We start from the raw sequence: 144,179 nt of genomic DNA, 5'->3' as shown, positions 1-144,179 counted from the left end.
ATTCTGCAATTTAATAACATCAGGAGTTTTCAAAAAACTACTTAAAGCAGATTTAATAACATCAGTAGTTTTCAAAAACTATTTTTTGAATTAGCGGCATTTTTTTTTTTCAGTCAAACAGTAAGCACTGCTTTTGTCGCCTAACATATAAAACCTATGAGGCTTGAACTACTCTGGTTGAAGCCTGTCCTTTTTTTTTTTTTAAATCAACTTATTGCCTCTCAGCTCCAAATCTACCCTTTATTTAAGTCTGCTCTGTGATTACTAAGCTGAACCCTGTAATAATTTCTCTTTTGTATCTAGTATGATATTCCAGTTTCTCAGTAGAGGGACTAAAGAGACGTTGCAAAAGGAAATGATCTCTCTTCCTGGTGCTCGTATGCTTCTGCTTTATTGTTCTTACTCTTTCTGCGTGGAAGCCAGTGGCATGTCTGGGGGAAAGTGATACTTACCCCAATCATGCCTTCAAGGACTTCCCAGTGAATGTAAAAATCTTGTGGGTACATTGCTGGAGAGTCTCAGAAGTACCCAGCTGTTGGCTTCACACAACGGGCCTGCCTGCGTCCTGAGGCTTGTTTCCTGCTTGCCGTGCCCCGCTGCAATTCCCCGGCCCCCAGCTCACCTGCGATCTGGGAGGGTGTTTCCTACATGCCAGTCGAAGCCACAGTTCCTGGTCCACCACGCATGGCCCAGCAACAACGGCCCAGCTCTGGCCCAGACAACCAAGTGAACTCCATTGTCTTTTGATTTTTAACCACAAATCCTCCAATAAGGTCTAAATCCCAACCTTGCTGAGGGCACCTCATATCAAGGTTTATTTTTTCCTTGGGTACCGTCCTTCAAACCTAGATAATTCAGTTTTCTTTACCTTTAAATTTAATTCCTTGTGACTAGATAATAATTCTTGATGTTAAAGATTCCCTGTTCAAATCATTACGCTGAGTATCTTACCTGGACTGGACCCTGTTTAATACAAAGCTGGCATGGAATGGGAGGACTGCAAATAATGTCTATTCACTACTCCTATTTACACCTGCGGGAAGAATGTGTGGGATCGACAGAGAGATACATTTGGAAAACCACTGGCTGACTTATCTTCCAGTCCTTCTACCCTAACCTTGTCAGGTCCGTAAGGATGGCAGGTATATTGAACTCAAGCTGACGCAGGTTATCATTTACAGAGATTGATGGGGTTCATCACTGCCTCACAATAGTGTCTATAGCAGAAATTCCACTCAGCTTTGAATGAGGGGATGTGCGTGTACAACTTGGATCCACTATGAAGAGATATACTTAGTTATAGAATCTACATAAGCTTCAGTGTCCTCGTGTATAATCTGGGATCTGTAACCCCGCCCTGTGAGTTTCACAGGAGTGTTATGAAGACCATTCGGAAACATACATGGCACTTGTTTGTATGCCATGGTCAAATATAATAGTGGTTGTGATATTTCTTGCTTTCGTTATCACAATCTTCCTTATTTCTCATATTGAAAAACTGAGGCCTAAGAAGGGTTCAAAATTTCCCTAAAATCACATCACTGACTGCCCAGCTCAGTATGCTTTCCTCACCTGGTGCATTTTGATGACACACAGGAAAACCAACCCAGGAGGACCATGTTTTAAATTAGTATTTATATGGGAATAACATTTCTAAACATGTAGAATTTAATTTAGCAAAACTTATTTAAATTTTATATTAAATAGTCATGATTTTTAACAAACGTTTCTGACATTCTCATTTCCACCAGAAGAGGCCACTACGATCCAGCTTAATGGATTTATCATCACCCTGAATAATTCCATTTGCTTTAGAAAATTGCCATGCACTTCAGCCGGTAATGATTTGGATTATGTCTTTCTTTTCTCTTCACTCTCCCTTTGAAAGGCAGCCCCTCTTCCAGCTGAGAGTAGTGACTGTGCACACTCACCCTTCTGATTCCTTGGAAGAAGCCACGGTTTTAGAGACATTCAAATCTTGGTTCTGCCACTGACAAACTGTGTAACCCTGGGAAATAACTTCAACTTGTCCACTTTTACAAGAAGAAATTAAAATATCTAGCTTGTTTGTTTTTTAAAAAGGTTAAATGAGCTACTGTCATTCAAGTACTTAAAATATTGCCCGGAGCACAGAGGGTGAACACACATCAGTGTCTACACCTCTAGAATTTTTGGTACACTGTTGCTCACACCTGTCTCTTTGTCACCTAGTATTTTTAAAAAGAATCCTAAAATAGTTTTATGTACATTTACTTGAAAATGGAAAAATGGGTAGAAGGCTACATTCAAGGCTGTTTACAAGGTTAACGTAGAGATGTATGTATAATGACTAGTAAGGAGAGATTATGGATTTATTTATTTTATCTTTAAATTGTAATAACATTTTTATCTTTACATTTTTAAAATAACAAATACTACCATTTAAATGTAAAATATTAAAACAAATAAGCAATAACTTGTTTTGCCTTAGATACCTTTTCTATTTCTGTAACCACTTAGCAAATTAGTGTATGTGAAATGGAAAAAGTAAAAGCAATGGTCATTTTGTGGCCTGTCAGCATGAGGCCAAGCCATCCTTTTGAGTTGGAACAACTGGATTTTTGTTTTTTTATATCACAAGAAAACATTAATAGAATATAACCATAATAACAGACAGAGAATTACTTGATAAACAAGACATATGATGGGGAAATGATCAGGAATACGTTCTTTTTCTGATCATTGGATTTTGCCTGATGAAATTTTTATAAACCTCAAACATGAACACAACTGAATAAATGTGGCATGGCATGTGCATGCATGGCATGTGCATGCATGACATCAACTTGTGTTAAGAAAGGCAAACGTTTATAAACAAAATTTAGGATTCTATTGTCTTAGAGAAGGGAGGCTGTAAGAGATTGAACCAGAGAAGGACTGTATAAGAAGATGTACCTTGGTGATACGTTCTGTTTCTTAAGTTAAAATGGTGGGTTCACTGTCCAGTAGTGAGTTCCTTCAAGTATTTTAATTTGTAATGAATGCACAAATGCATGTACATTTATCTATTTGCCCTTATTCTAATGCATATCTCAATTCTTAGATAATTATAATTTTATTAACTTCAACCAAAAAAAAAAGTACTTGAAAAACTTGTATCTAGAACTTGAGCAATATTTATCAACATCAAAGGTAAACTATATGAGAGCCACTATTTTGTTTTCCTAACTTTGAGTAGCTTTTTCTGAGAGTTTTCAGCATATGTCTTTGCTTCATATACTATTGTCATGGGATTAAAAATTCCAGAAGCAACAGCTGTGTCAAATAGCTTCAGGATGAATTCTGTTATGTTCATTGTTAGACCACCCTTTGAAAATTTTGTTTTGGCCAACTATATAATTACAATTTTAAGAATTTATCATATGAGCTGAAAAATATGACATTTATAAATACGTGAGGAAAGAATCACCCACAGCCTATAATAAATGCTACAACAATTAAAGATGCATCTGATAGAACACAACCTAATCATGATGGTAAAAAAGTCTTCGTAACATGATTTTTCATATTTGGATAAATTATTGTACAACTGAACCTAAAGCCCTGATGAAATGGCAAACACATTCACCTGGACCTTGCCTGTTGGTTTATCGGCTAGTATGCACCTTGACGGTTGATCTATGTCACTATTGTGGTTAAATATGTGTAGACGTGATTGGGCTTGAAACAGAAAGAAGTTATAGAATAGCCTCAACCTTTGCTCATGGAAATGCTTATTGAAGGTCAATGTTTCCAGCCAAATATATGGAAGATCCCTATGGCTTTAAAGTTTACAATAATTTGTTTACTATTTCAAGGAAATTCTTTAACATTATTTTTTTAATATCAACTGCATGCCCAGCACTTTCTCTTTTCCTTCAGAGCAGTTATGTACTCAGGTATCCATAAAAAAAAAATATATATATATATATATTCTATTTAAAATATTTTAAGTAAACCTTTATATTGCTTCATTATATTGGAAAGATATGATATCTGGCATATTATAAATATTAACATTTAATAATGAAATTATTACCATAACATTTAATTGTATTTAATTGAATATAAATTCCATGGTAATTTATACCTCCCATCTGTTCATTTAAAAATAAATAAGCTCTTCTTTAGCATAGAAAACTTTTATTTTCTCTTTTCTCCTTGAACTTAATTTCATTTTCATTTTCTCCATAATTTCCATTGTTATGTAATATATTTTTAAGTTTGAACATCTTTTACTGATTACCCCATCATATCCATATAAATTAAAATGTATATATTAATTGGATGTTTTATATTTATTTCCTTGGATCCTGTATGTCATAAATTTCCTTTGAATTGAGTTAAAGAATTATCATCATCACCAATAGTACACAGTTAATAAAAATGACATAGATATATTACAAAACTTGATAATTATGAAAGTGGAACTATATCTTAGTGAAATAAAACCTTACCCAAAATTTCATTTAATAAAAAGAGGCATGTCATAAAAAATAAATCATCTGGAAACTATCATATTATCTTTTATTTTGGAGGTAGAAAAAGTAATCAGATTTAAGAGGAAATAAGATGAGGATTAACTATAATTGAACTATTTAATGATATAATTGGATAAGCTGTTTTTGATGACCTTATTGAATAATACACAGTGAATCTGAAAATGATAACATAGAAACTTTATCCTTGGGTATTATCCAATGTAATATACACATTTGCCAGAAAACGTTGTAGTTACATTTTGAAAATCCTCATGATTAAAATATTCCTGCTTTGTTAGCTCAGAACAAGCTTTGCAAGTAATGAATGATCCAAGGGATGAATCTTAGAGGATTAGCTGGAGAGAATTTCTTAGGTGTAAATTAATGAAATAATATTTTAATGTTAAATATTTCTTATAGGGTCTCTTTGTTTTTTTTCAGGAGCCTCTCCTTCAAAGGAATATGTTCTTTGAAAAGGCTCAGGAGTTGGAGGAGGCAAAGAACATAAGTGAACATTATTAGTATTTCTACACCAGTCTACTATATATCTGAATTCAGAAGGTGTGAAGATATTTTTCTGTTACTACCTTTCTCCTACTCCACCCCACTCCCAAACAGAGATTGTCAGGCCCTTCACATCCCAGGGAAAATCATCATAGTAAAAGTTACAATAGATAAAGCATATGGGTTTCTTTTATAAAAAAGAAAAAGAACTATTTGTGAATTCAAAGATATTTACAGGCAAATCTATTGTAAGAGATTTTACCAATGAAAGTTAAAGATGTGGGAAATGATCTCCTCTGGACCTGTGTTCACAAATGAAGATCTTTCCTTTAGCAAACTCTAATCATAGACAAATATTTAAGACAAGTACAATATAGAAAAAAATGTAATACTTGTAAAAGAGGAAAACCATGGATTGCATGTCTTAAATATCCATTCTATAGCTCTGAAATTAGAACTAAGATTTGTAGAACAGTGTGGCTTTAAAGCTTGTCCAAATTTCATCTACAGTGGTTGCCTCCTTTGAATATGTCACTCCTATCAATGGGCACTGTTTTCCTTGTGAACCAGCAGGATAATACACTGATGAGGCCGGGAGGTCTGACAACTATGTTCCTAATGAGACTCTCTCCACACTCTGGAAACCAATGCTCTCTGCCAAGCTGTGTACTTGACACTGGAATATAGATCCAAAAAGGTGTGGTGCTTGCCCTCCGAAATCTACAGTATAATCATGCAGACAGACGTGCAAGTAGGTGATGACTAACCACTGTTGTTTGTGGCTGTGTGTGCTTCAGTGGTGTCATTAAAAGATGCAAAGGCAGTATGAGCGAACATCTCCTCTGTCTTCTGGGGCATCAGGGGAGTCTGCCTCATCACAAACTTTGCTGTGATTATCTATACTACACATTTCTCAAGAAAGCAGGAGAATCCAAAATCAGGCAATGTTGCTACAATGCTTTGTTTGATAAAGTAGTGTCTCAATATGATAACACAATAACTTAACCTAGGTATATGTAATTATTAATTTATTATATACCTATGTCTCATATTCTTTATGGAGCTTTCAGCTATGCTGAAATTGAATATTCCTTTCGAATAATTATCATTCCTGCTATTTATCTAACTTGGTGGTTCTCCTGAGGCCGAAGAGTGGTTTTGAGTATGACTCCTACTGAAAAAGCACACTCTGCCCAATAGATGGCGCTATGGCATCAATTCGTAAAGTTATAAAATTGACATCAAGAAAACCAAAAACATAATCACTATCTTTTTTTTCCCTCAAGCAGACTTTATGAAGCATTAATCAATTCAGAGAAGCTAATAAAATGCCTGGAAAATGAATCCCAATGTTATTTAAATTATGGCTGTTTATCAGCAAACAGAAGAAATTTAAGGGCTGGCTATTAGAGTACACTAGAAGGCAAGCTGGTCAAAATAGATTTGACCCTTGATAACGTCTGGGGATATTTCTGATGTGAAAAAACAGAATTTGAATTTGTCATTGTTTGAAGGATGATTCCATTACTTTTCTTTAAGGAGTCAACTTTGGCAGTCTCTGCGTTGACATCATGTATCTACGTTACAATTTCTTTCGTATATTTTAAATTCCTGCCAGCTCTTGGCCTGAGCTGCCAGTCTCTTCAATATGTCAGAAGACTGTTTGTCTGCCACAGTAAGCTAACATTTATTTTTGTTCTAAATTAGAAAAAACAATAGGACTGAATGAGCTTGACATGATATTTAGCTGAACACCACCAGGGATGTTTTCATTGTTAAGGATGAAGAAATAGAAAGAAAAAGGAGTCTGAAAATGAAATGTGTGCTGAAATCAGGAGAGGATGCCTGGAGGCCTGGGGAGGGTCTCCTCATCATGAAAACCTCGGGGAACAATAGTCTGGGGACCTTTTCAGAGAATTCAAAGTCAGTATTTATTTGGTTCTCAGCCATATTTTAAGTAAGAAATTAGAAAACACAAGACAGTGAAGTATTATCTTATTCTGATGAGGGAACTGAGTTGGTCTGGCCTTGGGTCACGGTCAGCATTCAAGAGGACTACTTGACATGAGTACAAACACTGTTTTGTTGTCTTTTTATCTTGATGATTTGTCAGTGATAAAAAAAAGAGGCCATCTTTATTTTAAGAGGCCTGCTTCTATTCAGGCTCAGTTTTTTGCTACGTGGGATGAAATAAGGGTTAGATATTGTATTGTCAGAAATGAAGACTTCTTTACACATCACCTCCCATGCCCTGGAGGACACTGTATAGGAAAGACACAAAGCAGGGAGTCAGGACACATGGGTCCTGCCACTTCATCTGTGGCTTGTTTTCTCATTTGTATAACGGTAGGGAAGAAAAGATTATTTCTGGAGTCCCCATTAATACTAAAAGTCTATTCTTTCATTTTTCTAATGCTGAACATAATACATTATGAAAAATTTAATGACCTCACTACCACAAATGATACATTATATTTTAGAATAAAAGGCTGATTAACACATTAGTAAGTCAGTGAACATAGCAGTGGGTTTCTAGGTTTTCCTGACATGAATATTCTTAGAAATAAGTTCAATAGAAAGAACAACTCAACTTCATTTATAGAGAGTTTGGCTTTTTTCCCTCCGTTCCAGCCTTTCTTCCCACAGATAATTATTGAGCAATTACTATGCACTAGAGACTACACATGGTCCTGGGGATACTGCAGTTACAAGTCAAACTTTGATCCTGCCTTTTAAAGTTTATGATCTCGTGGACAGCAAGCTAACAATGAAGACATATGTGCTAAAGAGGGTGGAAATACAGACTGCCACATGGGGCCACATCTGTCCAATTAAAAAATACAGCCCTCCTCTCTGTGTCTATCAAGTTATTTTCTTGCATCTTACCCTTTCCAGGCTTGAAGGTGGCACTCAAAGTCTCGGTGCCAAGGGGGTGTTTCTAGATACTATCTAGTTTCCGAGGATTCCGTAACAAAAATACCACAAACTGGGTGGCTTAAAACAACAGAATTTTACTCTCTCACAGTTGTGGAGGCTAGAGTTCAAAATTATGGTGTCAGCAGGGCCATGCTCCCTTCAGAGGCCCTAGTGAAGAGCCCTCCCTCACCTCTCCTAGCTTCTGGTGGTTACTGGTGACCCTTGGGTGTCCTGGCTTGTGGTGGCAGAGCTGCGAGCGCTCCTCTGCTTCCATGAGGACCTCTCCCATGTCTCCTTTGCCTCCATGTCTATCTCTTTCAAAGGACACGAGTCACTGAATGCAGGGCCCACCCTAATCCTATAGAACATCATCTTGAATAGATTACATCAGCAAATATCCTATTTCCTAATAAGGTCTAACTCACAGTTCCCAGGTGGGCATGGATTTTTGGAGAACAGGTTTCAACCCAGTACAAGACTTAGTAGCCTAAGGGAAAGGACAGATGAAGTAGGATGGCAGGAGCAGAGACACCCTTTGTTAATACAACCTGTGTATTTAAGATTATGTCCATTATATGTGTTTATTAGGAGAAAATGGAACATGGCTTACTATAGACACATTTATTCATTTACAATGAATGATATTTCCACTTAAGTGTTTATAGTCCAAGTCACCTCAGAGAGAGCTGGATTCTGGCTGGTCGCGGGCGGGTGCAACCGGGACTGCGCCTGAATCTCAGGGAGGTCAGCAGCCTCATTCTCACTTCCCAACAGAATAATTAGCCTCTGAATTACTGAGAATGTGAATAATTTATGACAATATAATGATTACACTAAATTTCCTTCCAATTTCTTCAATTCAAAATCGATTTCAAATTATCTTGCCTTACCATTAGCTAAGGTATATTTAATATGAGGGGCTTTAAACAATGGCAGTGAGAAATTCTTTTATGATAGATTTGTTGCTAAGCTCTCAAATCACAAATCAAACTTCTTAAGACACAATTTATGTTCTTTTCAGTTTTCTAAGTCCTTGGAGAATTTTCTTTGAGGGAGAATTGGCTTCTTTGAAATGCAAGTGAAACTACTGCTCTGAAAATGCAGATGTCTCCCCGTCATGGGTCAGCCCCAGTCAAGGGGCCGTTCCGAGTGTGGAGAGCGGCCCCCATCCCATCTTCCTTTTTCCTTCTTCTCTTCTTTCTCTTTCCCTTCCTTTCAAGGACTAGAAATGGTTCTAACAAGAGGGCTGAAAGTTCCTCAATATGCTATTTCCTTTGTAAACCTATCCTGAAAGACTAGACAGAATTCAAGCTTTGCATTCAAAAAACAAAGAAAACAGTAACTGTGTGAGGTAATTGTATTAGCTTGATTGTGATGATTAATTCAGGGTATACATATATATAATAATCAAGCTGTATACCTTAAATTATACAATTTTTCGTTATGAATTATACCTCAACAAAGCTGAAAAAGGTAAGTTCAAATGCAGTTCCTAGAATAATATGCTTAGAAACCCAAATGGGAGGAGGTTAGAAAACAAATCGGCCTGAGAACACACTGAGTGTTCAGTGCTCCCCTGAGGGGGATAGCACCTCCCCATCAGCACACAAGTAGCTGGAGCTTTGGGTGAATTTATAAACTTCTCAGTGTGCCGATGCAAAAAGGTGTCTCTTGGGTACAGAAGCGATACCCACGATGTCCATTCCTCTTGCTAATACAGGTGAGAAGAGTTGGATTTCATCCACTTACACCCTCAGCTGGGCAGCTTCTGCAGCCGTGACTTGCACACGCGCAGCAGGCAGCCCTGGGCTGACTTTACTCTCATTAGCTCTGATTAATAGTCCTCATTTGCCATGATGGTCATTTCCCTGACAGAGGAGAGACATTTTAGAAGTAGGAGAAGTAACAGTTGCTTATATTGATCAGTAATCATTGAGCACATGATTATCCAGCAAGTGTCTAGTATCTAGAAGGGACTGGCCAACGGGGGCGGGGGGGGCAGTGAAACCCTGATGTTATTAGTGGAGACTGGCTGGATGTGAATTCTGACCAGCTCTACCTCTTCTATCTCTAAGACCTTAGACAAGTTATATTAACAGTTGCTCCCCCTCAGAAAGGCTGATTTTAGTTGCGAAAATATAGCATTATATGGATTAAAAGGGTTAATGGAGATAATTAACTAAAAGGATTGTTTCAAAGAAGTGAAAAAAGTGTTTGAAAATTGTGTGATTCTAATGAATGAAACATAGAGGTAATAAGATACTTTGACACTGATAATAAATAATTTATCTTCTAGTGATTCCTACTTTAAATGTCGTGGAAACAATTATTGAATAATCTCTAAGGATTAGTAACTGATTTTACTGGTAACAGAGAGCCAGTGACATGATGTTTGTCCCTACTAATGACTCCTTCTTCATTCATAAACACACCACTGTATTTCTCAAAAATATCTTTGGTAAGTTTGGGTTGAACATATTTAATGCTTATGGTAACAAATTGCCTGTGGGTTTGTACTTTAATTCCAACAGGAATAATCTAATATGTCATCTGCTTCCTTTTGTGTTTGTGTATGGGAGAAAGAGAGAGAGAATTTTGAATGTTATTCAATTTAAAAAAATCATACTTAAAATAAATGAGAGAGTTCTGATTTCTTTGTTAGGGAGAAGTAACTTTGGCCCTGCTGATAATCTCTGTACTCAGCTTATTAATTTTATACCTAAGATCATAGACATTTTCAGGAGCTAAATCTGAGATGATACTAGGAAGAAGAATTTCCATTTAAAAAATAAAAAGGATATAGACTCTTCTGAGGTTCATTTTGTTTGTGTTTTGGTTTTTGAAATAAACACTGTGATCATATCCATGGATATCAAGGTTCTCCATATGGAAGATTCACCTGTAAAGTTACATAACTTTTGCAAAAGTTGCCAACTGAATGCCTTCTTGGCTGCCGAGTGAGTCTCCAGGATGGGGACTCTTATTCTGGAAAACTTGCCAAGGCCCTGGGTCTGGCCTTCCTGCTTGTGGGTTCATAAAATCCTGACTGGTCGGTACACCCAGCTGGAATTTGTCTCTATGACAGATTGGACCAGAGGACATTGACCAGGGGACCAGGATGCGAATTCATTTTTTTTCTCATTTGCACTAAAAAAGAGAACTGTCCAGAACACTAGGAGGCTGACATCTCCATGACCTGAGTTGTCCTTAACTATTGGCAAATTGTTCTGGAATGCTAATAAATCACAAGTTGACTTGGTGAATTTGAAATGAGTAAGGGAAATCTTTTTCCTAATTTGTAGGGTAGATTCCAATTAGTGGATTTACTATGTCAGATGGAATGAACCTGACTTAAAGCACTATATGAAAGGACCAGTCTGTCCTTTCCTCTGCTAGCACTGAGCACTGTAATTTATGTATCTTAAAGCTGTTTTGAAAACCTTAATGATATATTATAACTCACATATAAAAATGGCTGAAAAAAAATGACACCAAGTTGCTGGTGAGGGTGTGGTAAACCAAATCCCCTCACATTGTGGGAATGGAAAATGGCATAACCAATCTGGAAAATAGTTTTGCAGCTTCTTGTAAAACTAAACATGCAGTTACCATATGACCCAGTAGTTGTACTCTTGGGCATTTATTGCAGAGAAATGTCAAACAGCTACTAAAATTAGACAATAGAGGTGAATGTACTGAGTTGCAGTAATGTTGTCAATAATTATTAACCGAAAAAACTTGATTTTAAAACTGAACAATACAATTTTTATAAAGCAAAAAATAAAGATGTACAAATGCATAGAAAATTGTCTGGATGATATATCAAAATGTTGCATTGTTATTGGACAGGCAAATGGTAGGTGATTTTTTGTCAATTTTCTAAAATTTTTAATTGTTTGGTGTGATCCTATATTATTTATATAACACAAAATAATTTTTATGTATTTCAAAAAGCATTTTTTATTGTATGTACCTTTAAAAATATTTCATATTACTGCTTTTAGTCATTATTAACATTAAACACCTAATAAATGTCTGTTGTCTTTAAAATTTATTTTGAGCAAATTGTATAGTCAGATGCAATGTAAGAAATAATACTGGGAGATTTTGTGTACCCTTTACACGGTTTCCTCTGTTGGTAATATTTTGCAAAATTATCACATAATATCACAGCCAAAATATTGGCTTTGATACAATCCATGGAGCTTTTTCAGATTTCTCCAGTTTTACTTCTGTTGGTATGTGTGTGTATTTATATGTATGTATGTATGTGTGTGTAATTCTATGTGATATTGTTATGTGTACAGAGTCACGTATCCATCACCATAAGGATTTCTTGTGTTGCTCTTTTATAGTTACATCCACTACCTTCCTGTCACCTCTATCTCAGTCCCTAACTCCTGGTAACCACTAATTTTTTCTTCATTTCTATAATTTTGTCATTTCAAGAATCTTATGTAAATGGAATCACTCAGTATGTCACCTTTTCAAACTAGCTTTTGTTACTGTGCATAATTCCCTAGAGACTCATAAAAATTGCTACATGTATCAACAGTTCATTCCCTTTTAATTGTTGGGTAATATTCCACAGTATGTGTGTACCACAGTTTGTTATCCATTTACTCACCGAAGGACATCTGGGTCATCTCCAGTGTTTGGATATTTTGATAAAGCTATTAGGGACATTTATGTACAGGGTTTTGTGTGACCATAGGTTTTTTTCAATTAATAATTACTGGTAACATTGCTGCAACTCAGTACATTTACCTCTGTTATATAATTTCAGTAGCTGTTTGATATTATATACATGTATTTCTTAATAGAGGAAGAACTGTGTAGTAGAATGCAAGGCAGCTTGGTAATGAGACACAGCCTGGTCTCCCATTCCACTCCAGCCACTTACTGAGTATGTGATCCTGAGCAAAGCATTCATCATTTGGAGCCTCAATTTTCTCATCCAGAAAATGGGACTAATTATAGCTTGTAAGTTGTCACAAAGGTACGTAAGTGTTTGGTAGATAAGAGGTGCTCAGTAAATCACAACTGTTATTTTTGGAGGCCAGAACAACATTTCTTTTGTATTCTTAGAGCTACAATTTTGTGTTTGCGTTGGAAAAAAAAAAAAAAAAAGAGTGTTCGATTCCCAGAGCAGCAGCGCGGCCACTGCCAGGCTATGAGTCATTAGAGAATTACTACCACATGAAAGACCAACTCCTCTGAAACCTCTATGCCATTCTGTTTATAACCCAGGAACCTTTATTCCTATTTTGGCAGCATGATTTAATGATTTTTTTCTACTTTGATTTATAAGCACACAGTTTTTCTTAATTCTTAAGCTTATTATTGTGGGTAGCCCTCCTCCTTACAGAAATTCAGTTCGAGCACGTTTGACAAGATATTCTTCCAATTTCTCTGGCATCTTCTGCCTTGGTTCAGGACTTTATTAAATTTCATGCAGAGTGCTGCAACAGCCCACTAACTTGCATGCTTTCCCTGACTCGGTCAGTCCTTTGTAGTACAGCCAGAGTGGACTTTCTGAAAAGAAGGATTTTCTTATTTTACTATGCAGCTTTTGATGTTTGAAACAATTATCTCGGCGAGTAATGAGATGTCCTGTGGGATTACTATTTACAAAACGAGGCTTGTGAGACTTGAAGGATTAAATTGGCTTTGATGCTTACATAGAGTGCTTCTCTTCCCCCCAAAACCCAGAATAGAAAGCTCTGAGCCCATTTTAGAGGTGTAAGAAAGTATGAGCAACAACTCAGGACCCGAGGGGAGATTATTCTCAAGTGACATCAACTTTCCCAAATCATCTGTGACTATTCTGGCTGCATAGGCCACTGTGATATGCTCACTGAATGAGGAAAAGGATAGAAGCAGAGGTGAAACGTGGACTGCTTCCAGGCACGTGTGAACGGGTCTGGACACTAGATGACAGCAGCAGAGGACTTTCCATGCGCCATCTCGTTTAATGCTCAGGGTAACTTTACAAGGCATAATCATCACCCCTACTGTAACGATGGGGACGTAGACGGATGAAGACACACAGTAATGTCAAACCCAAGCCCCTCTGAACCCTCGACATTTCTCTTTCCATTTCATCTCCCAGTCTCACAAGAGTCTGTAACCAATACTTATGCATGCAACTTTTCACAGTAGCTTCATTCCAATAAATATTCATTGGATGTCAATAGCTTATATGACATATAATGCTTCTCCTGTCTAAGTTTTAATATCAAGTAGTCCTGCTTGCTGTTTTCCCCTCCTGTTTCCTAAGTGCAATGCCATCACGAGCCTCCAATAGTGTGTGGGTAAAAGCAGTAGAAGAGGTGAGCTCAAAATTCTTGAACCTATGAACAAGGCAACTACACGAGGCATCTGAACTCATCGAGTCCAGAGCCTCTGAAACTTGCAGCAGACAGTTCAGTATTTTCTTGTGGGATCTCTAAACAATTAATGTAGTTAGTTCCACATTAAGGACTAAGATACAGCTCCAAATTAAGTAAAATTTTCCCTTGAATTTAAATTTCTTAGAAACATTGAATTTCTGTGTTTTCACAATACAAACCTATATGATCTAAGTCACAAGCATACATTTTAATTAAATAAACCACAGAACTGATCCCATAGTTGTTCTGCTAATGGCAATTTCCCATCTGTTGTGTGGTCTTTTCCAATATGTAATTAGGGGTGGACAGCAGACTACAGGTTTAAAGAGTATGGGCAAGATGCTTGCATTCCTGTTTGCTACTGATTGTGTGCACCCCACACCAACGCAAACAGGAATCACCTAAACAAACAAAAAATAGTGTAATACATTTTTACTGCATAATAATAGATCATTGCAGATCATTAATATCCCATAGAAGCACTGTCAGCCTAGGGGAAGAATAGTCTACTCTAGCCAATAATCTCTATTTTTAACTGGGCAAAATGAGGGCTAGATAAAGGAACTAATTTAACTGTTGAACTGTTTTTATGAGTGGAGATTATTACCCCTGATTTTAATCTTCTTCTTATTTCTCAGGAGAAGGATACTTTGGGATACCACCTTTTTTTGGGCTCTTTGCTATTAGGAAGGGGTTATGACTGAACCTTCTCTGCCCTACACACATGCACACATACACACACAGACACATGTATGCACACATACACACACATGTATTCTCACAGTTGAAACCCTTAAAGAAAGCTTACTTTTCCCCTTTACAAAAAGCAATGTATGCTTTTTCTCAAGACAATTTGAAAAATGATCAGAATTTCTAAAGAATAAAATAAAAACTATCGAATGTTGTACCATCCTTGCATCCCTGAGATGAATCCCACTTGGTCGTGGTGTATGATCCTTTTGATATATTTTTGAATTCGGTTTGCTAATATTTTATTGAGTATTTTTGCATCTACGTTCATCAGGGATGAACAGTGTTTTTTGAAAGGAAAACCAGCTCTAATGACACAAAGACTGAACTTCAGTCTGCAGATCTTCCTGCTTGAGAATTAATCTGTATGAAAGATAAGCCTTTCGTTAGTAGCCTCACTCTTCTGTCAAATATCCAAAGACCCACTATTCAGTCAATGCATGTTATCTCTGCAAATTAAATCCTATGTTACTGAGCCTGATAAAGATGATTTAAATAATTGGAAAAGCATGATTTTATCTTTGTTCTCTACATTTTCCTGAATGAATGTTCTTCCTCTTCCTATTTTCTTTTTAATTTTCAAGGACCTTGGCTTAAAGTTGATTAACCATCATTTTAAACTAAAGTACAGGTAAGTGAGAATAAGTTTTCTTCTGAGAGAAAATCCTTGTAAGCTTTAAAGAAAAAGTACTATCTTCTACTTGGATCCATTTGAGAAGACTGAGAGAAATGTGGCCTCCTTCTGGTAGGAAGTCAGAAAGAGGCCCACTTTCTGCTTGTTACAGGAAAAAGCTGTATAAAAGGGCCAGGGAACATGGTGCTATGGAGACTGGTATCCTGCAAAGGGAGGGGACTCGGAGCCTAGGAAACCTTCTGACTGTCAGTCAATGGCATTCCCCAGAAACTCCCCTGCCATTAAGAAGGTCTGCAGCAAGGGATATAATTGGATTAATTAATTGTCATTAATTACATTGGGCATTATTAATTATCTCATTACAAACAAAGGAAGCTGCTACAGAGACGAATATTCCATGTTCAAAGCTGATTCAAGATACCCCCTCACCTGGGAAGGGGCCAGGCATCCTCTGGTCTGTGGAGAAATACACGTCTTCGGGAGTGAAGTGTGTCCATGGGATTCTGGGTATGAAGGCCCATCGCCCAGGTCACAGTTTACCAAGAATCAAGCTTACATGCAAATGGACCTATTGTATAGGACCCTGTCACCCTGGGCAGTGGCTTGAGGCATCACCCCTTGAAGCTTGCTAAGCTTAACTGGGTTTCCCAATTTAATTTTGTGACTAGCAGGTAGGCATGATTACCACAGCCAACCTATGAAACAGGGATTGTCACAATAGTTCTGAGGAAATAAATGCGAGGAGAGGGTGATAGAGTCAAATTTTAAATTCAGAATGATAGTGCTCTGTGACAGGGTGACAGCAAACAGCCACGAACCAAGGCAGGATGTCAAAGGCAAAGGCTGACAGTGTGACTGAGTGAGCGGACCTGACATCTGCTGCCTTAATCACTTCTTTACATCTCAGAAGAGGCAAACCAAGTAACTGAAGATGGACATGGTAATTTTATGATCAGTTCTAGTTTGAAGCAGAGGGAGAGGGACTAAGATGTACATGAGGTCATCCAGGCTTTTCTGCAAAAACAATTCACTGTGGCAAAAATCCTAAAGAGCAGGTGAGAGTGGAGGGAGCAGGTCCCTCCTGCCGAGGAGGCTGCAGGTAAGCACCTGCCAGAGGTCGAGAGGGGGTGAAGTCTTATTACAGAATGATTATTTGAATGGAGCATTCATTTTTTTCAAATACTGATTGGAAATAGTAAAAATTGTATTCTTGTCTGAGAAATGACTAGAGGATTATGTAAATTCTTAAGAATGAACTTGAAAAACACATACAGTATCTGCTCGGATTTCCATCCTGGAATGGGGAAAGATCATTCCCATACAATTCAAGTTAAAATAATGGTGGGCAATGAAATTAAGTTGTGTTTTGTTGTGTATTATGAGATATCTTTAACACACTTGTTATGGAATGAATGAAGTATGGGAAGGGAAGGGAAAATGTGGAGAAAGAAGGAAGGAAACCACGTACATGTATGTTTTTTCTTTGTCATGTGTGGATTTCAACTGAGAACCAGAGGACTGACTTGCCCAAAGTTTCAGACTAAACCCCTGAGGTCTATTTCATACTCTGCACTCTGTTCTATGGCTGTCACATCCAGGATAGAACTCACACCTCCTTATACCTTAATCTTATTTCTCTTGTTCTGAATATATTCACATTTGCAATAATATAGAAACAAATAATGAATGGGAATTCAGACTTGCATTTTTTTCTCAATCTTCTCTGTGCCTCATAATTTTAAAAAAATCCATTTTAAAATTAAGTTAAGCATCAATGAGTTATTAAATACAGTCTAAATGTATCAGAAACTGATTCTTCCAGCTGGTGACAAACCCAAACATACCAAATTAATAGCTTTAGTTCTTCCCAGGAATCTACATTAACAACAAAATGTGCTTATCAAAAATGCTGTTTGGGGTATTGGAAAATTATCCCTATAAGCACTACTATAATTATAATTATGAATTAAAATAATAATAGAAAACTATAGCTCCTCTGAGGAGTAAAAAACTTTTTTGAGAATTGTTTTATGATTTCAATCTGAGCTTATAACTTTTCATCCACAGTCAAAGCAGAGGAAGGAACGAACAGTTTATCAATAATAAACTAGAGGGGAACCCTCCTACACTGTTGGTGGGAGTGTAAACTAGTTCAACCATTGTGGAAAGCAGTATGGAGGTTCCTAAAAACTCAAAATAGAAATACCAATTGACCCAGGAATTCCACTCTTAGGAATTTACCCTAAGAATGCAGGAGCCCAGTCTCAAAAAGACAGATGTACCCCTATGTTTATCACAGCACTATTTACAATAGCCAAGAAATGGGAGCAACCTAAGTGTCCATCAGTAGATGAATGGATAAAGAAGATGTGGTACATATACACAATGGAATATTATTCAGCCATAAGAAGGCAACAAATCCTACCATTTACAACATGGATGGAGCTAGAGGGTATTATGTTCAGTGAAATAAGCCAGGTGGAGAAAGACAAGTACCAAATGATTTCACTCATCTGTGGAGCATAAGAACAAAGCAAAAACTGAAGGAGCAAAACAGCAGCAGACTCACAGAACCCAAGAATGGACTAACAGTTACCAAAGGGAAAGGGACTGGGGCTGGTGGATGCGATGGGAGGAAGAAGGGGAATAAGGGGCATTACAATTAGCACATATAATGTGGGGTGGGGGCACGGGAAGGCAGTAGAGCACAGAGAAGACAAGTAGTGACTCTATGGCATCTTACCACACTGATGGACAGTGATTGTAATGGCATATGTGGTGGGGACCTGAGAATGGGGGGAATCTAGTAACCACAATGTTGCTCATGTTACTGTATATTAATGATACCAAAATAAAAAAATAATAATAAACTAGAAAGTGAATTATAAGAAATGCTCAGAGCTAAAGAACCAGATGTATAATTACCAACAGGAATTTCAGAGAAAGAATTTTGTATCCACATTTTATAGATTGAAATCAGCATCAGATTGAGGAAGAAAATTCAAGATGACAGATGGATGATACATCAAAAACTATTAGTCAAATATTACTACTAAGGCACTAACAATATTATGCTCTGTGCAGAGTTAGGGTACTTTGCAAGAAATGGAAAGACAGGATCTTCATGGTACTGAGGAACCCACAGGAGAGACAGGCAAAAAATAAAGCTATAATGTTTCAAGTCCTCAGTGAAATATTAGGCTGTGTGGGACTCAATTAAAGTGCTCTGGAAATTTTGGGGTTAGTGAGAGCCAGTTGAAGAGGCCAAAGAAGGCTGGCATAGACAGAGAGGGCCTTTTCCAGTGTTGTCCAGCTTTAAAACATTATATAGTAAGATTTAAGTACTTTGCACAGTAATGTACTTGGAGGTTCCCCTTAACTGGATATGGTCACTATCCCTTCTACATCCCTAACCTCCTAAAGGGTATATGGTGAGGGCCATGAGGCTGAATTCTATCTTTTAAATTCTATTTCTGCACTATCCTTTTGCACACATGTATAACAAGTTTAAAGTAATCTGGCCCTCACACATCCACTTCTTTCTTTTATCTGAACCCTTACATCTCGTTGGGGAGGTGTACTGAGGACGCAGGCACAATGGTATCCAGTATTTCATGAGGACTTAGGAATCAAGTTGGATTTCAGTGGAGGATGCAGGGAATGTACTTGCCAAGTGTGGCTACAAGACTGAGACAAGCAAGGTAATGATCAGGAGCCACAGGGAGCACTTAGGATGCGCTCTGTCATGTTTCCTGAATTCAATGACCTGTTCAGTCACTTGCAGAAACAGAAATCCACTAGAGTGTGTGTGTGTGTGTGTGTGTGTGTGTGTGTGTGTGTGTGTGTATGTGTGTATGTGTGTGAGCCTTAATGACTGGTTAATGTTTGTAAAAATGTCAGATAGATGCATATGTACTCACAATAATTGAATATATCCATTCAATTAATAATCGATTGTCATCTGTCATTTTTACAGTAGATGCCTTCAGGTTTTAGGAGTCTTTAGGCAGAAAATCAGCAACAAAACCTTGTGTGTGGATGACATATATAATTCTTCTATCTTGGTATCCACCATGCTGCTTCACAAATCCTGCTGCATTACCTGCTACAGCTTCTGAATTGCTAACTTAGATTCCTAACAATAGAAGTTACAGGAAAAAAAAAAAAAAATATATATATATATATATATATATATATATATATCCAGAGCATGGAAAGGAACTGCTTGTGCTGCATACAAAGTTATAATTTCAAGCTGTTAGAGAAATAAAGTTGATCTTAGCATTATCAGACTGAGAAATAGCAACTTCTCCAATGAGGAATTTTCTCCAGCTCATCCTACCACAGTGAGGATTTAATTGTATCATCTTGATAATGAAGAAAACGCATCATTGGTTTTAGGATTGATCCTGTGACACTTCTCTGCTCCTCCGCACATGCGTCTCGCACTGGTAGAGAATCCTACCTGTCTGCTTGCACATGTGGCATTCCTGGTGTGGGAATGACACCCACTCCACCCCCATGCCTGGAAGACCCTTTCTCTTCATTCTTTCCAAAATCCTCTCAGGAAGGCTTCCGAGATCAGGGCTGGAAGAGTAGCCCTGCGAAGTACACATCTCTCCTCCTTTCATGTTATTTTTCCATAAACGTCAGTCCCTTGGCATGTCCCAGACAGCATCCCTCCAGTTTTCCTGGGAATCTCACACTGCAAGTTTTCCTTTCTGCTCTAATTATCAAAACACCTCTCTCTGAGATATCCTACCACTTAGCATTATTGCTCCACTGTCCACCATCGTTTCTTCCTGATATTACACTCGCTCTCTCCTCTTTCATAGCCAACTTTCAGCACAGCGCTCCCTGTACATGCAACCTCCAGCTGTTGTTTTCTCTTTTACGTCTAAAGCCATTCCCAGGCTGACTCTGCCTCAACTTCTCAACCAAAGTCCTCAAGCTAAGGTGCCATACTCTCCTTTTTTCTTAAGCCAGTGGGCGCATTTCATCTTATTTTATTGGATCTCTCAGCAGTGGTCAACACTGTTGGGCACTTGTTCCTTCTTGAACTACGTCTTCTCCTGTGTCCACTGACACAATTCTTTCCTGTATTTCCTCTTCCTCTTTCTTCAAAGTTTCCTTTGGAAACAATTCTTCTTATCCTTCTTTTATCAGTTGAAATTCCTTTCGATTGAGACCCAGACCCTATTGTCAACATATATGTGTTTCTTAAATTGTATCTTTTACTGCTGGATAAAACTGACGGTTCCTAATTGTATTATTTTAGAAGCAACCTGTCTTCTCTAGTCCAGGTTCCATTACAACTTAACATCTCTTCTTGCAGGTCTCACAAGTGCCTCCCACTGAATATGTCCTTCTCTGAAAGATGCTCCACATCCAGCTCTCCCCATCTTTGTAAAATGTGTTGAGTACTAACCTTTCTTCCCCAGAAACCTGGCCGTCATTTGGCATTCCTCTCTTCCTCACTCTTCACATATTTTTCATTTACCAAGTCCTGCTCATTCTGTCTCCCACATCTTTCCTGAATCTGACCACTTCTTCTGTCCATTTTTCCAAGTTACCATGAACTCTCACTTTTCACACTATAGGAGCTTCCTTATGAGTCTGTCCAAACGCATTCTCCCCAGAGCTAAACAAGGGATTCGCAATGTACGATCTTATTCACGTCACTCCCTGGTTAAAGCCATCCATGTGAGGATGATGTGCAAAATCCTTCTCAAGGACCCCAAGGGGCCCCAGACCTGCCTTCCCTCCCTCTCTGCATTAAGCTCAGCCACCCTGGCTTTCTTTTAGTCCTCATAAGTGGAGGACATTCACCCCCAGGGGCCCTTATATATGCGGTGTAGCTGTTCTGCAGTCTTTGCATCTACTTCCTTTCGGTGTGAATTCTTTTCCTTTTTCAGATTTCAGCTTCAAATGTAGTTCCAACAGGAAGCCTCGTACCTCCTGTGAATTGCTCCAAGCCCCACACTAAGTTAGGACCCCTAGTTACATGCCATCGTTAACACTCTGCACTTCTCCTTCTAGTGACTTGTCAGACATGTAACTGAACTAGTATTTTTTAACATGTCTTTCCATTCTAGAATCTGCCTCCATGGTCCCCATTACTCTGCCTCAGCACCTTTCACACTGTATGCCTTTATGAGTAATGGTTGAATGGATCAGCCTGCTGGTCACTATAGATCATCACTATTATTTCTCATGAAATTCCCCCTTAAGTTTCTCATATAGGTCCTTTATTCATTTAACAACTACTATTTTTGCTTAATAATAATAGTAATTATAGCTAGCCATTCTTATTTACCAGACATGCTCAAATACATTTATTTCATTTAGTAAATATGATGGGGTTCTATTATTATTTTTATATCATAGGTGAGGAAACTGTGCTGATATAAATGGTAGATACAGAGAATGCGGATAAAGAGAAAACCCCCAGGCTTCCGTGCAAGCAACCTGTTTCAGGCTGTGCTTTATCATGGACACTGTGCTGGGAACAAGGACAGAAATATGCATGAATAATCTATTTCTCCTTTCTCAAGAAGCTCAGAGTTTAGCAGGAGAAGCAGACATGTAAATAAGCAATTATAGAATGAACATAGTACGACAGAAGCCCAGAAAAATAAAAATTAACTCTAGGACGGTTTTGAAGAGAAATATTTCATGTGCAAGGGGCATTGTTTTTGTGTCTAGAAAGGATTTCACAAAATTGGAAAAAAAAAAAGAAAAGAAAGGAAAGTGTTTCCAAGGAAGAGGGGAGAAGCAGAGGCACGGCTCAGAGGTAGGGAAACAAATGGTAAGTCTGTGATGGCAGAGCGCTCCAGGCGGGTCAGAAACCTTGGCACGCGCTGGGCATCTCGAAGGGGATACTGTAAAAACAGGTTTTGTTTTTAGAATTGGAGAAAAAAGCTGCTTAAGAGAAATGACTGTGCTTTTATCGTGGTTATCATTTCATTTCTACTGCATCTGAGAAGACCTTTGAAAGATGTTCAGTGCGGGTGGTGAGACCAGCCTCACACCTGCAGCGGAGAGGCGGACGGAGAGTCCTGACTGCCTCGCCAGCCATACGGACTTGACCCCAGTAACCCTGCGTGTTTGCACATAGGGTGCCTAGAAGAGCTGGCCAGGGTAGCGTGCATGACATGGGGGCTCCCTAAACTGCCGCAAAGAGTAAACATGCATTTGAGCTGCAGCTCCAAAGATGTTCCTATCTAGGGACCCGCAGAGCACCAACGACCAAGACCACGGGCAAAACTGAGGATAGAACTGAGGACTTGGTGTCTCAGGCTGTGCAGGGGAGCTGCTGACCTTCGGGGGGTGGAGAGCCATTCCTCTGAGTGGCCTGAAGATACCTTCCCGATTCCCCTCCCCTTGCTCACTGGCCTCCGTGCAGCAAGCTTTCGGGTGTAGAGAACATACCAAGACCACACTTCCTTTCCCCCTTTGGGGTTCCAGAAGATGCCCAGAGGCATTGGGTTGTGGAGGTTTTTTTCGAAATTTAAAAAGTGGTGATCAAAATGGGGAAAGGGCAGGTTATACATATAAAAAACAGAGCTGTCGGGGAGAAGTTAATTTCTCAGGGATCTTCCTCTTTCTGTCACCTCCACCCCTGTCCATTCTCAGGAGCTGAGTCATTAGATGGCCCCTGCTAGCTGACAGGCAGTGGCTTCGAGTCAAGTCACTTTTTCAGCCTAAGTGAATGAATTATTGTCTTCCTCATCCAACTTAACTTTTGCTTTTCTGAGTCCCTTTTGCTACTAACTGGATTCATGTACATGAAGGAGGGATCCCATTCTTCATCTAGCCTCCCATGGAAAAGGTAAATTCCTGTCCTCTGGGCTCCTGTGGACTCAATGATATTCTATCTCAGCACTTTGCCATCATACCAGAGGGAATATAGCACCGTGGTTAAGATGGGAACCCTGGCCACAGACTGGTGGGGTTTTCAGTATTTCTGCTACTTATCACTGTGTGACCCTGGGAATGGTGTCCTTATCTATCAAAGATGGGAAATATCAAATCACCTCAGCATTTTCCTGCAGATTATTTGGAATAAGTCATGTAAAGTACTAAGCACATGATGAGAGCTCAATATATATTATATGTGTCCAAATCTGGTGAATTCCTTTGGGACAGTGTTTGCCGCCAGTACAGCGGTTCACACAGGGCAGTGTGAACCATCTGAGGTTTCTCTACTCTGGCCACAGCTTCTCTCCTGGATGCCTAGTTACTTCCAGGGTCCTTCTGCTAACTGTTCTCGGCTTGACTGGCCTTCTTGCCCAATGCCTTAGTTTTCCCACTGTCCCAGACCCTTTTCCAGAACGATAATGTTGAATATGCTGTATACTTCTCCCAGGATGGGGCACAGCCCAATAGAGCAGGTTCCTTGAAATGCACATTGGACTGTGCGGTTGCAGCTCCCGCTGTGTGTGTGAGGCATGAGGCTGCTTTTCGTGGCTGTTGTCATTGTGCCCCTCATCTTTCCTACTGTTAGACAAGGTGGCGTTATTGGGGTCTTGATGTCCTTCCCTCATCTGCATGGCCACCCTCTTTTTAACCTGGAACAAATCACTAGGGCAGTCACTGTGATCACTCAGCCATCACTGGTACAATCAGCACCCACCTGGTGGGTTCCCACTCATGCTTTTTGAGGGGGTCATTTAGTATCAACACTATTGGAAATGGAGAGAGGCCTTCATTGGATAAGAACTTGCCTTCTGAGCCCACACTGGCAGTGGGTGAGGTCCCTGGGTGCTGCCTGACTCATTCTGGCTGACTTCTTCCTGTTGCTGGCATCCCAGATGTAGTCCATGAGGAGCAGATGGACAGGAGATCAAAGCGAAGTTGACTCCAAGACAGAGTGAAGAAGTCAGCAGCACTGTATGCACCTCTCCTGCGGGCTTGTGTGGCTGCAATGCAGGCTCGTTAAAGAAGCCAGAGTGGGTGGGTACTTGGGTGGGCTGTCACACTCACTTTAGGTTTCTCTCTTTCTAAGACATTTTAGCACTATTTCCTCAAATACTGGATGCAACTACATGTGTTTACTTTGTTTTCTTCTTTTATTCTGTTCATATGTATTTATGTCTTCAGTTATGGAAAGCAGCGTATATTTCTTTCCTCAGTCATATTTTTTAAATTATTTGTACTTCACATGTATTCAGTTATGTAAGGCTTAGAAAGTAGACATAATCATGTCTAACAGAAGTGCTGTTTGCCAAAGAGAATCGGGGATACAGAGCAGCATGTGTAAAGAGGTAAGAGGTATTTATCATAAAGTTATGCAAAAAGTTGGCTAAAACACACATAGACTTGTTAATAAATGAAGATATTGAAAGGGTATGAAAAAAGTGTCACTTGCTTGAGTGGAATTATTCATGCTCAAAGAAGAAATACAATTGACATAGAATGCCCTATGCCCAGAAAGAGAGTTGAAGAGATGTCAGTATGTTTAGCCACTGAAAGTAAAATTTAGTGATTCTGCTCTGTACTGAGCATGAGTTGAATGGAATGTCCCCTTGATTTAAGTCAGCTCTTGGCAGAAGCTAAAAATAACATGTTTCCTATGGAGCAGTTTATGTTCTGAAGGACAGAACATGTTCCTAAAAGGCATCTTACCATCAGCTTCCTCTCGTGTCATGTGGGCACGAAGACTTGGACCTCAAAGTTCTGCTCTGTGATGAAATGAAAAGCATGTATTCAGGATGTTTAGCACATCATAAGTGCTCTCTGAACATTTATCCTCTCCAGATGACTATGCCAAAATTTTTGTATGCGAGATTGATCTGTAGCCAAAAAATGGCTGACCAAGCTTCTCAATGCAAATAATACTTTCCATAGTGTATTCATTTTATAAAACACATCTGCATGTGTGAGTATATTTGATCTTCACAGCAGCCCTGAGTTTGGTAGGGTAAACGTGGTTTTCTCTTTTCATGGAGGGAGAAATTGAAGTTCAGTAATATAAGAGATAAGGTTAAACAGTAATGATGTGTTGAGGTTATTGTAAACTTAGGTCTTCTTGCCTATATCCAAGTCTCTTTATTTTAAAATATAGTCTTTAAAATATTTAATTTTCTAATCTCCCTTACTGGCTGTGTGACCTTGGGCATGTTTTATGAAGTCTTTCTTTATCTTCAAATGGTGATTTGGGTACTTAGCCTGCTGTGCCATGAGGCTCAGCATTGAGAATGTCTGGAACTTGGTAGTATTTAGTAAATGGTACCAGCATTTTTTATGTTATGATTCCTGTGTTTACTATTTTTTCTATCAAATCTGAAGATACTCCCCTTGACAGAATATGTTCTGAATGACAGCACTTTCTATGCCCTACAATGTTTATAAAGACAAAGTAACTCACAGAAACTACCAAACCATAAAGGATGTTAAGTGTCAGTTATAACATCACTCAAGGGTTCACTGTTTCTCCGTGCCCAGGAAATGCCCATCTGTCTCTTTGCAGACACTACTCCCTTTCCAGGTCCTATATGCTCCAAACACTAACATTTTCATTTCTGGTCCATGTTAAAAATGCTTAAACATTTTCTCACAATCTGCTTCTACAGTGAGAAATAGTGTATTGTTTCTTTCTTAAAGGAAGATGAAAAGTGGGCAGTAGACCCAACAGTGTCACTTGTCCACAATTCTGATGGGATGTTCTGAAATCCTGCTGCTTTTCCAGTGTCTCCACAAAGCACCCTAACTTTGCTGCGGGGTGTCATGTGCAATATCTTAAGTTAAACAGCCCTGTCAGCCTCAGCCTCAACAATGGGAATCCTGCTGGGAGCTATCACGGACCTAACGGATTTCACAGGCATGTGTATGTTCATTTATGTGATATTTATTTAATAGAACTCTTAAAATATTTCTTCCTGCTTAATCTCTGTACAGCCTCCTATTCATAGCCAACTATGTTTCCCATTTCAATGCACTCAAATAATACTTTCCATAGTGTATTCATTTTATAAAACACATCTGCATGTGTGAGTATATTTGGTCTTCACAGCAGCCCTGAGTTTGGTAGGGTAAACATTGTTTTCTCTTTTCATGGAGGGAGAAATTGAAGTTCAGTAATATAAGAGATAAGGTTAAACAGTAATGATGTGTTGAGGTTATTGTAAACTTAGGTCCTCTTGCCTACATCCAAGTCTCTTTATTTTAAAATATAGTCTTTAAAATATTTAATTTTCTAATCTTTATTTCTATTACTCAAGGAAATTTGTTTGTTTTAACTCTTTTTCCTCCAGAGAAGAAATACCCCTTCTGGCTTATAAATTTAATACTGTAATTTATATTATATGTAATATAGGGTTTCACTCACTCATGAGTTTATTAATTCAATCGGTCAGTCATTCTTTCATCAAATATTTATTAAGTGCATGTAGAGGTCTGGTATACACTTAGTCACAAAAGACCTTAATCCCTGAGGAAGCAACAATATTTAAGAAGTCACTGTGTGAACTAAGGTTATACACAAAATAACCAGCTGATAATTTAACCATAGTTTCATGCATTGATGTACAACTTGGGAGTTTATAATTGGAATTCTTACGAATAAGAGATTTATCTATTCTCCCCTTCTATTTATTTAGTTGCTTATTGTCTATTTATATTAGAATGGACTCATGGATATTTATTTTATACTTTGGGTTATAATCCAACACTAGTTTGTTAATTTTGTTCTTCAAATTCTTCCATTTTGGCTTTAGGAGAATTATTTCATTTGGCTCCTCAGATTTTCATCACTGTGGATTTTTTAAGTTCTTCAACACTTTCTTACTTTCTAGCACAACAAAATGCTCCAGGCTCCTCTTGCATATTTCCTGCTCCAGTCTTAGAAGCAGTTGTTTCTCCAAAGAGCCCTAACTCCTTTTATTGGAAAATGGTACTGGAAACCAAGACATGGACCCTAGGTGTGCTCACTGCTACTGAGATGCCATTGCTTTAAGGCCCTCTCTACTAACAGAGCAAGAACATACATGCATGTATACTAACTTGCATATATTCACATAACTATAAGTGTTTCTATGTACAATTATCTGCATCTATATTAAGCTAAACATGTGTTCATTTCCAGAGTTTTGCCTTTTCCCATATGCCATGTAACTGGAATCACACAGCAGGTAGCTTCTTTCATCCAAACTGGTTTCTTTCACTTAGCAATATGATTTAAGATACATTCATTTCTTTCCATAGCTTGATAGATCTTTTTTTTTCTTCTTAAATTCAAGTTTTTGTGTGGATGAAATTTCCAAACCAGTTGGGTAGTTTTATTAATTTTCTATGGCTTCCAGAACCAAATACCACAAAATGAGAAGCACTAAAAACCAGAAATGCATTCTCTCACAGTTCTGGAAGCCAAGAGTCCGAAACGGGGATGCCAGCCAGTTTGGCTGTGAAGGACACCCTGTTCCATGTCTCTCTCCGAGCTTCTGGAGGCTGCCATCAGATCTTTGGTATCCCTTGGCCTGCAGACACATCACCCACATCTCTGCCTCTGTCTTGACATAGTATTCTCTTGTGTGTCTCTCTTCTCCCCTTCTTATAATGACATGAATCACATTGGACTAACAACCCGCTCTACTCCCCTGCAACCTCACCTTAACCAATTATATCTGCAACAACTCTATTTCCAAGTAAGATCACATTCCAAGGTTCTGAGAAAGATATGAATTTTGGGGGGCTATTCAACTAATTATAGTAGTCATGCTGTTTTTTTTTTTTTACACAACAAAGAAATATTCAACATGATTATATAACATGCAGTGCTGATTTGATAGGGCTCTGCTAGTCTCACACATTAGAGGGGAAGTGCTGAAAAAAGTTGGTCCTATTTTCTTAAAATAATAGTTTGTGTTCTGCTCTGGGCAGACAATTACATTCTCTTTAATCTCTTCAGTGAATCCCCAGTTATTTCATAACCCCCAGCTTTAACACTTACTAATCATGGGACCTTGAGTCAGCTAACTAACTTGGTCTTTTTATTTCATTTCTTGTCTGTAAAATGGAATTACTAATAATAGTTCCTGCCTGCAGAAGGAACCAAGACATTATGGGCTGGAAGCCATCACAGAAACAAAACAAACAAAAACTGAAACAAAGATACAATAAAATAAGTATTTCCTCAGCTGATACAGAGCACACTGTGTTCACCTAATCATAGCTCTCCCACGAAATGCAGCCCCTTGTACCACAAAAAACTCACTCAGTTGGTGGCCCTGCACACAGTGGACTTTGATGGGTCTGCAGAGGTGGCTGTGGGTAACTCACCTGCCCAGCATAGTTAGCTGCTACTTGATGTTGTTGGATAGTTCACATGTACTGCTGTCTTCCAGGCTGCCATTGTGCTGAAAAATAAAGATATATATGTAAATTCATAAATTTTCATAGACACTTGGTTTAGAGAAAGTTTCTAGAAAGCTCCTCCCTAGACATCTCTGTTGGAAGAGACTTCTGTAAGTTATGTCTACTGGGAGGTTTCCATGAGGCTTAAATAAAATTATGAATATAAAGCAATGTGAATTTTTGACAATCAGTAGGAAGAATGCAGAAGAATTTCTGATCCTTAACTTAGATTTCTGTAGTTTCAGGTAGCAAGAATATCAGTCTCTGTTTATGCTGTTTCCAGTTCTCCTTAAGTTAAAAAAAAAAATAGAAGATTATTATAAAGTATTGTTTTCTGGTCTATACACTGCAGAATACCTATGTCCTGCGATACATTGTTCTGGAAGAAATGTCATGCTGAATTCACCATTTTGAGGGCAAGGTTGTGCTGAGATGAAAATGTATCTGTTCCTCTCTCACCGACCCAGCACTGCCGGGCAAGGGCATGATCGCCCTGATGCCTCCATGCATTCCTCCTGAGTAAACCGATCCTAGGTCCTTTCTCGTGGAACTATTGTCTTTATCTGATTTTACACGTGCCACACCAGGAACAAGAAAAGGGGCAAGGTCAGCGGAGTAGACTTACAGAAGCGAACCAGACAAGGGCCCTCCTTTCAAGGCAGGTATTCATCCATTTACTCGTTCATCCTATATGCGTTTACTGAACTTTACGATGTGCCTGGAAGACTGAGCGTCCCTGCCTACACGGTGTGTGTATTGTCATGAAGAAACACACAGTATAGACCAACATCTCTAACATATTTGGCTGTAATACAATGTGACTCAGCAATATGCCCTCAGGTGTGAATGAGCAACACGACTTCCCAGCAGATCCACTGGAACGCCTAAGGGGCTGCCCCGTTCATCTTGGTCTTTCTTTGTAGTTCATACAGGGAGCTAACTTGGGAAGGACCATTTTCTGCTTTTCTCTGTTGGCCCATCGGATGGCAAGGTTTTAGGGACTGACCCAGAGTGACGTGTGGCCTTGGGGACTGTGCCGTACTAGGGGTGGGGGTGGGCGTTACCATTGCTTTCTGTAGCAAAACTCCATTTCTCCTGGGCCCCTCGCTATCAAACCAAGAGTTACATGGACTTATTTGAGAGTTTCTTTTTCTCCAGGAAAAGCAAGTTTCATATTCTGAAAATGATGCTGTGAGGTACAGCATAACTATGAAGTGTGAGAATGAAAGTGGCATAACTTTAAAAAACTTAGTACTATGACTGCTATTTGATAAGAACTCAAACAGCCCCAAATGCTGCCACCCCACCTTAACGATTTTTGAAAAAAATGCTAAGTCATTTAAATCATGCCACTTTTTCCCAGCTTTACTGAGATATACTTGGCATTTAATATTGTGTAGGTTTAAGCTGTACAACTGTTGCTCTCATACACATACATATAGTACTTCAGTATGAGTACCCCATGAAGTTAGCTACCACCCCTATCATGTTACATGATTACCATTTCTTTTTCATGGTGAGAACATTCAAGATCTTCGCTCTTAACAACTTTCAAGTATATATAATACAATATTGACTATAATCACACTGCTGTGCATTAGATCCCCAGAACGTATTCATCTTCTAAATGAGGTTTGTACCCTTTGACCAACATCTCCCCAATTCCTCCACCTGACCCTTGCCCCAGGCAACCACCATTCTACTCTCTTCTCCCATGAATTCAACTTTATTGTATGATTAGATTCCACACGAGTGAGTTCATACACTACATGTCTTTTTCTGACTGATTTATTTCACTTAGCAGAATACCCTCAAGGTCCACCCACATTGTAGTAAATGGCAGGATTTCCTTCTTTCTCAGGAGAATCATGCCACTTTTGCAGAAAACAGAGAGTGAGAATTAAGTTCTCAACTTATGTACATATTATTTCTCCGTTAATGTGGAGAAAGCTTCAAGAAATGTTCTTTTCCTTTTTTACTCTTCCAGTGATAATCAAACTAGTCTTGCTTCCTCTCTAGCAAAATGCATTCTTTCTTTTGCCTCTAAGGGTAAAAAGCAATGAACACAAAATAGTAATTTACTAACAAATCCTTGGGAAAGGATTTCCCACTGTAGGGTTGATGCAACTCTGTTACGTCACGGTTGACATGGATGCACATAGATACATCCAGAGTTCAGCTCTTTACACCAAGGGTTCTGAGTACTGAAACTGGCAGCTGTCAGACATAGCCTAATGTTTACAGTTTCTGGGTATTCTGGGGAAATGTGTCTTTTTTCCCAGAACTTCCTCAATATTTGAAAGACAAAACAAAAGCAAGTACAAAGGTGTTTCCCTGAAACACTAAATCAAACATATTAGTGATAACAGAGTCCATAAAGGTTTTATTGTCCCATTAAAAAATGAAATAATAGTGATATGCGAGACTGTGTACTTTCATCAGTAACAGCAATGACAGCTGACCATCAGTCTGTGATAAAGATGATAATACAGTGCATGTACTTTCTGTTAAGAAATAAAAGTAATATAGAATAGATACTGTATGACATAAACTTGTTTATTAATTGTTAACCACAATTTATAGCCTGAACGAATTCCTGGGGTCTTCACACAGGTTAGGAATCTGAATAATAAAGCCCAAATTCATTCCCAGATGCAAGAGAGAGCCTTAATAATCCAAGTCAAGTGCTGAGTTTGAGAATTTCTGATGCATTTATGTAGTTGTTTTGACAGATAAAGATTCTTTTAGAACCCAGAATTTTTGAGAGCTCTACTTAATATAGCATGAAGCAGTTCAGGTAGCTTGAGCAAATGGTAATTTTGCACAAAGCCATTAAGCTTCAAGGACTACACAGAAAAAAAGCAGGTCTTTGAGCACTGATTGGACGAGGAAATAGTGGAGCTCTTAGGGAACGTATAAGCTTGTCAATCTTGCCCTCCTGATTCTGGGCCCTGCTGGCCACCTACAGGACTTTTACATGAAAAAAATTCCTATAAGGTGGTTGGGTAAGAAACACAAAGTGGAACTTGCTTTACGGATTTTTCTTTTTGTGTCCCCAGATTTTGGAACTGATTAGGATTCACCCAATCTAGTTATCTGTACATGCCTATATTGTTTATAATTTAATTTTGCACATACTCATATATAATTGCACAGACTCACTAGGGTGATCATAATGTACACACTGCTATTATTATCATTTTACATTTTTTGATACTACTTGAAGATCCCCTCTACTTTGTCTTCCCAACTCCAAACTTGCCATTCAGTACAAACCTGATAATCATGTCAACAAATAAATATATAATCTTGGTAGATATGTTGAAGCTTACAAAATTATTTGTCTTTGCTTGTTTTTCAAAGTGAGGTCATATAAATCAACTTCCCTGTAGTTTGTTTTAATGACTATGTATTATTCAATATTCCCGTGGTGACTATAGTATGATTTTTTCTGACAATCTCCATTTGGTAGACTTTTACTGGTATTCTAATCATTCCCTCCACAAAACAGTGTTTCAATGACAATTCTGTTGTGTATACCCTGATATATTTGTGCTTTCATTTTGTGCAATAGATTCCTAGGAGTGAGATTGTGGGGTCAAAGGGAGTGTTTAATTATATGTTTTCATGGATGTTGCTAGACTGTTGTCTAAGATCTCTGTAACAATTCACATGTCTGTCACAATATATGAGGGAATTTTTTAAAAGTTTTTTTACTGAAGTATAGTTGATACACAGTATGACATTGGTTTCAAGTATACAACACAGTGATTCAACAGTTCCACATATTAAATTATGAGATCTTTTTGATGGACTCCTGACACTATTGTGTAGTGTAGAAATTTAAAATTTTTACCAGTCTTGTAAATGTAAATAGATGTTATTCTTACTTTAATTTGCACCTTCCTGGATACTACTGAATTGTATTTTTTCTCGTATGTGTCTTGGCCATTTGGACATGCTCTAGTGGTTTTGGCTTTTTAATGCCTTTTGATTATTATGAATCCAGAGTGTCATAATTTTCATAATGAGACTTGTTGTTATAACTGAAAAGTAACTGGATACCTATGAAGTATGTCTGAAATAACATCAATAGGAAGAGGGGATCTATGGAGCATGTCTCAAGACAGCGGATGAAGAAAAAAACAACTGGTGATGCTTTTGTAATGCATCTGGTACAGCCTCTATTGTAAGTAAATTAAAAGAATAAATAACATACCATGGCATCTATGGTTCAGCCTGTTAGAGGTAAATTTAACTAGACTTAATGATGCAGTAACAAATAGCCATTTAAAATATGAAGCTTGGATGTGGTATTTTACTTTATTTTTATTTTTTAGTTAATTTGTTACTAGACTGGAATCTGGAAGGCTGACTTGGAGTCCCTTCTCCACCCCAAGGCAGCATTTCTAGGATCCTTCCAAATCTTACTCTTAAGATGCCTGCTGAAAATGAGTCAATCTGAGGTTACTTCTTTGAGATCAGCGAAAAACCAGATCAGTCCTGCTCAAACTTTTGTATTTTCCCAACCTCACCATTACCTTTTGTTTCATTTGATGGCTGGCTCACTAGCAAACTAATGCAAAAGCAACCCTGGTTGAGTCTAAGCTGCCATTCTCACTAACCTTTCTCCGGACAAGCCGCTGTGGTCCCGCTGGGCTCAGTCCCCAGTTCATGTTTATAGCAAGGTTAACTGACAGCTGATGTAACTGAACCTGGATTATATTTATCATCACCATCTAGATGAACCACGTCCTTTGCTCTTTGATTGCCAGGATTTGGTGAGGACATCTGTCTCATGCATGAGTATTTTCCTTTATAAACTTCCCTAAACAAGGCCATTGGAGAAAGGAGCAGTGTCATATCAAAGTTACTAGAAATCTGTAGAAAGTGCTCAGTAGTGATGGCTGAGCTAAGGACAAGATGAAGGAGTCAAGTATGGCATTAACACCATCCTTCTTTCATCTCAGTGCACTGGGTGCAATCCCACACCACCCTCTGCCTTGTGTGGAGGATATCCCCAGTCTTCTCTGTGTTCCACTCTGCTGCCAACTTCCCTCCCTGCAAGATAATGGACCAGTGGGGATAATCTGATGAGCAAGGGAGTGCTTCATTCAAATTTGGTACTTACGGTGACAGAAGCGAGTAAGACATCTCAAAGGAACCTAGCAAAAGGGCTGTGTGCTCAGTTCTCTAGGAGGAATGCTTTTGTTGAATCGTGAATAGTGAACAGACATTAAACAGGGCAAAGAGGAAGAGGCGGACACCTGCCAGATCTGTGCAAAGGCTGTGAGTCGGGGGAGTGCTGCGCTAAGTCACACCCTAGGTTGCAACCTCGAGCATCTTCCTTCATTTCCCTCATCTGTCCTGTGTCTAGCATGCATTTTCTTGCCAACCCCTTGCTGACTGTTTAATAATCAAGTAGGTTACCTTGATGTGTGAAATTGCATTGTAAGGTTTCAAGTTCTGATGACAGCAATGATGATGATTTTTACTGGGCTCTGACAGTGTGGTTCTATAAAGAGAAGGAACTTGATTGTTGACTTTTTAAAACCATGAGCTTAATGCTGCATGCTGAAAGAAACCCACCTCTAAAAATTAATGTCCTCACTTCTCTGAAGGGAAGGGAAAAGGATGGGATTGTAAACAGATTTTAAGTGTTCTTATTTGTAATTTAAACAAAGCCCTTCATGAGCCTCCACATCCTTCCTTCACCTAGAGAGCAACCTGCCTCCGCCCCCTCTGTTCCCTCCTTCGACCCCCTTCTCCTCCTGGCACCTGATATACATGGAGTCCCATAGATGAGGGACTGAACAAATCACATCTCCTATTTCACTATAAAATTATACAGAAGTCATTATTATACACATATCATAGATGAGGAAACTGAAATTCAGATTTAAGCAACTTGCCCAAGGCCCCCACATAGGCCCAGGACTTTGGTTCCAGCCCCTAGGTGCAACCGCACCACTGCACTGGCTTCCGGGATGGCTTATGGGCTGTATGTGTGTATATGTTGAACTTTAAAATTCTGACATTTTCTGCTCTTCTACAGGAGAACCTCATAATCTGTATAGTGAGCAAGATGCTTACTATTTCCCTTTTATGGTAATTGATGCAGTGCCCAGTGGTGGTATCAAGAAAAGCTGGCAGAGGGATAGTAGGTCTGACCTAACAGGTCTTCTGTCATCCCCTCCCAGTTTTTGATGGCAAAAAATTTTGTCATACTTTGCTGGAGCTCTTTCAATCTGCCATTCTATCAGGTAGCTGTTATTAAATCCCTCTTATAAAGAAATTCTGCTGATATCACTGCATTTTTAATCAATTTAGAAACTCAACAGAGAAAAGCACAATGAACAGTAGACTTGGGGAATATGACATGAATTCATACGATATGAATTCAGTGGTGTGGTCTGCTGTTTTCTATGTGGGACTGTAATTGTTTTGTAGGAATTCCTTAACATAGTACCAAAAACTATGGGGGGCTTAAAACAACAGATACATATTCTTTTAAAATTCTGAAGGCTACAAGTCCATAGTGACAGTGTGAGCAGGGACACTTCAATCCCTCACTCTATAGTCATGTGATGTCCTTCCTCTGTGTGCCTGTGTCCTTAGAGGGTGTCCTCTCTGGGCATCTGTCCTCACATGGAGTTTTCCTTTTATAAGGATACCCACCATATTGAGTTAAGGGCTCACCTTACTGTGTGATTTCTTCCTAATTACATCTGCAAAGACCCTATTTCCAAATAAGGTCACATTCACAGGTACTGGCAATTAGGACTTCCACATAACATTTTGGGGAGCACAATCCAACCCATAACAGGAGCACTAGAACATCATTATTTTCTCTCTACCATTTTACACAGTTCTAAAGAGAGGGGTTCAAGCCAGGTGATCTCTAACTTCCCTTCCAATTCTAATAGACTGTGGCCTTGAAACCTAGAAGACTGAGGATATATTTATAATTTGGAGAGTTTGGCTTCACTAAAGAAAAGGAATAAAAGCACTGCACACATGTGCATTCACACACACGCACAGCAGGATTCAGGGAGTGCAGTCTGAAGCATACAGGGTGCTGGAGGCGGGGGGCCCTTTAAGATATCAAGCCCACGGTGGGCTGCCAGAAGCTTATATATTGCTTTGTTTCTGAGGTCACCTGCTAAAGAGCTCACAGGAGTTTTGTTTGTACAAAGATTAATTTAGAGATTAACCAGGTGACTTTGCAAAAGCCCCTGAGGTTTTTCATGAAAGCTCATAAAACTTATTTGTGGGTAGTTGTTAATGTTTATGAGTGTGTATGTGCATGTGTGTATGTGTTTCACCATAGTCCCAGCTCAGCAGGAACTGATTTGCATTAACACATTAGTTTTCTTCTTCTTGAGATTTCATTATCTGGATGGCTTCATGCATACAAAAAGCAAAATATTTTAGGGGTGTAACCACCTATATGTTGGATGACAACTGTATGGTGTGTTCAATGCCTGTCCATAAATAATGAAAGTTTATTTTTAGTGCTTCCAATGTTTATAAACCAAGAATGACTGAAATTTGTGTGTGCTCTGAAGACAAACGACCCAAAGGTTTACAAGAGGGATTTTCTTACAATTATTGTGCATTTCTCCGGGAAGACACAGAGGGAAAGTGAAGACCAGGGAGGAACAGAACTAACCCAGTGCCTAACTAGGACAGGAGGAAGGCTCTGGTCTCTGCGGTTTTACCTGATAAGTGTTTTCTATAGCTCCTCTCAACTTAGCCTATGGGTTAGTTCTCTTACTGTGCCCATTTTCTAGAAGAATAAATTGAGCCTTCTAAAGTTAAGTCATTTGCCTATGATTATTCAAGTGGTAGGGAATGGAGCAAGGATTTGGACTGAGATTTGCTAGATTCAAGTTCCTGAACAATTTTATCTCTACCATGATGTGCATGATGTGTATGCATGGGTGTATACATGTGCGTACATTTATGAAGAGATAAATCAATAATTATCCCCCAGGAGAAGGCTGTTAACTTTCTCGTTTGTTTCTTACTCCACAGGTTCATTTCAGATTGCTTCTTGTGAAATGCTGGGGCATTTAAAGAGTAAGTCTAATAACTGGATAAAGAATGTCTGAAGAGTGGATCAGCAAAGAGGCTCTTAGCATTTGTGTTAGGGTTCCCTATAGAAAGAGAACCAATCAGATGCATGCACTCATGCATGTGTGTGTGTGTGTGTGTGTGTACACAATCAGCTTTAATCAGCCTACTAATTTAAATGTTAATCTCATTCAAAAAACATCCTCACAGAAACCCCTGGAATAATATTTGACCAACTCTCTGTGTATCCCATGGCCCAGTCAAGTTAACATATAAAATTCACCATCATGGCCTTGGTGAGCCCTTCCCTTTGAAAAAATGAAGTTCATTCAATTTGTAAAATGAATATAGCTTAATCCTATCCAGACCTAAAGGGAAACTGGGCATAACTTCAAAACTAAGAAAAAAATGTGCACTATTTCTGCAACAAAGCTCTTTTTTCTCTGAAATTCTCTGTAAGCATCATATCCCACTGTTTCTTCCCACTCATGTGAAATGCCAAAAGCAGGGTACTCATAATCCCTGAATACCCCATGGAGCCATGCACGTGTACACCCCCAGGCCTCGGAGCATGCTGTGTGCTCTGCAGAAAGTGACCTTCCCTGCCCCCATTTTCCACCCAGCAGAAACCTGCCCAACTTTCAAAAGCCAGTATATACATCATCTCTCTGAAGTCTTTCCTGTTCCCCTGACTGGCAACATTGACCTGTGCCCCTTCAATCAGAGAATACTGTTCGTATACCTGCAGAGGTTCGTCCTGACTCTACTTTAGGCAGGGTTGTGGTCTGTGCCCCACACCCATCAATCAATAGCTGTGGGGCTGACTTCTCCAGCCTCTTCAGGGTAAGAGTCCCTCAGGGCTTCTCCCTGTGTGACCAACATGCTTCCTTCGGCTCCTGTCTCTGCCTGCTTTTGCCTTTTGCCTCTGTTTCTACTTTGATCTTTTTATATTGGCATTTGTCCCTGCTAATTTTGGTTTTTGAGCCTCTCCTAAAGAATCATTATTTTCTATATTAATGCACTATTCTGGATTGCTTTGAGCAAGACTCACCCGGAGAGCCAAATTCCCTTCCAAGGGCTTTCCTGACCCCTGTATGTGTGGATTCCTTCACAGAGAATTCATTACTCCAGGCTCAGTCTATGTAATTATTTCTCTCCTTTTGGATGGTGAGCTCTTCTCATGTAGAAATTATATCTTATTCAGCTTTGTATCTCTTGTGATTTCCTTATGCCGAGCATATTTTATATGCTTAATAAATAAGTGTGACATGAATCAATGAATAAAATTAAATACATTTTTTTACCTTGTATGTCCTTTTTGCTTCTCGGATCTTGTAAATTCATACTATCCTTTAGGTGCTAATCCTAGTCTGCTTGGCCTACCCCAGCTGGAGGTGATTTGTTCTTAACTGGGCTATTTCCCATAGAAACCAGATGTTACTCATTTTACTGTGTGTGGTCATATGCTGTGCCTCTCTGCTGAGTTGGGAAGCTTCATGAGCAATCAGTGATTTGCTCTTCTCATATGTCTACATGATGTTTAAGAGAGCACATGTTTTAAATAATAATTTTGTGCTGAAATTGGTTCCAACTTGTTTCTTTACCTCATACCTTGTGCTGGATACAGATAAGCCATAGGGAGACCTGCTATGGAACCTTCATCACATTTGTTTATGAGCCTGTTTCTCAGCTATCTGTGAGCATCTCTGAGGGCAGGGGCAATAGTTAGTTGTTACTGTAAACCCAGCATCTCAAAAATGCCTGGCATTGAACAGACACTATGTCAATGTTAAATAAAGTAATGATTGATATGTTATGACAATCTCCAATTTGTCTCTTAATTACTTAGTAAGGGGGAAAGATAACTCATATTTATTGATTATCAACCTGTTGAGTGTATCCTGTTTGGTAGTTTATTGCATGGTCTTATTCAAGGCATTGTGGGAGTCATTTAAATTTTCTTGACCTGGATTTCAGCATCTGTAATGTGGGAGTGATACTGGTTTTACAGAATTGTTAGGATGAATTATACGATTTAAGGAGTGAATATTGAGATGTGAATTATATCTTAATAAATATGTTATTACTTTTTTAGAAGTCCATGTATATGGTCAAAATAGGGCTTCATATTTGAGTGAAGATTAACAAGATGGACCACCTTTTCCTCTCAGCCTTTCAAATGTGGTAAAGCTCTCCCGGTCAACCTTAAGGTGCAAATAGTCTTCCCTAGAAAATCAGACCAACAGGAAAGGATGAAAGATACTAATGTTATGGGCTTTCATTTTTAGGATCATTTTAGGTAGATAATCCTATCATCAGTAAAGACCTGTGTTTGTAAATCAATGTGTTTTACTTCCTCACATAAACAGCTTATAGTGCATTAAAAAAAGTATAAGGATTGTTTTAATAAGAATTTCAAAACATTTTTTGAAGTATAACAGACATATAAAAATGCACGAGTGTTAACTCTGATAAATTATTAGGAAAGAAAACACATTTAAGTAAGTTCTACCCAGGCCAGGGAATAGCACGTCACCAGTAACCCCAAGCTGCCCTAATGCCCTCCCCAAACCAACAAGTCCCCCAACATAATCACTGTCCTGACTTCTGACAACACAGATGAGGGTTGCCTGGTTAAAATGTACATTAAGGAAATCACAGAATACATTTTCTTTTTTAGCCTGACTTCTTCAGTTCAGCAATATATTTCTGAGATTTGTCTATGTTGTCATATATTTCATTAGTCATTCATTTTAACTGCTACAGATTATTTCCTTAAGTTAGCTTTTTGATGTCCTATTTGTAAACATAAGTAGACATAACAAGGATCGGCAAGCAGGGAGGGTAATGTGTCTCTTATGGAAGGCCAAGCCCTCTGTGAGGGAATTGATGTGTGGGTATTTTGTTCGGTTTTTGGTTTTGGTTTTTTGAGGTATTCTCTCTGTATCTTCTCTCTGCCTTTTCTTTTTACATATTGCCTTTTTCATATATGAAATATTGATTTTAGTATTTAAAAAGACAGAGAGGCTACAGAGAGAATACCTCAAACAACAAAGAAAAAAAACCCAAAAATGAAACCAAAAAACAAGCATCAATCCCTTCAGAGAGATGAGAGAACATATTGTGTCTATAAAGCAAGAATGGAAAGAAAGAAAAATGACAACTCAGAAGTTAAAACGAACATGCATAGAAGAAGTTTCAACTAATATCTTGAAGATAAAGTTAAGCAAATCTCCTAAAGTAGAATAAAAAGTTAAAGCAATGGGTAGAGGAGAAAGAAGGTAGGTTAATGAGAAAGTCAATACAGGAGTTCTAGTGTCTGAATTATTTATGCAAGAGAGTTAAGCCTTTAGAATGAGAGGGAAGAAATTATCAAAGAGAGATTTCCAGATAATTTTCCAAGAGGAAAACAATACTTAGAAATGGATAGATGGTGCTTAGCCTAAATTATAAACTTAGGACCATACCAAAGAATAAAATAGAGGAAAAGAGAACAATGGGGTGGCCCTACAAACTTCTGACTGGGGGAAAAATTGCCTCAAAGTAACAAGTATTGGAAATGCAGTGTGCTTATCAGCAACCTTGAAAATCAGAAATGATAGGGCTTCTCCAACCTACAGTTCTACATCCTGACTATTAATTGAATGTAAGAATAAACACATCTTTAGATATTGAGTATCACACAATTATATGCTATGTACTTTTTCTCAAGAAACTTTGAGACTCTATGTTCTATGTAAAAGAGAAATAAAAACAAAAAGAGGAAGATATGAGACCCAAGGAATAGGGAAACTAATAGATTAGATGAAGAGAATCCTTATGGAAATAACGAAGGGAGTTCCTGAGAAAACAGTCGAGCCTGAAGTTATTCAAAATGCTCTGGGAAAGATTTAAAGAGGTCACATAAATAGGAAACCTAGGATTTTTAAAATTTATGTAGAGGAGACTGTATACCAAAACCCAAAACTGAATGTTGGGGTTAAAGTAGACGTTAAAAATAAAAATAAGCAATATTATTTTTGAAATAGCATTCACAATATAACAAAATACAGAAAATGAATAATAATCGTAGTATGCTAGGTGACTCAGCCATGAACAACAGTTATCTAGTCATACACTGACTATTGAGTCAACACAAACGGCAACATGATTGGATTAGGAAAATTGGAATCGGGGTAAGATGGGGTAAACACATGTCATGGGGCGGAACATGAAAGAGGACTAAATCCTAATGCAGAGTCCAGAGACGGTACGAAGACTGAACATCAACAAATAGCAGTATAGTCAAGCTACTGAGAGATGTGGGGAAACTGCAAAACAACTGAAAGTTGAAAGTTTTTGCCTCTGGAGAATGGGAACATGGTTTGTGCATAGTATGATGAATTGCTGGTTGTTTTTTTACAAACACCTGTAGAACTACACAATTTGTTTTTTCTCTTTATGTGCTTGTAAAATTTGGATACATTTAAACAAAAACTAAATGCTGTATAAAGATGTGCATTTTAAAACAAGACTGCTATTCTTTATTTGCTCCAATTTGTAGATGCATTCATTGCACATGGAAACATAATTACATGATCATATTTCTGTGACTAAGTCAAACATTCTATATGCCCTCTAATTCCTTTTAGCTTTGCAATGAGAGATCAATGAGAATAGAGAACAGTGTTTCCCTCTCAGACGGCTGGCTGTTTGTATCGGTGACAACCACATCACCAGCTCATGACTGATGAAAACTCATGCCTTTTCCAGAGATCAGGCAGGTGAGCTGCCAGCAACTCTCTCACTATTAATGCTTGGTAAAGGGGTGGCATCCCGACTGTGGAAGGCCAGCAGTTCTGCACCAAATACCACTGTCTCCATCCTGTACCAAGGACAGGGTTTATTCCAGAGCTTTCAAAGAAAGTCTGGATCATGAAATTATGTTTCCATGTGCAAAGAAAGTGCACATGCAAGGCACAGGAAGCAATATGTTGCCCTTTTGTACTTAGAAAGAAAGAAGGCTGCTTGCTATTCTTTCTTCCACCAAGGAACACTGAAATGTAAGTGTTATTGAAAAAACTGGGCATGGTTTTAATTCTGAAAAGAGCACAGAGTTCATTCAAACACAAAGAGAAAATTAAAGAACTCTGGGGGGAAACTGGAAATAACAAATGCAAGATGTGTTTACAATACCATTTCCGGCAGTTTTTGTGAAAGCAGATCATGAAAGTGTTTCACCCAAAAGGGTTTTCATCTAAAAGGGTCTTCTTTTATGTCCAGTGACTGGGGTGGGGGGAAAAAACATATCCACAGGAGAATAAATTTGGTTAAATGAGAGTCCTTTGTAATATTTTAGGAGAAGAGCAGATTAAGAAAAAAATAAATAAATTATTTTCACAAGCTGTTTGCTGAGCTGGGAAAAAAAAAATCAGTGCTGGAAGATCTCAGCACCAACTCTGAAAGTTTTAGGTAGTGATCAGAGTTCTCATTTCTCTGGGAGCAGAAATGGGCAGGTGAGAGCCACAGATTGCCCTTCCATTAACAGTGAGGGTATATGTTGCTCTGAGGACAATAAGCCTATCTGGGGCTTTAGAACAATTAGGAAGGAAAATTGCTGTGATACTACAATTTATATAGATTAAATTATCCCCTTTCCATAGAAGAAATAATATTTCCTGCAATAAAAATGATTAAATTGTCTTTATTTGTAAATGGTGACCCATTGCCTTCAAAATCAGAGGTTTAATATATTTATTGAAAATATGCATTTGATAGTTTGATATTTTCATCTTTTTACTTAAAAATGAATGGAAACTAATGTTTATTAAGGGTATATATATATTCTTTATATATAAGGGTATATACATGTAGATGTAAGTTTTGTATTTGTGTATATATGATCATATACATGATCAGATGGGAGAGAAGTTGTATTCACTGAAATGCTATTAATTTTATTTATTTTATTTTGTATTTTTCATTTATCTATATCTTAAAACAATTGTATGAGAGAGACACTGTGATTCACATTTTATATATGTCAATCTGAAGCATGAAAAAGTGAAATCACCTGACATATGGCTAATGTGTTTGGGGCCAGAACTCAATCAAGCCCAGGCAAACTTATAAGCCCTCTACTGCATCTGGGGTCTTCTGTGATTTGATCAACAGGAAGCGGCCTAGCAAGTACAGAAGTAGATAACCCTTGCCTTTTAGGAACCTGTAGATCTAGGTTAGTAAGGCTGCCAAAAACTCCATCTTAGAGTGACCTGTACTACAATTAAAATTAAAATTCTATATTGCATAGCATACATCTAAGAATTATTAGTCATTTAATCTTCTTAATTATCTAAGAATGCATAAACATCAAGAATTAACAGCACAGTACAGGGTGAGAATGCCAGATGCAAACACATCATTATATTTCACATTCAACTGGCCGTCTGTTTTCCATGGACTGTGGTGACCGCTTTTACATTCACTGTTTTTATTTATACACTCTATGAAAATACTATACCTGCTACTGTGTTCAGCAGGAGGAACATTTCATATATGAAATCAGTGAATTTGTGGAGCACCATGCAGTATTTTGGAATAGGAAAACCTGGATTTCAATTCTGGCTCTGCCTTTTACCAGCTATGAGGCCTTGGACAAGTTAATTCCTTCAAGCAGAAAGCATTAGGGCATGAACGGGGCTGCAGAGAGGTCCATGCACTGATTTCTGTAGTGCCCTATTCAATTAGTTGTTGCTGGGCATCAGCTCATAAAATATACTCCCTATTTTTTTGGGGGGTGGCTAATCCTAATTTTGCATTTCAACATTTTGCAAAAAACCACTTCAAACAATAAGCTTACAATTTATAGGCAAATTTGAAGCCTGATTAGTTCCATTTTCTTCTGACTCTCCCACCCTCTGATTTTCACACTCCCTTACACATTCTTGCTTTGTCATCTACACACCCTGCATTGTAACACCATAAAAAATTTATGTCCCTTTGCTCATCTGTAGATGGAATTTGGCTTCTCTCTCAAAAGGAGGAAAAGTAGCTAGTGGGAGAACAGATTTCCAATTCTTCTCCATTTATACAGCCCATGCAAACTTTGAAAGAAATAACAATGATCAATAAAGGCAATGGAGTCCTGAAATAACAAGATTGATTTCCAGCTGGAGAGGAAAGATAGGAAGCTCTCTGAGAGTTCATAATTAGGAAGCTATCTTCCCAACAGGACACTGGTGTTTTATAATGAGACCATGGATCTAATAATGTTCTATAAATTGTAGAGCTATGATCAATGAATCACCAAATTACTGTGTTTTAATATATGTTAAAGCATTTTAAAACATTAAACATATAGCCATTGTGTAATCCCAACTATGTGCTGTCTGTCTGGGTGGGGGAGCAGGGGGTGGTACCTCTAATTCAATCCTCCAAATAACTTCTATTTCCCACTTGCTAAGTGAGGAAACTAGAGCACTGAGATGAGGAATTGTTAGACCACATGCATCTAGTATCTTAGATGAAGTCCTTGGGAAGAGCCTCTGAGGCTGAGGCTGTGTGCAGAGGCTTCCGTGGGGAATCTTCTCAGGAAATGGATGGTGAGGAAGGAGGAAGACAGGACTGGGCAGAGGGGAAAGTCGACCCTCAAGGTTTCACCTGAGGCTTCAACTGTCCCTGCAGGGAGATCTGGAGCTGGGACGGCTCTTCAAAGCTGTTCCAAATTGAGACACAAGGGCTGGACTGATGTCTGCTCTCCTTAGCTCATCGCTGGCCCTGGGGCAGCCCCTAGGAAAAGGCCTAACCTTGAGGAGGCAGTGTCTAGTGGCCGAGAAAATGGCCCAGCCAGTCCCGGTAACCAGACATGGGTGCAGGAGCCCCAGGAGGGGATCAGGGCAGTGGCCTTGTGTCTACTGCACTTAGTAAGTGGGAGAGTGAGGATTTAACTCCCACTCAGGTAATTTTTTTCACTTTTATTGAAAGAAAATATCATTTTAACATCTTTGTTATTCCTCACGCAATAATTCTCAGTACCATCTTGGTTGCACTTCTGAACAAGCTATGATTTTATCACGCCCCACTGAAACAGGACACTCAGAGCTCCAGGTGGAATCCAGTTAGTGTTAAGAGGGATAGAATGCCACATTTTTGTTTTTCTATGTCTCATAAGATTCCCATAAGTTTGGGGAATTTTCAGTTTAGTAAATTGATAAACATATTTAAAATATCTTCCAGATCTACTTTTGGGTTTTCTGACTGCAGAAAATATTTGGAGAAGCACAAAATGAAGTTATTCTCAAGGAACAACTATGACTTTGGAGTCTTGGTGAGGTTATTCTTTTATGCTTCAGGTTCCTGGTTCTTTCTTCTCTTTCATACTAACTACTCATTGTCCTCTTTAGGCATCTGGTAATGAACCATTAAATTCATCACATGGGAGGCAGGCTGAGTCAACGGCCCCAGACTTTTCATCCAAGTTACTTCAAAAGCTTTAAAAAATAGATTTCTTTACTCCGTATCTCCAGATGTCAAGTCAGTTGCTCTTGCTGGGGTTTGGGAATCTGTAGTTTAGCTTTTGCCCCAGGTGCACCTTGGGGAACTAACCTAGCTCAGGTGCCAGGACCAGATCTCTAGAACCACTGCTCAAGTTAGCATGTAAAAGTCCTTCTGCTGAATAATGCAGGCTCCTGTGGAAGAAGGACTATTCATCTAACATTGAACTTTTTTCCTTGGTGTCTAGATTAGGGTCTGGCATAGAGGTCAAATTCAATAAATATTTTTGAATGAGAAAAAATTAATTCAATAAATCTGAGTCAATCCAGTCAAAATTCAGAAAACTGCTCTGTTTGATCAGAAGCAAGCATCACCATTTGGACATATTAGTAAAATATCAATGCAAACTGAAAATATGTCATAATATTTCTTATTGGACTAAATGATGTGGTAAGTATCATTATGCATATTCTGATATTAAGTGAGTCCTACATTCCTGGGAAATTTTTCTAGTTTCCTATAACATCAATTCCTATAAAATCTATTAAGTTCTGTTAGCTTTCTAGTGTTTCACTTAGGACATTTACTGTTACATTCATAATTGGGAGCTATAGGTTGGTCTTCTTACCTCAAATCCTGCATTTTTTCACTATGCTCTGAAATGATCACATGAAATACAATAAAATAGCCAGATAATACAAACAAATTTACTAATGTTTATGTTACCCCATCAATTTTTAAATAACACATTAAATAAGCTTACAAAAATAGCTTATAATAAGATGAAGATAATAGGTAGAAAAAACAGGGTTGAGAAAAAGGAGGAAATACATTGCTAACAAGAAGGGTCAAGGTATTTATTATGATTAAGGAAATCTTTGATTCTAATCTTGATGCCTTTAGAACAGAAAGGACCTATTGTCCGTTAAAAAGCTCTTAGAATGATTGAAAAGGAGAAGCTTCTTAGGGTTAGAGGTTATTGTTATTGATATTATTAGTATTTTTTACAGTATCCTATATTTAATTTTGGAACTTTTTTCCCCTTGTGATATTCTACATACAGGATAAACTACATGAACTATCCAGTTTTCTTACAGATTTTCACAATAAATACAGAAACTAAACCATAAGTATATTATATTATATATGTATTAAATGTGTCTCTAGATAAAAGCTAAAAATTATTTTTTAATATTCACATAGAAAAGATGTTTCTGACAGACCCATTACTGTTTTAGTCTGGATAACTTTCTGATATGTTGGCAAATTATAATTGGCTAACTAAACCCTGAGGAATCAAAGACCAGAGGATAAACCAGCATGGGAGGGATAAATTAGAATGCTCTCTGTAAGCAAACTTGAAAGCATTAAAAAATGTTAATGCTCTCATGCAAACATGATCCTTTCCCCAGTGTATACTGCCTGGGCGAGGGAAATAGAATGTCTGTGATCAGTACTGGATGTTCACTAATTACAAACAGAAACAAGATCATTGATGAAAATGAAGAGCCAGATAAATAATTTAATAGTACAATCTGACCTCCTAAATGCATTTAATATGCTAGAGCCTATGAGCTACTCATATCTTAAAGGACCTAGCATGCCATCAAAGGCTGAGGGTCTATCCATTCTCCTGACCCTATTGAGTCACCCACAAAAGGTGACAGCACAAATTATCACCAGTTGGATGACTCTGGAATGTTTTTTATTCCTTAACACTCTCTCCTTGATCCTTTACTCTCTCCAGAATTCCTGTGTCATGAGTAACTCTTCGGTGGAAAGAGGGATTGTACTGAAATCTGCCATTCTACACCTCACAAACAACAATTTTACAATTATTTGGAGTGGCTTTAAGTAGAGGAATGATGGAGATTAGAAGATATGTCTTGAACTTTTTTTTTGCAAAGCAACTACACTATTTACTGAAATTCTGTGCTATTAGGTTAACTTTAAAGATGTGCTAATGGGATGTATGGAGGATTATTTCAATCCTCCCAGGCTATTCTTGGTCCTGCCACTACCTCTGTCCCTTTCTCTCACGATGTATGGCTGACCTTTCCACTAGAGAATGAAGTATCTTCCATATGGGAAATAGATTCCACAAAGTGCCCTATTCCACTCCATTTCCACTATGGAAGTGATGAAGCGAGGCCAGAGCCCCAAGTGTCAAGTTAGGATAGTGCAGCCCTACTGAGAAACACCGGGCATGGCACGGACCAGACCGCAGAAGGCTGAGTTCAATCTGTAATTCTTACAGAGCATAGATTGTACCACTGCAAAATATCTCACATGAATAAAGATGCCTAGGTAATGAAATATTGTTTATGGAGCCAAACCAAAATTTCTGGGCATAAATACTTCCATATTTCATTTTTAAAAAATTATTCTGTAAATGTCACATATTATATAACAACACTGAACACTTAAGAAACCAAAATAAATTATCCATGACCATACTTCTCTAATGCTATTTGTCAGTAACTTTTTCAAAAGAAAGCTACACAAATCTGAACAGGTCATGATCTCTGCCTTGAGAGCTAATGGCCATGTGAAGACAGCAATATAAACAGATGAGGTACATGGAAGGATGCAGTTACTGTAATGATGAGATACACAGAAGTTGTGGCAGTTTAGAGAAGGATTGCCACACTTACCCCAGTGGAGTTCGGGGGGAGATTCCTGGATAAGGGAATGGACAGTCTGGGTAAAGGGCTTTGTAATGATCTCATTATAGCCTTTATCATATCACCCTGAAATATCTTTGTAAAGGTCATCTAAACAGAGCTTCTCCAGGGCAAAGATTTTGTTTCGTTCTTCATTGTTTAAGCCCCTAGCAGCCATCAGGTATATTATATACAGGCTCGAAAATATTTATTCAAATAACAATAAGGGGGGAAATTGTGAAGGAGGGAAGGAGGAAGGAAAGCAGTTGAATAGGAGGAGTTAGCCAGATGAAGGGGAAGGAGTAAAGGGGAACGTCATTCCCAGTGAAGAAGGATCGTGAGTGAAAGAATGTGGACATGAAATAGCATTGTGTGTAAAGGTAGGTATGCTGAGGGTGTTAAAGAGATGAAGCGGCGAGAGATGAAGAGAAAGGGTTCAGCAGAACTTGTTCCAAAGGGGCCATTCCAACTATGCTAAGAAAGGCCACTGAGGCAGAGAAGAGAAGCAACCTCGTAGAGAGTTCAGCTCTAATTCTACGATGGTTTGACTGTGGGTAAGCGGTTTAAAATCTCTAGGGCCTCAGCTATGAAATGAGAGAACACTATCTCCTTCAAAGTGTTGAGACACGGAATATAGAGTGCTGGATGTGATACAAGGTTGAATATGGTGTTGATATAAGAAATATATATATATACTTATTATATATGGTATTATGCCTTCTGTTTCCCTTGTTCTTGGGGGAAAATATTCCCACTGTTTCTCTTCAGCGCCAACTTGATCAATGTTTGACAGATGGTGTGTGGGTAACAATGTGGACACAGGATGCGTTAGTCAGGGTTCTCCAGACAACCAATAGGATATACTGAGAGAGACAGAGGGAGGGATTTACCATGAGGAATATGGAATTCCAGTTACAGAAGCCAGTAAGTCCAGCAGTCTGCTGTCTGCACCTGGAGAGCCAGGAAAGCCGGCAGTGAGACGCAGCCTGAGTCTGAAGGCCTGAGAACCAGGAGCGCCAGTGTCTGCGGGCAGGAGAAGACAAATGTCTCAGCTCACAGTGAACTGAGAGAGTGACCTGCTCTTCCTCCATCTTTCTGTTCTCTTCGCGTTTCCAGCGGGTTGGGATTGGATGGTGCCCACCGACTCTGAGCAGGGCCATCTGCTTTGTTCAGTTGCTAATCTCTCCTGGAAACATCCTCATAGAGGACCCAAAACTGTTTTACCAGCTACTTAGGCATCCCTCCCGCCAGTCAAGAGGATACACAAAATTAGCAATTATACAGTGAAATGGGCATTCTAGAGTTCCTGAGTTCTAGGGACTAAGAGTTAGTCGCCAGCCAATAAGGGCTTCCCTCAGGAGGTCAGCAGCCAGCTGTCCCCCAGCCCCTGCCTCCCACCACCTCTAGTTATGGAAGGGAGGTTCCTCTAATGCTTTTCTCATATTCAAAGGAAAAATACCCTTTCGTAAAAGACACGTATTTGTGTCTTTCTTCCTTATTGATGGAATAACAAGATGAAAAAAAAAACAAATTTAAAGAAAAAAAAGCTGGCCTGTGGTCTATTTTCTCCCTTTAAGGGGGGAACATTTCTGGGAAATAAAGTAGATTACCCAGACCAATCTCATGGTAAACATGAAAACTGACCTACTGGACAAGCTGAACTTGGGCCCGTGTAAAACAGATAAGTGAATATTTCAAGTCTTAATTTATGAGTCTAAAATACAGGGGAGACCAGGGCAGAAAACTGGGCTAAAAGTGACTTTTTGGAGTTATAATGTATATACGGCAGGTGAAACAATGTGATTGGATATCATCGACTTACAGGAGGCATAAGTACTGATGTACTAAGGGCAGAGGCTTGTTAAACGGAGGAGCGAAGAGTTAACGCAGGTCAAAGAAATGAGAGGAAAGTGGACCTGAAAGTTGGCCCTGCAAGGAATTTCAAAGACAGAGAATAGACAGGTGACAGAAGCAGTAGACAGATTAGAAATGGACTGAAAAAGTTTCCATGTGATTTATCAACTAGTCAGTTAACAGTAGTTTTTATCAAAACAATCTCAGTTGAGTTTGGGGTCTACAAATCTGTTTCCACAGTGTTAGGAGGAAGTGAGAAGTGAGAATGTGCAGAAGTTGCCATTAATTTGGGAGAATCTGCAGCTAGGAATCAGTTAGGACCAGGAGCTGACATTACAGGAGGCAGATGGCATGACTGATAATAACCAAAAGCTCCTGGACATTTGTCATCAACCAACCAAAGCACCTATAACCTTCTGGTGGCCTGGGTTAGAACTGGGACAGATGCCAGTCCAAGGAAGTTGCTGTTCTTTCCATTTGCCCTGCTGTTTCCCACTCGTGATTTTGAAGATTTCCTCCTGCTGAGAGACTGTGTTCCTATGAGTGAAATTACCCCACTTAAAAAAAAGTCTTGAACAGGAAAAAGCAGAAACTCAGCAAATTCATAACCTACAATCTTTTCCTTTAATCTTTTAAGATTTTTCCATTACATTTACTCTATACGTGTGCCAAGAAAGTGAATCTAAAGCCATGAATATCAGCAGCCTGAGGCAGAATTAGAAATATTATTACTTTGGGTCACACTTATTTCAATTTTATTACCAATTTTATTCATCTACTGGCTTCTTGTTCTTAGAGTAACTTCCATCACATTCAGATCCTTGTTCTATGTTATTTACAATGCTATAAGATACAGCTTTTAAGTGTTTATTAAAGATTTAAAAACACACAGAGTGGTGTAATTTAATTGAAAGATGTTGGCATGTCTCTATAAAATTAGTGAACTCCTTTTAATGATTTGTCTTCTAAAATTGCCTTGGGGGATGGGGGGGTGGGGGTAAGAAAGCATCCCTATTTTCCTTGCACTGTTATATTTTAAAATCAGTCCAGAGTTTGTATGATCGAATTTATAATAATGTGTCACTACTGGCAGAAAAGAAAATAAAGGAACCAATTTATTACAAGAACAAAAAGTGGTTCTCCTCCTTCCACTGAAACAATATAAAATACCAGAGTTGTTTTAATATCATTTTCAAAAAATTTCTGCTACAATGATAGGAATGTACTTTCAGGGAGGAACTTTCTCTCTTCACAATATGTAATGAAAATTCAATTCCTCAGAATCGGGTGATTTATATCTAATCAGCTAATTTGCTGTTATGTGCTTTGTGGGTATGACTTTTGTTAAAATCTTGAACTTAAATGGATGATCACTCTCTCCCACTTTTTTGGGAGGTCACTCTCCTCCTTAGGAAGAGCTGAAGATGGATCTTCTCATGTTTTAGCACCATGAGAAGGTCACCGGATAAGGGAACATTTCTCCATTTCCTGAATTTATGGACATCATTCTCCATACAAAAATCAAGTCTGAAGTTAAGGCTTTAAATAGATAACTTCAGTAAACCTCTCTATGTTATCATGAATGAACTGCTAATAGATGGTAGAAAGTAAAGGTTTGGTTTGCTTTTCTGGCTCTGGCAGTAATTAACGGCTTACTTACACCAATGTATATTCAGTGCTTGAGATAATTGGAAAGATACAGAACACTTCTCTCTGGTCTCTCTCCATAAAATCCTCCTGCAACTGCTGTAGGACATATAATAAATGTATCTGTTTCTTTCAGCCCCAATCTAAAGGAGGAAAATTATGGTCATGAACATAGTTTGAAGGAGAGGAGAATTAGGCTCCAATTTAGCCTTAAAAAATATTTCTCCCCACAAAAAAAGCTCTTTCCTGAATATACTAAAAGTTACAGATTTTAGTGTCAAAGACCATCTTTTTTTTTTTTTCAAAGACCATCTTTACTATTGTTTTTAATTGCAGTGGATCTCTGGCATAATAATGTCAATTCTTTTTTTTTTTTTTTAAACGTGTTTTTTTTTTACTATCAGTCTACAATTACATGAAGAACATTATGTTTACTAGGCTCTCCCCTTCACCAAGTCTCCCCGACAAACCGCATTACAGTCACTATCCATCAGCGTAGTAAGATGGTGTAGAATCACTACTTGTGTTCTTTGTGTTGCCCAGTGCTCCCCGTGCCTCCCCCACATTATACATGCTAATCATAATGCCCCCTTTCTTTTTCCCTGCCCTTCCCACCCATCCTCCTCAGTCTCTTTCCCTTTGGTAACCGTTAGTCCAGTCTTGGGTTCTGTGATTCTGCTGCTGTTTTGTTCCTTCCATTTTTCTTTGTTCTTATACTCCACATATGAGTGAATTCATTTCATACTTGTCTTTCTCTGCCTGGCTTATTTCACTGAGCATAAACCCTCTAGCTCCATCCATGTTGTTCCAAATGGTAGGGTTTGTTTTCTTCTTATGGCTGAATAATATTCCATTGTGTACATGGACCACATCTTCTTTATCCGTTCATCTACTGATGGACACTTAGGTTGCTTCCATTTCTTGGCTATTGTAAATAGTGCTGCGAGAAACATAGGGGTGCATCTGTCTTTTTCAAACTGGGCTGCTGCATTCTTAGGGTAAATTCCTAGAAGTGGAATTCCTGGGTCAAATGGTATTTCTATTTTGAGCTCTTTGAGGAACCCCCATATTGCTTTCCACAATGGTTGAACTAATTTACATTCCCACCAACAGTGTAGGAGGGTTCCCCTTTCCCCACAACCTCACCAGCATTTCTTGTTGTTGTTTGTCTTTTGGATGGTGGCCATCCTTACTGGTGTGAGGTGATATCTCATTGTGGTTTTAATTTGCATTTCTCTGATGACAAGCGATGTGGAGCATCTTTTCACATGTCTATTGACCGTCTGAATTTCTTTGGAAAACTGTTCAGCTCCTCTGCCCATTTTTTAATTGGATTATTTGCTTTTTGTTTGTTGAGGTGTGTGAGCTCTTTATATATTTGGATGTCAACCCTTTATCGGATCTGTCACTTATGAATGTATTCTCCCATACTGGAGGATGTCTTTTTGTTCTATTGACGGTGTCCTTTGCCGTACAGAAAGAAGCTTTTCAGCTTGATAAGTCCCATTTGCTCATTTTTGCTTTTGTTTCCCTTGCCCGGGGAGATAGGTTCATGAAGAAGTCGCTCATGTTTATGTCCAAGAGATTTTTGCGTATTTGTTTTTCTCATTGTTTTATGGTTTCATGGCTTACATTCAGGTCTTTGATCCATTGTTAATTTACTTCTGTGTACGGGGTTAGACAGTGATCCATGTTCCCTCCTTTTTTGCAGCTACCACCTCGGGCTTTGGAGCTACGACCCAGACCACAAGCAGCATAACCAGTAGCTCAGTGTTTGGCAGCACCACCCCATCGCCCTTCACGTCTGGGGTGTCAGCAGGCCCTGCTGGCAGTGGTGGCTTTGGGATGAACGTGGCTGCCCCCCACAGCAGCTCCACCACTGGGGCATTCGGCTCTGGGGCAGGACAGAGTGGGAGCACTGGTGGCACGGCCCCTTCCTCGGGAGGCTTGCGTCAGAACTCCCTGGGTGCAGCTGGCCAGAGCACACCCTTCCCCTTCCACATGGCCAGCACGCATCAGAACACGTCTGTATTTGCAGGTGAGATTTGGAATGGGCTTGGTCTGCAGCGCCAGGCGCCGTTTTAAGTGCCGACACGGTCTCCACTCTCGGAGCTGTACGATTATTTGTCCTCCAATGGTTGACTTGCCAGCGTCCACGTGACCAATGAATACTACATTTACATGTTCCTTCTTAGGAGCACCTGGTGGTGCAACCACAGATTTGGGTTTTGGTATGTCCTCTTCCTCCTCCATCATCTTGTGGGCACTTTCCTCTGGGGGCCTTCCACCTCCCAAGGAGCCACCCACTGGCTCTGCTTCACTGGTTTCCTCTTTGTGCTCCCATGATTCTTCTGGGGACATTTTTGTCTCCCCACTTTCTACAACAGGTTCTGAAAGTTCCATGCTAACAGCTGAATTTGAACCTTCACACAACGATTGTTCCTCTTGAGAAAGTGCCACAGGTGCCGAAGGGCCTCCCGCGCCACTGCCGGCTCCCTGGTGGTTGGCGCCACTGCCGGCTGGGGGTGGCGGCGGCTGGGCAGGGCCGCGCGGGAAGGACAGCACGGATGCGGCGGCGTGGACGTTGAGCTACCGGCTGAAGGCTGCGCTGAGGTGCTCACGCTGGGCCTCTGCGGCCACTGCCGCCAAGGGGCCGCCGGCGCTGCCGCACGGGCCCGGCCTGGGAGCTTCCATGTCCGCCTGGTCCCAGCAGTCGGGCGCTGAGTCGCTGCTGCTTCCGCCGCAGCCGCTGCCGGCACTGCCCGGATCCATGATCAGGGGGAGGGGGGGAAGGGCGGGGGCGTGTGCGGTGAAGAGAGGGCGGGAATGGAGGCGGGGGCGACGGGCCGGGGAGGAGCAGGCCGCGCTGACCCCGGGAAGTGGGAGGCAGAAGGGCTGGGGGCTAGCGACAGAGTCCCCGGCGTCGCCGGCAGCAGCTCCAGTCCCCACTCCGCACTCGCGACAACGGCAGCGGCGGCTCAACCCTCCTCATGTGTACGAGCCGATGTCTTCCCCAATAATGTCAATTCTTATCAAACTATTGTTTAAATAAAATTCTGAAAAAAATCACAAGCTTTTTCAGAGAAGGTGTCTACTAATCCTAAAATATATACGGATGTGTAAACACTCAAGATGAATCAAACATTTGGAAGGAAAATAATGAGGGGGAACTTTGTCTATTACAAATAATCCTCATGAAGCCATCATACTTCAAATAGGGTAGCAGAGAGTGAGCATAGACAGGATCTATGGACCACAGCAATAGAATTAGTGGGAAGAGACCCACTACTATATGGAAATTTCACATGACCGATCATATGTGCCAGATATAGAATCACAAACCAACAAGTGGAATATGGGATATTAATAAATGATTATGACAGTTGGCTTTGCATAACAAAATAATATAAAACTAGATCTCAACTTAAGGTCATAGCTTACAATATATCCCAATGATGATTAAAATCCTAAATATAAAAGGAAAATCTTTAATATTTTAAAAGAAAATACATCATATTTCATCCTGTACTTATTGCAAAAAGAAAATAAATAACAATTCATTTTACATTAAAAGGCAGCTGGCATATTTGCAAAAAATAGCTCCACACATGCTCCTCTGAAAAAATTAATAGACACTAAAGAAGCTTCTAAAATGAATGACAAATTAGAAATCTCTAAATATTCTGAAAGCATATGTGAACAATTAAGTCACAAAATAGACCTAAAAGGCTAAGAACCATGTAAAATGCTGTTCAACCTTACAGTAAACAGAAAAAAAGCAAATGAAAAACACAGGTGGTTATAATTTTATACCCATTAGTTTGCAAGAATGAAAAGGTCTGCTAATAATAAGTGGTGACAAAGATGAAGGAAATCACCAACTAATGCTGTTTGGAAAGTAATCTGTGTAACCCCTTTGAAGAGAATTTTCCAAAATAAAGTAAAGATAATTATGTGCATAAATTACAAGTCGATAATTCAACTTCTGGATAATTAATTAATGAAACACATATTTATTATGTTCTTAAGTGATGAACACTTTTCTTTGTCCTAGGGCTATACTGGTTAATAAAATGGAAGAATTTTTCTGCATACAAAAAAACTTAAATTTTAATGGGAGAAGAAGACAAAAACTAAAAACAAGTAAATGAACATATACTATAATAGAAAATTATAATAAGTGCTCAAAGAAATGTTAAAACAGAAAAGAAAAGAAAATATGAGGGACATGCTATATTAACCTTGGTTGGTCCAGAATGGCTTCTCTAAGCAAGTGACATTTGAGCAGAGACCTGATGAAAATGTTGGAAGACAAGGTCAAAGACTTGGAGAAGCGGATTAGTTAGATGAGGAATCCCACTGTGGTTATCCTAGGAATCTTTGGGAGCACAGAAGGGAGACCACATAAGCAGCTAGTGATATAAAAGAAAGGCCCAGCAAAAGTCCTGAGGCACTCAACTGGTCATAATTCATAAAGAGAAGTCCTACTCAGCAAAGGAGGCTTAGATGGACAAGCCAATGCTGTGGGGAGAAAACAGACTGCATCCAAAAGATCCTATATATACAAGAAGTTTGTCTAATATGTTCACTGTTACATAGTATTTCATCCAAACCCAAACTGAAAACAGCTTAAATCTATTGGAAAAGAACAGGAAAAAAATAAAACATGATATGTTCATTCAAATTCATTATATATAGCTGTTCAATGAATGTGCTAAAAAAAGGAGATTTTGAAAACAATGCTTAGTATTGGGTTGAACAATTTATACAGATAAATTACACAATTTATAGAAAAATTACCTCCCCCAAATTAATACTGTGTAGTTCTATGGCTTTTTATGTTTGAACTCAGGACATAAAAATACAGACGGAAAGAATATATAACTGTAGGATAGTAACTATCATTTGGTAGGGGAATAAGCAGGAAAGAGAGATTTTAACACTTTCGTGATTTTTTTTAATATATGAAAAAAATGTAATTTTGTTGATTTTATAAGTTGGATGCCCAATTATTCGTTATATTATTTTTTATGTTTTTTTGTATACTTGTTTTTATAAATAACAAGCTATTTATATAAAATAAAATCCGTTGGATTTATACCCAGAAGTGGGATTTCTAGGTAATACAGTAATTATACTTTTCATTTCTTAGGCACCCCCATACTGTTTTCTATAGTGGTTTTACCAACAAAAATTTCCACAAACTGCACAAGGACTCCCTTCCCTCCGCATCCTCCCCAACACTCATCTCATCATTTTGATGACAGTCATTTTAACTGGTATGAGGTGACATCTCATTTTGATATGGATTTGCATTTCCTTGATGATTAATGATACTGAGCATCTATTTCTTCACAAACCTGTTGACCATTTGGATATCTTCCTTGGGAAAAATGTCTATTCAGTTCCACTGCCCATTTTTAAAACAGATTATTCTGTTGTTACTGAGTTGTATGAATACTGTACACATGTTGAATATTAACCCTTATCCTTCTGTATTTTCTCCCATTCCATGGGCTGCCTTTTCATTTTATTGATTGTTTCTGTTGCTGTGGAGAAGATGTTTAGTCTTGTGTATCTGTACTTGTTGAATTTTGATTTTATTGCTTGTGCTTTTGGTGTCATAGCCAAAAAATCATTGTCAAAACCAGTGTCAAGGAGCTTTTTCCCCATATTTTCTTTTGGGAATTTTATAGTATTAGGTCTTATGTTTAGGCCTTTCATCTATTTTGAGTTAATTTTTGTGAGTGGTGTAAGATAGGTACTTTTCTGCAGGTGGTTATCCAGTTTTCCCAAAACCATTTGTTGATGAGCCTATCCTTTCTCTATTGAGGGTTTTCATCTACCTTATCAAATAATAGTTGACCATATATGCAGGGAGGTGGCATTTCTAGGCTCTGTATTCTGTTCCATTATTCTATGTGTCTATTCTTATGTTAGTACCCTACTGTTTTAATTACTATAGTTTTGCAATATAGTTTGAAACCAGGACATGTGATGACTCCAGCATTATTCTTGTCAGGATCATTTTATCTATTAGGAGTCTTCTGTAGTTCCACACATATTTTAGGATTGTTTTCCAATTTTTGTAAAAAACGTCATTTGAATTTTATAGGGATTGCATTGAATTTATAGAATACTTTGAGTAGTATGGACAATTTAACAGTATTAATTCTCCTGATACATGAACACAGGATATCATTCCATTTGTTTGTCATCTTCAATTTTTTTCATCAAAGTCTTGTAGTTCTAATTGTACAGATATTTCACTTTCTTAATTAAATTTATTCCTATTCCCCTAAGATTGGGAACAAGACAAGGATGCCCACTCTCCCCACTTTTACTCAACATAGTACTGGAGGTCCTAGCCACGGCAATCAGACAACACAAAGAAATAAAAGGCATCCAGACTGGTAAGGAAGAAACCATACTGTCACTGTTTGCAGATGATATGATATTGTACATAAAAAACCCTAAAGACTCAACTCCAAAGCTACTAGAACTAATATGTGAATTCAGCTAAATTGCAGGACACAAAATAATACACATAAATCTGTTGCATTCCCATACACTAATGATGAACTGGCAGAAAGAGGAATCAGGAAAACAATTCCATTCACAATTGCATCAAAAAGAATAAAATACCTAGGAATAAACCTAACCAAGGAAGTGAAGGATCTGTACCCTGAAAACAACCAGACACTCTTAAGAGAAACTAAAGAGGATACTAATAAATAGAAATTCATCCCATGCTCTTGGATAGGCAGAATTAATATTGTCAAAATGGCCATCCTGCCTACAAATTAAATGCAATCCCTATCAAAATACCAATAGCATTCTTCAACAAACTGGAACAAACAGTTCTAAAATTCTTATGGAACCCTGAAAGACCCCAAATAGCTAAAGCAATCCTGAGAAGGAAGAATAAAGCAGGGGGGATCTCACTTCCCAACTTCAAGCTCTACTACAAAGCCACAGTAATCAATTTGGTAATGGCACAAGAATGGACCCATAGACCAGTGGAACAGAATAGAGAGTCCAGATATTAACTGAAGCATATATGCTCGATTAATATATGATAAAGGAGCCATGGATATACAATGGGGAGATGACAGCCTCTTCAACAGCTGGTGTTGGCTAAACTGGACAGCTACATGTAAGAGAATGAAACTGGATTACTGCCTAATTCCATACATGAAAGTAAACTCAAAATGGATCAAATACCTGAATGTAAGTCAGGAAACCATAAAACTCTTAGAAGAAAATATAGGCAAAACTCTCTTGGACATAAACATGAGCAACTTCATCATGAACATATCTCCCCGGGCAAGGGAAACAAAAGCAAAAATGAACAAGTAGGACTATATCAAACTAAAAACCTTCTGTACAGCAAAGGACACCATCAGTAGAACAAAAAGGCATCTTACAGTATGGGAGAATGTATTCATAAATGACAGATCTGATAAAGGGTTGACATCCAAAATATATAAAGAGTTTACACACCTCAACAAACAGAAAGCAAATAACCCTATTAAAAAATGGGCAGAGGATATGAACAGACACTTCTCCAAAGAAGAAATCCAGATGGCCAACAGGCACATGAAAAGACGCTCCACATTGCTAATCATCAGAGAAATGCAAATTAAAACCACAATGAAATATCACCTCACACCAGTTAGGATGGCCACCATCCAAAAGACAAACAACAACAAATGCTGGCAAGGATGTGGAGAAAGGGGAACCCTCCTACACTGCTGGTGGGAATGTAAATTAGTTTAACAGTTGTGGAAAGCAGTATGGAGGTTCCTCAAAAAACTAAAAATAGTAATATCATTTGACCCAGGAATTCCACTCCTAGGAATTTACCCTAAGAATGCTGGAGCCCAGTTTGAAAAAGACATATGCACCCCTATGTTTATCACAGAACTATTTACAGTAGCCAAGAAATGGAAGCAACCTAAGTGTCTATCAGATGAATAGATAAAGAAGAGGTGGTACAAATACACAATGGAATATTATTCAGCCATAAGAAGAAAACAAATCCTACCATTTGCAATAACATGGATGGAGCTAGTGGGTATTATGCTCAGTGAAATAAGCCAGGTGGAGAAAGACAGGTATCAAATGATTTCACTCATCTGTGGAATATAAGAACAAAGAAAAAACTGAAGGAACAAAACAGCAGCAGACTCACAGAACCAAGAATGGACTAACAGTTACCAAAGGGAAAGGGACTGAGGAGGATGGGTGGGAAGGGAGGGATAAGGGGATAAAGGGGCATTACGATTAGCACACATAATATAGTGTGGCTGGGCATGGGGAAGGCAGTATAACACAGAGAAGACAAATAGTGATTCTATAGCATCTTACTATGCTGATGGACAGTGACTGTAATGGCATATGTGGTGGGGACTTGATAATGGGAGAAGTCTAGTAACCCTAATGTTCCTCATGTAATTGTATATTAATGATATCAAAATTTTAAAAAAATGCAAAAGATAGAAAGAATAGAATCATAGCTTGATGACATACATTAAAGTAATTTTATTTATTAGCATGATAAAAAATATGCAAACAAATGTTTATTAAATGCAACCATATATCAACTCCAAAAAAAAATTGATTCCTAAACATTTTTTGTTTTTAATACTATTGTGAGTAGGATTTTCTTTTTCATATATTTTATTGTTAATGTATAGAAATGCAACTAAATTTCTATATGTTTATTTTATATCTCATAACTTTGCTGAATTTGTTGATTGGTTCCGACAGTGTTTTGGTTGAGGCTTTAGGATTTTTCAATTATTTTGTCCATATAAAACCTTTGATATTTGATGTATTTTATACCAAAAACACACCTCAATTTAAACTAGCCATCTTTCTGATAAGAAAACAAGTACTAGTGATTTCAGTATTGGGTAGTACAGCAATACAGGATGCATTTTCTTTGATAGTATATGTGACATGCTGATAGAACATTGATTCTATTCACCAAATCAATGAAACCATTAGTTGAAAGACATGTCATTATTTCGTGTATTAAGAAGGAAAATATGACAGTTAAGTATGACACAATACTAAAAATCATTGATTGTACTACACCAAGATTATAGATGTTAGCACTTGAAAGAAAATGTGAATATTAGAAACAATGAAATCTTAGAGATGTTTTATTAAGATTCTTTCAGTTGCAGTTGGCAGCAATGTATTTTACCAATATATTACCAGCTAATCAATAAAGGGAAATTTTTCTGCTCATGTGAATAGTGAGTCTAGAGGGGCTTTATCACTGCTGCTGTGAAGGATTCCAATGATGGGACCTAGACTCTGCCTACCTTCCTCTTAGTCTCTGTCTACTTGATGAGCAAGATGGCCGATGTCATCCATCTCTGTCAGTTTATTTGTCTCAGTTGAGAAATAATCTTTTCTAATTGGTGTAGGAGATAAATCACATAGTTACTCTGATTGGAGTTTAGGCATGTCTAGCTCTGTCAGTCCATTCACTGTAGCCATGACTTTGAAGTCGTCTGATTAGTCAAGTCTGAACAATGCATCCCTCCCTGCATTTGATGGGGGTCAAGAGTAGAATCAATCCCTTCCAGACAAGAATGAATGGAGCCTCCAAGGAGAAGATCATCTGAACAACTAAAATAGCAGATATCACTAAGAGGAAGTCACACATACAAATAAATCTCAACAAGTTTGGACTCATATTCTTTGCTCATACTAGTATTAAAAACATAAAAAATAAATTAGTAAGAGTATAAAAAAATAAAACTTTGTGTTACATATTTCCCCAGCTATTAGAAGTTAAAATGATGGCAATTTTTAAATCTATTGGGTCAATAGGAAAAATCAAAATTATATAACACACACACCCACATACATATATATATATATATACTTAGTAATAATGTCTCAAATTCAAAGTCAACATCAGTTCTTAAACAATTCTTAGGAACACATTTGGTACATACTATCAATTTATAAATATATATTTATTGACCAGCAACAATATGCAAGTCATTCTTTGCATTTCTGTGGAGATTGAAGGAATATGAGGCCACAACCCAAGTCCTAAGTGAGTTTAAAAATTATGTGGGGAAAAAGAAACAGGTATATGAATATGGAAACTTAATTGGCACTTTAATAAAGACACACAATCAGCAAAGAGAAACCCTCTAAAGAGAAGCACGATTGCTTGGTAAACAGTTCTCCAGATTCAGAAGGGACATTGTTCACTCCACCAAAAGGCCAAATGTCATTTTTCAGTCTGGCCTGTTCCTAAATCTTGAATAGGGTGATTTTCTGCTAAGCAAGGAACTGCATATTCTAATGCTTCCTCCAGCTGAGAACTGGCACAATGCATGGCAGTCCAAAACCACTGGGCATTTGCCCTAAAATGTGAAGGATTAGGGAGGACGTGAAATCAGTTTTTCACTATACTTTTCTCCCTTCGATATAAATGAAAGCAGAAAACTCTTGAGTTCTCAGAACACATCTGGTACTGAAATCATTTGGTTGGGCGATCTAGGCATACACACGCATTTTCATTTTCTCAAGGGTAAGGTTTTGAGTTTACGTCAGCTATTTTTGAGATTTCATCAGGGAATGGATATTGTAAGCACTATCTTTCTTTTTTTCATTAATTTTCTTTTTTAAGGACTTTCTTTCTTTCATTAATTTTCCGTTCCATCATTTGTATGATTACCCACTCACTGCCCATTTACTGGTCTATACTGTTAATCATCGATGTGGTACAGAGTCTAAGCAGAGAAAAACAAATCTCATGCTCTTCCTCTGGAAACTTACATGAAGTAGCATGGACAAGTATGTCAGAAGCTAAGTGCAATCAAAGCAATTCTTTTTTTAAGAAGTACAATAATTAGGCACAGATTCCTGAGGGTTATTTAGGGACTATGGACAGAAGGCTCTTCCTATAGCTAAAGGAATTGAAGAAGGCTTTCAAAGGCTTGACAATATTTGGTACTTAGATGCTCAACAAAATCTCTAAACACAAGTAAGAGTGTCACAGACTCCTGTCCAGAGGTAGCACTGTCAGTAAGAATCTGGAAATGTGGAAGTTCTTGGCATATAGAAGGCGAGGCTTTCACTGAAGATAAGGTTCCGCTTGTCTTTCATCCACTTTATGGCTTTGTGCACTCATGCAAATGACAATAAATATTCTGTGCCCACTGTTAGCTTTATATTTTTTCTTTATTCATTTATCTACTTTAGGCAATGTCTCTTCAAAAACACAGTTCAAGCAAATTCTCTGTTTCTTTCCATTTTTTAAAAGGACCAGAAAGCCTTGGTGCTAACCATTTTTATGGGGTGCCAAGGGAGACTGCCATCTGTTACAGGGGCTTGGGAAATGGCTGTGGGACTCTCACCTCTGGAAACACTTGGCCCTGGTTTATGGCTATTTATTCTCTGAGCACCACAGAGAACCGTTTCAGGCTAATTGTTTTATTGGATTGAGACCCCAAGTTACAGACTCAGCTGTTAATTAAATGGAAGAGAACAAGGCAAAATGATGGTCATAGGAAAGGAAGGCAATTCCTTTCTTTTTGGCAAAGGAGGTCCTTGCCAGCCCATAGTAACAGGATTTCACCATGATTTTTCAGCACCAGGTTTCCAAAGCACACCAAGCTTCCCCCACATATGGCACAGAGAAACACTAATGAGTCTCTTTCCTTAAGAGAGAAATTAACTAACCCACTTAATGCTTGGCAGCATAAAAAGCAATTCCCAATATAAACCTATTTAATTCTTACACAAACATGTAAGATGGAAAGAAATATGCTAAGTCAGAAGTCCTGAATATATTTTTGTTTTACTGAATGTAATTATGAAATTCTTAACAACATTTTCTTCATGTTTGTATAAGAATATAGCCTGTATAAGTCTTTCAGGACTGCTTAGAGATTTGCATGAGACAGTACATTCTAAAATGCTTCAGAAAATGTTCCTTACTTTTAAAGATCCACTGAAATGGTGTTGTAAATATTGCTAGTGCTTACAATATCCATTCCCATTCATTTCCTTCCTTTTTATGTGGGATGCTCTATCTCCAAAGTCTTTGTAGATAGGCAGGGCCATGTGACTAGCTCTGGCCAATGGCATTAGTGGGCTGTGAAACCTGCTCCTCCAGTGAGTGTCTGAGTAGCTATTAATAAAATTCCCCTTGTTCTAGAGTCAGCAAGCATTTCCTAAGCAAGAAATATTCATGGATGGTACTAATAAGTGCTTGAAGTAGGACATGAGTTCAATTTAATTCCATATATTTTCTCTTTTTGTTGTTTCTATAAAACAAATTCTTATATATTCAAAAGTAGAGAGAATATAATAGACTCACACTTACCACCTAGTCTGGACAATCATTGAGTCATGCCCTGTCTTGTTTCAGTGACAGCCCCAGTTACCCCACTACTGGATTGATTTGAAGCAAACTTCTCTTATTGCCTCATCTTATTTGTAGTATTTCACTGTGTATCTCTAAATATGGCTCTTTTAAGGCATGATTAAAATGTGACATGACATCTAAATTATGATAATATTCCCTTAATGTCCTAAAACATCCCAACAGGCTTCAATTTCTTCTATTATCTCTCATATTTTTATGATATTTTCTTGTTTGAGTGAGGATGAAATAAACTTCATGTATTAGAAATATTCAACATGTCTTGTGCCTTTTTAAAAATGTTACTTTTTCCCCTCTTTCAACTGTTTTTTATTTTTTGTAATTTCTGTGTCTAACATGGCAGCTCATTTTGTGGTTGCACCTATGTGGATTTCTTTATTATATTCTGCTGTCCCTGTATTCTTCCTAGTTTGGTAATAACATCTGGTTAGGTTTTATAGGTGGACTACTTCATAGGTAGTGTGTTGCATTTCCATCAGAATGCACACATTGCTTGGTTATCTCATTCTCTATGATGTTATCAGCCACTGATGACTGTTGTCTCCATCCATTATCTAAGTAGGCGTTGTGAAATATTAATGTTACAATTTTATCATTATTTCTTCACATATATTCTGTAATACTTCTGGAAAGAAAAAAAAACGACTTTCCATCTGTACTTTGATTATCCTCAGGTATAGTTTGACAAGGAAATACAGTACAGATACTTTATTTGCAAAATAAAGACTATGTATCCTAGCCTTTTGATATGGTGGCCAATACAGTTTTATTTTATTTTGCTTTAAAGAAATTATGAACTTATTGATTCACATATCTTTGGTTTATGTTTTAATGTGGGTTTTCCAGACATCATATTGTTACTATTTTATTGAAGAGTGGCCCTGTTCTCAGAAAAGCAATAACAAAGTATATATACTTTTCGTCACCTTGTTTTTATTACAAGAATTTATCCAAATATCCCTAATTTCACATCTGCATAGTACTCTATTTTGTAACTGCCCATTTCCACTTTCCCTGTAGAAGTAATCTTTAGGTTACTTCTAGCCTTTTCCATTACAAACAGTGCTCCAGTAAGTAGATTCGTACATACAACTTGATATTTTGGGCAGTGTACCTTTGTGACAAATTTCTGTAGTGAAATCGTTTGATAAAAAAAGAAAGCTTATCTAATTTGATACATATTGTCAAATTCTCCTCCATAAAGCTCATATCCTTTGGCTCATAACCAGCAGTATATGAGACAAATCTGTTTCCCCATAGCTTTGCAAATATGTGGACAAGCTCAAAGTTTTACCAAAAATTAATAAATTGTATTTCATGTAGTTTTAATTTTTATCACTCTTGAGGGTCTTTCCAAGTGTTTCAGGATCATTTGACTTTTGTTCTTTCATACTGTGAACTAGTTATTCTATTTCTGACACATTTTCCTCTTAGATTGTTGAACTTTATCAGTAAGATAATTGTTATTTTATTTTCTTATAGGTTGCAAAGTGTTGCTATTGGATATACTGATGTCAATCTGACTTTTGTTCCATTATTAGTAACTTGCCTTTGTAGGACCTGGGATGCCCCCGAATATTTTTATTATTAATTTTTAAAGTCAAGTAATGTTATTTAAAAGAGTGGGGCTTGTTTTTAATATTTAGAATCAAGTATGCTTTGTTTTAGGTAAGTTTTATTAAATTATGCTTTGTAATGTTTCCTCTTTCATCATTTGGGAATTCTTTAGGACCCCTTTTATATGTTTGACTTTCCTATCAAGTCCCTCACTTTTCTGATATTACTTTAATATTTTTATTCATTCTTAATAATTTCATTTAAATAAATTGTCTTCTAGATTCTCTTTTACTTGAGGCACTATTTTAAGTATTCATTAACTCATATTTCTTGAAATGTAACTTTCACTTTTGAAATTATATCTTTCTTTTTTAGTTCTTTTGGCTCTTCTATTCGATCTTCATTTTGTCTAGTCTTAATTTTGAAATTTGTAATTCTAGTTCATGTTTCACTTTCAAAACTTATATCACTTTCTTAAATTTCTTTAACTTGTTTTAGAACAGTGGGTTAGAAGGATTTTTAAAAATCTTTTTATAGGACGTGCTTTATTGTACTTTCACTCAACCTCTTTTACTTTCCCCATTTTTAAATCAGATGGGTTTTATTTTCTTCTTAAGAAGAGATGTTAAGCCAGATTTCCTAGATAGATGATTCTGTAGTTTCTTCGCATGTTGCTAATGTACGCAAAAGGTAAGCCTTGCAGTTTTTGAAATGTGCCTTCTCTGCTTTCCTTCCTGTTTTTATCAGGATTATCTCTTTCTTTTGGCTCTAGTTCCATAGCTGCTTTAGTCAATTTAGTCTTTTCCTGGTAATTTCTCTTTTAGTTCTTTAAATTCCTAAAACACAGATTCCCATGAATCCTCAGGCCTTTATTGATGTTTACAAGCACAACAGAGCCATCAAAGCCCCTTTGTCTTTCCATCTTTTCTTGATAGGCTCAGTTAGTTTCCAGCACTGAATGTGGCCCCCTTGGGAGTCAGCATCTGGTGATGATTAAGTGGTGTGTCCCAAGGTCTTAGGGCCTTCCTTCTATTTCCTTCTGCCCAGTTGCTAATATGACCTGGACTTTGTTGTTAAGTTATTTGATTCCCCTTCTCAAATTCTAGAATTCCTGAGGAGACCTGGTACTGGGTTTTACTGCATGTATTTCCCAAGTGTGCTGGTTTTGGTAGCTTTGTCTGCTCACAGAGGGACTGGGAACCCAGTGGCATGTGCCACTGCTGCCAACCTGTGCACCTCACACCTCTTTGTACACACCCTTCGGCTTTCTATCAGACTGACAGTTGTGGATCAGCCAGTCAAAGCAGGGATGTCTTAGGTAGTGGTGATGTGTGACACTGGAGACATAAAAGCTAGAACTTGATCATCATTGAATACTGCAAGGAGACTGGAATTTATCTTAGTACTAAAATACAGCCATTACGTAGTTTTGTTCAGGAAATTATGTGATCATTTACATTTTTGGAGAACACCCGGGGAGCCACGTGGAAATGGATTAGAGAGAGGTGAGTCTCGATGCAGGCATCTGAGGTTTCTCACTGCTACCCTAAAACTTCATCAGTATCCCACTACCAAAAAAAGTATTACTTTAAACAAAGTATTTAAATATTATTTTATATAATCAATTAATATGTGAACATTCCAAATGTTGATATAAGTCATATGTGTTAATGACCAATGATTTAGTTAGATAATATTCAAGGTACACCAGTAAAAAGAGATTTTTCCCAAACGAACATCATGGTAAAGGTTGAGTAAGAATGCCAATTTTTAACTCATTTTTTTAGATAAACTTTTCCCTCATTGTTCTGGAAAATACTCCTTTTCTCTACCTTCAGTATAAATTCCCAAGTCCCTTTCTTTTGCTGAAATTCAGAGATAATCAAGAGATGAATAAACAAAGTAAAGATTATCATGTCTCTGTTTGGATTAACACAAAGCCACAGATATTTTCTGAAATGTTTGTCATATAAGACACTCTGTATAATACAAACATTTTTATTTCCCACCAAATGAGCCATCCAGGAACCATATGTTAGTCTAAACAGATATCTAAATAGATTTTTCAGACAAAACATTGCGACTATGATATGCACCACAGACAGTTGTTTATTTAGCATCTTCAGTATCAGCAGCACATACTGTGTTGAATCATATTATGAACGCCACTCTTACTTCTGGAGTGAATGGTACAGTCAACTTAGAGAACCAAGTACACACCCTTTAAAGAGTACTGCATAATAAATATCTTTGAGAGAAGTAGTCCTGCTGGGCATAAACAAAAGTGAGCACGGTAATTCTGGAGGGAGTCATGATACAGAGTTCAGGCTACAATGAAAGGTGTCTATCGATTAAACAGCTGAGTATGTTTCAAACAATAATTACAGTTACAGAAATAACTAACTTTATTAAACATTTAGTATGGCCTATTCATTATACTGAACCCTGGATATTTTTTGTTGCTGTTTTATCTTCTCAGAAATGCTAAGATATAGGTTCCATCCTTAGTCCCATAGTATGGTAAAGAAACTGAGATGTAAAAAAGTGAAATAACTGGCTTCAAATCTTTGGTGGCTTAAATGTTTGTGGAGACTGAGAAGTCCCACTATTTGCTGTTTGCAAGCTGGAGAACCAGGAAAACTGGTGGTATAATTTGATCAAGTGGAAGGTCTGAAAAGGAATGTGTGTGTGGAGGGGAGGGTAGAGGGATCACTGATCTAAGTCTTGGAGTCTGAAGGTCCAGAACCAAAAGCTCTGATGTCCCAGAGCAAGAGAAGATGGATGTCCAGTTCAAGAAGAGAAAAGGAGAATTTGCCCTTCTACTGACTTTTTGTTCTCTTCAGACTCTCGAAGGATTAGATGATGCCTGCCTGCCCACATTGGTGAGGGCTGACCATCTTACTCAGTCTATGGATTGAAATGCTAATCTCTTCCAGAAACACCCTCACAGATGCACCCAGAATTAATGTTTTACTAGCTGTCTGAGCATCTCAGCCCAGTCAAATTGACACATAAAATTAACTATCACAATAACTAAGTTTGTGTTTGAACATAGTTTCCTGGTCTCCATGTCTACTAATACTTTGTTTGTTTGACAAATAACCTATTAAATGCTTTCTGGAGTCTATGTTGAACCGTGTTCTCATAGGACTTAACATATCTGGAAGGGAAAACCTGACCTCATCTGATAAATTGCCACGTCCTCTTCCTTAGCGTTTAGAGGAGTACTTATGCGTAGGTCAGTGTTTAAACTCTTCTGTTCTAGTGTTCAATTGGTCTATCATGTACCAACATCTTACTCCCTTTACTACTATTTTTAAAGGTTTCAAATTTTTAAAAGGTCTTTAAGTTTGAAAATGTAAACCCTCCATTTTGCTTTTATTTTTGGATTAACTTGACTATCATTGGCCCTTGGCTGTTCTAAGTAAATTGCAGAAACATTTTGTCAATTTCCACATGCATAAAAACCCCACTAGTCTAGGATTACATTGAATCTATATATCAGTTTCAAAGAATTAATGTTTTACAACCCGGTAAGTCTTCTAATCTATGAAATTTATCAAAACTGACACTGCAAGAGATAAAAATCTTCATTGTTTGATTTTTAAAATTTACTTCATATTTGAAACATTCCAAACAAATAAGCTCCATGTCTAAATGGCTAGTCTTATGTATTCTTGCAAACATTTAATGAAGTAGTAATACAGCCCTTAAACAAAACCTTCCAGAGAACAAAATAGAAGTAACATTTCTTACGTGATGAGACTTGATATCAAAATCAGGTAGATATATTATAAGAAAAAAGGATTTGCAGACCATTTTCTCTAATAAACACAGATACAAAACTCCTAAACAATATAATACAAATCATATCCAACAATCCACCAAAAGCATAATACATCAAGGCAAAGTATAGTTTATTTCAGGAACAAAAGGTGGTTAACATTTAGCAAACTAAATTCATGCAATTTGACAATGTGATTGTATAATGGATAAAAAGGGGAAAAAATTCATGTGAAATCTCAATAGATGCAGAAAGAGAAATTGCTAATATGTAATACTGATTATGATAAATCATTCTTCACATTAATGAAATGAAACTTTTTGATTGTATAATTGTTATCTATAAAAAAGTAAGTATCACATTTAGTTATGAAGTATTGAAAGGATTTTTTTGGGGGTTCACAAATGAAGCAAGATTGGAAAAAAAAAGCCTTTTTTTCAGATCACATACAGAGAAAACCTAAAGGAATCTACAACTAGATTTAATATGTGAATATATATGCTGGGTACAAAGACAATAAAGCAAAAGCATTTGTGTTTCTATATGCCAACAACAACCAAAAAGGAAATAACTTAGCTATTATGTCATATTAAATATTATTTTGAAACATCAAATACCTAGGAATCAACTAACCAGAAGACTTGGAAAACCTTTATACCTTTTCATGTATTCCATACTCCCATACTTTACCCATGCCATAAAATACTACAGAAATTGAAGGAAACCTAAATACAGGGAAGTTCATACAATTTTCATAGATTGAAAGACTCAATACTCTTAAGATGTCAGTTGTATCCAAACTGATCTATAGATTCAATGCCATCTCATACTCAACCCCAGCAGGTCCACCCCTAGGCAACAGATGTTACCTATTGCAAATACCTATGATTCAGTGTCTCAGCCATGGTCTTCCTACTCTTGTAGAAAATTTGAGATATTTTTATTCTATAAAGGATCTCTGAAGACCAACTGTGGTGAATAAAAATGAATTTCCCAGTCGATTTCTTGCTGATTCAGGTAAGTTGCCTTTTCCTTTAGTAATTAAAAAAGTGTTGGTAGAAGATGATCTGCAGTCATCCTCACTATATTTTTTTCCACATCAAAAAAGATGTTTAACAGATAACTAAATGCCGTCTTTCTAAAAGGGCTTCCTTTCTAACCAGTCTGCATGATAATACAGTCTTGAACCATCTTCTCTGGCAGTGCTGGCTTTAGGATATCTATTTCAACATACTAAATTACTCGACACTGAAATGAAAACAAATCACTAATACTAGGAAAGGAAATGATTTGGATGGGGTGATTTGCTTTACATGAGGAACAGAGGAGGAGCTTCTGTGAGGCATATTCCACATACTGACATGTTTTTTCCACACTACGACCCACCAGAGAGCAATTGTCTAACTCTGAAAACTGAATACACTTGGGAAAGTCAAATACCCAAGTTCACACTGGGAGTTTGGAGTAGAATTCAAGTTTAATAAATGACAATGACCTAACTATCATTTTATATAAAACTGCTAATCCTAATGCTATGGAGAAGGGATCACTGGTAGTGATTCATGATTCTGTCCATGGCAGGCCCCACATGGCTATTTGTTACTACGGCTACACCCCTATATTCCAGAAGGAGATACTAGCAAGTCTGCAAAACCAAATGCTATAACACTGTATGTTTTGGATAGGGGGGGCCCCGTTGTTCTGGTAAACTGAGTTGGGCCACAAAGCAGTTGCAAGGGCTCAGTTTATTCCTTTGGCCAAGATCAAAAGAAAAATTTGGTCCTATTTCTCTTTTTTTTTTTTTTTTGCCTTTAACTAATAATAATCCAATATGAGTATGAATCTGAGGCACCTGGAGAGCTTGCTAAAAAAATATATGCCTCAGCCTTATCCCTTCAGACTCTGAGATGAGACGAAGAAGTCTGAATTTTAATAAGCACTCTGGGAAATGCTAATTGTTATTATAATGGCAGCTAATGTTTATGAGCCTCACTTTATATGCATCATCTTAGCTGTTAGAACATTACTAAGTCAGTATTATTATTGCAATCATCAATGCCATTTTAAAGATGAGCCAACCAGAGATTCCATAGCTCTGGAGCCAATTTAATAACCACTACACTCAATAGAGCTCTGCATATTCATTGAAAACACCATCTTAGACTTTCTCGACCCAAGGATGTCTTACAAAGGTAAGAGATCACTCCAAGATGGTTTTCTGGAAAAAAGGATATAGGAAAGCCACACGAAGAAAAACTGAAATAGGCATAGTGAAATGAGTGATTAAAAGGCAGATTTCCCCTGTTTTTCTCACCATTGAGCTGCCTGGGACTGACCAACTTCTATTGGTGTCTGCATATTAGATTTGAGGTGGTTGAGCCTCACCTGATTGGTTCAGTGTTTTCTTTGTGCCAATTATACTGATACATAATTTTAAAGGGATGTCATAGACCATCCTAGTCCAATATCCTCATCATTTCAAAGATGGACAAACACAGAGCAAAAGAAACAAAGTGACTTTAATCAGCCTATACCATGAGTCATCCACAAATTACTCTGGATTCTATGCTCTTTACCTTCTGTTCCTGAATCTGCTAGTCCTCAAAGTAAGCCCACCTCCAGATCCAGTGCCAAAATTTTAGAAGTTTTTAAAATTCTAACTTAAACTTCATGTGTCTACAGAAAGAGGGCATTGTTAGAGCAGACTTATATAAAAAGTAGAATAAACAACTGGGCAAATATGAAGTTTTAAAAATCTGACTATATGAAAAACATGCAAAACCTCATCATTTTCCAAAGGTTATAGAAATCACTTTAGTACTTTGACTTTGCTGTGATGTAGGAACATTGGCTTGTAACTGCTGTGATTTGGAATACCTATATATTTTCGGTTTCCAATGTTTTTCATTTTAGTTTCAGATTTTAATTATTAGACTCAATAGCACTTCTGGGGCTGTAAGAGCATTTTGCTCAGATGGTTTCTGAAAATTCTCTCCTCTAATGTTCAAATTAATGAAAGTCAAAACCGTAGTAAAATGGAACATTCACAGAGGACCCTTGAAAGAGCTTAATTAGAGCTGACTTCAAAGAAAATCATAGGAATTTTCTTTGACAGAATTCAATTCATAATCACAGAGGCAAAATTTATTCCATTCTCACTTATGATTCACCCAGAAAAAAAATACATAACAGAGTGATTTTTCTCAAAGGCCCTGTTTATAGTGAATGTGTCAATGTAAATGAGGTTTGGTTTCCATATTTTTTTTACTTTTCTGTGACGGTCCTTGCTATTCTTTAATTTATAGGTAACAAATTTTAAGTTATATTCCTTCAACACCAATATTAGGCAGAAATTTAGAACAATTATGAGTGCTTCTAAACTAAAATAATTTAAGACAACTTTCCATTTATCTTGTCTTTATAAGATTTATGATTAGATACAGAGAAAGAAAGCAGTTTCAGGATATTGTCTTTCTTCCTAGACACTGTGTGTGTGTGTTTAACTTCTTTCTTCCACCATCCTTACGAGGTATAAGATTTACAACTGAGAAACTGTACTAATTCAGAGTAATCAGGGGAAACCATTAAACTTGAAACACAAATGCCATTCTCTATGCATATGTAAAGAAAGGGGGAAAATGTCATTTTTAAACATTTACTTTATACCATGAACTCAAATTTCTATGTCTCATGTTTCTATGTTTTCTTAATAACAACATGAGACATGTCTCATAATAACAACATGGTATTACAACATGCAGTAACACCAAAAACTGAAGTTCAAAGGTATTAATATACCATAGTTTTGGGAACAGGTTGTGTAGTTTGCAGTCTTAGCAAAAAGGAAAAGACAAAAGAAAATGAAATAAAAGTTATAAAGATTGAAAAAGCAAGATGATCTGTCCTTATTCCCAGAAAATACTTTTTCTAAATAGTCCAAAGGAACATATAGATAATTATGAAGTTAATGAGAGGGTTTAAAAATTTTTCAGATGTATGATCACTACCAGAAAAAGTAAAGTGCATTTCTATTTACCAGCAACAGTTATAAAACGTGTTGTTTAAAAAGGATGCTATCTTCAATAGCAACTTAAATAAGACCCTCTTGTATAAATACAATAATGATATCCTAGGAAATTATAGATTTTATTTTATAGTCATTAAAAATAACCTAAGTAAATGGAGAGATATATCAAGGTCATGATAAGTAGCATCCAATATCATAAAAATGGTAACTCCAACAAAAAGTTATATGGTGATTAATTACAATTTCAATAAACTCAGAACAGACTTTTTTTGTGTGAGTGTAACTGGAAATTAACAAGTCAAATTTTTTTCCCATAATAGCAAAGAGCCTATATTTACTAATATTCAAATATGGGAAAATAAGGCTTCTGTATGAGATATTAAAACTTAAAAAGATATAATTAAGATACTGTGGTTTTGTGCAGTGACAGATAATTGAAAATGTAGAGAATGGAGGACATATAAATCAATCTGTATTTGATTTTTGATGGATCTTGCATTAGTCTAAGTGGAATATAATGACAAGTCAAAAGAACAGAACAATTGCTCAGACATATATGAGAAAATTAAAATTTACTTTCATCTTATTCTATTACAAAAAATAAACTTCAATACATCTAGGAACTTAAATGTGAAGAGCAAAACTTAAAAAATGAATTACTATCAGAGAATATACTTATGAACTTAAATAACAAAAATCTTTTAAGATTTAAAAAGAACAACAAATGTTAAAGGTAAAGTTTAAAAATCTGACTAGATGAAAATAAAGAACATCTGTTTATCAAAAGCTACCATAAAGAAAGTGAAAATGCAAAGCCATAAATTAAGGGGATATATTTGTAATACATAAATCCAACAAAATAACTAGAATATTAAAAGCTCTCCAGATCAATAAAAAAGATGGACTTCACTATAGAAGAAAGGACAAATGCATAGACAGGCATCGCACAGATAGGAAAACAAATGTCCAAGAAATAGTTTACATTTTTATTTTTATTTTATTTTATTATTTATCTTTTTAGTTATACATTTTTATATAAAATTTACATATATATGAAGATGTTCAACCTCACAGGCAATAAGGAGAATGCAATTAAAACCAAAATGGGCAACGTTCTACCCTTAACAGATTAAAAAATAAGAAAATTAAGATGACAGACTATGCAAGCGTTGGCATGTAAAACCACAATAAAGATAACATGGTCACTGACGTGTACTTGAATGAATAAATTTGGCCTAATAATCTAGAGTTACATGCAGAACTTGATAATATACACCTTTAACTTTGGAATATGTATTCTAGAATACAAAATCAAGAAAAATTCTTGCACATATACACCTGGAGATATGCCCCAGAATGGTCAAGGTGACAGCGTCCATGACAGAAATGAGTGTGGAAGTTCGTTACTAAAACACAGATGAATACAGGTATGTCATTTTTGTCCTTGCGTACTTCAAAGACTTCTCTACATCACCAGTTTACATTTGAAATTCAATAATCTAGGGATGCTTGTGCACTTGTAAAATGACTGGACATTATATCCAATAGTAATGTGTACATCTTAGTTGATTCAGTGCGGTTTGGGATTATAAACAAGAGGTCAGTTTTTGACATCGGTAGGGCAGAGATTCCTTCTCCTAATTCTATGCCTCTCCAAGACTAAAGTGGGATCACCTTGTGGGTGAGAGGAAGTGAATTTTCTTGGATTTCTTCCAAAGACTAGCTTGTACCACCAAATAGTTGTATTGCTATAAAGAGACAGTATTTATAGTGCAAACGAACCCAATAAAATTGATACTGAATTAATTCCTGCATAAATGAAATAATTTATCTTAATTTCATGTGCCCAACTGCCTGTTGGGCCTTGCCTCTTATACATTTCCTTTATCTCCAAGTCAACTGACTATTTCACCCTTTCTTTATTATTTGCTGATGGCTTAGTGCTAGATTTCCTACATCTGGCTTCTTTCCCATCCAATTCCCCCAGGAATTTGCTACAACATTAATCTTTCTAGAACCTGAAATAGCAGATGGGCTCCTGTTCACATAGGCAGAATGCACCAAGTAACTCAGTTCATCTTGCTGAAACATTTACCCTTTGTTTTTAAATTCAAAAACAAATTAACTGCATTTATCTTGGGGTATTAAGAGCATTTCATCTTACATTGCACCTGTGTTTGTCAACTATGATCTATGAGTCCACTGATGGTGTCTACTGTTTTTAGTAGAGATCTTACAGTACCGTGCTTAGTGTCTTCTGCATAGGTCATGCCTGGCAAAATATGGTTAAAAATTAGCTAATTAATTAATTTGAAAGAATGAGTTGATTTTCCTCATTTTCTGATTGAGCCATTCATTTATTCATTTATTCATTTATTCACTCAACTATTTTTTTAAGTGTGAACTGTATGTCAGATACTCACCTAGTATTGGAAATAGAGTGGTCAGTGAGACAAATCCCTGCCCTGAGGAGTTCACATTGTTACAGGGATAACAAATAATTAGGCAAGAAAATGAAGATACAGGTGAGCAGGTAGGGAAAAAAGTCATCAATATTAAAGTTGGATAAGACAATAAAAAATGATGGATATTGGGGGCTAGGGTGGGGATGGGAGGTGGAAAGCTATTATAGAAAATATGGCCAACAGAAAAACTATGATTCCCAAAAGGGTTATATTTGAGCTGAGATCTGAAGTTAAAATATCACCAGCCAAATGACTCCAGGCAAATAAATAGCAAGTGCCTTCCTTGAGGCAGGAAACAGCTTGGAATTTTCAAGGAGCAGCAAGCCTGGCTATGTGGCTCTATCTGGGGGAAGTGAGGCAGTGTTGTTTGAGATGGTGTGGATGACCTGAGCAATGATGATATCATGTTGGCCCTACAGAGCAAGGTAGGATTTTGGGACATCTTCTAGGAATGATAAAATGCCATGAGAAGGTTTGAGTAAAGGATATGATATGATGTTTCATCTCAAACTGCATGAAAAGTCTACTTTACAACATTTTGACCTACAAAATATTGGTTCCTATGTTTCACCCTAATCCTTGTTTGAAAGATCCGTTAAACCACTGTGATGAGTAAGAAGAGTTAAATGGTGGAAGGTAGGGAGAAAAGTTAAGAGACTGCTATGGGGATCCAGTGGTGACTTTGATTCAGATGGAAGTAGTCAAGATCTTGTGAACGCAACCAGAATGGAAGTTCATGTGAAGGTAGAGCTGATAAAAGTTGCTGGTGGATTGGTCTCTTTTCTTGGGATTGGCTCAAGTACATAGGTTTAAGAATTCAAGGAATTGTATGCAGGAGATGTGCAAGGAGGCATCTGTGCTTGGGAGATGTCCGTAGGGGCACTCACAGGGATCTGTAAGTAGCCAGGCAGCATTGAAGTCACATTCCCAACTCCATCAGAAATGGGGGCAACTTTTCTCAGAGTTAAAATATAATATCAATTCATTTGAAATCAAATCAGTGGTGCTCAGTGTTTCTAAATAAAGACATATCTGTATAACCTGGCAAGAAATTTATTAAACCTCTAATAAGTCTATTGCTGGAAATTGGGTAAACCAAATTGAAGAAAAAATCTCAGAGATCAAAGTGCGAGTGATTTCAAGAGCAGAATTCTAGACTTAAGGAAAATCCTGTCGTACTCTCATAAAAGAGCCCATCGTGTCTTGGAAGATACATTGTTTTTTTAGTTGACTGTCACTGAACATTTATTGAACTATGATTCCATGTTCATCAAGTAATTTCCTGATTCAGAATACCTACAGTCCATGGATGGGCTTCAGGTCACTCTTAAACCCTCTGTAATTCTATGCCAATTATTCATTTGAATTTGGTAAGGGAAGGTCAACATGTTCTGCTGAATTCCCAGAGAGGTTTATTACACCAGTAAGGGTGCACACCCTTGGCCTACAGAGAGTTGGTATCGACGAGAACATCAACAGCAGTTACTTTCTAATCCTTCCCTTCCCTCTGAAGCTAGATGATCTAAGTCACACTTTTGATTTTCTTTCTCTCTAGGTTCCTTTCTTTCACTGGTCTTTTCATTCAATTTTAAAATTCATCTTTAATTACCTTAAAACCTATATCAGAGCTTCCTTTTCCCTGGTTGCTACTCCTCTATGGTAGGAGCTGCTTCGAGCCCCAAAGGCTCCCCACAGTTTGCACCCCACATTCCCTGGGTGTCATGTGCCCATCTCGTCCATCCTGAAGGCCAATTGTACACTCTGACTTTCTATGAAATAGGTAAAAATGCATTGTGTAAGATCAGGGCATGTGGTTAAGATGGTGACCTGTTTCTTCATCTGTGTCAAGCTCTAGGCAGAACTAGGAACATGTGGACTTTGGACTCTGCATTTTTTGAGTGTTTATTGAATACCTAATTTGTGTTAGGCAAATCCATAGGCTGTCTTATTTAATTCTCACAGAAGGATGAGAGTCACTTCATGTAGATGAAGACTGAGAGTTAAGATCTCCAGGTATAGAGAAACTTGCTTGGATATACTTCAGTTAAGATTTTTCAAAGGCAAGGGATTGTATAGGAAACCAGTAGCATTATTACAATTATGTCTCTAAAACAACACTTGAAATTGGGGTCGTTCTTCCTATGATAAATGAAAAGACCACAGAGAGTAAATTACTTGATTGATCCTAGCTAGGCAAAGGTGAGTGAAGATTCAAATCCAATTCATGGTAATTGTAAAACTTGTGCTCTTTCTCTTACAATGATGCCTCATCTGTTGACTATTTAATTAATGTTCTTTCCATTACTTACAATAGTTTTCCCTCACAGTAAGCATCACACTTTACACTTAAAAGTCATAAAGTCATACATGTTAGTTCATTAAAATTTTGCATCCTTTAAATATAGAAACTGAGGCTAACAGGCAGCCCAAAAATACAGAACTAATAATAGAAACAAAATAGCTGACTGTCAAATGTAACACTCTTTCTATAATATAGCAATGCTTTTCATCTAATGAACAACTATCTCAAAATAAAATATACTTTAAAGAGTATTTTTATAATGAAGTCTATGCAGTTTTTAAAGTCTACCTTCACTTTTTCCTAAGTTAAAACAATTGATATAGTCATCTTTTTTTTTCAAAGCCCCTTCTAATAAACTGTTTTCAATGTTATTTCACATCTGGATCTTCTCTTCACAGATGTTTCTAGTAGTAAAAATAGCTTAAGAGAAAGAAGAGCAAGAATCGCAGGTTAGAAATATGCTCTGTAATTTACTTGGAGTCTACAGTTTTCCATTTAACAATACACATTCTAGAAAGTTTGCTAACAAGGATTTGGAAAGATTTTCCAAACTCAGAGCAGTGATTGTCTGAGGTCAAAATCATGTGCATGCAGAATCACATGAGTGCCCTCTTATATGTAACAGCCCTGGAATTTATAAGCTCATGGAAAAGGTGGCGATTACTTTAGTGCAGCTGTCATTCCCTCATGAAAGATCTGCATCAGGTTCCTTTTGCTGCCGTAACAAATTGATAGCTGAAAACAGCACAGTTATGATATTACCGTTCCTTAGGCCAGAAGTCTGACACACATGACTCACTGGGCTAGTGACTTGGTGGAGCTGCATTCTCTTGAGGAAGCACTAGGGGAGAATAGCTTTCTTTGCTTTTTCCAGCTTCTGTAGGCCACCTGTACTCACTGGCTCATGGCTCTCTTCTATCAAAGCCAGCAAGGGCCGACTGACTTCATCTCACATAATAGCTCCCTAAACATCGCTTCTGCCTCCTCTTACACTTTTAAGGGCCCTTGTGATTCCATGTGGATTATCTATAATGATCTTATGTTAAGATCAGTGGATCACAATTTTAATTCCATCCAAATTCTTAATTTCCCTTTGCCATGTGACATATTCACAGGTTCCAGGGATAAGGATGTAGACGTCTTTGGGAGACTTTTTAGTCTGTCTATCACAGGAGGAAGCAGAAATTTCCTATTCCTATAATAAAAACATTCCCAATTCAATCCAGAATTCAGTCAGACACGCCTGCTGAGTGGTAGCACTGTGGAGAGTTTTACTGAGGAGAGACGGTTCTGAGCTATTGTAATATTAATGAGGGCTAGCGTTGTAGATAAAAAGTTGGCCTTCTACACTGAAGATATAAACAATGCCAGTTTCTTTCTTCATTCAATGCTCTTTCCAACACAACCTAAATCAATAATCTATTCTCATCAGTTTGTTTCCTGAACAAGCCATATAATTTCTTAGTTATAACTGTAAAGTATATTTCCCTCAGTAAATACCCTGTGACAACTGTCTTTACCTTTACCCAACAACATTCACTGAATATCTGCTACATCTCAGCCACATAATGAAAATAAACAAAGATTCAACTCTGTATCTTACCTTCTGTTGGGATTGTAGAGGAGATAGATTAAAAAAAATTTCAATATAAAAAGTATTCAGTATATTAGAAGGGAATAAATACTTAAGGCAGAACATATATTTAAAAATAGAACCTTCTATGGCAGATCCAAAGCTGGGTGTGTGGTAGGCCCCAGATTGCTCCCCGTATCTCACTTAGCACCCACTCCTTCATGCTGCACTGAGCTGCCACTGTGACCTACAGCGACCACAGACTTCCACGGTATCTCCTCCAACATTTCTGAACACGTCACCCTGCAGTCACTCTGCACTGTGAGTCTCTAACCTACACCGCACTTCTCACCGATCCATGGTTTTACTCTTCTTGTTTCTCTCACGAGCAAAGCACTTCACCATTTCAAAATGCAGTTAAAATGTGATTTCCTCCAGGATGTCCCTTCTCATCCCTGAGACAAAGTCATCTCCAACCTCAGGATGTTTTTCTCTCAATTATGACCATTCTTTGTTATTATAATCTCTTTCAAAATAAGGCCCACATTTTATTCATTTTTATATCTTTCTAACATCTAGCACAGGTGTTAGAGTGGGAACAGTAAGGGTTTTCTTTAAAGGAATGAAAGAAAATGCTGAAAAAAGGTGGTGTAACCCCTTCATTCTAAATTTGAAATTGTAAGTAATTTAAAAAATAGTAAAGACAAGCTTATTTTAATGGCCATAATTTGACATACTATTCAGTCACTTTAATTTACATTTTTCAAGAAATTAATGACACTATACTGAATGTTTATTAAACTTTACACTATTGTAAACTCTTATTCAAATAATTTATATTTGTTTATAAATTCTCAGTTAATTGCCAAAATTGTTTCAGTATATTGCTATTTTTCATACCTTGGAACCTTATTTCTATTGTAAATTTTAAAAAAGGTAGAAACTTAAAACCATACCTGATTTCTTGATTTCATTCCCTTTGTATATATACCCAGAAGTGAAATTCCTTAAATATGGTAGTTATATTTTTCATTTTTGAGGAGCCTCCATACTGTTTTCCATAATGACTATACCAATTTACATTCTCACCAACAGTGTACACACAATAACCAAGTTGTAGAAATAACCTCAGGGCCCATCAGTGGATGGATGGTAAAGAAGTGTGGTATGTACATATGTACATGCAATGGAATATTATTCAGGCTCGAAGAGAGAGAGAAGGAAATCCTGCCATTTGCAACCATATAGATGAACCTAGGGTACATTATACTAAGTGAAACAAGCCACACACAAAAAGACAAATATTTCATGATCTCACTTACATGTGGAATCTAAAATAATCAAACTCATAGAAGCAGACTAGAATAGTGTTTGCCAGGGATGAGAGAGAGGGAAATGAGGAAATGATAGCCAGAGGGTACAAAGTTTCAGTTTTAGAATTAATGAGTTACAGAGATCTAACCACCACGTGGCAATGATAGTTAACAATAATGTTTTCTATACTTGAAATTAAAGGAGGTAGTTTTTGTACACATACACACACAAATGGTATGTAGACGTGAGGGATAATTTCTTTAGCTTGATCATGGGTGATATTTTCACGATGTAGACATATATCAAAACATCAAGTTATACACCTTACATATATACAATTTTTATGTCAGATATCTCAATAAGGTTGTTAGAAAGCACACATTATTAAACTAGTGGCTTTATCTTTACAATAATTTTAAAAAGATGAAAAAATTATCAATTATTAAGAAGTTAGTATGTTCCACACAGTTTGCTCAACCCTTTATATTTAATATTAGCAATCCTCCAATTTCTATGCAGATTTGTATTATTAATCTATTTCAAAGTCTCAAAAATTGAAGCTCAACAAATTAAAATAATGCCTAATATCATGCAGCTTCCAAGAGACAAAATGTTTCCAGTCAGCAAATTGACTCAGATTTTTTCTCACTTCTCTGTCATCGCAATTTCCGCTTTAGCAAGGCACTGTGAGGTCCACATGCTCAAGATTTTCCCCATTTCCTATCCTAGATGAATTCCCATGGTTACTTTGCTAACTATTTCCAAGAACTTCATGGGCAGAACTTGAAACAAGGGCTAGTGAAAGTACATTTGAATGAGTACAGGCAGTGTAATGAGCCAATTATTAATCTTTTCTAGAATAGCTGTGAGACCACTTTAAGTCCCAAGGATGGTTATTATTAATTATTTATTTATAATGAAATCTGTTACAACATAATTCTGTTAAGTGTTGTTCACTTACTAGATTGACTTATTTTAGACTGAAATATATTTTAGATTTTGCTTCATTTCATTGAATTATACATAGAAGGCAGAACAGGAAGATGCTCTAAAGATTATGTGTTTGAGATCCTCATTTGCAGATGAACGCAAGGAGGGCTCAAGTGGAGAAATGACCTGCTCAAGGTCAATGAGTTGCCATTCCCACCATACCCAAGGCTGGGCCCAAGGCCAGTTGTCTTCTCTCCATTATTTATGATTCATTTCCCTCTTATAGACCTGCCAGAAACCAGGTACTAGATAAAAAGGAGTTTAATCTTGAGCAGTGATAGTTAATTCCTTTAATAACTTAAGTAAGTGTGTTGCAAATTCATGCTGGTTTAAAAATCTTCTGCAAGCAGGAACTCTCAAGTTATCTGCCTGTTTCCAGTTTTGGGGATTTGTGTTCCCTGCCTCTTCCTTTAAAGACACAATAATAAATTAATTTGAAATTGAGTTATTTATAGTTGGTAACTTCACTCTTCCACACAATAATTACCAAGTCTATTTTAATTTGGTACCTGTTGTATTATCACATATTGGCAAAATACATGTTTTCCTCTTTTTATTTTTATTTACAAATATTAATTGTGCTTCCATTTTGTGTTTTTTAAAGTTTTCTCCCTAAAAATTGTTTATTTAGCACGGATCACTAATGTGTCATTTCTCAGTTTGTTACTTCACTCCACTTTTCATGATGTAACCGTCAAGAAGATGGGCTCTAAGAGCAAACTCCCTGAGTTTCTTCCTTGATTTCAAAAGATGCTGGCTAACTGTGACCATAATGAGTTATTGGATTTCTCTGTTTCATTTCCGTCATAGTTGAAATGAGGAGAGCATCTACTTTATTGAGTCCTAGTAGGTTAATGAGAAATCCACATAGAGTGCTACGTATAGTAGCTGGTATTTTGTAAGAACTTAATAATTTTACAATAATTATTATTGAAATAATTGAATTGATGACTTAGATTCTTTCCAAAATTATCACTACTATTGTAGGCCTTAAAGAAAAAATAATCATGTATAAAAGAATCATCACTGGGATGAAGTTTTGGTTATTACTAGAAGAAATTAATAAAGCATCTTTAGAGGAAATGTGCCATTCTAGTATGCAATCATGATGAAATAATTATTACAGTATTTGTCTACCCACCATATAAACTATAACATTGGACTCAGATACAATTTATGATTGTGCAGTTGTGTTCGTAGATCAGGTAACAGGCAGTTTAGCATTCTCATCCCTGAAAGGATGGGAATACATTCACTGAGGCCATGTTTGCCCAGACTATCTGAGCGGGGACACTTTGCACAGGGAGGCAGAACCCAAGCCAAGGAAAGAGTTCTGGACAGATTGGAGGTGAGGCAAATTGGAGCTGAGCTGGCGGGATATGGAGAGTATGCGAGAGAAGAGAGCTGCAGAGAGAAGCCTTAAGTCTGATACTCAAGAAGGGTAAAGGGAGGAGCAGTCTCTGGAGTCAGTCCAGCCTGGGTCTTTGGCTCAGAGTTGCCTACACATGCACCATTAGAGGCTCCAAAAGGCCATCAGCGAGTGCGAGAAATGAATGGAAATATCAGAAGACATGGAATGCAGTGAGGCAATGGGATTTTCAGCCCATCACATAAGGAGATCACTTTGGCAATTTCAGGAATAAAGCCGGCATGTCAGAAAGGTCATGAATTAAGAGTAAGGATCGTTCTCTATAATTGAGACATGCCCTAGGACTAAAGATAAATAAAACAGACTCACTTTAACAAAAATAAAGACAAGACTGGTAGGATCAAAGTACATGCCAGTAATTCAACACCCATGACAGGTAGACCCCACAAATCCAGAATCCAGTCTCCCTACAATGTCTAGAAAAAGCAAGAAAAACAGCAGAGATGAAAACAGACCCTGAGACAATACAAATTTGGAGTCGGACTCCTGCTAACAGAACCCATGAGGCCGTGGCAGGGCAGACCCCTTCAGGCTTCTCTAAGCCAACGGAGGGGTCCTGCTGCCAGATTTCAGGGCCCTTCACAACCCAAAGGAAATGTCTGGGTATAGGTTAGGGGACTCAGATAAGAGCAGTTCTCAGCAACTACGTGTCCCAGATACTGATGAAGACATTTTAGAAGGGTAACAAAATGTAGGAAAGGCGCTTTTTAAAGTAGTAGGATAGAGGGGGAAGACAAAAAAAAATTAATGTCTTTCCTACTTGTTCTGAAAAACCAGCTCTTGATATAGAGGTTAATGTTGACTTAGCAAGTACAAGTCTAGTGAGTGAATGTTTGAGTCAGCCAGTCGCTGCAGAGCAGTGCACCACATAAATGGTGAGAGCCGCAGAACAGGAACTCTTCAGATTTCCATCTTCCGTTAAAAAAAATAGGAACTCCATTGTTTTTAATATAAGGGCTTTTACCTATTCAAAATCTACAAAACAATAACTGGCCAGCCAGTGCCTTTTTGATTACATGGAAATGCTTTCCTTAGTTTTAGCTTTGGCAGTGATTTCTAACAGCAGCAGTTGTGTAGCCGATGAAAAGTTCCTTTTCGGTTCTCCTCACAGTCTTCACTGAGGCGATATTACACGTTGACTAGGGCCTGCAATCGTATTACAGCATTTCTCCCCTGTGCTCATGGGAAGAATGAATTCTGACAATTTGAGGCTCTATTATTCTAATGTATGATATCCCTTGATACTAACAAGACATGGCAGTGCTTAGGTCTAGTTAATAAACCAAAATGATTTGTTAGCACTCTCATTATGGAACGTGATATAGTGATGTGTGGTTATCAAGCTTAATCAGATATGAATACCTAGCCCCTTCAACACCTAACTGATGTAGAGCAGTCATCAGCGCTCTGGGTCCAGGCAGTGTTGGTCTTAGCTCACCACATTGTTGGAGTAACTATTATCATAACTGCTCTTTCCCCCCACCCTCCCTTACACACCCCACTGAAGACTGTGAGGAGATGGTATGTGTGCATGTGTGGTGGGTAAGGGCAAGGCAAAGAAGGAACAGTAAAATGTGATGACTTTCTAAGCTAAATGACATGCGAACCTTTAAATGTCCTAAAGATTTTTATAAACCTAAATTGTTAATATTTATCAAACTCTTATACAGAACCCCAAAACACACAGTTGTCTACCTCCTTAAGTGACTGAAAGTGAATAAACTAACTCACAGAATTCAAGATTTTGTTTCTGTTTAAAACGGTTTCCTCCAAATATGACACGATACTTTTGACTTTTAGTCAATTTTCCCGAATCTTTTTTATGACATAAATAATTAAGTTAGATCATTCACATGATTAAAAATCTCTGCATGTCTAATTTAGAGACATTCAAAGTTGATGTTTTGTTAAAGCAAGATAATGGAACATCTTTGTTCCAAATATTTGCCAGTATTTTTCTTTGTTGTTAATTATCAATTGCTTAGGAAATCTCCACTCTTCTATGTTTAGAATCACTTTTGTCATAGCTCTCACTTGACCCACCTTCTTCACCTACTGAGTAAGCAAAACCCACGTAGTGAGACTGCTCTGTGCTGAGCCCAGGGATGCAGCTTGGGTACATGAGAGGGAAGAAGATAGTCACTCTTGTCAAAGACCTCTACTGGGGCCACATAGAAAATGCGCCATATGTATTATGGTATTCCAATTGCAAACATTTCATTTCATTATAAAAAATAGGCAAAATGGGCTCTATTTTTAGACCTCCACTAACAATATAAATTCTTGACATATACTTTCATTTTTCTGAGTTTTGGGCTCTTCTGTCAAAGAAAATAGAGCCCAATTCATAGCATCTTGGGAGGATCATTTAGCTTATTTAGGAAAGCTAAATCATTATTTTATATCTTTCAAGTGTTAAATGACTACTCTAAACCACTCACAGATTTGGAAAACATCTTCCAAAGTTCTAACTTTGATGCCAAGAGACCATGGAATCTGAGGAATCTGGTTCCCAAATCCAAAAAGGTCAATCTGTGTAGCATGAATATGTGCGTAAGGAAATCTAAGTGCCACAGTAGATCACGATACGGATATCAAGGCCAATTTATAATGAGTGAACTTTTGTTCAGTGTTATCTGTTAGACACTGGAAGCAACAGAGTTATTTACAGTTATTTAGCCTAGACTTAAGGTAGAAATAAATCTTTAATATTTTTCAGCTCTCTAAAATTAGGAAAAATAATTAACATCAAGTTTTCTGTTTTTGTAATGTTTTATATGCTTTAAAGACCACTGTTCTTGTTACCTCATCAGAACTCACAATTACCTGCAACCTAGCAGGAAACCTCACCAGCACATAGCGAAAAGATACCAGAGGCTGAACTTGGCTTCAAGCCTCCTGAATCTAGAGCTAATGTTTTTAATATCATATGCTGCCTACTTATGTAAATCCCATTACTGCCCACTAAAGCAGAGACTCAGAGGAACACATGATGTTAATAGATGATAAGAGCTTAGTTAAGGGAAAAGAAACCTTTCATTTATTGAACACATGTTATGCATACATTATTATTTCATTCATCCTCCCCTGAATACACACACAAAAAAGGTGATGATATAATTTTCTTATTAGGAAACTGAGTCTGGAAAAAAAATCAGGTAACTTGCCTAATATTCCAAAAGATTGTAGTAAAGGCTCAAGCGGGAGTTTGATCCGAGGTCTGATTGATTAGCAAACCTGTAATTTCCATTTCATACCACCTAGTCTTGAAACTCAAATAATTAACAGGAATAAAAGAAGACAGGTATATTAACATTTGTGCATATATCACCTATTTAATTCCTCTCCAGAAGTATTACTTAAATTCCATCTCCTCTAGACTAAAATATATGCATTTTAAGAAACTTATCTTTCATCAAACAAGTATGTTGTCTAACAGAGCTTCTCACTTCTATAGTTGTACATCTCCATCTATCTATCTATCTAAATGGAAAGTGTGAAGAAATTAAGAATCATATTCATTTCTGCATTAAAGAATAGCACAGAGGAATTTGAGTACTTAACAATATATGAAGGACTAAATATTAGAAATCAAATTAGTTCCTAGATTAAAATGAGAAACCAAGTATGACCTCTGATTAAATGTGCTATTGAATATGGTAACAATTTATTAAAATATGGGTATGAAGGTCAAAATAATCTCCCTTAAAATATAACCATAATGACTTACATTTAGTAACAGAAACATAAGGTAATATTTAACACATTTTTATACATTTACACACCTTATGAAGTTGAACTACTCCTGACTCTTTTAAACAAATGGTCCATTATTGAGTGCAGTGTTTGGAAAATGTCTTTGCAATACATTCAGACAGCTGTGTATTGATACAGGGAAGGGAGAGAATCTAGTTATAATGTTCCATGAGTTCTAGGACTATACAAGGTTATACTTACAGGGATAACTTCAGTGAGCTGCAGAGATGGAAAAGATCTATTAACTGTAGGGTTCAAATAATTTTTTTTGTACCGGAAAATTATACTTTTAGGAATTATTGCCTCAGTTTTTACCTGTTCTCTCCTGTCTCTTTTTGTCTAAGAGTGAATCAGAGTGAGTAAGTAAGGAACTGGGCATAAAATGTGAATTCTTTGACTTAAGATAAACTTTACATGTGATGGCCCCAACTGAAAGAGACATCTCAAAGATCATTGAACTCCTTTTGGCTTGATTTAATATTCATACTCACCATATGTTTATGACTTATATCTAGTGAACAGATTCACTGAGAAATAGTGATCTCTGGAGATTTCAGTGCTTTCCTCCATGTCACATCTCTGTAGGGTAAATCTGTACACTGAAACTTCCATCGTTTGAACACATCTGCAGTCTATGTCATTGCCATTAGCACCTGATGACAAATCTTTTTAACCTGTGTGAAAAATTCATTTGTCCCATACCCTTTTTATCATTTGGTGTTATTCATTTGGTGTTATCAGTACATATGCATGTACACAGGTATGTATGTACATTCCACATCTATGTATGCACATGTGTATATGTGCGTGTACACCATTCAAGTAGGTGTGGTATTCTCACTGTATTTGGCCTTCCAGTTGCCTCCAAAACAATAGACATTTATTTTCGTATTGTGCTTTGGGTTTTCTGCTCAGGGTTTCATGAGACTGCAATCAAGCTGTTGGCCAGCCTGCATTCTCATCTGGAGCTCAGGGTTCTTCTCCAAGAATTCAGGTTGTTGACAGAACTTAGTTCCTTGAGGTTGTACGACTAGTGCTTTCAGCTCCTGGAGACAGCCCTTCTCTACAGGCAGTTCACAACGTGGCTTTTTGTGCCTCCAGGACAGCAGGGGTACATCTTCTCTTCAAAGGGACCAGACTCTCTTTGGGACTTCCACATGGAATTCCAAAGGACCTCAGTCAGATTCACCAAGATAAAATCCTTTTTGATGAACTCAAATCACCTCATATGGGAGCTTGGTTGCATCTAGCAAGTTCCTTTGCCTTTAATTTGACTCAAATCACCTCATATGGAGCTTGGTTGCATCTAGCAAGTTCCTTGGCATTTAATCTGACCACTCATGGAAATGACATACCATCATATTCATGGGGCCTGCTCACACCCAGAGGGAGGGATTACATAGGGAACATAGAGCAGAGAATTGGAACACGAGGGACCATCCTAGAATTCTGTCTGGTGCTGCAGGCACGGGTACAACTACCACAACTTTCACTTACTGACCATGTGATCTACGCTAAGCAATGTATCCCCTTTGAAACACATTTTTCTCAGATGTAAAACTGATTAATACCTTTCATACATTGCCCTGCTAATGTATATAAATAGCCTTGCAGAATGCTTGCTTTCCAGAGTTTGCTAAGAAATTGTAGAAACTATTACTGGGAGGAGTAATGTACACAGAACAATAGCAGTGGTAAAGCGTGGCAGCATACCACCTCTCACCAGACATCCTCACACCTCTTACAGTATGTTGCTCTGACAAAGTAGGCCTTTTAATTCATCATTATGGATTCAAAATGGGGGTTTCCTTTATTGATACATGTATTAAGCACATGAAGCAAGATTTTCAGCACAAATCTAGAACAAGCATTATCCCACTCTGAGCATCAGTTTCCTGATCTTTAAAGTGAGGAAACTGCATATGTGATCTTAAATCTCCTTTTAACTCTGAATGTTTTCAGAATCTAAGCTTAGATCAAATATTTTATATCATCAATAAGAGCCACTAGAAACTAGAATAGCACTTCACAAAATATTCTCTTTTACATAATAATGACTTATTGTAAAGAACTTCAGGATAGATGATTAATATTACCATTTAAAAATATTCTAGCTTTTACTGATATAGTTGAACCTGGATCAACTCTATTTCTCTAATTCCTCTGACCTGTTTAGTTACCACCCTACATCATGGTGATTCTTTGAAATCTTCTATGGACCATCCGTCTTATACCAGAGATAGAGCCAAGCCCATTTGGAATCTAATAGATGAATGAATAACACTTATATGAACCTTCTGCTAAATTGGCATCCTATTTTAGAGAAGAGTAGTAAAAGGTTCCCTAACAAAAACAGAATTATATCTTTCTTGAGCTAATGACTTTTCAAGTTACTGATCAAAAATTAGAAATGGTATATAAAGTTTTGTTTTAGTACACTGCATGCTATTATTATATATAAACTGAAACAATGTTACATATTCTTATTAATCTGAAACAAAACATCTGCTAAATGTGTTACAGTGTAAGAGTTTTATTTAATATGCAATAATTTAACAGTTCTTTCAACTTTGATCCATTTACCTTTCATAATCTATAACTTTCTTCTAAATATATGTATGAAGCACAGACAAGTATTATAATTTTGCTAGTGTACACTGTATATGATTATATACATTATACAATATGTATTAATTTTAGGTCTCTCTTTCTAATGATTTACTACTGAAAGCTCAGGTTAGATTAAAAAGTTTAGGGTTTGAAATTATCATAAAATAGAAAGAAACAGAGACATTATGAATTTGACGCCTAGGTTTTAATCTCAGCTTTTCTACTTAAGACAATGTAATCCTGCGCAATTTCTTTATCTTGTTTTTCTTGACATTTTAGTTAATTGATACATAAAATTGGATGAATAACACATCTCCAAAGATCTATGTGGAGTAAATAATCTATAAATATACTTGCTCACTATTTGACATATTTTACATGCATAAATATGATACTCAATAATGTGATAAAGAAACCTAAAATACTTTACTGTAGTACTTTGCAACTTTCTTTTTGCTTTTTAGTAGTTTGTGTATTGGGGTGGGGGTTAGTTGTTCTACTTGAAAAATTTCTGAAATACTCTTTCCCTGGAATGCTCTTTCCCTGAAACACATCTACCTAAACACACAACAGAAAACAATTTAGAAAAGAAAACCAGCTACAATAAAAGAGGGGGTTTCATATCACAGATTTTGAAAAGTAATCCTGAAATATAATATCACTTGGGCAAAAGAACACAGACATTTATATACCATTGTGCCTGGGAGGTAAGCAGAAGTTCATAAGGGTCTTAATAAAAAAAAAAAACCCAATTTGGTGAGTTTGGTCTTGGACACAACAAACTCATTTTGCTTGTAATGGAAAGCCAGTGAAGGCAGAAACTAAAGGCAAAGCTCCATGCTTGTGAGCCAGTGTTCTTTTGGCAAAAGCAATCTCCTAACTGGAAAGGATAGGTCTAAATATTTTGTATACAACAGCAATGGAACCAGGTTTGTAGCTGCAGATAAAAAATGAGCTATACATATATAACCATGTTCTGGACTAGAAAACTGACTTTTTTTGCTATGGGATCCAAAGTATACATAAGAGAAGGACTTCTCCTTCACTACTGAAAGTAAAATTTCCCTGGCAGGTTAAGGGTGAGTAGAAAGGGTAGGTACACAATGTTTCAGGTTGTGAATGCCCAGAGTTACATTCCTCTTGGAGGGTTGACCAGTTCCATGTAGCATAAAAATTTGCATTCAGCCTTGTAACTCAAAGTTGAAAAATGAACATTTAAACTATTCAAATAAAAATGCAGGGAAATCATGGAGATTCCACTGTCTACATACTACTTTAATCAAATAGAAAGCTAAAATACACAGAGTTATACCATCCAAAACAGAGTTTTTGAAAAATACAAATATCACAAACACACAAATGCATGCAAGTACACATGCTCACACCCACATGCACTAAAAATGCACATGGATTAATGAATAATTTTTATTTATTTTTAGGCAAGAAGTGTAACATTCAAAGTATTGAGAAGCTCACATAAGAAAAAAATATATATACACTTGAGGGAATATAGAAACTATTTAAAATATAGCTACTTTCCCATTCAGGAAAATTAAAGAGATGGACACAATTAAATATTTGATTAAGAATGAGTGAGAAAAACATGAGACAAAAAGAATATAAAGAGCTGGTGGGGCCAAGTATGTAAATTCAGATAAAATTCAATGCAGTTGCTGAGCTCACTTTGACTATCCAAATCTAAGTAACACTGCAAAAATTGGAAAGTAATAACCTGGGGGACAGACTTGTGCAAGCCACACTAATTATGGAGAAAATGCCTGAGAGAATGGACGTGAGTAAAGGAAAAATGCCAGAAATGGAGGATAACAATGGAATATGCATAGAGTGGTTACTGGTGTAAATTTAAGAAAACATATCAAATGAAATGTTAATATAAAATATGAAAGAAAATGTTACTGAAATGAAGACACAGATGTGCAAATAGAGAGTCTCATTGTGTTCCAAGAAAATGAAATGAACCACTACAATATATGTAATGATGCAGTCAATTAAACTTAGTAGTAAAATGTGCAAAATGTTATACTCCAAAAAAATATTGCAGCACATCTAAAAGGAGAAAAATAAATGGCCTGTGAATTACTTGTAATTAATAAAATAAGAGAAAATAATTATCTAGACCATTCTGTGGGGAATAAAGTATGTGACCTTAAATTTTATATTTCATCATGTTTTGTTAATGAGGAAAATAAGAAAAAAAGAACACTGAAAACACTGAGCTGAAAACATAATCCTATTAAATAATGTACAAATCAAAGTACAGAACACATGTAGGTGGAAATAAAGACTTATAGACTTGTTATAAGATTTAAATCCACATAATGACAGAATTAAATTTAATTCAGTGAGATGACTATGGTCATAAAACAGAATGCTTATGAAATACTTGGGGAAGAGCTAGCAGAGTGCACAAATGAAGACTGAAATAAAAGAACTATAGCCTACCACTTTTTTTGTTTAGTTTTCAAGATGCTAGGCAATGTCTCAAGCTGTTGAAAAACTTTGCAGGAAATACATGAGAGTTTTGGCGCAGGCTAGGAAAACAAACCCCTTAGAGTGTGCTTGAAAGAAATGGGAAAAATAACATTTGCATGAAATCATGTAGAGCTAATTTTGATATAATAGGTTACATGGCCTTCTTAGATGTGGAGATTTTTGCCAACTACCTTTAATCTGTTAAATTACATTTTTCAAGGCATGCAGACCAGGAATCTGCCTTGTATACAAGCTGCCAAGGTAATTTTATGCACACCGAAATGTGAACACAGCTCTTCTTACTAGATGGGCAAGTGAATGCGTAACTGAAATGAATAGTAGGAAAAACAGAGTTCAAAATACTATACCTTCCAAGAGATTTCTATGAAGCAAGGAGCTTTTTAACTAGAACTTGAGCTATGAGCAGGATTAGTACAATTTGTAATGAGGGTAAGGACTCACTTTTCTTTATGTGGAATTTAAGAAGCAAAATAAACTTAATAGTTCAGCCAAATCATGGATATGTAGAAAAAAGTGGCATGAAACATCTTTTCTATTGTCACAACTAATCTCTTATTTTCCTAAGAATATTTAACTCATTAGTAATAACATGAGCTAATAATTGTTTGTGAACATATGCATGTTTGAATTTAAAATCTCTTGATTTAGCATGAACCCAATCTTTTGCAATGCATCTTATGTTGATAACTGCTTTTAGTACTTAAAATTACCTTTTATTTTAAAACAGTTACATTTCCTTCAAGAAAACTCATGGTTTTGACAACACTTTGGGGCAAGGGATTAACTGATTCAATTGAAGAATATGTCATAAAAATTTCATTAAGAGCAAGACATAGAAGGGAAGTAAAAAATAAGAGCCAGTTCTGCCTAACTAGTCTTGGATGGAACATGCACAACTTAGATGTTACTGAAATGCTCCAGAGATAGTTTTCTTTATGATGGTGGGCCCTAAGACTTGGAATATATAATATAATCTGTTTGAAAAATTAATTCGCTAGCTTTCTAAATACAACATGTTCTAACCTGCATGTTATCTTTGATGACTGTTAATTAAATAAAAAATACTAAAAAAAAATGCTGACGTGTTCTAAAATGCAGTTCATTTTTACACAAGCAAACAAATACTTCTCTTGAAGAAATAATTAAACTATAAGCAAGATTGTAGTCTTCCAGAAATGAGTACATTTCACAGCTTTAGTTATTGATTATCCCCTGACATTTTTCATAGATTATAGGAGGTGGAGACTGCCAGTTATATAGAAAAGTAAAAGGGGCCAGAATAATAAATGAGGGTTCAGAAACATGCAATTTTTCAAGTGAACACGAGAAATACTAATGTTTTACAAACAACAAAATACTTATTTTGCACATGACGTCACTTGTAATGTATCTCAAATATCCAACAAAGAAAGTACTAACACTGTTAACCAAACTCCTATTTTCAAAGAAAGTTTGCAAATAAAGTACAATATGAACACCTGAAGTGCTCATATTAGGTATGATAAATACATGAATATTTACTTCTTATAAAGCAGTAAGTGTTGAATATTCTTTATATCGTATACTTTATAGAGCTCAAAAGTTTTTGTCTATTTACTTACAAGCAACTCACTGAATCCAACATCTCACTTCATTTAGTAACTGCTTTCCTGACATTTTCTGAGACAAGAATTTTCATTTTCTTTTTCCATATTTGCTGTATTCCTGTATACGAGTTTCTTCCAACACTCCTGACATGCTGCCATCAATAAAGCTTTTACTTTCATTCTGTTTACTTGTAATTAAAAAGAAAATCTTTCCTCTTTTACCTGCTCCCACCAAAAAGAGTAGAATATAGCTCCCAATGAATCAAGTGAAGGTCAAGGAGTACGCGGTCAGCCAGCAAAGCCTGACAATCAGACGGGGGCTGAATCTATGGACGGGTGGAGCTCTTGCATTAACAGACTTGATTGATAAACATTTGTTTAGGAAATAGAGAAAGCACACTTTAAAAATGAATCATTTTGAAAAAACCAGAACAATTGACTCAATATATAAAAACACCTTAAAACAGAAAACTAAAAATTTGAGGATGGGTTTTGGTTTGCAGAAACATGGCATTAGTGCATTCTGCAGCTATGCTCTCTTCAGTATTTTGCCAAGATGTTAACTATATGCACAGATTTGAAAGGCCTGGAGCTCAAATTACAGCCTTGGAATAGGCTGTGACCCACAGAGGAAAGCGACCACAGAGACTAAACTGAATAATAAACATATAACTTGGTGTTTTATTCAATTAAACTAATAGGATTTAGTACTATCTGAACAAACCCTATTTTTAAATGTCCAGGTAAGTCTGTTCACTAATGATAGACAAAATTGAATTCTTGCAAAGTTTTACCATTTTGTCATACCTTTTTCTTTTACTAAGTCATTGACATACAAAGATAATTATCCATGCTTCTTAGTTCAAAATTGAGTTTGAAGTTATTTCTATGTGAATGTAATCAGAACTATTATGTTTCTTGTGACTTCAACACAGACTTTAGTTTATTCTAAAATATCTTGACCGCAAAATCAAAATCCTTTTATTTCTAAATCATATAGTGAGGAGTTTAGACTTGTAAAAATAGCTTTGGCTTAAAAAAAGGAGTAAGTTTTTATCTTTTTCATAACATGGAAAAGATACAAGAAATCTGGTGATAACTCACAGAGGATCAAAATTAAGCTGAACTGGGCAAACCAGGGAAGATGATCACCTTACTCACAAGGCTTCACTCAAGATGCTGACCAGGGCCAAAGTCACCTCTGGGTTCAACTGGTGGAGGGTCTGCATCCAAGCTCACTCTGGTTGTTGACAGGACCCAGTTCCTTTAGGGCTGTGAGCCTGAGGGCCTCAGTCCCCACTGATTCCCACTGGCCACCGGCCAGAGGCTGCCCTCAGTCACCCTGTCCATCAGAGCCACTGTGTGAGAGGAGGCAGGGAGAGGATGCTTACGATGAAATCCCCATCTATGGTAATCTAGCCACAAAGAGATATCCCATCATTTCTGCCAAATTCTGTCAGAAGCAAGCCAGTAACTAGACCCAGCTCAACCTCAAGGGGAAAGGAATAATCAAGCACAGGACCACTAAGAGCTGTGGATCACTAGGAGCCATGTCAGAAGCTACCCACACAAAGGAAGAACAGCCAGAGAAGCAGTCAATATAATCTTTTCTTTGATTAGAAATGATCAACATCTATAATTATGAACTTTTTTCATGTGTGCATTTGTATGTATGCATATATATATATATATGTATACATACACAAAGAGTAACCTTTTTAAAAATACAATCTACTTTTTAAAGTTATTTTTAAGTTACAAAAATCTGGGGTGAGAGGGGGGGAAGTGTAATTAAGTTTTGTAAAGGGCAACTCTAAGAGAAAAGAATAAATGTCCTTCATGTGATCATGATGCCTAGGACTCCTACTGAGCTTTCATGGTTTTTTGAACATATTCCCTCTTACTTTCTGACATTTTCAGTCTTTCAATGTCCTTTCCCCCTGACAGATACTACTTTTGCCTGTCATACTTCTCTTTCTCCCAAATCTACCCTTAACTTTTTACCCTTATAACGCTTGCTCACTTAGATTTCATCCCAGGCTTCACTTCCTCAGTATTTTCCTAGCTAACACAATTCCTTTATTAAACATCCTCATACCTACATAGTTCATCTTCTGGCATTACTACAGTCCTACCTTTATATGTATTTACTTGTTTTGTGTTTATTTCCTAGAACATTAGCTTCAAGTGGGAACTCACTGTGTTTTTCCTGGTCTTAAACGTATGTCTGGTATCACATAGATTATCGTAATCTGCTTAACTAACAAATACATATCTAATAAATGACCAAATGAAACTTTCCTTTCTGAATTGAAAATCTTTTTTATTTGGTTTATGTATATTTGGTGAAGTAGTTATGTGAACATAATTTTATACAAAATACAGTTGTTCATCTTCTTGATACTTTTCATACCTTGCTAGACCTAGTCATCAATATTCTTGGTAATAAAATCCTACTGAATAAATAGGATATTTATTTATCCTACTGAATAAATATATTTAAATGCATCTTAAACTATATGCCATGAAATGTAATAATGATAAAACCTTTTATTTTAGTCATTAGATAATAAAAGTTTAATATACATTAATGTATGCTGTATTCCAGTGGAATAACTTGTACTCAGACATATCTCCATTTTAAAAATGAGGATAATGAAGTTCAGTGCAATTAAATGACTACCTCAAGGTCACACTGCTTCTGACAACAAAGTGCTTTTTTAAATAAGTGTATATGCAATTGAACTTCTCTTAGTTTCACCAGACTTCCCTACTTATTATGCAGCTGATATATAATTGCCAACTCTGTTTGGAGCCTAGCAGAGCATCACCTGTGACAGGCAAGGGAGCTGGTTAGCAATTTAATGACTTCCTGCGTGCTTGGGTAGTATTTATTCTGGTTAATGGGTTTGCCACAAGAGGGCATAAGGACCTATCAAACGGATTCACTATGCTTTCTGCTTCAAACTGACTGAAAGCAAAAGGGAGACATGGAGGGAAGGAGAGGAGACAGAGTATATTTTTAAGCATTTAAGTTCCAACTATTTTAAATTCCAGTATGACAGGCACAGTGATCAGAAATGTAAAGTACTTCTATTCATTAGGCTAGACAAAAATAATTCCTTCACAGATTTGAAATACTTAGGAAAACTTATCATAAATACCTTTATTAATAAATATTTTATGCTTTGACACCCAAAAAATGTTTTCATGTGATTATCATGAAGATATACTTTTGGTTTAGAAACAAAATTGCAGTATTCTTCCCCTTTTTTTTTTGTATGTTCTAATAGTGCCTTTCAGTGTAAAGATCAAGTTTCATCTTTTCTGGGAATTCTTCCTGGACAATATCAGTTCTACAAATTATTTTCTTCTCCCTAATGATAATTAATAATTTCATTATCCCTCTGTTCATTTCACTCATACAGTGTCAGACACTGGGCTAGGATGACACAGAGACGTTAAGACATAATCCTTGAGTTAGAGGGACTCAGACACTAGAGAACATGAGAGAAAAGTAGTTTTTTAAAAAGTGCCCCATAACAACAATTTTCATTTACAGAACTTGAGTCACAGGAGTTTGAGTCATTTCCTCAAAATCACACAAATTTGGCTCCCATGCCAGACAAAACTGGTTTGTCTCCAGAGCATTCCAGTAAGAACATAGAGTTTTAGTTCCCCCACAGCCCTTTCTTCAAGTCATATGTTTTAAATACAATAGAAGCTTACTGATAATTAATCTGATACATGCAATTATTTGATTTAATCATTTCTACATGAAAAACTTGTGGGTAATCCCACCTATAATAAATAATAAAATTCTCTTTTACTCTTGATGTATGATGTAACCAGAGGGATTGGATTCAAGATGGCGGCATGAGAGGTGAGACAACTCTTACCGAAACCACGTATAATACAAAAATATAGTTAATACAACTAATCCTAAAAGAGCAACAGGAAAGAAGCCTGCACAAGACTGTTTACTCCTGGAGAACAGAGCAGACCTCACTAAATAGGGTAACATACCAAAGCTTTGATCTGGCGGGAACCAAGCCCTTCCCCCACCTCAGCTCCCAGGGATGGTGGTGGGAGAAATGGAGGGTGAGTGGGGAAGCCTAAGCCTAAGATTGCTGAACACCTACCCCTGGAGATCTCCTTTGGGAGCACAAACCTACATTGCATGGTGCTCTGGAGACTGGTGGGGTTGGAAAGCTAAAACAGACAGAATACTTGGAGAGACTGAGATTCCAGCCATTTGTGGAGGACAGGGATCAACATCTCTGGCCGCTCTGGGACAAAGAAAATTTGGGTAGTCTGAGATGTTTCCTAGCAGCAAGAGGGCTGATGAAGGAAAGGAGTTTGCATGGAGCTTGCTGCCAGGAGAAGGGATAGGTGGACAAGGTTGTATGCACGCACTCTGCCCAGCAGGTTGGGAACTTTCAGGAGTTTCAGACACTCTACTCACCCTGGCTGGCTACTCAGCTCTGAGGCCCCCCATGTTGGTATGCAGCCTGCTGCATCTCCCTCATGGCCTACAGGAACCAGCTCGCAAACTGGCAGTCCTTGCCCTGGCATCAGGCCAGCCAGAGGGAGGCCCTGCCTAGAGCAGCTACAGATGCAAAGCACAGAGGTTTACACCCTGTGTGCTCTGCCCACTGGTGCTGACAGTGGAGAAAGGCACTGCGTCTGAGAAGCAGGAAATAGCTCTTTCCTCCCCCCAGGTACCAGCACCACTCCCATACAACCCTCGACATCACTCCAGGGAATGAGCAGCACCAGAGGCCAGAGCTTCTAGGCATTAAAGGGTGCCACATACAAATATGAAATGTCAAAGGAAACTGGTTCAAATAAAAATCTCAGAAACACCAGAAAAAGGGCCAAATGAAACTGAACTCATTAATCTTCCTGAAAGAAAGTTCAAAATAAAAATCATAAACATGCTAATGGAGGTACGGAAAAATATTCAAGCACTCACATGGACGAACTTAGGACAGAGATTCAATAATTAAGAAATTTCATATCTGAATTTGTACACACAATGGAAGGATTTAAAAGCTGATTAGATGTAGTAGAAGAGACAGTAAATGGAATAGAAATTAGAGAAATGGAATACAAATAAGCTGAGGCAACGAGAGAAAAAAGGATCTCTAAGAATGAAAAAATGTTGAGAGAACTGTGTGACCAATTGAAAAGGAACAATATTTGCATTGTAGGGGTACCAGAAGAAAGAGAGAAAAAAAGGGATAGAAAGTGTCACTGAGGAGGTAATTGCTGAAAATGTCCCAAATCTGGGGAAGGAGATGTTCTCTCAGGTCATGGAGGTGCACAGATCTCCCAACACAAGGGACCTAAGGAAGAAAACACCAAGACATATAATAATTAAAATGGCAAAGATCAAGAATAAGGACAGATTTTTAAAAGCAGTTAGAGAGAGAAAAAAGATCACATACAAAGGATAGCCCATGAGGCTATCATCAGACTTCTCAACAGAAATCTCACAGGCCAGAAGGGAGTGGCATGGTATATTTAACTCAATGAAGCAGAAGGGGCTCAAACCAAGAATACTCTACTCAGCAAGATTATCATTTAAATTTGAAGGAGGGATTAAACAATTTTCAGATGAGAAAAGCTGAGATGATTTACTTCACATAAACCACCTCTACAGTGTGTTTTGGAGGGACTGTAATAGATGGAAGTATTCTTAAGGCTAAATAGCTTTCACCAGGGGAAATAAAACCACGGCAAAAAAATAGAATTAATTATTAAGCAGATGCAAATCAAACAACCCCAAAGTCAATCAAGAGATAGACAAATAGTACAGAATATGATACCTAATATATAAAGAATAGAGGACAAAGAAAAAGGAGGGGGAAAAAAAAGAACCTTTGGGCTGTGTTTGTAATAGCATACTAAGTGAGTTAAATTAGACTGTGAGATAACCTTGAACCTTTGGTAACCACAAATCTAAAACCTGCAATGGCAATAAGTACACACCTATCGATAATCACCCTAAATGTAAATGGTCTGAATGCACCAATGAAAGACTTAGAGACAATGAATGGATAAAAAACAAGACCCATCTATATGCTGTCAGAAGAGACTCACTTCAAACCCAAAGACATACACAGACTGAAAGTAAAGGGATGGAAAAGATATTTCATGCAACTAATAGGGAGAAAAAAGCAGGAGTTGCACTACTTTTATCAGACAAAGTAGACTTCAAAACAAAGAAAGTCACAAGAGAAAAAGGACATTCCATAATGATAAATAGGTCAATCCAACAAGAGGATACAGCCATTATAAATATCTATGCACTCAACGTAGGAGTATCCCAATATGTGAAACAAATACTAAGAGAATTAAAGGGGGAAATAGAATGCAATGCATTTATTTTTAGGAGACTTCAACATGCCACTTACTCCAAAGGACAGATCAACCAGACAGATAATAAGTAAGGACACAGAGGCACTGAACAATGTATTAGAACAGATGGACCTAACAGACATCTATGGAACACTCCACCCAAAAGCAACAGAATATACATTCTTCTCAAGAGCATAAGGAACATTTTCAAGAATAGATCATATACTAGGCCACAAAAAGAGCCTCAGTAAAATCAAAAAGATTGAAATCATACCAACGAGCTTCTCAGACCACAAAGGTATGAAACTAGAAATAAATTACACAAAGAAAATGAAAAACCCACAAACACATGGAGGCTTAATAACATGCTCCTAAATAATCAAAGCATCAATGACCAAATAAAAACATAGATTAAGCAATATATGGAGACAAATGACAGCAATAATTTAACACCGCAAAATCTGTGGGATGCAGCAAAGGCTGTGCTAAGAGGGAAGTATATTGTAATACAGGCCTACCTCAGGAAATAAGAACAATCCCATATGAACAGTCTAAACTCACAATTAATGAAACTAGAAAAAGAAGAACAAATGAGGCTCAAAGTCAGTAGAAGGAGGGACATAATAAAGATTAGAGCAGAAATAAATAAAATGGAGAAGAATAAAACAATAGACAGAATCAATGAAAGCAGAAGCTGGTTCTTTGAGAAAATAAACAAAATAGATGAACCCCTAGCCAGACTTAACAAGAATAAAAGAGATTCTACACACATAAACAGAATCAGAAATGAGAAAGGAAAAATCACTATGAATACCAGAGAAATACAAACAATTATGAGAGAATACTATGAAAAATTATATACTAACGAACTGGATAACAGAAGAAATGTGAAACTTTCTAGAAAAATACAACCTTCCAAGGCTGACTCAGTAAGAAACATAAAATATGAATAGATCAATTATCAATTACCAGCAATGAAACTGAATTGTACAAAAAAAAATACCAAAGAACAAAACTCCTGGATCAGATGGTTTCACTGCTGAATTTTATCAAACATTTAGTGAAGACCTAATACTCATCTTGCTTAAAGTTTTCCAAAAAGTAGAAGAGGAGGGAGTACACTCAAACTAATTCTATGAGGCCAGCATCACTCTAACACCAAACCAGGCAAAGACACCACAAAAAAAGAAAATTACAGACCGATATCCCTGATGAACATAGATGCAAATGTACTCAACAAAATATTAGCAAACCGAATTAAAAAATATATCAAAAGGATCAGCCACCATGATCAAGTAGGATTTATTCCAGGGATGAAAGAATGGTACAACATTTGAAAATTAATCAACATCATCCACCACATCAACAAAAATAAGGACAAAAACCACATGATCATCTCTATAGATGCTGAAAAACATTTGAAAAAATTCAACATCCATTCATGGTAAAAACTCTCAAAAAAATGGGTATAGAGGGTAAGTACCTCAACATAATAAAGGCCATATATGACAAACCCACAGCCAACATTATACTTAACAGCGAGAAACTGAAAGCTTTTCCTTAAGATTGGGAACAAAAGGATGCCCACTCTACCCACATTTATTCAACATAGTTCTAGAGGTCCTAGAAACAGCAATCAGACAACACAAAGAAATAAAAGGCATCCAGAATGGCAAGGAAGAAGTTAAACTGTGTCTATTTGCAGATGACATGATATTATACATAAAAAACCATGAAGAATACACTACAAAACTACTAGATCTAATATCTGAATTCAGCAAAGTTGCAGGATACAAAATTAATACACAGAAATCCATTGCATTCGTGTACAGTAATGATCAACTAGCAGAAAGAGAAATCAGGAAAGCAATTCCATTCACAATTTCATCAAAAAGAATAAAATATCTGGGAATAAAACTAATGAAGGAAGTGAAAGACATATACTCTGAAAACTACAAGATACTCATGAGATAAATTAAAGAAGATACCAATAAATGGAAACACATCTTGTGCTCATGGATCAGAAGAGTTAATATTGTTAAAATGGCCATCCTGCCTAAAGCAATCTATATATTCAGTGCAATCCCTATCAAAATACCAACAGTATTCTTCAATGAACTAAAGCAAACAGTTCTAAAATTGATATGGAACTGCAAAAGACCCAGAATAGCCAAAGCAATACTGAAAAGGAAGAAAAAAGCTGGGGGGATTATGCTCCCCAACTTCAAGCTCTACTACAAAGCCACAGTAATCAAGACAATTTGGTACTGGCACAAGAACAGAGCCATAGATCAATGGAACAGACTAGAGAGCCCTGATATAAACCCAAGCATATATGGTCAATTAATATACAACAAAGGAGCCATGGATATACAATGGGAAATGACAGCCTCTTCAACAACTGGTGTTGGCAAAACTGGACAACTACATGCAAGAGAATGAAACTGGATTATTGTCTAACCCATACAAAAAAGTAAACTCAAAAATGGATCAAAGATCTGAATGTATGTCATGAAACCATAAAACCCTTTAGAAGACAACACAGACAAAAATCCCTTAAATACAAACATGAGCAACTTTTTCCTGAAAGCATCTCCTTGGGCAAGGGAAAGAATATAAAAAATGAACAAATGGTACTGCATCATGCTACAAAGCTTCTGCACAGAAAAGGACACCATCAGCAGAACAAAAGGCATCCTACAGTATGGGAGAATATATTTGTAAATGGCTTATCTGACCACGGGTTAACATCCAAAATATATAAAGAACTCACATGCCTCAACAACCAAAAAGCAAATAACCCTATTAAAAAATGGGCAGAGGATCTGAACAGACACTTCTCCAAAGAAGAAGTTCAGATGGCCAACAGGTACATGAAAAAATGCTCCATATCGCTAATTATCAGGGAAATGCAAATTAAAACCACAATGAGATATCACCTCACACCAGTTAGGATGGCAGCCTTGAAAAGACTAGGAACAACAAATGCTGGCAAGGATGTGGAGAAAGGGGAACCCTCCTACACTGCTGGTGGGAATGTAAACTAGTTCAATCATTGTGGAAAGCAGTATGGAGGTTCCTCAAAAAACTAAAAATAGAAATACCATTTGACCTAGGAATTGCACTCCTAGGAATTTACCCTAAGAATGCTGGAGCCCAGTTTCGAAAAGACATATGCACTCCTATGTTTATAACAGCACCATTTACAATAGCCAAGAAATGGAAGCAACCTAAGTGTCCATCAGTAGATGAATGGATAAAGAAGATGTGGTATATATACACATTAGAATACTATTCAGACATAAGAAGAAAACAAATCCTACAATTTGCAACAGCATGGATGGAGCTAGAGGGTGTTATGCTCAGTTAAATAAGCCAGGCAGAGAAAGACAAGTATCAAATGATTTCACTCATCTGTGAAGCATAAGAAGAAAGCAAAAACTGAAGGAACAGAACAGCAGCAGACTCACAGAACCCAAGAATGAACTAACAGTTGCCAGAGGGAAAGGGACTGGGGAGGATGGGTGGGGAGGGAGGGAGAAGGGGGAATAAGGGGCATTACGATTAACACACATAATGTAGGGAGGGTGGCATGGGGAAGGCACTATAAATCAGAGAATACAAGTAGTGATTCTATAGCATCTTACTATGCTGATGGACAGTGACTGTAATGTGAAATTTCACAGAACTAAAGAGAAAAAAAATCCATAATATAGTAGGGGACTTAACACATCTTTTTCAATAATCTACAGAAGAAGACCAAAAAAAGAAAATCTCGAAAATCAGCATAATTAATAACTTATCTCTTTCACATATTCATATGACTTTATACTCAACAACTGAATGTTTTTCAAGTTTACACTGAACTGTTAAAACAGCGATGCGCTGGTAAAGAGCAAGTTTGGAGAGCTTTTGAAAGAATGGAGTTAGGCAGAGCCATTCTCTGACCGGAATGTGTATTCTGTATGGTTTGCTTGTAACATTACGAAGTTAGGTAATTTTCCACATTGTCAGAAGAAAAGAAAACATGTGGTCATCTTAATATATGAAAAAAATATGCTGGAATTGAAAGCACTCAGCAAATGCTATTTACAATGGTTCTTATGAGGTAAGAATGCATCAAATAAGGTTTATGGAGCAGATTGTATGAATGTCCTAGAGTACTATGCTACTGAGTTGTAAGTTACGGTTGAAATAGAAGCAGGTGTTAAAATAGCTCAGGTTAGGAAATCACAGAATGGAATGATTCTTTTGAAGTCAACATGGATTACGACATTTGGAGACCACAGTAGTAAATGAGGTGGAAGCTAATGAGGGCATGCGTTAGAGCTACACTGCAGAAATGGCTGCCGTTCTCACTCAATACAATCAATATTTTCTGTCTACAAGGTGAAATGTCCTGAATATATTACAGTCTCTGTTTGCAACTCCAGGAAGCATTGGTAAATATAATCAACTCCATGATCAAACAATTGAGAATTCATCATGACTGATTTAGGTGAGTTTTTAAGAATTGGAATAATTTTGAGGCTCTTTACAAATTTTTTTAAGAATCTATTCTGATTGGGAATTTTTGAAGTAATAAAAGTTGAAAATAATATTATAACTAACCCTTGCACACTCAGCTGTTCAAAAGAAAAATATGCATGATCTGAGACATTTTAAATAAAGTAAATGACAGAAAAACATTTAAATCTTTTTAATTTTTCTCCTAGCTCTGCACTACTCTATCCTTCCATAGAGGAAAATTTTTCTCATGAATTTGTGTGTTTCCAATCCAAAATTTTGAAGCAAAACCCGAAAGAATTACAAGTATACAAGTACTAATCCTTTATAGCAATGCTCCTTTGTTTTCCTTATGTGGCTATTTCTCTCTACTACCCTTCTTCCTGTCATGTTGTTGCATGTAGCAGCTGTTCGTTCATTTTCATGCTGTATGTTGCCAGATTCAATACATTTAACACAATTGTTTACATTCATTCTACCACTGATGGATTATTTCCAGAGTTGATGCATCTTAAAAACACCATTAAAAGCATTGTTTTAAATTCTTTTTGTGCACACGTATGTAATGTCATATATATATATATATATACATATATATATATATGTATATATATATATATATATATATAGAAGTGAAATTGCAGCATCACAAAGAATGTACATCTTCAAGTAAATAGTATTATATTTTCCCCAGGTTGTTTTTAACAATTTTTCACTCCCTACAGAAGCTCATTACAGTTATTCGCTGTGACCCTTCCAACCACCAGTTTTATCAAATTTCTAATCATTTTAGTTCTAGCCTTCTGTTGAGAAAATAGTGTTATCTTGTTGTGGTTTTAATATTAATTTATCTAACTTTGGAACATCTTTTTGATTATGTGTATTTCCTCATGTATAAAGTGCTATTCAATTGTTATGTGTTTATTTTTATTGGATTGCCTTTCATTTTCTTAGTGTATATAAAGATTTATTTATACATGGTGGATGCAATCTTTGTCAATTAATATGAGCTACAAATATATTCTTTCCTTAAGTGATTATATTTTACTGAATGAATGTTGGTTTTCAGCAGAAAGTATTTTTTTAAAATTCTGGTATCATTAATATACAATCACATGAGCAACATTGTGGTTACTAGATTCCCCCCATTATCAAGTCCCCACCACATACCCCATTACAGTCACTGTCCATCAGCATAGTAAGATGCTACAGAGTCACTACTTGTCTTCTCTGTGCTATACTGCCTTCCTTGTGCCCACCCCCTATGTTATGTGTGCTAATCGTAATGCCCTTAATTCCCCTTATCCCTCCCTTCCCACTCATCCTCCCCAGTTCCTTTCCCTTTGGTAACTGTTAGTCCATTCCTGGGTTCTGTGAGTCTGCTGCTGTTTTGTTCCTTCAGTTGTTATACTCCACAGATGAGTGAAACCATTTGGTACTTGTCTTTCTCTGCCTGGCTTATTTCACTGAGCATAATATGCTTTAGCTCCATCCATATTATTGCAAATGGTAGGATTCATTTTCTTCTTATGGCTGAATAATATTCCATTGTGTATATGTACCACATCTTCTTTATCCACTCATCTACTGATGGACATAAGGTTTCTTCCATTTCTTGGCTATTGTAAATAGTGCTGTGATAAACATAGGAGTGTGTATCTCTTTTTTTTTTTTTTTTTTGCAATAAGGGAAGTTTGTTGTATTGTGTTTGATCTACATATCTTTTAGAACAAAGAAATCACCTTTCACTATTGCCTCTGGTGGAGCAAGCTAGAGTAGGAAGTTCATAATTTAAATACATTAAACAATTTGGAACTCAGTGGTTTCTATCTAAAGACAGACCAAAGCTGAATTTCTCCCCTGGAACATTTATTTTCTATCTACATTATGGATACTCAGCATGATCAGCAATTTTATGTCACTGATTAACACACACTTTTGATATTTTAGGAAAATATTGTTATTATGGTGCTGATTATCTTTCTATATTCTTTCCTCTGCTTCTCCACTTTCGCTCTTCACTCTGGCCTCTGTTTTTGTATTGTTTTCTTTTTTTTTTTTTTTGTAGAAAATTATTTTTTATTGAAGGGTAGTTGACACACAGTATTACATTAGTTTCAGGTGTACAACACAGTGATTCAACATTTATATACATGATAATTCTAGATACCAGCTATCACCATACAAAGTTGTTAAAATATTTTGACTATATTCCTTAAGCTATACATTACATCCTGGTTACTTATTTATTTTACAATTGGAAGTGTGTACTCTTTTTTCTTTTTTTTTTTTTTGTCAGGGCATCTCTCATATTTATTGATCAAATGGTTGTTAACAACAATAAAATTCTGTATAGGGGAGTCAATGCTCAATGCACAATCATTATTCCACCCCAAGCCTAATTTTCGTCAGTCTCCAATCTTCTGAGGCATAACAAACAAGTTCTTACATGTAGAACAAATTCTTATATAGTGAATAAGTTACATGGTGAACAGTACAAGGGCAGTCATCACAGAAACTTTCGGTTTTGCTCATGCATTATGAACTATAAAGTCAGTTCAAATATGAATACTCATTTGATTTTTTTTATGATAATTGTATGTTTAATTTTTTGAGGAATTGGCATACCACTTTTTTTTTTATGCATAACGAACAAGTTCTTACATGGAGTACAAATTCTTACATAGTGAATAAGTTACATGGTGAACATTACAAGGGCAGTCATCACAGAAGCTTTCGGTTTTGTTCATGCATTATGAACTATAAACAGTTCAAATATGAATATTCATTTGATTTTTAAACTTGATTTATATGTGGATACCACATTTCTCTCTTTATTATTATTATTTTTAATAAAATGCTGAAGTGGTAGGTAGATACGAGATAAAGGTAGAAAACAGAGTTTAGTGCTGTAAGAGAGCAAATGTAGATGATCAGGTGTGTGCCTGTAGACTATGTGTTAATCTGAGCTAGACAAAGGCAATAAACATCCATGTATGCAGAAGATTTCTCTCAGAACATGAGGGGGGGAGGTTCTAAGCCTCACCTCTGCTGATCCCCATTTTCTCACCTGATGGCCCCCTGCGACTGTGCCTGTCTTAGGTTGTTCCTCCCTTGAGGAATCTTACCCGTCTCTGGCTTCATTTGATTTTTATACTTGATTTATATGTGGATACCACATTTCTCTCTTTATTATTATTATTATTTTTAATAAAATGCTGAAGTGGTAGGTAGATACAAGATAAAGGTAGAAAACATAGTTTAGTGTTGTAAGAGAGCAAATGTAGATGATCAGGTGTGTGCCTGTAGACTATGTGTTAATCCAAGCTAGACAAGGGCAACAAAACATCCACGTATGCAGAAGATTTCTCTCAGAACAGGGGGGGTGAGGTTCTAAGCCTCACCTCTGTTGATCCCCAATTTCTCACCTGATGGCCCCCCTGCGACTGTGCCTGTCTTAGGTTGTTCCTCCCTTGAGGAATCTTACCCGTCTCTGGCTAACCAGTCATCTTCCGGGGCCATACAGGGAAATGTAAAGTTGGTAAGTGAGAGGGAAGCCTTATTGTTTGAAAAGGTTAGCTTTTTACTTCTTTGCAGATGTATGCCCTGTGGCTTCTATGCCCAGCAGTTGTCTTGAGGTATCTTTACCACTTGGAAGAATTATGATACTCGATAAGTTTGATATGAGGCACGAATTCTATTTAAGGGTTGTAATTAGGAAGGAAGAAGAAAAGCTATAGAAGTAGCAGGTGGAAGAAAACATGGGAAGATTGATTATTTCTTTGACATATCTTCTTGTAGAGTAACTTCAGCATGTATAGGTTTTAAACTACTAATTAAATTGCGCACACACATTAACATAATAGGAGTATAGTTACATAACCAAAGCATACCTGTAATTACCAGCCATCTCCAGTGAAACCAAGAAAACCAGTTAGGCACCTTAGGCATTTGTGAAAACTTATCTATGATATGGTGGATATTGTCCAACTGAACTTGAACAGTCTGAGAGAAATCAGACAAATTAAAACAACCCATTCCTGGGGACTGTTCACATCCCATATGTTCTTTTAACAGTAAATAGTCTGTAGTTGTAAGATTTTGGAGCGCTACAATTTGCACTTCTCCTAATTCTTGGTTGAGTTCCAACAGTATAGATCCAGTCAAATTTGTTGTTTTACTGTATGCACAGGCCAGCTTAGCTATCTCCTTCATTCCCATGGCAAGTCCAGGAACTGGTGGGATGAGTGCATCTACAGCTGTAGCAGTGCGTGGATCGTTGTTGGGGTTTTTCGATGATCATCTGGCATGCATCTTCCAGAGAGTCATGATGTTGGAAGTTCTTTTTCATATCATATCTTAGTTGGTTTTCGGGGTAGCCAAAATAGGCTTTGATCCTCTGTATAAACACAAACAGGCCCTTTGCCTACACTTTTATATGCTCTTTATACCCTTGTGTAGAACTCATTGGAGGTCACCACACAGGAACTGCCTTTTTTTTTTTGGTATCATTAATCTACACTTACATGACGAATATTATGTTTACTAGGCTCTCCCCTATACTAGGTCCCCCCGATAAACCCCTTTACAGTCACTGTCCATCAGCATAGCAAAATGTTGTAGAATCACTACTTGCCTTCTCTGTGTTGTACAGCCCTCCCCTTTCTCCCACCCCCCTCATGCATGCTAATCTTAATACCTCCCTTCTTCTTCCCCCCCATCCCTCACTACCCACCCATCCTCCCCAGTCCCTTTCCCTTTGGTACCTGTTAGTCCATTCTTGAGTTCTGTGATTCTGCTGCTGTTTTGTTCCTTCAGTTTTTCCTTTGTTCTTATATTCCACAGATAAGTGAAATCATTTGGTATTTCTCTTTCTCCGCTTGGCTTGTTTCACTGAGCATAATACCCTCCAACTCCATCCTTGTTGCTGCAAATGGTAGGATTTGCCCTTTTCTTATGGCTGAGTAGTATTCCATTGTGTATATGTACCACATCTTCTTTATCCATTCATCTATCGATGGACATTTAGGTTGCTTCCAATTCTTGGCTATTGTAAATAGTGCTGTGAAAAACATAGGGGTGCATTGATGTTTCTTAAACTTGATTGCTGCATTCTTGGGGTAAATTCCTAGGAGTGGAATTCCTGGGTCAAATGGTAAGTCTGTTTTGAGCATTTTGATGTACCTCCATACTGCTTTCCACAATGGTTGAACTAATTTACATTCCCACCAGCAGTGTAGGAGGGTTCCCCTTTCTCCACAACCTCGCCAACATTTGTTTGTCTTTTGGATGGCAGCCATCCTTACTGGTGTGAGGTGATATCTCATTGTAGTTTTAATTTGCATTTCTCTGATAATTAGCGATGTGGAGCATCTTTTCATGTGTCTGTTGGCCATATGTATTTCTTTTTTGGAGAACTGTCTGTTCAGTTCCTCTGCCCATTTTTTAATTGGGTTATTTGTTTTTTGTTTGTTGAGGCATGTGAGCTCTTTATATATTCTGGACGTCAAGCCTTTATCAGATCTGTCATTTTTAAATATATTCTCCCATACTGTACGGTTCCTTTTTGTTCTATTGATGGTGTCTTTTGCTGTACAGAAGCTTTTCAGCTTAATATAGTCCCACTTGTTCATTTTTGCTGTTGTTTTCCTTGCCCGGGAAGATATGTTCAAGAAGTGGTCACTCATGTTTATGTCTAAGAGGTTTTTGCCTATGTTTTCTTCCAAGAGTTTAATGGTTTCATGACTTACATTCAGGTCTTTGATCCATTTTGAGTTTACTTTTGTATATGGGGTTAGACAATGGTCCAGTTTCATTCTCCTACATGTAGCTGTCCACTTTTGACAGCACCATCTGTTGAAGAGACTGTCATTTCGCCATTGTATGTCCATGGCTCCTTTATCAAATATTAATTGACCATATATGTCTGGATTAATGTCTGGATTCTCTATTCTGTTCCATTGGTCTGTGGCTCTGTTCTTGTGCCAGTACCAAATTGTCTTGATTACTATGGCTTTATAGTAGAGCTTGAAGTTGGGGAGTGAGATCCCCCCTACTTTATTCTTCTTTCTCAGGATTGCTTTGGCTATTCGGGGTCTTTTGTGTTTCCAAATGAATTTTTGAATTATTTGTTCCAGTTCATTGAAGAATGTTGCTGGTAGTTTCATAGGGATTGCATCAAATCTGTATATTGCTTTGGGCAGGATGGACATTTTGACGATATTAATTCTTCCTAGCCATGAGCATGGGATGAGTTTCCATCTGTTAGCGTCTCCTTTAATTTCTCTTAAGAGTGACTTGTAGTTTTCAGAGTATAAGTCTTTCACTTCTTTGGTTAGGTTTATTCCTAGGTATTTTATGTTTTTTGATGCATTTGTGAATGGAGTTGTTTTCCTGATTTCTCTTTCTGTTGGTTCATTGTTAGTATATAGGAAAGCCACAGATTTCTGTGTGCTGATTTTGTATCCTGCAACTTTGCTGTATTCCGATATCAGTTTTAGTAGTTTTGGGGTGGAGTCTTTAGGGTTTTTTATGTACAGTATCATGTCATCTGCAAATAGTGACACTTTAACTTCTTCTTTACCGATCTGGATTCCTTGTATTTCTTTGTTTTGTCTGATTGCCGTGGCTAGGACCTCCAGTACTATGTTAAATAACAGTGGGGAGAGTGGGCATCCCTGTCTAGTTCCCGATCTCAGAGGAAAAGCTTTCAGCTCCTCACTGTTCAATATAATGTTGGCTGTGGGTTTATCATAGATGGCCTTTATTATGTTGAGGTACTTGCCCTCTATTCCCATTTTGCTGAGAGATTTTATCATGAATGGAAGTTGAACTTTGTCAAATGCTTTTTCAGCACCTATGGAGATGATCATATGGTTTTTGTCTTTCTTTTTGTTGATGTGGTGGATGATGTTGATGGACTTTCGAATGTTGTACCATCCTTGCATCCCTGGGATGAATCCCACTTGGTCATGGTGTATGATCCTTTTGATGTATTTTTGAATTCAGTTTGCTAATAATTTGTTGAGTATTTTTGCATCTACGTTCATCAGGGATATTGGTCTGTAGTTTTCTTTATTAGTGGGGTCTTTGCCTGGTTTTGGTATTAGGGTGATCTGAGCTTCATAGAATGAGTTTGGGAGTATCCCCTCCTCCTCTATTTTTTGGAAAACTTTAAGGAGAATGGGTATTATGTCTTCCCTGTATGTCTGATAAAATTCCGATTTAAATCCATCTGGCCCGGGGGTTTTGTTCTTTGGTAGTTTTTTGATTACCGCTTCAATTTCGTTGCTGGTAATTGGTCTGTTTAGATTTTCTGTTTCTTTCTGGGTCAGTCTTGGAAGGTTGTATTTTTCTAGGAAGTTGTCCATTTCTCCTAGGTTTCCCAGCTTGTTAGCATATAGGTTTTCATAGTATTCTCTAATAATTCTTTGAATTTCTGTGGGGTCCGTCGTGATTTTTCCTTTCTCGTATCTGATACTGTAGATTTTTGTTGACTCTCTTTTCCTCTTAGTAAGTCTGGCTAGAGGCTTATCTATTTTGTTTATTTTCTCGAAGAACCAGCTTTTGGTTTCATTGATTTTTGCTATTGTTTTATTCTTCTCAATTTTATTTATTTCTTCTCTGATCTTTATTATGTCCCTCCTTCTGCTGACCTTCGGCCTCATTTGTTCTTCTGTTTCCAATTTCGATAATTGTGACATTAGACCATTCATTCGGGCTTGTTCTTCCTTTTTTAAATATGCTTGGATTACTATATACTTTCCCCTTAAGACTGCTTTTGCTGTGTCCCTCAGAAGTTGGGGCTTAGTGTTGTTTGTTGTCATTTGTTTCCATATATTGCTGGATCTCCATTTTGATTTGGTCATTCATCCATTGATTATTTAGGAGCGTGTTGTTAAGCCTCCATGTGTTTGTGAGCCTTTTTGCTTTCTTTGTACAGTTTATTTCTAGTTTTATGCCTTTGTGGTCTGAAAAGTTGGTTGGTAGGATTTCAATCTTTTGGAATTTTCTGAGGCTCTTTTTGTGGCCTAGTATGTGGTCTATTCTAGAGAGTGTTCCATGTGCACTTGAGAAGATTGTGAATCCTGTTGCTTTTGGATGTAGAGTTCTATAGATGTCTATTAGGTCCATCTGCTCTACTGTGTTGTTCAGTGCTTCCGTGTCCTTACTTATTTTCTGCCCGGTGGATCTATCCTTTGGGGTGAGTGGTGTGTTGAGGTCTCCTAGAATGAATACATTGCAGTCTATTTCCCCCTTTAGTTCTGTTAGTATTTGTTTCACATATGCTGGTGCTTCTGTGTTGGGTGCATATATATTTAGAATGGTTATATCCTCTTGTTGGACTGAGCCCTTTATCATTATGTAGTGTCCTTCTTTATCTCTTGTTACTTTCTTTGTTTTGAAGTCTATTTTTTCTGATATTAGTACTGCAAACCCTACTTTCTTCTCGCTGTTGTTTGCCTGAAATATGTTTTTCCATCCCTTGACTTTTAGTCTGTACATGTCTTTGAGTTTGAGGTGAGTTTCTTGTGAGCAGCATATAGATTGGTCTTGCTTTTTTATCCATTCTATTACTGTGTCTTTTGATTGGTGCATTCAGTCCATTAACATTTAGGGTGACTATTGAAAGATATGTACTTATTGCCATTGCAGGCTTTAAATTCGTGGTTACCAAAGGTTCAAGGTTAGCTTCTTTAGTATCTTACTGCCTAACTTAGCTTGCTTATTGAGCTGCTATATACATTGTCTGGAGATTATTTTCTTCTCTCCCTTCTTATTCCTCCTCCTCCATTCTTCGTATGTTGGGTGTTTTGTTCTGTGCTCTTTCTAGGAGTGCTCCCATCTAGAGCAGTCTGTGTAAGATGTCCTGTAGAGGTGGTTTGTGGGAAGCAAATTCCCTCAGCTTTTGTTTGTCTGGGAATTTTTTAATCCCACCATCATATTTAAATGATAGTCGTGCTGGATACAGTATCCTTGGTTCAAGGCCCTTCTGTTTCATTGCATTAAATATATTATGCCATTCTCTTCTGGCCTGTAGGGTTTCTGTTGAGAAGTCTGATGTTAGCCTGATGGGTTTTCCTTTATAGGTGACCTTTTTCTCTCTAGCTGCCTTTAAAACTCTTTCCTTGTCCTTGATCTTTGCCATTTTAATTATTATGTGTCTTGGTGTTGACCTCCTTGGATCCTTTCTGTTGGGGTTTCTGTGTATTTTCGTGGTCTGTTCGATTATTTCCTCCCCCAGTTTGGGGAAGTTTTCAGCAATTATTTCTTCCAAGATACTTTCCATCTCTTTTCCTCTCTCTTCTTCTTCTGGAACCCCTATAATATGGATATTGTTCTTTTTGTATTGGTCACACAGTTCTCTTAATATTGTTTCATTCCTGTAGATCCTTTTGTCTCTCTCTATGTCAGCTTCTATGCGTTCCTGTTCTCTGGTTTCAATTCCATCAATGGCCTCTTGCATCCTATCCATTCTGCTTATAAACCCTTCCAGAGTTTGTTTCATTTCTGTGATCTCCTTTCTGGCATCTGTGATCACCCTCCGGACTTCATCCCATTTCTCTTGCGTATTTCTCTGCATCTCTGTCAGCATGTTTATGATTCTTATTTTGAATTCTTTGTCAGGAAGACTGGTTAGGTCCGTCTCCTTCTCTGGTGTTGTCTCTGTGATCTTTGTCTGCCTGTAGCTTTGCCTTTTCATGGTGATAGGAATAGTTTGCAGAGCTGGGACGAGTGACGGCTGGAAGGACTTCCTTTCTTGTTGGTTTGTGGCCCTCCTCTCCTGGGAGAACAGCGACCTCTAGTGGCTTGTGCTGCGCAGCTGCATGCAGACAGGGTTTCTGCTTCCTGCCTGGTTGCTATGGAGTTAATCTCCGCTGTTGCTGTGGGCGTGGCCTGGCTCGGGCAGCTGCTCCAAAGTGGTGGAGTCGCGTTGGAGCAGGAGCGGCTGGGAGGCTATTTATCTCCGTAAGGGGCCTCCCTGCTCCCTGCAGCCCAGGGGTTAGGGTGCCCAGAGATCCCCGGATTTCCTACCTCTGGATTAAGTTTCCCGCCCTGCCCCTTTAAGACTTCCAAAAAGCACCCGCTAAAACAAAACAACCACAAAAAAAAAAAAAAAAGAAAATATTTTTAATATTAAAAAAAAAATAAATAAATAAATAAAGGCCGCTCATTTTTCTTTATTGTCCGGTGCCAGCCTCAGGCCTCTGCTCACCGGTCTTGCTGCCCTGTTTTCCTAGTATTGGGGTCCCTATCCCTTTAAGACTTCCAAAAGCACTCGCCTAAACAAAACAGACGAAAAAAATGGCAGCTCGCTTTTCTTATGTCCTCCGGCGCCAGGCCTCCGATACCCTCTCACTGTTCTTGCTGCCTTGTCTCCCTAGTACCCCGGGCCCCTCACACATGCACTGTGTCTGCGCTCTGGCCCGGATGGCTGGGGCTGGGTGTTTGACAGTCCTGGGCTCCGTCTCCCTCCCGCTCTGCCTTCTCTTCTCCCGCCGGGAGCTGGGGGGAGGGGCGCTCGGCTCCCGCGGGGCCGGGGCTTGTATCTTACCCCTTTCAGGAGACACTGGGTTCTGGCAGGTGTGGATGTGGTCTGGATGCTGTCCTGTGTCCTCTGGTCTTTATTCTTGGAAGAGTTGTCTTTGTTATATTTTCATAGATACATGTGGTTTTGGGAGGAGATTTCCACTGTTCTACTCATGCTGCCATCTTGGGTCCCTCCTCCTGTATCTCTTTTTCAAACTGGGCTCTCAGGGTAAATTTCTAGGAGTGGAATTACTGGGTCAAATGGTATTTCTATTTTTAGTTTTTTGAGGAATCTCCATAGTGCCTTCCACAATGGTTGAACTAGTTGGCCATCCTAACTGGTGTGAGGGGATATCTCATTGTGGTTTTAACTTGCATTTCCCTGATAATTAGCAATGTGGAGCATCTTTCCATGTACCTGTTGGCCATCTGAATTTCTTCTTCGGAGAAGTGTCTGTTCAGATCCTCTGCCCATTTTTTAATAGGGCTATTTCCTTTTTGGGTGTTGAGGAGTGTGAGTTCTTTATATATTTTTGGATGTTAACCTCTTGTCAGATATGTCATTTACAAATATATTCTCACATACTGTAGGATGCCTTTTGTTCTGTTGATGGTGTCCTTTGCTGTGCAGAAGCTTTTTAGCATGATGTAGTCCCTTTTCTTTTTGTTCATTTTTTATTTTGTTTCCCTTGCCTGAGGAGATGCCTTCAGGAAAAAAGTTGCTCATGTTTATATTCAAGAGATTTTTGCCTATGTTTTCTTCCAAGAGTTTTATGGTTTCATGACTTACATTCAGGTATTTGATCCATTTCGAGTTTACTTTTGTGTATGAGGTTAGACAATAATCCAGTTTCATTCTCTTGCATGTAGCTGTCCAGCTTTGCCAACACCAGTTGTTAAAGAAGCTGTCATTTCCCCATTGTATATCTATGGCTCCTTTATTGTATATTAATTGGCCATATATGCTTGGTTTTATATCTGGGCTCTCTAGTCTGTTCCATTGGTCTATGGCTCTGTTCTTGTGCCAGTACCAAATTGTCTTGATTACTGTGGCTTTGTAGTAGTGCTTGAAGTTGGAAAGCAAGATCCCCCCTGCTTTATTTTTCTGTCTCAGGATTGCTTTGGCTATTTGGGGTCTTTGTTGGTTCCATATGAATTTTTGAACTATTTGTTCCAGTTTGTTGAAGAATGCTGTTGGTAATTTGATATGGATTTCATTGAATCTGTAGTTTGCTTTAGGCAGTATGGCCATTTTCACAATATTAATTCTTCCTAGCCAAGAGCATGGGATGAGTTTCCATTTATTGGTATCTTCCTTAATTTCTCTCATGAGTGTCTTGTAGTTTCACAGTATAGTTTTCCCTTCCTTGGCTAGGTTTATTCCTAGGTATTTTATTCTTTTTGATGCAGTTGTGAATGGAATTGTTTTCCCGATTTCTCTTTTGCAGAAAGTATTTTAACATCAGAATTTACCAGTATTTACTTTATTAGTAATTTTTATAACCTGTTTGAGAAATATTTTTCTATACAGAACTCTTAAGGAATTCTTCTGTGCTACCTTTCTGAAGTTCTTTTCCCTTAACATTCAGATTTACAATCCATGGAAAGTGATTTGTGTACAAGCTGTGGATATGGATATGGTTATGAATATGAAATATTCCCAACACCATTTATTAAAAGCACTGTTTTCTTTCCTCCTACTCTCTGGGACTACATTTTTCATAAATTAAATGCCCATGTATGTGTGGTGTTTCTGTGAGTTCATTATTTTATCCCAATGACCTAGTTGCCTATTTCTGCACACATACCAAACTATTTTAATTATAGCAACTTTTCAATGACTTACTGTCCATTGGAGGAAGTCTTTTTATTTTGTTCTTCAAGATTATCTTAGATATACTCAGTCATTTGAATTTTCATATAATTTTAGAATCAGCTTGACAAGATCAACAACATAATAATTTGATTGGGTAAATCTGGTAGAATTTGGACAGTCACATTATCATGATAATGAGGTTTCTGGCATATTAAGTATTATATTCCTTCATTAACATAGTTTTTTTCCCCCAGGGTGGGTGGGTGGGAGGGATCAGGATTAGGAAGGAGTAAATTTTACTTATACCCAACAAGCTTTCTTATAACCTTGACTTATACTAATAATTATCCACAGGTGTTCCTGTATATTCTACATATATAATGATGTCTACAAAAATAGTAGGAACATTTTATTTTATGCTTTCACTATGTATAATTTTTGTTTATCTTCCTTCTTAAAGGACTAGCTAAGATCCCAAATCCATGTTGAATAAAAGTGAATACCATTGCTATTCTTAATTTGTTCCAAAGAAAAAGCTTTCAACATTCTACCACCGTGCATGATGCATTCTGTTTTTTATTTCTTATAGCTATCTTGTATCAGAATAAAAATATTCCTTGATTTTAACTATGCATAGGCCTTTAATGTTATAAACAGATTGATCTGCATCTTGAGACAATCCTCATTTTTATTATTCTATTAAGGTGCTAAATTACAATGATTTAACATTTTTCCAAACTTATTTTAAAGAGTAAGTGCAACTCGTCCTTAATATATATTTTGTTGAATTTTCTTTGATAATATTTCTTCAGGACTTTAATAAATTTTCCGTTTTTATAAGACCTGTGTTTCTAAACATTATGGTGACATAAAAACAAACAAACAAACTGAATTCAAACTGAAAGTCAGGATATTTCTTTCTTTTTTTTTTCTTTTTTCATTTTTCTGGAAGAATGTGTAAATTTGGCATCATTTCCTCCTTATCTCCTTGGTAAAATTTTCTGGGGAATCTCTCTTTTGCCTAGAGTTCTTTTTGGAAGTATTTTCATTAAGAATACTACTTCTTTATGTATTTCAAGATTATATCATTGATCCTCTTAAATGTCCTGGAAAATATAAGAATAATACTATTTCTATTGCACACAGAAGAAACACTGGCAAAAGAGGAACTCTGCTCTTAGTCATGTGTACAATGACCAGTTTGTTCCAGTTTGCCAGAGTCTATCCCAGTTTTGCAAAATGAAAATCTGTGCATCTGAGAAAACTCATCTGCATCCCTGAAAGCCAAGAAGATTAGTCACCCTAAAGCTACCCATGTGGGAGCTATGGTGCCTAAGGGGATCTGTATCTGGCATAATAGCTATAACATGGATGTAGGAATAATAAAGAGGAAAATAAAAAATACTGTACCCATTACTAGTACATAGTAAAAATAGAGAAATGAAACACAAGCTATGCCTACTTAAGATTCACAGAAGATATTAAGCCCAATTTACTTTTTTTAAGTTATAATCTTAGAACATGTTTCTGAAACTACAAAATATCTTACATCTACAATATTAAGGCTACATTGTGTTTTGGGTAAAACCAACCTAAAATGATTAACAACAAAATACTCCTTGATAAATTATTCAATGAAAAAAAGAAAGCACTCAGATTAAAAAAAATTTTTTTTAAAGAACTCAGTATCCTAAAGAAAGGTGAAAAATCTCTAGAAACTGACCTAAGATTTAATGTAATTTTAATCCAAATTCTAATGGTTACTTCTTAAATTTAATCGGCAAATTAATTCCAAATATTACAGGAATAGACAAAAACTTAAAGAGCTAACATATTCCTAAGAAGTACACAAAAAAGATAATAAATTAACATGAAGCTATATAAAGAGATTTTAAAATATATTAGTAAGAGTTAGGTACATTAACAGAACAGAACCCACGACTGGACCCTCCCACATACGGAAACTTGATGTATAACAAGGTTAAAACTGCTGTTTAATATGAAAACACAGGGCTATTAAGTAAATGGTGCTTATCAACAGGATTGATTGCACCTGGGAAAAATAGTTGATTTCACAGTTAGTGTACAGTAGGTTCAAGAAAGCCTGGACTATTTTGTCATTCTAGAAAAGTCAGATGGGAGCACATATCAAACACAGTAGGCAGACTGAGCAGCCTCTCATGGGCCACATCTGGAAGGATCTGGGCAATGAAATAACTGCATTCATTAAAGAACCATAAACCATTAAATACAGAAATTTATTCTATTATTCTGTATCCTTAAATACAGAAATATATTATTCAAATAATAACTATTTAAAATGAATGAATAAAAATAGGCAAATAAATACACAAATACAGAGGGAGGGAAGGCTTTTGCTTACAGTAGAATACTGAAGACTGACTACTAAGTATGGAATGGGTTCTGGACTTGGAAAATCTTCATGTTGCAACCATTATGGTAAAGATTAGATCAGGCAATCATCAGTGAGTACTATAAATAGTGAGAAATTTTGATGGGACCCAGATATGTGCATGTCTCAAAGTTTTATCTCCTTGATTGTTTCTTAGTTCAGAAGATCAACACCAACATTTTTTTTAAAAAGTAAATTAACTGCGGAGAATTGGAGCAACACGTTCCCTGGTGATCAAAGTTATTATCTCCAATGGACATCATATTCCTCCAGATGTGAAACTGAGACACACCACATATGCATGACCTCATTGTAGACATGAAGAAACATCAAATGCAAAATGAGACCTGATCTACTGAAAAAAGGAGATGGACTCTCTACATTCTTCAAGCATATGCATGTTATCAAAGATAAAGAAAGCCTCTGGGAATGTTTCAGAATAAACTTTGTAATATCTGACCTTAGAGATTGGATTCTGTAGTAGAAGGGGAAAGGCTATAAAGGACATAATTAGGCCACCTGGAAAAACTGAAATATGGTGATCAAGTACTGCTTCCATGTAAATTTATGAATTTGATGAGGACTGTGATTATATAAATAATACTTCTAATCTTGGTAAACTCACATAAAAGTATTTACAGGCAGAGGCAGGATGAATATGATTTATACACACTTATCTATGTAGATATGTACATATCATACTATAGGTAAATCTGGGTAAAATACATATGAATTTTCAGAGAGGGAGAAAAGATGGCGGCAGAGGAGTGAGGCAGAAATCTCCTCCCAAAACCACATATAACATGAAAATACAGAAAATACAACTACTCCTGAAAGAATGACCAGAAAAAAGATTGCAACAGATGGCTTACATCTGGGAAAAAGAGAAGACCTCATGGAAAAGGGTAAAGTAGTAAAGCCAAGACCCAGTGGGACCCAAGCCCTCCTCCAACCCAGCTCACCAGTGGGAGGAAGAGAAATGGAGTGCGTAGGGAGTAGAAACCCAGGACTGCTAAATAACTACCCCTAGAGATTTGCTCCAGGAGCACAAACCACCATTGCATGGTGCTCTGGAGGTTGGAGGGGTTGGAGAGCAGACAGGCAACATAATGGAGACTGAGATTCTAGCCACTTGTGGAGAACAAGTACCCACAACTGGCCACTCTGGGATAAAAGAAAGGCAGGTGCTTTGAATGATTTCCCAATAGTGAGAGGGCTGCTAAAGGGGCAAGGATTACACAGAGCTTGCTGATCAGGAAAAAGGACAGGTGGACAAAATCGTCCTGGCACACTCAGCCCAGAAGGTTGGGAATATCCAGAAGCTTCAAACGCTCTATCCCCCTGGTTGGCAACACAGCTGCAAGGTCCCCTACGACTGTATGCAGCTTGCCAAAGCTTTCTCCCAGCCTGCACTGGCTTGCAAACCTACTGCCCCAACCATCATGCCAGGCCAGCTGGAGGGCAGACCTGCCTACAGCAGCTATAGGGACATAGTGCTGAGATTGCTCCCTGCATTCTTGTCACACTGGAACTGGCAGTGGAGGCAGACACTGCAGCCGGGAAGCAAGAAAGGGAACTTTGAGCCTCTTCCGGTAGACACTGGCACCACTCACCTGCAACACCCAGAGCTCCTGGGCACTAGAGAGAGAGTCCTACACAAAGTTACTATTCCATATTACTCAGTAGGAATATGAAGTGGCAAAAGAAACCTGTTTAATGCAAAATCTCTCAAAAACCAGAAAGAGTGAAACTTAAATCACAAATCTTCATGATAAATATTTCAAACTAAAAATCATAAACATGCTCGCAGAACTACAGAACAATATTCAAAACCTCAGGGACAACTTCAAGAAAAAGATAGAAACTTTGAAAAAATACAGTATCTGAAATGAAACACACAATGGAGGGATTTAAAAGCAGATGAGAAGAGGTAGAATAGATGGTCAATGGAATAGAAATTAGAGATAAGAATATAAAGAAGCTGAGACAGAGAGAGAAAAAAGGCTCTCTAGGAATGAAAGAATAATAAGACAAATCTGTGACCAATCCAAATGGAACAATATTCACATTATAAGGGTACCAGGAGAAGAAGAGACAGAAAAAGGGACAGAAAGTGTCTTTGAGGAAATAATTGCTGAAAACTTCCCCAATCTGGGAAAGGAAATAGTCTCTCAGGCCATGGAAGTGCACAGATCTCCCAACACAAGTGAACCAAGGAAGACAACACCAAGACATATAATAATTAAAATGGCAAAGATCAAGGACAGAGTAATGAAAGCAGCCAGAGAGAGAAAAAAGATCAACAAGGAAAACCACAGAAGGGAGTGGCATGATACATTTAATACAATGAAACAGAAGGGCCTCAAAACAAGAATACTCTACCTGACCGGATTATCACTCAAATTTGAAGCAAGGATAAAACAAAAGCTGAGGGAATTTACCTCCTACAAGCTGTCTCTACAGTATATTTTAAAGGGACTGCTTTAGATGGAAGTACTCTTAAGGCTAAATAGCTGTCAACAGAGAAAATAAAACTGCAGTAAAGGAAGTAGACCAATTAATTACTTAGCAAATGAAAAATTATATCAACTACCCAAAAAGTCAGTCAAGGGATACACAAAAAGTACAGAATATGACACCTGAGATATAGATTGGAGAAGGAAGAATAAGAAGGGAGTAAGAAAAAAAAAAGAACCTTTAGATTGTGTTTGAAATAGAGTAATAAAAGAGTTAAGTAAGACTGTTCGATAGTAATGAAGCTGCCCTTGAACCTTTGGTAAACATGAATCTAAAGCGTATAATGGCAATAAGTCCATATCTATCGATAATCACCCTAAATGTAAATAGACAGAATGTACCAATCAAAAGACATAGAGTCACAGAATGGATAAAAAAGCAAGACTCTATATGCTGCCTACAAGAGAATCACTTCAAACACAAAGACATACACAGACTAAAAGTGAAGGGATAGAAGAAGATATTTCATGCAAATAATAAATTTCATGCAAATAAAAGGGGTTGCAGTACTTGTATCAGACAAAATAGAGTTCAAAACACAGACAGTAACAAGAGGCAAAGAAGGACATTCCATAATAATAAAGGGATCAGTCCAACAAGAGGATATAACTATTATAAATATCTACTCACCCAACATAGGAGCACCCTAATATGTGAAACAAATACTAACAGAAATAAAGGGGGAAATAGAATGCAATGCATTCATTTTAGTTCAACACACCACTCACTCCAAAGGACAGATCAACCAGACAGATAATAAGTAAGGACACAGAGGCATTGCACAACATGTTAAAACAGATGGACCTATCAGACATCTACAGAACACTCCAGCCAAAAAGTGAAAGGATACATATCCTCTCAAGTGCACCTGGAGCGTTTTCCAGAATAGATCACATACTAGACCACAAAAAGAGCATTGGTAAGTTCAGAAGTATTGAAATTGTATCAACAAAATACTCAGACCACACATGTACGAAACTAGAAATATATTATGCAAAAAAAACCACACAAACATAAAAGAAAGCCCACAAACATATGGAGGCTTAACAATATGCTCCTAAATAATCAATGGATAAATGTCCAAATAAAAACAGAGATCAAGCATTATATGGAGTAAAATGAAAACAATAGCTCAACACCCAAATTTCTGCGAGATGTAGCAAAGGCTTTTCTAAGAGTAAAGTATGTTGCAGTACAGGCCTATCTCAAGAAAGAACAGTCTGAAATGAACAATCTAAACTCACAATTAGTGAAACTAGAAAAAGAACAACAAATGAGGTCCAAAGACAGTGAAGGAGGGACATAATTAAGATCAGAGAAGAAAGAAATAAAATTGTGAAGACTAAAACAATAGAAAGAATAAAAAACACCAGAAGCTGATTCTTTGAGAAAACAAACAAAATAGATAAACCCATAGCCAGACTTATCAAGAAAAAAAGAGAGTCTACACACATAAACAGAATCAGAAATGAGAAAGGAAAAATCACTGTGGACTCCACAGAAACACAAAGAATTATTAGAGAATACTATGAAAAATTTCATGCTAAGAAATTAGATAACCTCAAACAAATGGACAACTTTCTAAAAAAATACAACCTTCCAAGACTGACCCAGGAAGAAACAGAAAATCTGAACAAACTATCAGCAATGAAACTGAATTAGTAATGAAAAAATTACCTAAGAACAAAATGCCCTGACCAGATGGCTTCACTGCTGAATTTTATTGAACATTTAGAGAAGACCTAATTCCCATCCTCCTTAAAGATTTCCAAAAAGTGGAAGAGGAGGGAATACTCCCAAATTCATTCATTCTATGAAGCCAGCATCACTCATACCAATACTGGCCAGAGACATCCTGATGAACATAGATGCAGAAATACTCAACAAAATATTAACAAACTGAGTTAAAAAGTACATCAAAAAGGTCATCCATTATGATCAAGTGGGATGCAAGGATGGTACAATACTTCAAATTCCATCAACATAATACAACACATCAACAAAAAGAAGGATAAAAATCACATCAACATCCATTCATGATAAAAACTCTCAAGAAAGTGGGTAGAGAGGGCAAGTACTGCAACATAATAAAGGCCATATATGAAGAACCCACAGCCAACATGATACTTAACAGTGAGAAGTTGAAAGCTTATCCTCTAAGATCAGGAACAAGACAGGATGCCCACTTTCCCCACTTTTATTCAACGTAGTCCTGGAAGGGCTAGCCACCACAATTAGACAAGACAAAGAAAAAAAAAGGCATCCAGATTGGTAGGGAAGAATTAAAACTGTCACTGTTTGCAGATGACATGGTATTTGTACACAAAACACTAATGAATGCAGTCCAAAACAACTAGAATAACTCAATTCAGCAAAATTGCAGGATACAAAATTAATACACAGAACTCTGTTGAATTCTTATAGTAATGATGAACTAACAGGAAGAGAAATCAGGGAAACAATTCCATTCACAATTGCATCAAAAAGAAAAAAATACCTAGGAATTAACCTAACCATGGAGGAGAAAGACCTATACCCTGAAAACCACAAGGCATTCATGAGAGAAATTAAAGACGACATCAAGAAATGGAAATACACCCCATGCTTATGGATCGGAAGAATTAATATTGTCAAAATGGTCAATCTGCCAAAAGCAAACTATAAGTTCAATGCTATCCCTATCAAAATTCCAACAGCATTGTTCAATGAACTGGAACAAATAGTTCTAAAATTCATATGGAACCACAAAAGACCCCTAATAGCCAAAGCAATCCTGAGAAGGAAGAATAAAGCTGGGGGGATTATGGTCCCCAACTTCAAGCCCTACTACAAAGCCACAGTAATCAAGACAATTTGGTACCAGCACAAGAACAGAATCATAGATCGATGGAATAGAAAAGAGAACCCAGATATAAACCACACATATATGGCCAATTAACATACGATAAAGGAACCATGAATATACAATGGAGGAATGACAGCCTGTTCAACAACTTGTGTTAGCAAAACTGGACAGTGAAGTGTCAGAGAATGAAAATGGATTATTGTTTAATGCCATACACAAAAGTAACTTAAAATGGATCGAAGACTGAAATGTAAGTCATGAAACCATAAATCTCTTGAATATAAACATGGGCAACTTCTTTCTGAACATGTCTCCTCAGGAAAGGAAAAAAAAAAGAGAAAATGAACAAATGGGACTATGTCAAACTAAAAAGCTTCTGTACAGCAAAGGACACCTTCATTAGAACAAAATGGTATCCTATGTTATGGGAGAATGTATTCTTAAATGATATACCCAATAAGGGGTTAAAATCCAAAATATATAAAAAACTCAAAAGCCTCAACACGCAAAAAGCAAATAACTCAATTAAAAAATGGGCAGAGGATATGAACAGACACTTCTAAAAAGAAGAAATTCATATGGCCAACTTTAGGGAAATGCAAATTAAAACCACAATGAGATATCACCTCACATTAGTTAGGATGGCCAACATTGAAAAAACTAGGAACAACAAATACTAGCGAGAATGCAAAGGGGAACCCTCCTACACTATTGGTAGAAACGTAATTAGTTCAACCATTGTGGAAAGCAATATGGATGTTCCTCAAGCAACTAAAAATAGAAATACCATTTGACCCAGGAACTTCACTCCTAGGAATTTATCTGAAGAAAACAAGATCCCATATTCAAAAAGACATATGCACCCCTATGTTTATTGCAGCCCTATTTACAATAGCCAAGACATGGAAGCAACCTAAGTGTCCATCAATAGATAATGGATAAAGAAAATGTGGTACATATACACAATGGAATATTATTCAGCCATAAGAAGAAAACAGTCCTACCATTTGCAACAACATGGATGGAGCTAGAGGGTATATGCTCAGTGAAATAAGCCAGGCAGAGAAAGACATGTACCAAATGATTTCACTCATATGTGGAGTATGACAACAAAGCAAAACTGAAGGAACAAAACAGCAGCAGAATCACAGAACCCAAGAAAGGACTAACAGTTACCAAAGAGAAAGAGGGTGGAGAGGGTGGGTGGGGACAGAGGGAGAAGGGGATTAAGAGGTATTATGAGCAGCACATATAATGTAGGGTGTGCACAGGGAAGGCAGTAGAGCACAAAGAAAAAGTAGTAATTCTATAGCATCTTTCTATGCTGATGGACAGTGACTGCAAAGGGATATGTGTAGGGGACTTGATAATATGGGTGAATGCAGTAATCACAATGTTGCTCATGCAAAACCTTCATAAGATTGTATATCAATGGTACCTTAATAAAAGATACATGAGTTTTCTTTATATGATTTTTATTTTTAGCAACACTCTGTAAAGTTGTAATTATTTCCAGCTAAATATTTTTTAAATTGATAAGTAGTGCTAGAATGAATTTCAAATTTATTTGGAAAACAATGAAGTTTTTCCTTATGGCACATAATACAAACATATCATATGTGTATTAAAGTCTTATAGATGAAAGGATATGTCTAAATTTTTATATGACAGTTGGAGAATACACATTCTTACTGCTGTAAGTACTCCATTCTGAGTGAAATAGGCTAAAGAAACTTGCATGTGCACCAAGAAACGTGAATCTAAATGTTCATAGCCACCTGATAATAGTCACATAAATAAAACAAAACAGGAAACAACCCAAACTCCATCACAAATAAAATGGATAATTTGTGGAATATATATTTAATGGGAGAGTAAACTGCATGTAAAATGTATGTACTTCGTCTACATGCAACAGTATGGCTAAATCTTAAGAACACAGGCTAAGGGAAACTGAGCATCACAAGTATTAGGTTGTGTCTGGTCATATTCTCTAATTGCCAGACAAAATGTAGACTCGTGGCAAAATGTTTACTATTCCATAAGTATTTATAGTGTATCCTTCAAATAAAGTGTAAAATTCTTGAGAAGTTAATAATGATACTAATAATGAATTCCCAAAGAAGTGGAAAATTATTATGCTCTAAGGCCTAACATCAAAAGCAGACATAAAATTTAATGTACAATAGAATATTCAATGCATAGAAAACTAGATCATAAAGAGTGAAGGAAAATACATTAAACAACTGAGTGTAGTCATCTGTGGATGTTGGGATTACAGGTGCTGGCCATTTCATTCTTTAAAGTTTTCTGGTCTGTCCTATTTTTTTTCCTATGACCATATATTCCAAAAATACCTTACTAAAATATTAATTCTTATTTTTTCATAAGTGAAAAGGATTCTCTTCCCTCTTTTTAATGAGCAAATTATTTTAGACTGGAAATTAATTAATGGTAATTTTATACCTTTTTCCTATATATATGTTTAATTTGTTTTAGTTGTATTCTGAGAATTTTCCAAGATCATATTCAGCAGTATAACTATTTGTGGTTTATATTTTTGTTAGATTGATTCTCCTCTACTTTACTAGGTTCTAATTTTTTTAAAAAGCAGAATTGAATAATGATAGCATTGATGTTAATTTAATGATATTGAGTATTCATTAGGTGCTAGCCACACAGCACATTGTATTACACGCAGCACATTGTATTTTATGTGTATGCTCACTCATGTTATATTTCAAAAAATTCTTATGACACAGAGAATATTTTTATCACCATTTTGGAGAGGAGGGAACTGAGAATGAAAGAGGGCCTCCTCCGTGGTCACTCATTAGTAAGCAGAGAAGAAGGATTCAAGCACAAGGTTGGATGGCTTCAGAAATCAAATTCTGAAACATTCTACCTTGTGGTCTCCTCTTTATTTTTCGGTCTCCTCACTGTGCCCAGTACAGAGTCCTGCACATAGCAGAGGCTTAATTAACAAATATCAGATGACCAGTGGTATAGAGTCTAAAACTTCAAACATGTGAAGATTAAAATGATGAACACGTTTTGACTTATATTCCTATTTTTCACATAACTTAATAGAGTTAAAAATATCCCAGAAATGATCTCAGTCAATAGAGGAAATGCTGACCCTCCTAAATGCTGTAACTCCTCTTTGCATGCTACACTGGACAGACTGTGCTTTTAATTTTATGAACTGGGGACCATTGAATTTGTTTAAAATTTTTTCCATTTTACGTCCATTTCCGGTATGCTCAAACAATGCTATCTTTCTAAAGCATAATTAAGCCCCTCTTTTGTAGAACAACAAAACAACAGATGGACAAGGTAAGACACCAACAAAGCAGAAAGTGAATAATACTGTAGATACTGTGTGCACTTTATCATTCAAATTTTAAATCATTCGCAACTGGTGGCTCTACTTGTCATGAGTAATGAGATGAGTAACATTCTCAATTCGAACCCAGGGATGGTTTTCTGTGTAAATATATGGAAAGATCTTTTTTGTGGGCTTCCTCTATTGAACTTTATTTTTTTTTAAAGGTAAATTGTAGTCTTTTCACGTTTTTCTACAAAAGAGTATTTAAATATGTATGCCAGTAAATAAAACTGATTTTAATTGCATTAAAACTAATTTTACAATTTAATTTATCACATTACTTGCATTTTAGGCAGACCTGTAGGAAGTCATTTGAATTCACCTTATTATAGATGACATTATTTATATGTATTTTTAACAAAAAGGAGTTCTGGAGGTTGTAGTGAGAAAATGGAATTCAATGCAATGGAAATGCAGCCAGAGATGTGTGTGTGTGCACAGCAGTCATATTTGTGACAGGGAGGTTGTGGTAACACACACTTAGATAGGAATGAAGAAGTATGTTGATTACGCTACACATGAGCTGAGTTGTGGATAAGGGAAATGCTATCAATACACTGCTGTATGCCTCAAGTTGAGTATTTGGTGGGCTATGTATTCCAGGGACCAATTTGATGGCTAATCTGATTTTCCATGGGGAATATCTTCCTCAGCTATATCATACTGAAAGGGTTACATAAATAATAAGCACACATTTTATTTTTGGAGCAGTTTTCTCTGAATTTCTAGACATAGTGGGAGACAGCATCACTGACTATAAAATTCAATACAAAATCACTACTAAATTCAATTGCTTTATGATAGGGGTTAATTTTTTTGTATTAATATCCAATTTGTAAAAGTTATCCACGTCAAAAGCAAAAGGCTATTAAGAACATACTTTAAAAGTAATAAAGGAAGTTGAATAAAGATGCTATCTTTCTATCTAGAACAATTTTTGAGTGATATACTGACTGTTTAAAATTCATAATCCATGACCTTGCTTTCTGGGCTAAAGATGGAGAAATGATACTATACTCATTTTTCTTCAAGAAAATGCACTCTCTTATTGCAAAACTTTAACTTGAATGTGGATTCTGGGTGTCAAATGATCTCATTTGAAATGGTTCAAGCTTATATACAGTATATCTATGAAGTAGAATGGGGTAAAAGCGAAAGAAATTTTACTGCTAGTGACTACAGTGAGTTGCTCTTTCTTAATATATCAGTTGACATTTTGTGTGCAGAATTCATGCATTTCTAATAGTTTCCATAAAATGTCAGCCTGTTCAGGAACAGTAAGCTGCCAGAGAACAGCCTTCGACTGCCTGTACAGTGACCCAGCGCTGCCCGGCTGCCAGGCCACTGCCCTGGTGATGTGCCATGCACATCTTCTCTGAGTAAGTGCAGATGAACTCTAAATGCCACCCATAATTCTACTTTCCACCCTTTCCCCCAAAACTGAACATGATGGGCTACTTTTTTTCCCTAAGCCTTTGTGCCATTTGTAGGAATAAAGCAAAAGAAGTTAAATTCAAAAGTAACAGAGAAAGTTAAATTCTGTAGTATTAAATGAGAATTTTTAAATTACAATTGAATTAAACTATTTCATTATCAATCCGAACAACTTGTTTACCTGTAAAATGTTCTTCTTTCTCTCCCTCACATCCCTATCCTTCACACACATGGCTGCTCCATAAACTCTATAAACGTTTTTTACAGGGAAGACAAGTTGAAACCATGTAAAAATATGAAATGTTTTCCAAGGAACAAATCCATGATTAATATTTTATCTTTGTTTTAAACCTCAATTTATGTGTTGTTAAATCCCAGCATCCCTAAGAAACCATGCTGATTCTCCTGACTTGTCCTAGCCGTTTTGATCTTTGAATGACAGACAGTACAGAACACTGCTTAAGGATAGAGACTTAAAAGCTATATAGCATGAGCTAAATCCCAATTCTATTTCTTTTAAACTGTGGGATCTGGTCATGTCATGAAAGCTCTCCGTGCTTTAATTCAGCAATCTGAAAATGTGAATGATAATGTTAGTGTGTAGTTTACAGGTTGGTTGTGAAGATTAAATGAGTTTATGAATGTATAGCACCTGGCCCATAGTTAGACAGCACGAGTCTATGCTATTATTATTATTACCTGTGTTTTCTTTCTGGCTGTTTAGATTATGGTCTGAATTTTCCATTGTGGGCTTGTCATAGGCTTGATTGCTGTACATTTAGTTACAGATACTGACAGGAGAGGGAGTCCCATTGTCTTGGATTTTGTTACTTCCACAGTACTTGACATAGATTCAAGCATAGTAGGTCCTAACTTAAGACACAAATGACTATAACAATGTATTATTTAATGGCATACACCTGCCAAATTAGATCATTCAACCAGTTTAGTTGATATATAGGTGTATGACAATTGGCATAAAGATGTTTAAAAACATGATTAGAACCTAAAAACAGAAGTGAGAGAGACAAATCTAATAGATGACAATTGTGAAAAGGTTTTAGCAACCTAGCCCATGAGAATTAAATTTAGCTTTATACTCCAAGGCATCCAATATAAGAGGAAAGTATAGTAACTTCTATCTTTGTAGCCTTTAAACAAACAGGAACACTCATTCTTGACAGAGAGACAAAGTTCTTATTTCTTCCCTGATCTTACATTTTGAAGGAAAATCTATGAGATGGAGGAAAAAAAAAAAATCAGCAAAGAAACCACCATGTTATTTGACCCTAGTTTTATAAAATACTGTAAACTATTTATCAATAAAAGGCCAAGGAATAATATGGATTTGTCACTTAGTGAATATTTTTCTATGAGCTTTTTAAGTATATGGGTTTGTGGGTTCTGCTCTTTGCTGATCTATCTCGGTTTAGGTTTAGAACTTTGATAACATAGAAAAAATAAAAGCCTTAAATCATCTTACTTCAACATCGATCTTCTCAAGTATAAATCTGGCAAGATCTAAGTAACAACTAATGCAAGACTCAGCTCTCTGGCAAGGTTTCATGTACAGCTATCCCATGACACTGACCAAAGAGGACTCCAAACACGCTGACGTGATAGCAGGGCTGACTTTCTGCAATGAAATTTTCAGCACCTGCACTGAGGAAGGTGGACACCACTGAATAGGCTCTAAGTATTTTTCCGCCAAAATAATGCAAACCACGCACCTAATGCTAATATGCTATAAAGGGAAAATAACTAAAGCAACATTACAAAACAGGCTTTGTTGTGAGAAAACCAGGTCTCTGAGAGGGACTCCGTACCAAGCTTGAACAAGTCTAAACTACCCCCAAGATTCAGCTTCTGAATCTGTATAGACGTGTCTGGGAAAGAATAAATGATATAAGAATTTAAACCTCAGTCCCTGGTTCAATACCTGACACATGAAATGCCCTAAGAAAAATCAGTTATCTTCTCATGTTTCGAATTTCCTGTTATTTACTTTGAAAAATCCAAGTGTTGCTTATAGGAAAACGAAGTCCGCTTATTACTGTGTGACTCCAGGCTTTTGCTTAATCTCTCTGAGCTTCAGTTTCTACAGTGCAGATGTTAATTCTTCCACCACAAACTTGTTGTAAGGACAATAATGCCCTGTATATAATAAGGTCCTCCATGAATTGTGGTACATTCTACTAATTTGTAATGTCCTCATCAATCCTCTCATAGCATTTTATCTGCATTTGACAGAAATACAGTTTTAAAAATGAGTGTGATTTTTAAGGCATTCAGAAACACCTTCCTTGGCTTACAAAATAGTTTGCGATTAATGACATTTTACAATTTTCAGACCAGTGCTCATAAGAAAATTCAGTTTTCTTGCACAATCCATCTATAGAAACACTTAGTATGGAAACGTGATGTATGAATATTCAGTGAACACTTTTCAAAAACTACCTAAATTGTCTTTCTAAAATATAAACACATCTGAGAGGAGAAAATCAACTACTCAAATGAATTGCTGTCTTTGTATTCTCTTACAATAAGCTCCTATCAAGAAGGATAATGAGGTTTTATATTTACATAGCACCTGTGTAAGCAGGCTCAGGCTGAGAAGAAATGTACCTTGTACTGATGTCCTGGGCCTGGATGAGAACAATTTGAAAATTTGTTTTTAACATATAACTGAACCAGTGTCATGGCCCATTTTTGGGAATATGCTATTTTTAATGTTCGTTTTGTTTACTTACAGTGGAAAAAGTACACATCAAACTTTGAGTTTGGTTTTGTTTCCTATTGCTGACTATGGAGGTTAACAGATGCAATTTTTCTGTTCTTGAAAGAAACTTGTTATGATTCTTCCTAGAATATGTTTAGTAATTTAACCAATTGTGAAGCTATTTTTAAAAAATAACACTTGAAAGATTTGAAATGAGTTATTCTTTGAAAGCATCCTGTCCCAGATAAAATCACAGCAGCCACTGAAGATCAGCAACATTTTGTAGCAATTTTTAGGAAAAACAAACAAAAAACACCAGCTACTTAATTGTTAATAGATTTCCTTCTCTTTCTATTCAAGCTGGTAGCTTTCCACAGTGTTACTATGGAAATTTTTATTAGGCAAATGTCACATTTGTGGTTAACAAGGAGTACATTACAATTTATGAGCAGTTGCATTTTTATTGTTCAAAGCAGCTGTATTTTATCCTTCTGCAATGGTGGTGGTGACCTGATGCCTGTTTAACTTTAGGTCTTTAAAATTTTTTTCTAATATCCATTGATACAGCCCAACCTTAAAATTAATTTGCATTAATTTTAAGGTCAAAATAATCCATATTTTTTTAAGGTCAAAATGCTTGCTATTTACACTTGTCTTTCAGACAATGGCAGTCAAAAACTAGAGACATGCTCACATGGAAATATAAGGGTTTCAGTATTAACCAGCCCTGGATTTGGATATCAGGTTTGTCCTTACAGCTGTGAGAACTTGAAAAAGTCACATAACTTCTTTGCGTTTTTTTTTCCTCATTTTTGAAATAGACAAAATATGCTTACCTTTTAAATTATAAGGAGAATCTGATGAGATGGTTTATCTTGAGATTTGGCAAGGAGAATTTGCTCAATATGTTATTTTTCTTCTCACCACCCAATTCCCCAGTGGGTTAAAAAAAAAGATATATAAGTATCTATATACCTCCCACTAGAATTTAACCAGAATTATTTTTAACATCAATTTCAGACAGTTTAAAATTGCCACATGGACATTCACTCAACAATAAAAAAAAGTCTTATACTAAGAAGAGACTACCTGTATTAAAGCCAAAGAGCTAATTATCATATACTAATCAGGAGATTGTGCTGGGCTTAAGGAACTAGTACAGAAGAATTATTGGAGGTTCAAAGGATTAAAGATTTTAACTTATTCCCCTAGTACATTGTTAGACTTTCGTTCTGGTTTTGTGGTGGGCCCAAGAATTTGTACTTTAAACAAGGTTCCCAGATGATTTTAATACAGATGGCCAATAAACCACATTCTGAAAAACACTCAAATATGCCATAGATAATTCCCAACTAAACATAAGGTGGCACTAAAACATGCAGTGACATTCACTTGAAATGCAAAAGAATCCTTGGATTTAATAAATCAACATTTATTGAGTCACCATCCTGGGAAAGGCAGTCTGCCAAGTATAATCAAAGCTGAGAGATATTTAAGAATCTGCCAACCTTATTCTAACTGGGAATACAGAAGGGTAAAGAATGGCTTGGCAGATAGTGTTTTCACTGTTGATCATGAAATTGTCACACAGGTTAATGCCAATTTGCCCCATTTTAATATCATGTATTAATGCAATTTTACTTGCTCCAGGAAAGAGTACAAAGCCATTATAATGAGAAGCAGCATTTTCTTACATCTATCAGTGTATTACTAAAAAAACTATCTTTTTCTAATAAAGATAGTCTTTACTGAATATGGAAAACCAAATTTTGAAAAGCTCCACTTTGTAGAGTTTAGGTATACTGATGAAAGAATTCTAACATCTTGCTCAAACACCAAAACGATTGTGTTTGGGCTCTTCCTTCTTAAATGAAAATTTTTCAGCTCTCAATTTGTCTTGCAGTTTCTAGAAATCCAACATTTTTATTGCATTATTTTCAGATTTCTCTGACACATTTGGACCCTATTTCCTGCTAAGCCAACCCAATCAATCACCATTCTGCCAGTCCCAGCGAGTGGCATGGTATACATGTGCTTCTCGAGGACGCTAAGGGTGGTAGGTGTTTCAGTGATTCGACTGAGACTTCCATTCTGGGAAAACTTGGGCTTGAATCCCAGTCTCTGAACTCCAAATTCTGTGTTCTTGATTGTACAGTCAGAAGTATGGGTTGTGGAATGGGGTATCACTTGGTTTTATGAAAACCGGAATCAGGCTAATACCAGCTGGAAATTTTTCTTGTAATTGTACATTCAATAACAGAATTAATGCAGTGTATTAAGAATCACAAAATTAGGTTTAAAGTCATGATTAAATTTCATGAGAGCAAAAAGAAATGAAGATAACATTATCATAATGACATCTTATTAAATCGAGTTTTAAAATTCTGATTAAAGGAGGTCTACCAGATAAGAACATCAGGGAAGATAATATTCCTTCTAGTCCTCCAGCTCTACAGCTCTCTTTTACAAGATTCGATGTGGTTTAGGTAAACTTAGGTCTCAAATTCAAAAAAATTCTCTTCAGGCCTCTATCTTCTAGATTAACAAACTATCAAAAAATACTTGGATATGGTGACATAAAAATGTAAGCTAATGTCAGTAATCATTACACCACTTAAGTAACTTTGTTCTTCAAAAGGAACTGAAGACATTCTGGAATCCATTGTTTGCTCATTCACGGGTCCAAAATAGCATGAGTTCTTTTAAATGCTAAATATAAAACATGAGAAATGCTTTGTCCTTTCTCCCAATTCCAATTTTTTATCTGAAGGGACAGATCAGTAAATGAATAATGAAGTGTCACATACTTCGAAGTCAACCCAAGTATCACAAGATCATAGAAACAGGAATTCAGTAGAGTTTTTAAGAGACTGGACTCCAGAACTGACTGCGATTTCAAATCCTGGCTCTACCACCTATTTGCTTTGGGAAATTTCCTATTCTTTGTGTCTCTCTATCCTTATTTGTAAAACAAGGACTTTAGACAAACATACTGTATGATAGGGTTATGGGAGAACTGAATTAAACAATATATCTAAATTGCTTTAAGCAGTACCTGGAACATGATTATGCCATACAAATAAGGCTAATCTGACATATAAAAGGCTTTTTAAAACCTTCAGAAATGCAGACACCTAAACACTTTTAAATGATGGAGGGGAATTTACTAATAAGTAAAATGGTCAAAGTGCTCCAAAATGTGCAAAAGTACAGAGAAAGGAAGAGTAATGTCAGAGAATGGAAACAACTTTGTATGGGGTGAGCATAACAAAGACAGTGAACTGTGAGAAGCAGCATAAAGGAGGCTTAAGAAGAGGTCCGAAAAGACTTAACTTGCCCTTCAAAGATGTTGCAACTTTGAAGATGGAATTATCCCATCCCTTCTTGGAAAGCATGCCATGTACTTTTATTTCCATATCAATCCAGGCACTAGAAAAATCTGACTGTATTATACTGACAATTGCCATATATTACCAGTTTCAAAAAATTATTCTGGCTAAATTATGAAGGATGGATGGACTGAAGGCAGCAAGACAAATTTAAAATCATCCAGGTGAATGTTAGTAGGAGCCTGGCTCAAGTTAGTGAACAGAGAGAAAGAATGAGGACAGATGTGCAAGATCATTTGGATGCATAATAAATATGATTTTCTTCTTGTTATTGACAAGATAAGAAAGGAAGGGAAAGGAAAGAATCCAACATGATTCCTGAGTTTTGGGTTTTAGTAATTAAGACAATGATGATGCTATAAAATAGGGGAATTTGAAAAGAGATATAGTTTTAGAAAATTGATATGAATTCCATTGAAATTGAGTACATTTTACTGTATAAAGGGTTTTATTAAGTGTTTTGTTTTATAAACCTCACCATCATTATTATGGAGTCATTATTATTTAAGCTTCATATTCCAGTATCACCATTACTATTGCCACCATTCTGTTGTCTTAGTTACATTAGACCTATTACCATGGTTGAAGCAAGTCCTAGAGGCTTGAGTGGCCCAAGGGCAATTTTCATTTTTGATTTTTGGCTAAAGGCAGATTAAGATCCTCCAGAGACCAGGTGGCGTCCCATGTCTTTCTGTTTGTTGGTGACTGAACTGGTCAGTCTGAGTGATGCCATCTGTTACCCAGATAACTTTTGGTCATTGTAGATAGAGATGCCATATTTGCATACAGGTAGTTGTGGGTTTTTTAGCTGATTTTACTTAGTGTTCATGCTATTTGTTGGTGTTTTCTGCAACTGGAGTTATGTGAAAACACTTGGTAGATGTTCACCTCTCACAGTGTTATCAAAGGAGATAGTATTTATGATAAAAAAGGTAAAAAAATACCCCTTCTCCCTTGAAAGTAGCCAGGAACCACTAACTGTTTTTTCTATTATTTATTTATTTACTTATTTTCCTCTAAGGTCAATTGTGTTGTAAACCAGGTTTGTGTAAATTTATACCAATATCTCCTATTGACTACTTTCAAGCCTGGCACATTAGTTATTGAGCAAAACATTAAAATAATGGTGATTAAGTGCAATTCCTTTAATAAATAACTGCTTTGATAAAAATTAAATAGACATTAACTTAAATATTATAAATGATTATAAAGACCAAATATTTTCTCAAATTCATTTGAATCAATTACACTGAGGGCTGGGGGAAGAGATGTTCCCCAAGGCTGGGATATGGAAGGCATTCACAAAGGAGTCTACTTCATCATCCTTTCATCCAGATACTTAAAAATTTATCTCTGGACTAATCCATGTGTTAAGAAAACATATTGTTCAACACATTAACAGAGACCCTGTTGGGCCATTTTTACTAATTTCTTTCAAGTTTACACCAATAGCTTACAATAACGGACATTATGGGGAAATGGGCTGTATGAACTTTAAGGTTGTATTTATTAGAAAAATGTTAGAGTGCAGCACCACACTAAACCAGGACTTCTTCCTGAGAAGTCATGGCAAATATGCAGCTCTCAGCACGAGGAACTCATGTGCTTCTCCAAAACACAAGCTCAGGTGCGCCTTACCGACGCTGATCAACACAGCAGCTTCCTGTGCTTTGGTAGCAGAACTCAAGAGTTAAATCTGTGGTCCCTCGAGTATATAAACCAGACCTTAGGGAGTGTGTTTTTCCTTGGTTTCACCTTATTTTCTCTATTTTTAAAGCTCCATTTTCCTAACTGAAAATAATGTACGAATTTGGCCAATTTTCCTTAAATCTCTTCTGAAAATGACAAGTTATGGATTAATTCATAGTATTAACTAAGGAGTGATTTTTATGTGCTAGGAATTGTCCTCCAAGCTTTATCAGCAGTCATTCAGTCAAAGGAATATCAGTGTCATCAGTACGCATTGAAACATGTAAAGGCACAGAAGTCAGTTCATTGCTAATGGTCAGAAGCCACAGTGTGGAGCTGAGTTATGAATCACATCATCTTACTTTGAGCTTTGAACCACCCCATTGTGTTCCTTTCCAAGGGCAACATACCTTGCAGGTTTCATAACCTTGTATTCACCATCAACTGAGAAACACATTGACTGTCTAGCTGTTGGGCATAGCATTGTGGTAGATTAAAACAAAATAGTAACAATACTTGCCCACTAAAAAAAATTCCAATGGCAAGGATAAACTGTATTTTAATTAACTATTATGAAAAATATAAACAATCAGTATCATTTGCAAGACACAAATAGGGAACTATAGATTGTCTACCACTGTCACCCAAGAAAGCAATCTTGTTGAATCTTTTAGACTGAAAGATAGGAGAAAGTTTAACTATGAGCAATATTGATTTGTAGTCCTCTCACTTCCTTCTTTGGGCCTGTTCTCATGGTTGGAATTTATAAATGTCTAAAAATATTTACTGATCATGACCATCTGGGAGCACTTACCGTGTATTATATCTAGTACCTCACTTATCCCCCCAAAAATTCCTGCTGTAGCTTCATTTTTCCATAAGTGCTTAAGTAATTTTAATAATGATAAATATTTGCTTCTGATTTTCAAAAATAGAGTTTTTATGATATTCTCCTTTGAACTGACCAGTAGGATATTGGGCATTAGATGTGGATCAAACTTCCAATGTCATCTTAATATTTTAAAATATCTCTTCTTAGTCTTTTTTGAGATAAGTCTGCTACATATTTTTTTATCTTTTGTGATGATTTGGATATTCTCCTCTCATCTTGTTTACCTGAGATAATTTATAATTATCATATACAAATGTATTAGCATCATATACATTTTCTCTCTAATCCCTTTAAATTTCACTCCTTTTCTCTACCCCAGTTATACCTCACAAAATGTTTACAGTTTCTAGCCTCTTCTCCTAATTTTGTAGGAAAATACGATTTCTCAGAATATTCACTTACTCAACAGAGGTAAATATTTACACAGCAATACTGGATACATAAATGGAAAACTTCAGATATTTGCCATTTTATTGGGTGAAATGAATTCCAACAAGAGAATATTATAAACATCTGTCACTTGCTGAACATAACTACAATAATTATGAACTAAAATTGTGCTTATTATTGTATTATTATTCCTTATGGATAACCAAGTTTAATGTGAATCTCCAAACATTACTCAACTTAAGAAATTATAAAAATCCACAAAACTCTGGCTTCCTTCTGGAAAAAGATGGCATAGGGGAAGGCAAAGGCAGAATCCTCCTCCCAGAAACAAATAAAACACAAAAATACAGCAAATACAACTAAACCTGAAAACAACCTGAAGACTGCAGAACTGACCACCTACATCTGGGGAAGAAGAGAAGACCTCACAGAAAAGGGTAAAGTGGCAAAGCTGAGATCCAGCAGGCCCCAAGACCTCCCCCCACCCCAGCCCACAGGCAGGAGAAAGAGGAATGGAGTGAGGAGGGATAGGAGCCCAGGATCGCTGAACACCTGGCCCTGGAGATCTCCAGGAATACGAGCCCACATTACACAGTGCTCTGGTGAATAGTGGGGCTGCACAACACAGACAGAGCACTTTGGGAGGCTGAGATTCCAGCTGCTTGTGGAGAAAAGGCATGCTCTACTGGCCCCCTTGAGACAAAAGCAAACCAGGAAGTTTGAAAGACTTTCCAACAGTGGGAGGGCTGCCAGAAGGGCAAATGCCATGTGGAGCTCTCTTCTCAGGAGAAAATGGCAAAAATCAAGGATAAGGAGAGAGTATGAAAGCAGCCAGACAGAGAACAAAGATTAATTATAAAGGAAACCCCATCAGCCTATTAGCAGACATCTCAGGAAAAACTCTATAGGCCAGAAGGGAATGGTATGATATATTTAATGTAACAAAACAGAAGGACCTCCAACCAAGATACCTGGCAAGATTATGATTTAAATTTGAAGCAGGGATTAAACAATTTCCAGATAAACAAAAGTTGAAGGAATTCACCACCATTAAGTCTTCCCTACAGGATAGGTTAAAGGAACTGCTTATAGATGGAAATGTTCCTAAGGTTAAATAGAATAGCTTTCACCAGTGAAAATAAACCCACAGTAAAGGTAGTTGACCAATGAATTACCAACCTAGTATGAAATTAAAACAAAAGAAGCAAAATCAACTATTCACAAAATCAGTCAAGGGATACATAAAAAGTACAGATTATGACATCTAATACATAAAAAAAGGAGGAGGAAGAAGAAAAAAGTAGCTATAGATTTTGTTTGAAATAGAAGAATCAGTAATTTAAGATAGACTGTTATATAGTAAGGAAGCTATCTATGAACCTGTGGTAACCACAAAACTAAAGGCTACAATAAATATACAAAAGAAAGAGACAGAGAAAGGAAAGAAAGAGAGAAAGAGAGAAGGAAGGATTCAATCAAAACACTAAAGAAATCCACCAAATAACAAGAGAAGAGTATAAGAGAGGAAAAAAGGAACAGAGAGGAGATAGAAAACAACCAGAAAACAATTAATTAAATACCAATAAGTACAAATTTATTAACAATCACCTTAAATGTACATTGATGACTACACCAATCAAAATACATAGAATGGCAGAATGGATAAAAAAAACAAGACACATATATATGCTTCCCACAAGATACTCACTTCAAACCCAAACACATGCACAGACTAAAAGTGAAGGCATGGAAAAAGATATTTCATGTAAATAATATGGAGAAAAAAGCAGAGTAGCAGTACTTATATCAGACAAAACAGATTTCAAAACACAGAAAGTAAGAGACAAAGAAGGACATTACATAATGATAAAGGGGTCAGTTCAACAAAAGGATATAACCATTATAAATATCTGTGTACCCAACCACAGGAGCACCTAAATATGTAAAACAAATACTACCACAAATAAAGGGGGTAACACTCACATCAGTAGACAGATCAACCAGACAGAAAGTAAGTAAGGAAACAGAGGCACTGAACAACACATTAGATCAGATGGACTTAACAGACATCTACAGAACTCTACACCCAAAAGCAGCAGAATATACATCCTTTTCAAGTGCACATTGAACATTTTCCAGAACAGATCACATACAAGGCCTCAAAAAGAGCCTTGATAAATTTAAAAAGATAGAAATTGTATCAAGCAGCTTCTCAGACCATAATGATATGAAACTAGAAATAAATTACACAAAGAAAACAAAAAAAGCCTATAAACACATGGAGGTTAAACAACATGCTCCTAAATAGATGGTGAAACAATAACCAAATAAAAACAGAAGTCAAGCAATATATGGAGACAAATGAAAACAAAAACTCAACAAACCAAAACTCTGGAAGCCAGAGAAGGCAGTTCTAAAAGGAAAGTACATAGCAATGCAGGCTTAGCTCAATAAAAATCCCAAATAAACAGCCTAAATTCACTTTTCTCATTTAAAGAAACAAGAAAATGAGGGACAAATGAATTCAAAGTTAGTAGAAGGAAGGACATAATAAAGATCAAAGCAGAAATAAATAAAATAGAGAAGAATAAAACAACAGAAAAAAATCAGTGAAACGAGGAGCTGAATCATTTAGAAAATAAACAAAATAGATAAATCTCTAGCAGACTTATCAAGAAAAAGAGAGAGTGTACAAACAAACAAAATAAGAAATGAAAAAAGATTAATCATAACTGATACCACAGAAATACAAATAATTATTAGAGAATACTATGAAAAATTATATGCCAATAAATTGGACAACTTAGAAGAAATGAAAAACTTTCTAGGAAAATACAACCTTCCAAGACTGAACCAGGAAGAAAGAGAAAATCTGAACAGACCAATTAGCAGCAATGCATTGAACTGGTAATCAAAAAACTACCTAAAAACAAAATTCTAGGTTCTGATGACTTCACAGATGAATTTTATCAAACATCTAAAGAAGTGCTAATGGCTATCCTTCTTAAAGTATTCCAAAAAGCAGAAGAGGAGGGAATACTTCCAAACTCATTCTATGAGACCATTATTACTTAATACCAAAACCAGATAAAGACACCACAAGAAATGAAAGTTATAAACCAATATCCCTGATGAACATAGATGCAAACATACTCAACAAAATATTAGCTAAATGAATTAAAAAATACATCAAAAAGAACATTCATCGTGACTAAGTGGGATTTAGTCCAGGGATGCAAGGATGGAACAATATTTGTAAATCAATCAATATCATACATCATTTTAACAAAGAAGGACAAAAATCACATGATCATCTCAGAAGATGCTGAAAAAGCATTTGACAAAATTCAACATCCATTCATGATAAAAACTCTCCACGAAATGGGTATAGAGGTTATGCACCTCAACATAATAAAGGCCATATATGACAAACCCACAGCCAACATCATACTTAACAGGGAAAAGTTGGAAGATATTTCTCTAAGATCAGGAACAAGACATGGATGGCCACAATCCCCACTTTTATTCAACAGAATACTATAGGTTCTAGCCATGACAATCAGACAATACAAAGAGATAAAAGGCATCCAAATTGGTAAGGAAGAAATTAAACTGTCACTATTTGCAGATGACATGATATTGCACATAAAAAAACCTAAAGAATCCAACTAAAAAACTATTAGAATAACTGAATTCAGCAAAGTTGCAGGATACAAAATTAATATACAGAAATCTTTCACATTCCTATATACTAACAACAAACTAACAGAAAAAGCAATCAGGAAAACAATTCCATTTACAATTGCATCCAAAAGAATATACCTAGGACTAAACCCAACCAAGGAGGTGGAAGTCCTTTACTCTGAAAACTATTAAGACACTCATGAGAGAAATCAAAGATACCAACATATGGAAATCTATCCCACACTCATGGATAGGAAGAATTAATATTGTCAAAATGGTCATCCTTCCCAAAGCAGTTGAAAGATTCAATGCAATCTCTATCAAAATACCAACAACATTCTTCAATAAACTAGAACAAATAGTTCAAACATTCATATGGAACCACAAAAGATCCCAAATAGCCAAAGCAATCGTGAGAAAGAAGAACAAAGAAAGAAGAACAAGACTTCATGCTATGCTACAAAGCCACAGTAATCAAAACAGTTTGATACTGGAACAAGAACAGATAGATCAATAGAACAGAATAGAGAGCCCAGTTATAAACCAATACATATATGGCCAATTAATATAAGAAAAAGGAGTCATGGATATACAATGGGGAAAAGACAGTGTGGGTAAAACTGGACAACTACATGTAAGAGAATTAAACTGGATTATTGTTAAACTCCATACACAAAAGTAAACTCAAAAAGGATCAAAGATCTGAATAGAAGTCATGAAACCATAAACTCTAATAAGAAAAAATAGGCAAATATCTTTGAATATAATAAGCATGAGCAACATTTTCCAGGACATATATCCTCGGGCAAAGAAAATAAAAAATGAACGAGTGGGACTACATCTTGTACTAAATTTTGTAGCTTATGTACAGCAAAGGATACTGTCAGCAGAACAAAAAGACACCCTATAGAATGGGGGAATATGTTCATAAATGATTTATTTAATAAGGGGTTAACATCCAAAATATACAAAGAACTCATCACCAATAAAACAAATAACCCAATTAAAAAATGGGCAGAGGATCTGATGAACAGACATTTTTCCAAAGAAGAAACAGAGATGGCCAAGAGGCACATGAAAAGATGCTCCACTAATCATCAGGGAAATTCAAATCAAAACCACAATGAGATGTCACCTCATACCAGTTAGAATGACCACTATCCAAAAGGCAAGAAATTAACAAGTGCTGGCAAGGATGCAGAGAAATGAGAAGCCTCCTACATTGTTGGTGGGAATATAAATTGGTTCAACCATTGTGTAAAGCAATACGGAGGTTACTCAAAAAATGAAAAATTAAAATGCCATTTGACCCAGAAATTCCACTCCTAGGAATTTACCCAAAGAAAAGAAAATCTCTTAATTGAAAATACGTACACATTTCTGTGTTTATTGCTGCACTATTTGCAATATCCAAGATATGGAAGCAACCTAAGTGCCCATTAATAGATGAATGGATAAAGAAGATGTGGTACATATACACAATGGAGTATTATTCAGCCATAAATAGAAAAGA

Source organism: Manis pentadactyla, chromosome 2 (genome assembly GCF_030020395.1).
Source record: "Manis pentadactyla isolate mManPen7 chromosome 2, mManPen7.hap1, whole genome shotgun sequence".
Lineage (NCBI taxonomy): Eukaryota > Metazoa > Chordata > Mammalia > Pholidota > Manidae > Manis > Manis pentadactyla.
The sequence above is the reverse complement of the archived record's forward strand: the minus strand, read 5'-3'. Positions refer to the sequence as shown.